This window comes from Atractosteus spatula, chromosome 3 (genome assembly GCF_055471065.1).
Source record: "Atractosteus spatula isolate fAtrSpa1 chromosome 3, fAtrSpa1.hap1, whole genome shotgun sequence".
NCBI lineage: Eukaryota > Metazoa > Chordata > Actinopteri > Semionotiformes > Lepisosteidae > Atractosteus > Atractosteus spatula.
Genome location: NC_142708.1, coordinates 43,126,043 through 43,236,936, shown reverse-complemented (window position 1 = coordinate 43,236,936; position 110,894 = coordinate 43,126,043). Strand labels below are relative to the sequence as shown.

Sequence of the window (110,894 nt, the reverse complement as noted above, 5' to 3'; positions counted from 1 at the left end):
CATTGAGACGATAATGTTCTCTTCAGGTCATAAATGAGAGATTATTAAATTATCTCCAAAATTATTAACATTTTAAATTGAGTTATTCACTGGTTATGGAGCGGAACACCGCACTGGAGATTACGCTTGACTATATTCTAATAATCTAAAATGACAATCTGGAATCAAGCTTTCTAAAACAGTTAATCTGAAAATGGACATAAAATCTAGTAGCTAATTACGGTGTTAGAGACAGAACGATCATGTGAATATTTTAAATGTTTTACATATACATTAGTTGACTAGTTCAAAAATATTTAATAAACAGTGCCGCCCTGTCTGTCATAAACATTAATGGCATCGATGGTATCTGTAGATAAGTGAGGTATGGCTTCTTTTTTAATACCGTCAAGAAATAAGGATTCAGTATTGTAATTTTTTCTTACATCCAGTTGCACAACGTCTACTGGCTGACAAGTGTTCTGGACCCAGGCGAGGTTAATTTAATATTACAACAGGCCCAGACACCAATGGGTGTCCTTACTCCTAAGAAACTATACAGGGCGTCCACAGAAACGAAGCAAAATTTAACTGTTCAGCTGTACGTAATAAATGGATCGAATCACACTGTATGTTGACATGTGGTTTAAAATTGTATAATTAACAGGAGCGTTATTTAGAAATCTAAATCTACAATATTGTATAAAGATCATTTCGATTATATTTATAAGAATGTGTCACGATAACCCCCCTCCAAAAAGCCCCCTGGTACTATAATAAAAATAAATAACGAAGTTATTACGTTCTTCCAGGCTGCATTGCCCCTTGGGTCTATACGGGCTAGCAGTATTGTGACAACTGACAGACTCCACCTACAGAAGCGCTTGTCCGTCATCCTTCAGATACTACGGTTGTTGCTTAGTATTAGTGGCTCAACAGCGCGTACGGTTTGCGTGCTAAGCTGTAGGAGACAGTTCTTCATAACAAATAAACACGCATAAGTGTACAAAAAAGTATTTTCCAATTTCGTTGTTCGTGTATTTGACCACCGAGGCAAGTCTGCGGTGGAGAATAGGTGAGCGCCCCGGGCTGTTTCGCTCCCCGAGCGCTGCTTGAGACTCGGAGCCCTGCGCGCTGTCTGCGGGTTCAGGGAAACTTCGCGGTGGCCGCTGCTGGATGGAGTCAGAAGCGCTGATGTTTCCACTTGGTTTTATTTTTGGGTTCTACTTCGGAGGAGGAGCGTTGTGTCCAAATAAATAAAAGTCAATCTGGAAGAGGAAGAAGCGCGATGGTTACTGTTTTGGTCGCACAGTGAACAAGGTTTCGTTCATTTTACAGTAAGTCGTGGCGAGATGTATCAAGGACGTGTATTCAGATAAATTCAGTTAAAATAAATAAACATAAATCATAAACACGTCAGTCGTACTGGAGTGAAAAGAAAAAAGGAAAATTGTTTCAAATTGGAAACGAAAAACAACGACTGAGTAAGTACTGAAACTGTTTTATCTCATTATTATTGAGCTATTTATGTCATGTTAGCACTGGTTTTTGTAACTTTTCCAGGATCTCGGCGATTTACCAGCAACACCAACACTAAAGACACCATGTACAGTACCAGCTACTTTAGCTGTCCGGTTAATGTTGTTGGTTTCTTTTGCTAGTTTAAAATTACATTGTTTTCTAATAATGGGAATTTTGATGGTAGAGTACGGTGATACTGCAGTTCTTACTCGCGCTAAGTTTTTATTTTACCGTTGCTTGTACTGCATGCTAAAAACCCTATGGAAAAAGTGCAGATAACCGTATGTTTCGTTTTCAGAACAACTTGCAACAAGGCCTCCCGCCTTAGTGTCCTTGTTGTTCCGTTAGTAATACAAGTGTGAGTGGGTACGCTTTTATCTTTATTTTAAGTTAACTGCGCTTTGACAAGGGGTGGAGAACGTGTTTTATATTGCGAGATTTGCGGAGACGTTTAAAGGCCATTTTATTATGATACTCTTCTGCTGTTTCTACCGGAAGTAAATGGCATCACCGATGTGCTGTCGGCCTAAAACTGTAGGGAAAGAGGGAAAAAAAGAGAACTTCGCAGTTTTTCGTTTACTTTTAATGGTGATTCAGAGGCGTTTTGCTGAAGATATTTTAAATAAAAAATGAACGTCTTGCTTTTGGATTATGTACACACAAGCCCGACCTCTTAAATTCACCTTTATTTTGTCGTTGAATTGAAAAGTGACAGAACCATATTTGCTCAAATTTTCCATTGGGAGTTTTCAGGTTTTAATATTTTACTTCTTTAAATGACTCATGTGGAGCAAAATCGACTCTAGAAACAACTCCGCACTGTCAGGAATTTAGCTATACTAAAGCGTTTGCTGGAATCACTATGTAACGGTTACTCGTGTGGCTGTAAAAAGAGGTTATTTCTCTGTATAACGAGTTGTTAGTTTTACTCTCTTGGCATTATAACAACCTACACACAAAGGTTTTTTTTTACACTGTTTTTGTAGTGGAGTTTTTCCTTACGTTTGGTAACTGGGTGTAATATTTTGAGCATAGAGCAAAATGTGGTTCTCCGAGTTTGTCTCTGTTTTAGAACATAAGAACAGTAACAAATAAGAGGAAGCCATTCACCTCGTCTAGCCTGTTTGGTGGTTAGCTACTTAATCCAAGGCATGTTTTTGGAAGAAGCCAGGATATTGGCTTCAACAACATGGATGGGTAGCTTGCTCCTACTCCCACAACATTTTGGGTAAAGAAGTGTTTCCTGTCCTGAGTTCTAAATGTACTTTCACATTTTTTCCACTTGTGTTGACTGCTTTGTGTATCAGTGATTATTCTGAAGAAGTCTGCTCATTTGACTGTGTCAGTGCCCTAATGGGTTTTGAATATTTCTATCATGTCCCCTCACAAAATGGTTCTAAAATGGTTCAATTCCTTCATCCTGCTATTGTAGGACATTTTCTTATGAATCAGAATGTATTTGGTTGCTCTTTTCTGGACTGATTAAAGAGCAGCAATATATTTTCTAGAGTCTGGTGACCAAAATTAAATGCATTATTTTAAATGAGGCTTTGCTAGTGCACAATACAATTTTAACAACATGCCTTGATTTAAATTTTAAACTTCTTACTGTATATCTCTAGATCTGGTTAACCTTTTTAATTGCTTCCCTACATTGTCTAGAGGATGTAATTGATGTGTCAACATAAACAGTGGTTCCTATTTTTGTAGATATTGTTAGTTTTTTGCACTTGGCTACTTTAAATGTCATTTTCCAGTTGTACTTGAAGAAATACTATTGGAAATTAATTGACAGATATTCATGACATATTCAGCAAAGATGGCCACATGGTTTTTCAGTAGTTACTAGTTTTGTAAATATGCCTGTCTGCCTCTACAGTAAGTGCTATATTATATGTTAGCTAATGTCTTAATGAAATGTAAATGTCTCTGAGAGATGATAAAATTTGTCATTTTGCATCTGAAGTAAATTGAAGGTGAGTGGGACGGGGAAGATAATTGGATTGAACTGAATATAGCTGCTGAGAACCCTGAAATATTCACCTGAATTATCAAGAAAATGTTTTTTGACATTTATGCTTTGCTCTGATCTGTCATTGTTGGTCACTTTCTCTAAAAGTGCTGATTGTTTTTTGCTTTCTTGTTTTATTAAAACAGATATATTTGCACTGTACTCTTGTCTTTCACTGGTATTAAAAGTCAAGTTCTTGCTGGTTCTGCTTTAGTTGTGCTTGATCTATTTGATGGAGGTGATCTGTTGAACAGGTCTGTGTGTCAGCAAGTCAGTCTTACCATAGCACTGCCTTGAGTCACTGGACAGAGACATGTCAAAACTGATTTGCTGCCATAGGATCAAAAGTGGATATGAATAAGACCTTGTGATGTTCACTGATTATCAATGGTCCTTGCTAAAGCATGGGTTCAGTAGTTTTTTGTGGTAATTTAATTAGTTGTATTACACGGCAAAAATAGATTATAGAACAAAGATTACAAAGAGTTAACATTATAGATAACCACCCTCCCAAAATCTCTCAGCCAAATCATTTGCTGGTATGCAGCTAAAGAAGTTATAATGAAGGAAGAATTGTGTATTGACCTGTTTCAATGAAGCCATTTATCATCCTTGGCTTTTGAAATCAAGTGGGCGTAGGTGTGGAATCTGAAAGAAGCAGTTGAACATGATTTCAATCAGGTCTCCAAAAGACAGTATGCATGTCTTCCATCGCAACACTTTTCAACATTTAGCTGTTGGTAAGAAGAGGCTGACCAAAAACATATTGACAAAACCTGTTTCTAATCATCCAGCAATGCAGAATCTCTAGGAATCAATAAAATAATTTGGGCAAATACATCTTACAGTGGTTACTTGATCTTCTTGCAAACAAACTGAATATGTTTGGCTTTTAAACCTTTTTTTCAAACTTGATGCAACACTTGATTAGGGCTCTCTAGTACAGTTTGTACCAATCTAATCAGAATGCGTTTCAGCTCTTACCAGAACAGTTATCAGTGGGACAATTGATGTTGCAAGCAGTGACAAAGGAGAATCATTCCTGTTGTATTCTAGTAATAGAATAGATGGCATATACTGTAAAATAAATTATATGGAAAAGTACAGTATATGTTGTATGGACTTACAAATACTTTCCTCACAGTCTGCAGTCTGCTTTTAAACTTTTTAAAAGATTTCTATTGATTTTGCTGTAGAGCTACCCAGTTAAATGACAACATTATTTGTAGTTAAATCATAAAGTGATTTAGAACAATTTGAAGACTTTGACCCAAAATAATTTCGCAACCTGACATAAGGGTATAAGGAAATGGATCAAGCATTTGCTTTTCTTCATCCTTCGTGGGCTTTTTCTTTCTGGTGTGTGGTAAATGAATCAAATGAAATGACAGAGAGAGACCAATTTATAGGTCACTGCTTCTTAGAATGTGTTACAGGCTTAATGATGTGGGCTATTAACTGTGGGTAATATACAGGTATGTGGAAAAGCAGAAAACAAAATGGAAGATTTCTGTTAGCTAAAGCTATTAAATAGCTAGCCGAGGCAAAGGTTATAGAGTGGTAAAGTGGAGTGATAAAGGGGGTGCACATACTGTATGTTATAAAACAAAGCATTTTTTCTCCAAGATAGTCTTGCATGGTTTTGTATCCTGAAGCACTACAATAATTTATTTTATGTTGTATTTTAGTTTATTCCAGGATTCATTATTGTTTTAATTCTGAAGTTATAGTTCACAGCTATGTAAGTTGACAATTTTCAGTTTGCCAGGGAACATATTTTTGCATACACTTCAAGGTGAGCTCAGGCCTTGAGTTTGCTTTAATTACAAACAGCGCTTTTCTGCTTGCTTTTTGTACAGTTGGCAGAACACCTTGGTAGCTAATGCTCAGACATAAAAATGGTGTAATACATATAACTGTTCATCTTGTGCATTTGTTAAGAAGTAGTACAAATTGTTTTAGAAAAATAACAAAACTAGTAATGTAGGTCTGTAAAATCTCCAAGAGAAGTCATATTTCAAAGTAATATGGCTTGGAGAGAGAAAACAGAATAGTCTATCCAGTATGTGCACTAAGGTAAAAAGTGAAAATATTGTGACAGTGAAGTACAATTTTTCAGTTTTGCTTTGTACTATGTACTATTTGTAATACTAATGTAATACTGTAGTATTAATTTGTATTTCAGATCATTAGATATTTATAAGGCAAATGTGCAGAATGTCAGATATTTTGGTGGATATATGTCAGAAAAAATGTTTTTGTGTTTAATGACTTCTATATGTATTAGTCAGCATTAGTATTAGGACTAATTAGTATTTGGCTACATACCCCTAATATGCAATTGCTGCTTCAAGTCTGTGATCCATTGACATCACCAGGCTCCTGATTTGTTGCTTTCAGATACTTTGGCTTCAGTTAAGGCTTGGCATTTTTCGTTGTTGCCTGTTTTGTGGGGTTTTCTGACTTTAGTTTCCTCTTCAACGATAAAATGAATGCTCAGTAGGATTCATATCAAGGGAATGACTTGGCTAGTTAAGAGTTTCCACTTCTTCTTTCTGATGAACCCATTGATTAATTGTGCAGTTTGTTTTGGGTCATTGTCTTGCTGCAGGGTTGAAATACTGCCTGCTGAATTTGGAGGCATTTTATTTGGACATGGGTAGACAAGATGTTTCTGTACACTTCAGAATTCATTCTGCTGCAGGCATCATCAGTAATATTGTCGATAAACACAGGTGAGCCCGTTCCAGAGGCAGCCAAGTATTCACATGCCATGACACTACCTCCACCATGCTTTACAGATGAGGTGGTGAGCATGAGGTAGAGAGGATCTGTTGTAGCTCCTCTCTTTCTCCACACTTATGCTGTTCTGTCGCTTTAATAAAGTGTGTCTTTGTCTTGCATATCCTTAAAATTTTGTTCCAGAACTGTTGTGGCTCACTCATCCTTGTATTTTATTGCAAATCTTAATCTGCCTTTCTGTTTTTAGTGCCAATGAGAGGTTTGCATCTTTTAGTGTAGCCCTTATTATTTTCCTGCCAAAGTCTTCTGTAACAGTGAATTTAGATTACTTTCACCCCTGTACTCTGGCAGCTGTTTGTAATCTCTTTCCCTGTTATTTTAGGTTTTCTTCACAGCTTTAATGATTTTTGTGTCATCTTTGTTGGACAACATGGTCTATGCCAGTTACTTCTCCAGTAGTTTCGTCCTTTTTGAAGACATTTCATGCTGTTGATCATGCAATGCAAAGGAGTTTAATCCCGGCGTCCTGGCCAAATTTCCCATTGGCCCTTACCAATCATAATAATAATAATTAGAATTAATAATAATTGCTTACACTTCTGGACAGTCCACTCAAAGCGCTTTACAGGTAACAGGGACACCCTGCAAACAAACTGAATATGTTTCCACCCCCACCAATGTGCAGCATCCACCTGGATGCCCACCAATCATCAATAATAATCCCCATCTCTGAATTGGCTTCATTACTCTGTTCTCCTCCCCACTAATAGCTGATGTAGATAAGATCACTTTATTGGCCATATACAATTTCTTGTATTAGGAATTTGTCTTTTCACATACCCCAACTTTCTCTTCATGAGAGACACACGATGTGTGGTGAGCGTTCTGGCGCACTATGGCTGCCATCACATCATCCAGGTGGATGGTGCACATTGGTGGTGGTGAAGGGGAGTCCCTTCCTGTAAAGCGCTTTGAGTGGAGTGTCCAGAAAGTGTAAGCAATTAACAACAACAACAACAACAACAACAACAACAACAACAACAACAACAACAACAACAACAGTATTATTATTATTACCTGTCAGCCATTTGTCCTAATACTTATGTTCATCTGAAATAAGACATTTCAGAGATTGAACACAACAAACTACATTGTTCTAACACGGCTAAACGTGTATGCAAAATAATACCCAGAAACATACGTGGAAATTCTATGTTGTCTCATATTTTTCTTTTGGTCTGAAATACAGATTTCATTAGCACACAACAAAAATAACAAATGCCACTTCATTATTATAATAGATATGCTCTTTCACTGTATATGGAAGATACATTTATAAAAAAGTTGGCAGTTCTCCATTGTTAGTGAATAGTCTACAAAAATTTAAATAAAAGGTTTTTAACCATCTGTCTGGGTTTGTCAGAGAAGGGTTCCCCTGTGCTTTGTACCATCACCCCAAGTCTTGTAGCATTGAAATCAGCAGGTGAAATGTGCTTCGACAGCACTTACAGAGATCGTGTTGGTCTGCAGTTTTATTTCTAATGTTTTGTAATTAATATTGTTGTTGCAGTGATTATCATTATTTGAACTTGATTGTTAGAATTTAGGTGTGTCCCCAAATGTATTATATTTGATGTCCCCCAGTTTTAGTACTACTGTATAGAAACTTCCTGTATTAAAGGGAAAAGGAAATGTGCTGCCATTGTCTTAACTCGGGAACTATAATGTGTTCCACATGTAAATTACTTAAGCTTTCTTAATGTGAATCACTTTTAAAGTGGAAGTTTTCCTGCTGTATAGAATTGCTTGGAAAACACCTATTTACAGGAACTCCAGTTTCATTTCTCCATTTGCTTTAGATGATGTAAATGTGAAGCATGGCAAATGGATGACAGCTCATTCATGGGAGGCTACAAAAAAAGATGTTTTCAAATGTTTTTGAAAAACAAATTTAGGGAAATAGTTAAGAAATAGTAAAGCTAAACTTCATTAAGATTTGAGACTATCTCATTTTTAAAATAGGCTTTATATTCAACAATACATAAATAATTAGCTTAAGTGCTGATATCCAAGACAAAATACACCCACAGTAGAAGGGCATTTAAATTGCAACATTTGTTCAAGCTTATTACTTTCCTTAGGGTTTATAAATATAAATGGTGTCTTGTTCTAACTCAGTCTTTGTTTTTTTCATTATGTTTGAGTTTGTATTGTTAGCACTGTCAGTCTAATGTGCAGTGCAATATTTTTCAATTAATTTTACATCATTAAGATTTCATACATGAATCAGTTCCAGGATTGGTTTACATTTATAAAACCAAATATAGTAATACAGCGAATGAGCAAGGCCACTTAATAATTTCAGTTCAAGTCAGGAAAACTGCTGATAATTTATGGATGAGAAATGTACTTAAAGAACATTATTATTTGATTATCAGCTGAATATCTAAAAAGTATGTAATGTTTCTTGGAGAATATCAAATTTAAAACTGTTTTACTTGAAAAACAAAAATATTTCATCTACATGGCACTAAGAATGGAAAATGGAAAAAGAACGGAAAAATATATCTATTATTAGCCTTAAGTACAAAATTCAGGACGGAACTTTTTTTCATTACTCATCAACCCACTGTATTATTTGTAGTACTGTATTACCTTCCCAGCTAGAGCAGGAAAATAAATTGTCAGCACTTTGAAGTATTATTCAAAACTTCAAAGTGCCTAGTTTTTTCCTTATTACTAGTATTCAGTACTTTAGTAATTGCAAACAACGACAAAGAAATAAAAAACTATGAAATGTGCTGTTAAGTTGTGTGTTTTTAGCTGTCAACATACCTACATACTGCTGCTACTAGGGTGGCACAGGTTCAAAACTGGAAAATAGAGGGAGCAACATTTTACAATTAAAATTGAATAACTACCGTATTGTTTTTCACTAGCTATTTTATATTTTGTTGTTTTAAAAGGGCAGCAGGATAGAAAGCCTCTTAAAATAGTAAGCACTTGCTCATTATAAGTACTAGTGAAACATCCAGTGTAGATGAGTTTCTCCTGTTCTTAGTTTTCAGTGCCCTTCCATGTAGATTGTGTTTGTCTTCTGATTCTTGTTTTACTGTTGGTTCTGAAGATGACCATTGGGTTGATATTGCTTATGGCTTTGAGGGCTGTTGATAAGTATACAGTATAGAGATTCTCTTCTTTTAGCCTGCCTGTGTTGTGCATTGCATTCTCTGGATGGATTCACAAGCAACAGTATCCTCTTTAGTAACATGGTAACCAAAATTGTGCACAGTACACTAAATGAGCTTTTTCTAATTTATTGTACAGTTTTAATATAACTTTCCTTAATTTAAATTCTGTGTGTTTTACAATGAAACTTAACATTCTATACTTGTTTTCTCCACAATGTCTGCAGATCAACATAAACATCCAGCTAGCTACTTCAAGCCCGGTGTTTCCTACTTTATATTTATAATGCAACACACTGCACTTGCCTATGTTCAGTTTCATCTGCCAAGTATCTACCTAGTCCTAATTTTGATCCAAGTCTTTTTAAATTTCTTTGACAGCTACTTTGAATCAGTAAAGGCAACATCTTAAAATAATCCTAAAAAATATTTAATTTTAAATATTTTTAAAAATCCCCTGACAGATGTTTTTTTTTTATTTGACAATTTCTCAGCTATAATACCCAATAAAAATAAAGTGTACCAAGCAGGGTTTTATGCTCTGCTGAGGCACATCTTTTACTGGTACCTTCTCACAGGTACAAGCCTCTCGGGATGCAGGCTCTCTCAGCCACCTTGCTTCTCAGCTCTGGAACTCACTCCCTCCATAATCTCTTTTACAGTCTTTAAATCTAGACTAAATCTGCTTAGTCTTTTTAGTGTTTGCCTTTTTGCCCTTCTCCATGTTTTTTATCTCTATCTTTATTTCCGTTTAATGATATTTTGATTATTTCTTTTTGTTTTGCTTTCACCCTGTAAAGTGCCCAAACACTGTTGGCGTACATGGGCACTGAAATACAGTAAATCCTTGTGTCCCTTGTAGTGCTCATGGTTTCTAGATCATGAGACACTGTAAGGCGGGAGGAATCCTGGCTTGCTTGTGACAATTGACATGTAATACAGTATATGTGGGAAGAAAAGTGTTTTACATCTAAGAAAAGCAAGGTATTTATGTTTGTTTATAAGCAACAAGGTGCAGTTCAGAGAATGCCATATTATGTTTTTCCTGTTACTGTATTCTGCACTTGTTTTGTCCAAAGCTCTAACAGGCGATTTTGATTATTAATAATATCATAACACAATTAAATCACCACTAAAATATTCATGATGATCAATTATTGTCCAATGCTTATTACAGAAAAGGCTTTTTTGAGGGTCCTAAACATTGATCGCTTACTTAGAGGTCTTCATTTCTATTTTCTGATTGCTGGAAAAATCAGCCAAGCAACCTTATGTATTCATGCTTTGAATTGTTAGCAATGTCACAAGCAATAAATTGACGAGTGTAATTCAGAAAAGTATGTTGCCAATTAATCGCTAAATTTTGTTGATAGCATCTTGCCAGGTTTAAACTTTGACTATCTTTGTGTTCACAATCTGAACCTGGATAATTGTACATGTTTTCATCTGAGACGTGGTGCACCTGAAATTCATTGTACAGTTTTAAGATGCTTTTTAATATAATGCTTGTTTTGGTTAACAGACACAATTGTTTCCTGAACAAAGTATTGAATAGGAAGATAATCTGAACTAGATAAAGAATCATCAGACCCACTTGGCATTGATCAGTTTATTAAAAGTGTTTCCAGGATCCAACATACATATCCATGAGCTACAAAGCACTGGGAGACAACTGTAAAAATACTGGAGACAATCAGAAGCGGATGGATATAATAGCATTTACAGCTGAAGTTGTTGATGCATATTTCATCAAGCTGTCACTGTTAAAGTTAACTTAAAATTTGGTGATTACTGACACTTTTGTGTCAGGCTGGAACGTTTGTGTTCCAGCCTCCCTTGGTGTCAGGAGGGTGTCAACATTCATTAGTCTCCTTCCAAAGGAACTTTCAGTAGAGGAAACCAGCAGCTCTATAGATGTGTATTATAAAAACAATTTCTTAACAGAAATCAGGGCAACCTTTTCTGAAATAACCGAGTAAAACAAAAATACAAACCTTTTCTTTTTAGATACCCATGTGCAACATATTTTTTCTTATAATGTTTTGAGCATTCAGTCTTTAAGATTTTTAGTTTTGTGTTTCCAAAAACTGAATAAGTTAAGAACAAAACTATGGAATGCAAGAGCATTCAGCAGCATATCTGTTTTGTTCAAAAAGGCATTTCATAATGTATATTTGTTTTTGTTTTACCGAGTGGTTTCATCCTGTCTACCTAAAGTATTAAATAACATAACCTGCTTCGTTGCAGTTTGCTTATTGATTTTTTTTCAACTTTTTTTTGTACTTTTCTTTTAGACATTTAGCCTGCAGCAAATGCTTTCGTTGTGCAAATTATGTGCATTCAATTTTTGCACATTTGTGTGATATCATCTATCTGAATGAATTCTCTGACCTGTGTCATCACAAGGTGTCATTCCAAAAAAAGGCATTTTTTTATAATTACCAACCTTGATAATGTAGTGCTGCATTTCAGATTCTACAGTACCTCATTTTCATCAGTCTTTTAAATAGGCTGTTTCAGTTTCAACTGTTGAATATTCCTTTTTTTATTTAATTTCCCAGAATAAAAAAAAATATCAAACATATTTGGGAGGTACTACCAGCTTCATGGAATCAGCTTTGTGAAGCTGCCTTTCATCTTTAAAGCTAAATGAAATCTGAAACGCAAACAAGAACATAAATATATGTACTCTCTATTGAAATAACAGTAAATAAGAAATAATAATAATAATAATAATAATAAGACAATAAGAAGAAACAGAATTAATGTAAGGGAAATGCAGATATTGTACATGATGTGTTCTTTAAATACCATTTGAGATTAATTTGCTGAATTATAAAGGTATAATTTTTGTCCCTCTGTTTAAATCTGTAAGCATTACTGTATTTATGATATCATTAAGAAGCCATGGTAAATATGAACAGTAACTGTCTTTCAGGCAGTTTACAGTTTTAAATGGTGAACTCTGCTGTTAATGTCATATAGTGAATTACATAAGCAACCAATGAATGAACCCAAAAGAATAACTGGGAGTCACGCTTATCATAATGTTACTTATCGAGTGTAAAAAGGCTGCTATTTGTATGGTTTGCATTTTACTAGGAAACTTTTATTAGAGTCCTTATTTTATTTTGGGTCTTTGTTTGGAATAGATTTAAAAGGTTTTTTGGAAAGAGCAGAAAACAGATGATAATTGTCTATCTGAAATTTAGTGCTAAAGCTAAATTAATTATTTGCATTTAAAATGTCATTGAAAGTTTGTCAGGTGGAATTGAAGCGTTGTGAAAGTAATGTGTTCTGCTGACCGTACCTAGTGGTGTTCAGAACCCTCGTTTATTTTTCATGCAAAATGTTAATGTATTAATATCAGTGTCTCAGTCTTGAAAACTGGTTTTGGGTCAGGGTTCCAAACTTGGCTGGATTCTCCTCCAGCTCTCAGAGCTGACCACATCCCTTAATACGGAATCAGCCTGTCTTATCTTGCTTACAAACCCCATCTGTATTTCCCCTAGCTGAGTGACCTTGATTTTGTATATAATTTGTTATTTTTCCATCAAGGATTACATAACATTGGTATGTTTTTATTTAGTTCCTTGCTTCTTTTTGAATTTTTCGTTGTACTGTCACTGTTGCTAACCCCTCCCTCTTCACCCGAGATGTGTGTGTTCTGCATTGCTATGATAATAACAAGAAGTGCTGTTATTATTACTTGCCACCTGGAAGGCAAGACAAGCCATTAGACCTTTGAGACCCAGAGATTTGTTGTTCTCCTTAGAGAGTTGTTTGTTTTTCTTCTCTCTTATGCATGTCTTGTGGACTCTGATGCACTTTTACTCATTAGTGATTTGTGAAAGGCTCTGTGGCAATTTAACAATAATTACCTTTATTTGTGAAGTGCTTTTCCAAACCCAAGGACATCTGTTGTGAGTGCTATACCAAATAATAATTGAATTAAATTATAATTGCATTTAATTCAGTTAGCCACTAATTTTATACTCAGTGCTTAAATCTGGACTTTCTTCTCTATAGTTTAATGTATACTACTTTGATTATATCAAGACCATTTGCCTATGTGTCCAGTGTGTATTGTGATTGTTAAAGTATGTCTTCTTTAAGCAGTGATGCTAAAAATCACATAAACTAGACCCACAGTGATGGAAACACCTGTGTATCAGCTAGTGGTGGATGTAAAAAAGCAGCAAATAATAAAAAACAACTTTTGGTTAATTTCTTGTATTTTTATACCATACACTGTAAGGTAACTAATTAATGTTAAGTTTAACCTTTTTCTGCGTCTGTCACCATGGAGAGAAATAAAGATGATTTGCTTTTCTTCTCAGAGACGTTTCACACTTTACCTGTGCTTCTGAACTGTTCTGAAAAGCACATGCAAAATGTAATTTAAGAGGATTTTCCAATATTTTAATTGGAGTTAGCAGCTACAACAAAAGTTTATTTGTCTTTGAATTTTTATTTTTTGGAAACCATTTCTAGAATAAAAAGTAATCTTAAATTCATATTTTGGTATTATGGTGGGAGAGTCCTTGAAAGAAGCAGGTTTCTTAATAGGGAAGTGTTCCAAAACTGAGGTTTAAGCTCTGTGAAAAACTCCAAAAAGAAACACAGATGTGCTTCTGTTTTCATTTAGTTTGATTAGAGTATTACATTAAAAGCAGCCAAAGTGTAATATATCTTCCTGGACTCATGTTGTTGCGCATGTGATTTGAAATTTACAGTAGCAGCACTAACTTTATGATCTAGTATGGTTTTATTACTGTAATGTACTAGATATATTTCCTGCAGTTTGATGACAAAGATGATGTTATACTGCTTTGTGTAATTTGTTCTTGACATTTTAGGTGGGTGTCAATATCATGGTTGGCTTTCTGAATCAGCTTCTTTTAATCTATAAAAAATAGTTTAATTCATTTCCATGCCTATTTCAAATATTTTCTGAAGGAAAATACATTAAAATATTGACATTGAATAAACACAGACATTGTAAAGATTTTAGTTCACTATAAGAGTTTAAAGTCTAAGATATTTTAGTATGAACTGCTCAATCACTGAAAGAATCAAAAGGCAAACCAAAGGAGTTTCATATGATGTGCTGCTCATGTACGTAATGGGTCATTAATTTGTATTAGACCAGAGGTTTTCATTCCTGTTCCTCAGGGTCTCCTTTGTCAGCTGGTTTCAGTACAGCCTTAATCTATTGTGGTAATTGGTGTCGTTTAAGCTGGTGTCTGGCCTTAGTTTAAAACTTCCCTAGCTTAAGTGCGTGCAGATTTTCAAGCACCTTCTGCACAAAACTTTATGCTCTCTCTGAAGCTTAGTAATTAAATAGATGCTCATTTTTCAAAGGTGACTAACTTTCAATTAACAGATACACGTGGGAATGACAAAATATGTTTTCATTTCCTAAAATTATCCTAATTCATCAAAGACACCTAAAAAGGACAGTTCTGAAACTTTCCCATTACTACAGGGTTGAATTAGGTTGACACACCTCTTGTGTCTGAGTTGATAAGCTATGTCAGTATAATTCAAGACATCTGTAATACATTAAGACATGTCTTTTAGTTAGTCTTTTCATTGTATTTGTATTTCTAATGTTAACAGTGTATGGAAATTTGTTTGTACCTGCCTAAAACTTTTTGTAAAAATGGTTCATAAAAAACAGTCCTAGACTGGAAGAGATGTGTTTTTTTCTGTAAGTAACAAACTCTAAAGTGAAAGTCTATACAAAATCTTTGATCTTATTTTTGTATTAGACTGTCCACTGATAACTGTGGTCTACAATAAAAATAAATCTATACTTTAGAGTTTATTATTTATTATTATAAAAACGATTTTCATATTTATTAGGAACAATAATAGCAGATGGCATGATACACACCAGGTTGTTACATTGTGTGTTTAGTGTCTTCTTGATAAAATGTCTGAACTGTTACCACAGATATTTACAAATCATTTTAATCAAGTATTAGATAAAAATACCCAAAGACCTGTAGTTTTTTTCTTTCATTTCTTCTGATCAGCATATGAGCAAATTCAACTTTATGAGAAGGATGGTGGTAGTAAATAAACAAATGAATAATTTTCTTCAAATCAGCACCTGGAGAAACAAGCATCTTGAGGTGCACCTCAACTGGATGGTCCAGCTCGATGGCCAATGAGATAAGGAGTTTAAAGTGGTGAAAATAATGCATATGCATGACTTTTTATTAGTTTGCTTCAGTTAGATTGGAATAAGTGGGTCATTGTCACATAAGCCTACCCCCTTCCAGGAGGCCTGGAGATGGCACTTGCATTTCTTTCTCCATTATTCAGACTGTTCAAGTATAATTAATTAACTAAAGCACTGAATACAGAGACCTCACTTGAGTATTGTGGTGTAACATATGATGACTTAATTTTTTCACTGTTCATCCCTGGAAATTCAGTCTATCTTAATAGGTTTATTGTATGAATGTATTCTCATTGGCTTTTAAGAACTACAGCTGTCCATGTATATCTGTTTAGGAAATAACAAAAGAAGCCTTCTTAGATATAGCTATTATATAATCAACCAAAGACCTCAGTTATTCTTAAATCCATTCCTAACTACACCATCAGCCTTTTGATGTTTTTATATTGATTTTCAGTTAGCCACAGTAGTTTAATATGGGTCTTACTGTATTACATGTATACACTACTTGTGTTTAGACATGATATATGTCTCCTACAGACAGTAGGAAGATACACTGTATGTTTAATACAAGGTAAAGGTTTTCCATAGTACAGTATGTGAGCATACTGGAAGCCATTTCATGTAGCTTCACTAACAGATTCAGTAAAATGCAACAGGGGATAGTGTTGTGATAACTTAAAAACAAAGCATCTGACACAAAATTTTGGATGTCAGAAGATGTACTGCTCTGAGAGATAATTTGGAATCGCTGTGTGATGCAAGCCTGTACAAACACTCTGTTCACAGTGCATCAGGGAAGATAATTATTAATAATAATTGCTTACACTTTTATAGCGCTTTTCTGGACACTCCACTTAGAGCAATTTACAGGTAATGAGGACTCTCCTCCTCCACCACCAATGTGCAGCATCCACCTGGATGATGCGACGCCAGCCATAGTGCGCCAGAACGTTCACCACACATCAGCTATTAGTGGGGAGGAGAACAGAGTAATGAAGCCAATTCATAGATGGGGATTATAAGGAGCCCATGATTGGGACATTTGGCCAGGATGCCAGGGTTACACCCCTACTCTTTTCTAGAAACGCCCTGGGATTTTTTTAAATGAATACAGAGTCAGGACCTCGATTTTATCTTTAATCTGAAGGACGTTACTTTTTACTGTATAGTGTCCCCATCACTATACTGGGGCATTAGGACCCACATAGACTGCAGGGTGAGCACCCCCTGCTGGCCCCAGTAACACCTCTTCCAGCAGCAACCTTAGTTTTTCACAGGAGGTCTCCCACCCTACAATTCTTGTTGCATACTGTTCATTTCACATTGGTTATACCACTTGCATTACTTATAAACACATTACATTTGCATTTACATCTGTGTTTTCTTTACACATCCTTTGACAAATAAGGATGCGTTACAAACGAGGAGGTCATTTGATGTCTAGCCCACTTGGTAGTTAGTAGATCATTTGATCCAAGGATTTCGCCCACTGTTTACTTGAAAGAAGTCAGGGCATCAGCTCCAGCAACATGACTAAGTAGTTTGTTCCATATCGCCACACCTCTTGTGGTAAAGAAGTGGCTACCAATTACAGTTTTAATTGCACTTCCATATACAGTAGTTTCTTCTTCTGTCCACTGCTTCATGTTTCAATGTTCATTCTCAGGATGTTCCCTGGGTTGGCTTTGTCCAGTGCTCTTGAGGATTTTGTATACTTGAACTCTGTTAATAACTGGAAAGGTTCCATTTCTTGAACCTGTCAGTGTAAAACATTCCCTTTTCTTTTAGAAGATATCTGCTTTCTTTTCTTTAGGCTGATTCCAGAGCAGCAACATGTTTTTTACAATGCACCAAAATTGTACACATTCTCAGTATGAATTTAACCATTTTCATACATTTCATTTACAGATTAGTAACTGTTCATCAGCATCTGAAATCTGTTTTAACTTTATTTTTTGTTAAACAAGAAACCTGGAGTTGTTTGTACAAATAGTTGATTTATTGTTCTAAAGATTTTTTTTTCTGTTGTATAATTAGTTTTATTTTAAAAAGAGCAAAAAGAAAGGAATTGAATGTATAATATTTACAACTTGAATATAACTTGAACTATGTGATTAACAAAAGACAAACAGAATGCATACAAAATGTGGTTTTGTAAACCACATGCTCTAAATTTCCACTCAGTTTGGCGGTTTGAGTAAAAAGGTTTCCAGCTATTGCCCTATCAAATACCCCTGAGACAGCAAGTTCAGTTCTTCCGCAAACTGTGACTTTGTTCCAATTAGGCTATTCATTTTAGTGAGAAACTACATTCAATTACTTAGCAGGAGTTGGTATGAATAAACATTCGGAAGAGAAAGAACTAGATTCTGCTGTTCAGTGTTCAGTGATCAGTCAAGATTATTAAATAGGTGGTTAGACAAGGACCAGGGCCATTGCTGAGAGCAGTATATTCCCTAAAGCTTTGTTGATTTAAAGCAGTATAAACCTGTTAATATTTGTAATCAATAACTATTCAACAATATTGTTTTGTTCTAATTTTGAAACATCAGCAACACATTTTGTATTAGGGAGCAAGTGTAAAACCTTAATAGCCTTTGGTAAAAAGGTGGTATTTGGTCATAGTGATAATTTTAAATGTGTCCTTCTCTTTGCTGTAAATTTGGTCTGATCTCATTACTTCAAACTTCTGAACAAGAAGATTAAAAAAAACATGCACAGCATATATGGCTTCACAAACAGCCCCAACCCCAGTCTCTTGCCTCTTAGAAACTAGTATTTTTAGAAGCTGTATGGATGGCTATTGATTTTGATTTTTTAAATGATTTTTGCACATTTTTTCAAATGTCCAGATAGCATGCAGTTAATTCAAAATTAGTTTTGCCATCTATGACATACAATTTGTGTAAATAACGGAGATTGGCACATTGAACAAAAATCCAAATGATGTGAACTATTTTATAGCATAGTAAAAAGTACACTTCAGTCAGCTGTAATTTGTTAAACTGTTATTACACTAGTCATTTTTATGTTAAAGAATGAACACTGGATCTGATGTCTTTAATGTAAGCTACGGCACATGTTGTTTACTCAAAACACAAGTATATAACTCAACCCATTTCTAAGAAATACTCTTAAGGCCAGCAGAAGTCTGTGGTAAAATATATAATGTCTCACTTTTCACATTGCAATACAATAGTATACTATTCTTTCTATTCTTTTAATATTTTGAGACTATAAAGATAAGAGCAAAATTTTTAAAAGACTGCAAAGTGTTTCGCACCACAAGAGCAACTAAATCCCTATATAAACACTAGCGTTTAGACTAGCACTGGCATTGATGTAAAAGTTTGTGGTTACAGAAAATAGGCAAGATAAGTTATCAGCAAAATCTCCCACACAAAATAAAGATGACATAAGCCATTAAAGACCTTTTGTCACACCATGTATTCAGTATACCTGACCAATATAAATAAGTTTCACTGTATAGGTTCAATTGATTATATTGTCTGTGTGGTTATTTATATAACTGTTACTTTCTGTCAATCAAAAACTCACTTATTATCTGTCAGAATTAAATAACATATACTCAGATATTCATATACACTGTTTGATCTCTTCTAATATCAATTGGAAAGTGAGAACATTTTAGAAAGTTAAAGGTTTATTTAAAGAACCTAAATATGCATATGAACTTGAACTTGAACTTTATTGCCATATGTAACCGGTACATGTACTGGTACAATGGAATTCTTACTTACAGAAAGTCTCTTGATTGTAAAACAAGTGTAAAAACACAAAGTGCAAACAGTGCATCAAGACAATATACAAACAAACAGTAGACAATGTACAAGTAAACATGTAGACAGTTTGAATGTAAACCATACAGACGTGTAAACAATGACTGGAGATGTGCAATAAATAAGAAATCATAATGAGGTAGACGGTGATGGTGTAGGTGTGGTCCGAGGGGGATGGCTAAATGTGTTCGCCAATCTCACTGCTTGTGGATAGAAGCTATTGAAGAATCTAGTGGTAAGTGTCCGTATGCTCTTATATCTCTTGCCTAAGGGCAGTGGGGTGAAGAGCTCATGCCCGGGGTGGTGACTGTCCTCTGTGATGGCCAGAATTCTACCACGGCAGTGGTCCTCATAGAGCTGTTTAATCTCGGTGAGACCACAGCCGATGATCTTCTGGGCCATATTGACCATTCTCTGCAGTGCCTTTCTCTCTTGAGAAGAGGTGCTGCCGTACCACACAGTAATCCCGTTGGTGAGGATGCTCTCGATGGTGCAGCGATAGAAGTTCACCAACAAAGGTACTGGCATCCCCCATCGCTTGAGGCACCTCAGGAAATAAAGGCGCTGCTGAGCCTTCTTCATGATAGAGTCAGTGTTCACAGTCCAGGTTAGATCTTTAGAGATGTGAATTCCCAAAAACCTAAAGCTGGTGACTGTTTCCACTTCCGTTCCATCAATACTGAGTGGGCTGTGAGTGTGTGGCCTGTGTCTCCGAAAGTCCACTATTAGCTCCTTAGTTTTATTAACGTTCAAGTCCAGGTTATTGTTATGACACCACCTAAGCAGCTGTACGACTTCATCCCTGTAAGTGTTGCCAGCCCTGTCCAGGTGTGAGTAGGCCCTTTGCAGCATGTAGATGATCGCATCCTCCACACCAACACTGGGCTGGTAGGCAAACTGTAGGGTGTCCAGTGATGAGCTGACCAGGGGTCTCAGGTGGGATAAGACCAGCCTCTCCAGTGTCTTCATGATGTGAGAAGTCAGTGCAACTGGTCTGTAGTCGTTGAGGACAGAGGGGCGCCCTTTCTTTGGTACCGGGACCAGGCATGATGTCTTCCAGAGCACCGGGACTCTTTCCAAGCGCAGGCTCAGGTTGAACAGTCGCTGGAGCACTCCGCTCAGCTGATCAGCACAGGCCCTCAGAACTCTGGGGCAGATGTTATCTGGTCCTGTGGCCTTACCCTCGTGCAGCCTCTTCAGCTCCTTCTTCACCTGGTCAGCTGTGATGGTCAGCCTGGCCTGGGGGATGGTGCTCATACTGCTTTCAGTGCTGCAGGTGTTAATGGCGGAGGTGTTGGAGAGTGGCAGCTGTGGGGGATGGGTGGGTGAGTAGCCGTCGGGGGGTGTGGCTGTAGGCGGCCATGTTTGTGGGGGGATGGAGGAGGTATTGGGCAGTCGCAGCTGTGAAGGGTTAGGGAGCGTGTGGCAGTGGGGGGAAGGGTGTTGCGCCACAGAGGACCCAGAATCAAACCTGTTAAAGAACTGGTTCAACTCGTTGGCCATCTCCAGGTTCCCTTCTGTTGCACCCCCAGCCTGTTTGAAGCCAGTGATCTCTCTCATGCTGCTCCATACATCTCTCACTCTATTCCTTTGCAGCTTGTCCTCTATCTTCTTTCTGTATGCGTCCTTGCTCTCTCTTAACTTCTGCTTTAGCTCCCTCTGTACACGCTTGACCTCTTCCTTATCTCCCCTCCTAAAGGCTCTCTTCTTGTCATTCAGAAGAGCCTTCAGGTCGCTGGTGATCCAGGGTTTGTTATTGGAAAAGCAGTGTACGTCTTTGGTGGGGATGGTGTTATCTACGCAGAAGTTAATATAGTCAGTGACACAGTCCACCATACTGTCTATGTCGTCCCCATGTGGTTCGCACAGCACATCCCAGTCGGTGGCCTCCAAAGCACCACGTAGATCCTTTATCTTCTTTAATAGAAAAGATATTGGACAATCTGTACTATATAGTACTAGTCATAGACCTACCGATTGTTTGGGAATTATGCAATATAGATGAGATGGTGTGCTACCCATCTTTCATGTATAACTTGTGTGGCGCGTATGTGTGCGAGCCTAAAAGCTATTTCAGTATTTAACAGTTCTGTCTTTCTTGTGTTGTTCCCCTCAGCTGAATGTCAGAAATAAAGCAGCATGAACCACTGTGTCAATGTAACAATGTAAGTTGTCATATTAACATACAGATGCTTTATGCATTTTTCTATAAAGATTGTTACATTTCTACTTTAAGATGAAAAACAAGTAAGAGAAAGATTATTGTTTATTTTTTGCACTGTAACCCATGAATCCAATAAATTTAATCATAAATGTTGAAGGCATTAAGGTCCCAGAGCGAATTTCAGGGTTATTGTTGAGCTCTTAACAAATGCTTAAAGTGATATTGACATGTGTCTTGCAGCAGAACATGATTTTAAAAAATGAAATGTACTGTAGTCAGTAGCCTCAACAGTGTTGAGAAAAAGACAAAAACAGACAAAATCATGAAGATACAGTTGAGTTTAATGTCAAAATATATTGCCATCTTTTTCATAGCAATGGTAAGCTGATAGTGGTTCTGTTCCATTTCTAAAATAATTAAAAAATGAATTAGAGATGACAAGCAGTGCTTTTATGATGTCCTTGTAGAATTCTTGAAGGACAAGCTCACATACTGACCCAGCCAAATGTACTTTAAACACAGAAATACAGACACTTACACACATTGCAGACAGTCCCAGGGGGTGTCCTGTCTGCTGCTGTTTAGAATGGAGCATCCAAATAAGTTGCTTCTAACAGAGCTTGTTTTTCAATATCATAAACTGTAACACAAGATGCTAGTGATTTAAACGACAGCAGAGCTATCGTTAGCTTGGATAAAGTTAAAACTGTATCCCACAGAGCATTCTCAAGTATGTGGATGTGCTGGATAAGATTTGAATTCGTTTACATTTTAATTTTTCACATATGGAAACCTTTAGAAGGTGCTTTCAATGGTAGAAGGCTTTGATGCTAGAATGATGTACAATAATAACTGGTTTCCATCATATAGTGCCAGCTGAAGCAGTGCTCCTGTTTATTTGTCTAAAGTGGTTAAGACTGTACAGATAGAGACAGAGGTGTTGTTAGTTAACTAGTAGATGTTGTATCAAAGCTCAATATTCACCACAGGTTTAATATAGAAAGAGGTTCAAAATATAACATAAGGAAATTTACTTTTTGTAAGCTTCAGGCCCCCATGTAAGCAAATGTCAGGAGCTAAACATCATGCTTCTTACATTTGGTCAATTATTTTACTGACGACACAAAAGATCAGTTCATAAAACTTTCAGTGTCTGTACAATTGTATGTTTCTGTGAGGTGGTTGAGAGTGTTTTACTGTGGCATGGGGTATTTGGTAGAATGGCCAAAACATTGAACACTAAGGCTGGTTGTACATTTTAGGATGACGTCTTTTTCACTGAGAGCATAAGTGGATTAAATCACAAAACCAGTGTGCTTGCAGTAGGTGGCTTTATGTGTATGTGTTGCTCCAGTTGCCTGGTTTTGCAGCAGCCAGGAACGGGTTATGTGTGAATGCAGCAACTCGTGTGAGTCTGTACTACTGTAGATTAAGGGATCTGTGTTGAGTGGTCGCTGCCTGGCCTGAGTGATAGGAGCAGCCCCTAGTCAGTTCCAGCACGCAGATAAGCAAAGAACAACTGGTGGTTTTCTTGCTGTTGTGTGATAGCAGTCACAGAAATAAACAAGTGAGGGTGTGAGCCTGTGCTCATGAGATACTCCAGGGACTGGCTGCAATTTGTTCTTCGAAATAAAAAACTCCTTTATTGGCATAGCACTTTTCAAATGTGTGGAGTTCTCATGTGATGCATTCACCTGTGGCAAAAATAAAAGCCAAAGTGAAACTAAAACCAAGAAGACATAAATATGCTGTCTAAGTGCACCATCATGACCGAGAAAAGCAATGTGAAGCTTTTACATACATGTTGCCTGCTACTTAACTTGCTACAAGTATTAGAGTGTTTGTATTGTGTCAGAGCAAGCTTGTCTGAAGATCACAGAGATGGAAAAAAAGCTAAATGTTTTGACAAGATAGTGCTGCCTAAGTGGTTTCACAAAAGGTAACTGAGTTCCTTATTTTATTATCTTTTAGTTCTTTACTTTGTAGCTAATTGGCATTAATCCTGTTATACACCCATGTTCATTTGGGACTCAGTAACACTTAATTTTTATTAACTTTCATTACGAGCCACATGACTTGCTTAACTCTTGAGTAAACCTTGATACAGTGCGTTGTAAACAGTCCATTGTGGTCATGCTGTTTACAGAAGAATAGGAGTGGTAGAAGTCTAATGTGGGTAATCTGATTTCCACATTTTGATTTCAGCTCCCACCAGCAGCCGTGCAGTTAAGGGGTAGGGTGGAAGTGTGGCGTCAGACAGATAGAAGGGACTCGATTTCTATATTGCTTATGGGGTTGCCATGTTGATCCCCCCTTCCTCTCTACTGTCAAGTGGTTCGTGAAGTCATTCTGCCAAATGGCTGACAGTCTCGATGTGCCCTATTATCTGTAATTGTTGCCATTGCCATTAAATGTTTTATCCTAGCATAACATGAGCCCACACAACACGGAATGAGTAAGGAGTTGCTCACCTTTCCATTGTTTTTTTATTTTGGGGTTGTGGGGAAGCAAAAACAATTTTGAGTAGCCATGAATTTCATTTGCCCCATTCTAAATGTTCACAAGAGTGAAAAGATCATTGTTCACTTAGTCTGTCTTTAACATTTAAATATAGTTCCTGAGATAAGTGAAAGATTCTTAGGAAACAAGGTAATCACCACATCACCTCAGAGCTGTGCATTTATATTTTGTTTTACTGTGTAGTACACAATCTTCAGTTCTGGGGTGAATTGTAGTTATGCATTTACATCAGGGAAAGCAGTTCCAGCCAGAGAGGGTATGGTGGTACCCTTTTCTAATGGAGAAGATGTTTGTTATTGAAATTCGTAAATGTTCTCGTAAAGATGCCTTTAGTGTTATAAGGTTTACAATGTTTACAATGGGGAGTTAATCTGCTTGTGTTAATGTTTTATTTGAGCTGAATATAGAATGGAATGTTTTATCAAAGAAAGACTTCATAGTGTAACACAGTGATTTTAAACCTTGATATCAGAGGATCTCTTTGTCTACTGGCTTTCATTCCAGCTGAGCTCTTAGAAAATGGAATCTCTACTGACTGATCACTGGAATTGAACATTTTTCTATAATAGATCATTTTATTCAGTATCTGCTCTCAGTCTTTGGGTTCAGAAATATCCTTCTGCATGTTTGTTGTGAAAACGGTAGCAAGCAGAACTGAATCTATTCTTTCTTCAGCTTGTTTATTAAGTGGTTGCTGCCTTATTTTTTATCTAAATAGCTCAGAATAGGTGACACAGTAAATGATGTCCAGACACAGGCTAAATAGAATTGCACTTTATTCAAAACTTGGATAAAAATATAGGGTGAAAAATCCAAGATGGTTTCACCATGATTTTTTTTTATTTGTGAGAGTTTTTGTGGATTTGGTATGTAAGGAATTAGTGATAAATACACCAGACTGTTTCCATTCCTAAGACACATGCATTCTTATACAAAAATCTAAACTCTTCTCGTAAAAGATCATACTGATGGCTGAAAACAGCAATTTACAGAGGATTGTTCAGCAAATCACAATTGCAGATGTAAATATGTATGTGTGAGTTAAATATGATCTGATTAACCTGGTAGTGTTCTTTGTTTTCTTTGTTGAAGATAAGAACTGGATAGTACATGTTATCTACATATTCAATGTGAACTGAAAACATTAAAAGACTGTCAGACTTCCGCTTTGCTATCTGATTCTGAGAGCATGTTGCGTAAGTTTTGTACATTCATGACTGTTACTGTTACTGTTAATAGACTGTTAATAGACTAAAAGAAAGATGGTAGAAGATGTCAATTCCAAGGGTTTAAGACTATAAGACCATGACTTTCAACAGAGTACTGTTTTACACATTGACATTTAGCATCTCAGTGTCAAAAGAGACAATTTCTAGGCTTTTTTTGTGTAGAGATAGGTTGTATCAGACAGCCACAGGAATATCTGACACATATGGAAATGTTAGTAGGGTGTTCTTAATTGAAAATATGTTTGAATTTTGCATTAGCACAGTACATAATGACAGAAATGTTATAAGCAAGTAGAATCCCAAGGGTTTACCCTTGACTACAGGATCAATAAATACTACCAGAGAGAGCAGGTTAAAACCCTGCTGTGTACATGTACTCTGAATATGACGGTGTTACTTCTTTTTAGTATTAGAAAGGTTTTCTAAGACCACATCAAGCTATTGACCTAATTTGCTGTATTTTCATTTTCCAATGTGTGAGTTGCATCATAATAAAAATTCCCTAGATTAAATTTTGTTTAAAAATACCCTTATTATTTACCTTTGTACAATCATTTGTGGTACTTACTAGAGACTGTAGAAGTCTACTTTGCAAAGTCCTACTGTCTCTAATTATAGGCTTTATATGCACCAGAGAATGTAGCATCCTTATGTAGGATGGAAGCAGTTTTAGGTCACAGTGTTTTTCCTGGGGTTTCCAACACACCATTGCATATATGAGCTTTGCTGCAAGTGTTGCTTGATGAAGTCATTTTCTTTGTACTTCTTGCATATTTTAAAGCGGGAATTAAAGGCTTCTGCATGTGTATGTCACAGTTTTAGATTGTTTACAAATCTAAAAGAAAGTCAAAGTGAATAAATGGGAAATTAGTGTTTGACGTTCTGTTGTGATTGGATTATGTATTTATGTGGATAAATAGAAAATGCAGTTTTCCATTGTTTTGCACAATTGAAAAAATTATTAAATCATGAGGGTTAGGTGGCGAAGGAGCACAGGGGTCTGGGAGGCCACAACTAGCCTACTGACCTATTACACTAGACAGATGGCACTGATTTGATTTCCCATCTTGAGGAATGACAGCTGAACCAGCTAACCTGTGCTGTCTTTGATATGAATAAATATAAACAGCATCATTTTAAGTCCTTGAAATCATGGAGGTTAGATATATTGAATTGATTGTGTTCATCTTCTGATTTGTTGTAAAAAGACTTCCAAATTAAAAGTGTCAGTTCCTTAATTTTTTCAATTAAAATATGAAAATCACCTAATGCAGTTTGCTTAGTGGGTTAGTTGGTGTAGTGCAGTGTTTTGGACATATTGTAGGGTTTAGCTACTGCAAAGGACCTTTATAAATTTGTGTTGTGCTGTAAAATAGCATGTTATTTAGGATAGGTAATAGTTATTTAGGATATTGGTAGTAGTTAATGACATCTGTTAGAAGATCACTTTATCTAACCACAAACTGTGAGATAGTGTCAACTATTGCAGAACACATTTGATAAAACTGGAGGTTCACCCTTGAAAATAGATAGCCACCTGTTTTAACGTGACCCACACAAGAAAGGGATTTTTTGTGTAAAAGCATGCGCACAGAACGCAAAGAGAACTTGCTGTGGTTTGTTTAATGCGTCAGTCGGTGAGATGTTGTCAGGAAGTAGCCTGACATCTCTGTGCTGTAATTATCTTGCTAACTAAAAACTTCAGTGCTGTTTAGAAAGTGTGTGCAGGATCAAACTTCAGGATGTGGTAACTACTGTAGCTGCCTGCTATCCTGCTGGGGCCCATACATTTTTGTATCATGTTTTCCAGTGAATCTCTTCTACATTTTGGGTATGTAATCTCACTTTCGGTACGTGGTTTTGAAAACTTTGTAACATTACTCTTAAATGCCCTATAAGGCACAACTATTCTTAATAAAATTTCTAGTTTGGTGATATTTAATGTCTCTGTATGAAGATGACATATTTTTTAGTATTTTGTAATGTATATAGCTGGAGTTCATGACAAATAACAATAATTATGATATTAACACCAATAATGCTATTGGTGTAATATGCCTAGGATTAGTAGTTTTCTATCTTGATCACAGGTAAAAGAAGACATTACTTCAATAATTGCCTGAATAAGGTGAAACTGGCAATTGAGTATGCATTGAATATCAGATGTTGCTAGTCTCAGCCAGACATTCAGCAGTTGATAACAAGGGATCCTTTGTGATTTTGTGAAGTACAAACTTGGTAAACACAAAAAGCATGAGAGTAAAAGCCTTTCATAGATGTACAATGCTGGCCTTGTCTGTTTTTTAGTGATATTTGAGAGATTAAAAACACAACAAACAATAACATTGTTGCAGTGCCGCCTAGTATTTCTAAAATATACAGTGTCATTTTGTGCACATAGGTATGGTAAGTAATGTTATAATTGAGTAAAGGCCATTCCCATCCTGATCATTTAGTTTTTAGACTAAAAGTCTTTTTAGTATTTATCTTAGTTTACTTCTTATAGACATTTGTCCCTTTAAGGGTTCTGGACTTGTAACTGGAACGTTGTGGGTTCAATTCTGGATAGGGTGCTGCAGCTGTATCTTTGAGTAAAATACATCACTTTCATTGGTTCAGTACAATGTCCTGCTGGATAAGTGAGGACAAATTTGCTTTGATAAAACCATTAGCCAAAAACAAAATTGCACAGCATACACTTTAACCACATGTCTTTGGGGTTAGATCCAGATCTCCACAATCTTTCTCTGTAACAAAGCGTCACCTCTGTTGTTTTTGAATACTTTTAAACTTAAATTCTTCTTGTCCCAGTATTCTTGTATTGCTACTGATGTGCACACATTACCTTGGATTTCTACAGCATTGAGTTTGAGGTGCTCTAACAAAAGCTTATTGAAAGACCAAATATCATGTAATATACTCTAAAGTTATTGTTTTACTATAGTTACTTGTACAAAGACGTCTAGTAAATTAGCAAGACAAGATCTAGCTCTTCTAAATCCATGCTGACTACTTTCTAGACCATGGATGGAATGTCTGATCCTGGAGAGCTGTTGTGTCTGGGGATATTCTTTCCAAAGCAGTTGTTAACATCCCAAATCTGAATTGGAAAGATAGGATTAATCATCCAAAACCTTTGATATTGATTTAAAATGATAAAAGTTAAAGCTAATGTTGTCACTGGGAGTTGAAACAGGAGAGTTCACCTCTCAAGTTTTCAGACATTCTCACTATTAAGAGTATTCAATTCTAAGCACTGCTGTGGTTTTTTTACCATTAGCAATTAGATAATTGCAATGACTGGTTCGGAGAATCTGGGTGGCTTGGAATGATATCTGTCCCTTATATCGTATATCAGGTCAAAGACTCACAAATATGCTATTGGACTAAATTGAATTAATGGATTAAATTGTTTTTAGTGTTTCAGAATGACGTATTTGCTGGATTGGCTCTCACACACCCTATAATAGATCTCAAAGTGCTAGAGGTACCACTTTGTAATTTGTATTTTTTTGCAAATACATTTTTAAAAGATTGTGTTTGTACTGTGTATACACACTGTGTTCTAAAAGCATAAGATCTTCATAGATTTTAGACAAAACTGTGCCAAAATCCTGTTAATTTCAAATAGAATGACCTGCTAAGATCCTGGGAAATTATTGTCGGTGAATGCAGTAATCCAAGAAAACTATTAAGCAGAACTAGTAATGATCTCACAAAAAATATCATATAAAATGTGAATGTCCAATTACAATCACTCTCATGAATAAGTGTAGTTTGCATAATGAAGTTATCTAGAGATGTTTTGGATACAGCTTTTGGAGGCTGGGATCTTATTGTACACTTTTCTTAACTTAATTTGTTTAGTATCAAACTACAGTTTGGCCCATTTTGATCAACAACTGTAATCTTTAGAAACAAAAGCTTCAGTTAACTTGGAATTTGAAAATTCAGTTAACTGTTACAGTGTTCTGTCATCTCTGGAATGTATGACTAAAAAAAATCCTGGTTGTTTTCTGTCATTATTATGTCAATGGTTATGCTTTTAAAAGTCATTATACATTTATGTTTGAAAAAAATTGAGGTGTTCTCTCTCATTTTAGAAACTGTAGTTTAGACTAAAATATTTTATTTATTTCTAATATATTTATTTGAGCACTAACAGTTAATTTTTACAGGAGTACTTAATCTGCGGAACTGCATTGTCAGATCAAGAAGAGTGGCATAACAACATCATTGTATTGTAGATTTTGTTTAGCCGAAATGGAATCTGATAACCATATTTGCATGACAAATACTAGCATTTTTACTACATGCAGGTAGCTGTCAGAGAAACTGGTTCAGTTGAGAGGGTAATTTTGTTAAGAGTTCCATGATTTTTTATTCAGTCCTTTCCGACTTAACAGTGCCTTTCTGCATTTGAGGTTTGTAAATGTCCTGTGTGGGAAGCAGCATTCTCCAAAAGCATCCGCCCATCACTTCAGTTTCAGATTACATCTGTCTGCATCTACTGTCACTTTCCCGTAGGCTTAACGACATTACTTTCAGTAAGTGAGGGAAGACTGCAGATGTGCCAACACGTTCTTTACATTTTACTATTAAGGTATTACCACTTTGTTTTAGTACATCAAATTTATCAATCTCATTTATCCATTTGTTTAAGCACTTTGGGATGCTGTGGCAAGGTTCAGATTACAATGTAATCACTTACTGACAACAGGTGTCTGTAGAAAGTGCTGTTGGGTTAAAAGTGCTACCCACTAAAGAGATCTATTTTTTTAAAAGTCATAGTCTAAGGAAAAATGAAAAATAGAAGTTAAAAATGGAATTTGCAATGCTTGAAGTTAACAAGCCCATATCCATTACTGATATTTATTTCTTTACAAAATGAAAAGTGAACTTCCTTTTTTCAAGAAATTGTTGAGCTCAGAGTAGTGCAGAAAACATAAGCAGCAGTGTTTACATAAATATCTGAGAAAAATGAGTATGAGAATTAGCTTGAGTTTGTCATCTGTATGCACATCATGACTGAAATGGCAGAACGTTTTATGTGGTTGAGGAGCTCTCAAGGATTAAATTCACTTGCTCATATTGTAGGTTGAGCCCTATCATATATATAGGGCACAGGGGTTACATGTTACATGCAACACACAGGATATTGCACAGAGCTGTCGCTTCTTGAGAGCTGCTTGCTTTCTTGTAGAAGCTATGGAGCTTTGTTCTTTTTCTCCTCATACACGTTCAAGAGTCCTTTATGTTAATGAGCAGTTGGAAGTTTCAGATTGAGATGGTATTAACCTAATTCACAGTTGCCTGATAATTTCATGTCAAATGTGAATGAAAGTTTCTAATTGGCATGTAGTATGCATTCTTCCTTAAAAGTGCATTTTGTCTCAACAGAAGGACTGTACAGACTGTGGGGTTGCATTGTTGGTCCTAGCAAAGTACTGGACTGTGCATGGAACATCTCACTAGTAAGACCTTAACTTACTCAGCATTCTTCATTTTTTCTTTTTTGTAAAATCACATTTATGGGGTAAACAAGTTTTATGTTTGTTGTATAACAGCTAGTTCCTAACATTTTGAGGAAACTGAATAAAACCAAAAGGTTTTGAAATTAATATTAATAATTAATAAAACCTGGTAAGTGATAACCCTGCGAACAGCAGGAAAACAGGACAGGCCTAGCAAATGCTACATAGTACCAAAGCACTTGTGGTACACATAGTTGGTATTGGACTTTGTGACATTACTCCATTATCCCAGTAAATGACCTGATTCACTGTGTGGGTAGAGTTGGGAAAATTTATCTAGTAACTCATTAATATGATTTTTCTTAATTTAAAACTTCTGTACTTTTTTGGTACATATAGGCAAATACAGAATTATACAGGTATACTGGTTTGGGTACTGTACCCGTCTTGGATAAGCACCTGGGCTACAAGCAAATACTATTGATAACAAACTCCAAGTTTAAAGTTATAAACAACACCCCATTACTTTAATTTTTTTGTGAGAAGGTGCCCACCTTCATGGTTAATGTTGTAGTCTTTTCTGCAACATTTATTTCTAAATTTTTTTTTGCAAAACAAACTTGTATGAACTTGTATGTGCTTCTAGGCCAGCCTTTCAGTAAGCAATTTTATGTTTTTAACATGATTAATGGATGTTTAATACAGAGGTTTGTTCAGTATTAATCTTTTTAATTCAGTTAAGAGATTAATCAAAATCAATAATGGAAATAGTGTCAGATTATTTAAATCAGTGACATTTACTTCTGCTCCTGGAGGGCTACTGTCCATCTGGTATTATAGGTAACTTCTAATCAATAATTAAAGACTGGGGAACCATGGTAATATAGACTGAATGACCGATTCAAAACCAGATAGTTTTAAGAGTCATTGAGAGTCCAGGTTGGACTGAAACCAGACAGCATGCTGATGGTACAGCACCAGGAGTGAATATTGTTGATTTAAATATTTGGCCAAGAATCTTCTTTAGTCGTAATAGTGGTACTGATGTCCCTGAATTGCAGTTCCTGTTAATCAGCTCTCAAAGAATTTGGATAAAGTGTGTTTTCGCACACCAGTTGGGAAAAGCTGGATAAATTAATGTTCAGTTGTCACTGAATCTGTACAGCACATTGGTCTGGAATCTCTTTTAAAGGGAATAACAAGACTTAAGTCCTCTTTTTTTGTGAAAATCTGTGACTTGATGCTTCTTGGAACATGGAGAAATGTTAGCTATTTAATTTGGAAATGGCATCCTTAAAAATAGTAACCTATTCTTAAATCTGATTAGTGAACTATTGGAACACTTCTTATTAAACTCCCCAAAAGAGTACTATCACCTGAATATTAGTGTTATAATCTGAACAATAACCTTCTTCACAAATGCATTTTATTTTGTACTTTATTTTAGAATACATGCTTTTCCTCTGTATTCAAGGAGTTGACTTTTTGGTTTTAAATCTTTAAGATTTGCAAGCAAAAGGTTTTAGTTAAACACAAACTTTTGATATTGTGTTGTTGTACAGTACATCCCGTGTGTGTATAGTGTACAGAGTAATGGAGTATTTGAGAAAAATGTAGCTCAGAGAACAAAATGAACCATAACAAAATCAGTTTTCAGCTGTGCTTTAAAGGCTGTTATTCTAGATTTTCCTGCTTAGAGAAATGGAAAAATACATAGAAACATGGCAGGATTTTTGACTGTATTAGGAATCTGTGTTTGCAAGCTCATTATGGTTGCTCATCCGGATTTATGGCAATGCACTTGATCATATATATACTGTAGTTTGATACTGCATTTCCAACCTTCAGATATGTTACCATGTTTACAATTATTGTGATTCCATCTTCTCTTTCTTAATTCAACTTTTCATATTGAGAGCAAGATTAAATTTAAAAATAAAAAAGAATTTTGTGGCAAAAAACAAACCAAGCTTCAAACAAAATACGATTGATGCATTTTTTATTTTTCCTTTTTCCAGCATGCAGCCATCTGTAGTTAATGTGAGGTGGTGAATAATAATTAATTATTAATAATTCATAATAATTGTGTGATGGAAAGAGATTTTGCTACCTGTAAATTAGCTTCCATGTTAGGGCACAGTTTGGTCAAACGTCAAACATAATTTCATTATGTGGCAGTGATGAAGGTACAAATGCTTGCTTGGGATGGAGGTGTTGCTTTCTGTCAATGATTTGGTACCTGGTGTAGTTAGATTCTGCAGTAAAATATTTTTGATGGATTTTTTATTGGTGAGGGATTTTTTTTCTGTTGATCAACACAAAACATTTTAGAATTTTTTGTGAAAACAAAACAAAAACAAAAGTGAAAACAAAATTTTAAAGATGCTCCTAAATTTATTATATACTATAAGTATAAATTATATAATAGATTGCATATGATCAATTATCAAAAATAATTGATTGCACAAGTATTCAGCTCCATAGGTATGACACACCTAAACAGGCTCTGGTGCAACCAGTTGACTTCAGAAGTCACATAATTAGTTGAATGGAGTCCTTGAATGAAGACCTGTGTGCAGATATGGGGTTTTACAGTTCAGGAAGACAGCAATTACCCAGGTGCTTCATAAATCTGAGCTTCATGGAAGAGTAGCAAAAATGAGTTGAAAAATACTCACTTCAAATCTTAACTACAGTTTGCCAGAAGGCATGTGGAAAACTCTGAGAAGTGGAGGAGGTTTTTATGAAGTTCGGACCATATGCTAAGCGTTAGGTTTGGCACAAGTACAACAAGCACAAATCTTGCTATGGGGAGGCTTTACTGCATCAGGGCCTAGTGAAGGTATATATAATATGTCAAATAAAGATAAAATGTCAAACTTATTGCATTTGGTTAGTTTGATTTGTGAATTGTTTCACAAGTTTCACTTTATCATTTAAACACCTGTTTATTTTTGAGACACTATTTCAGATGTCAATAACTTTGTGAGGAAAATACACAGATATTTCAAACCATTCCTAGCGATTTTGGAATTTATTTCAACATTTAGATCATCATACCTCTGTGAACAGGTATTTTCACTTATTAAATCTGTTCTTTGTCCCTCCTGTAGTTGGTTTATAACTGAACACTCAGAGACTTTTATGTTGCTTATAGTTTCAAGCAATGAAAACAAGGGCAATGATCACTCTAAATGGTAAGATGTGCACATTAATTTATTATTTTTAGATATTGTCATATTTTAATATTAATCAAAATGTAAGTGGGGTTATTATTGACGTTAAAAATGTATTAATGGCTTGCAGATCCTTAATTGCAACATTTCCAGTGGACCCCATACTGAAATAGAAACCCAGTCATGTTTTATAGGCTTTCCTGGGACCAGGTGCATTAGGGGTACAGATCTCACACAGATAACCGTGGTAAAACAAAAGACCCACTGATGCCAAAGAAAGGCGTAGAGAGACTGCCATCATTGAGCAATGGTTTTAGAAACTGTGAGTCCAGCTTGTCAAACCCTTTTCTGCTTCATAGATCAAGAGAGAATCTGTTATTCACTGAAAGCACAATAGGAAAATCATGGAGAATTCTGGTCTACAATGCTAGATGAAGTACAGGACCCCTTATCTCATAGCCCAGCCAAATTTGGCCATTCCCTAACTGTATGCAAAAATGCAGCTTATACAGTGTTTGTTTGGCAAATCTGTGTTGCAAGAAAAGGAAGGAAATGGCCTAGTGACATATTTGTATAAACAATGTGTTCGACCAATTCCCTTTTGTCATTTCAGCTTTGATGAGTTACATAAGATCTATACAAAGTGAAATAAGGCACAATGAAATTGGCATGTTTTGTTAATGATCTACATATTTGCTGTGTCTATTGCTGTGTGTACAGTGGCAAATCAACCTCTTTTGTGATTCAGGACATGTAATATGTCTGTTTTGCAAGGCTACAGCTGCATCTTACATTTTCTGTCTTCGTAGTTGAAACCAAGTAAACATGTGGTAAAAGTAATAATAAAATTAATGAAGAGATCAGTTGGTTATAAGCTGATCATGAGCTGACCACAATTGCAGGTCAAATGCAGGCGTCTTCAATACAGCAAGCTCATTAGTGAGCTGTAAACATGGCATTGTCTATGGTCTGTTTTTTCACAAAGAGCTTTTAGGTTTTGGATTCAATTTCACCACCTCATGATTTCACATTCTAGAAGTGTATCTTATCTACATCTTAGACAAAGTCGTATGACAAACTGAGTTATTTTGCCTATATTCTCATTGCCAACATCCTGAGAAAATGTCCAGCTTAACGAAAAAAACAATTTCTATTTATACATTAAAATTGTTTGTATAATTAGAGTTATGGTACTGTAGTTTGTATATGTGTATTATTTTGTATTCAGAATACAAATGCCTTTAAAACAAGGACAAAAAAATTCTATGTTGTGTACAGATGTAAACTGAGCCTTAAATTTCTCTGTCCAAGCTACCTGAGTGGAAGCTAAAAGGGATTTTTATGATACATTCAAAGTGCAAAGTATCAAAGTATGGAGGAGAAACGTACAGTATTATTTTATTTTGGGCTTTGTAAGGTTTCTTTTAGGCTTGTGATTTTAAAATGACTACAGCTGTAGTGGGAGTGGGAGATGGAAAATACTGTACATATCTTTGACACACTTAATAAGTCCACCAGTGCCTAGTACCACATTAGAAAGCACTGATTGGGATATGATCAATAATAGCACCTAGTTTGGCACTAAGATCCTTCAGTGCAAAGTTTGGAGAAATGCCTGTGACAGTTTTGTACTTCTATTATTGTGCAAGTAAGTTGGTTCTTGTTCTGTAACGTAATTGGTAAGCTATGTTTTTGCCCTTTGTTATGAGTTTAAATATTTGGCATTAATACTGAACACCATGCCAGCGTCATAACCAAATTGCAATATAGCCACATCATCATTGCCTTCCAGTGAGAAACCCTTACGAAAAACAAACAAGCGCTTTATTTAGAAAAAAGGGCATGATATCTTATGTGAATGGCTTTACAGTCTTTTCATGTAAGGTTGTTTACAAAGAAGCTTTCTGAAGTTTCTGCTTTAAGAAGTTTTTATGTATTTCTTGCTTTTTGGAATTTTGGGGGTTTTGCAAAGTTGCCTTGGGATAAGAGATAATTATATGAAATATTGTTGTCAATGATAATGAGACCTTTATTATTATATGGCAACTAGAAAAATGAATGAAGGCTATGCACAAAACTATGTCAAAAGAATTCAGATTGTTTTTTTAGCAAATTTAAATAATGTATATGTACTGCATTTCCTTATTTTGGACTTTAGGCAGTTGTGAAAACTCACTTTTGCTTGGATTCCCAATCCAGGTCCTTTTGACCACATTGTCTTTTTGTATTTTGTTTGAGCTAAAAGTGAGCTCTTGATTATACGAAAGTTATCCAATATTTTACTAATCAGATTTCTTTTAAATATTTTGGAGATTTTACATAGAAATGTAGATTTTCCTATGAAGGGAAGCAATTTAAAGGTATCATTAAATTATTAGTCAAGTTAAGTAGTAAATGTCCATTGGCACTGAAAATGAGGTTTTGGAAAGACCTGCTCTTAGTCTTCTTCAGTCATTGTGTTGAACAAAACTGAGTACTGTTGGTTTAATCATTGTCTAACAGCAAAGCACGGACAGTGTGCACATTTAGACATTATTTACAAAATAGTTTTGTTTTGCATATTTACATTTTGCGTTTCTTTAAAAATGTTCTGTACCAGCTCTGAAATTTTCAACATTGGTTTGTAAATCTCCCTATGATCAGCCAATGTATAAAGCCATAGAGAATCTGTATTAAACCATACAGATAAGCGAGATGCTGTGCCTCTGTATTGCACAACATCGTGCTTTAGGAGTCATTTCTGCAAAATCATATCTTTCTACCACAGGAGATTTACACAGCTCAATGCTGTGCAATATATGAGTCAAGCACAACCGTACTATGCAGAGAAGACATTGATTCCCAGTCCTCCAGCACGCCTAACATGGTTTGTGTTATGACACAACATATACAGTATACAGAGAAAGCTGATGGACAGTCATGTAACCGGCAATAATTTGGTTTTATGTTGGCATGAATACAGCATTTATTATTTATTCCTCTGCTGAAGTGCTTTCTTCACTAAAACTCAGAAAGATTTTTTATTTTGCTTTATTTTAAAAGACAGTACCTACAGTTCCATAACCTTGAAACTTGGTGTTTCAACTGAGGTGTTCAAATTTATGTTTTCTGTCATTCTGGGATTACTGGATACAGATGATTTTGCATGGTTTATTAATGGAACCAAGTGTACTGTGTCAGTGTTACAATTGCAGCTGCAACAGACAATATCTGTAGGTCAGCAAAACTTTTTCTTGTGTATAAGCCAATCAATAAGACTGCAACAGAACTGTAATTCACGCATCTTTCCAAAAATGGACTGCATGAAAACAAAATGCAGAAAAGGAGTTACTGTCCATTATCAATTACCATCCATTCTATTCTGTCAAGTACATGTCTCTCAACTATTTCAAAACTGTCAGCTGACCAGGACTTTTTATACATTATGTAATCTTCATAATTCAGATTTGAATACTTTACTCTTTGACTCTCCTGGTAAAATACAGTGTTTTTTCTATTGCTGAAGAAACTTGATGGATTAGAGCTGTGGACATTTGGTGGATGATAGACATTCAGTAGTTAAGTTCAAGCCATGTTCTTGCAAACGTCTAGTATGAATGGCTGCGACTTATGCTATTGACTCTTTTAGCTTACAACAAGATTAACTGTTGTTGCTACATCTGTGAAACGCAGTAGCAAACATTTTATGCTTTCAGACTTTCACCACCTTCTTTACTTTGTTGGTAAAGACTTTCCTTTGATCCAAACACACACACAACCTAAGGAAATTGGGGAAAAAAATATTACATTAATAGGCCTTTATAAAATTCACCTTAGGAGTACTAAATATTTAGGTAGGCTGACCTAAAGAGGCATGTCCTCTTTTTGAGACCTAAAATATCAGTCCGACCAGGATTTATAAAATTCCCAAAACTGGCCGGGATTGTGTTTTGCTCTTCACTCAGACTGTGTAAACAAACATAGACCTACATATTTTCGTTCATTCCATGCATTACTGGTAGATGTTTTGAAGTTACACGCACCATATGCAGCATACCTTGAAAAAGGTTTTTGTGTGCGTGGCTGTTTTTATGGCCATGACAAATAACAATGTTTAACTTTTTTCATTATATTTCAAAATGTTTAGTTAAAAGTGATCATTTTTGCAACCAATGAGGACTTCTCCTAAGTTATGTTGTCTTCATTTTTTCCTCAGATGTTAAGACTTTTGTTTTAAGTTAAAAATAGGGCTATATTTTCATTTTTTCCTTGCTTGCCATTATGGAGAAATATTAAGAGAAATAGCGACCCTGTAACTGTTTAAAAGTTTACCAAGAAGTTTAATAAAAAGTAGAGAGTTTAAATTGATGTTTTGATTAGAAAAAGTAATGAAGATTAATTACTTTGGAGGCATATGTCGAGTGTCAATTATCCCTCACACACCAAGTGGTGGTCACCCTAATTTAGGTCTACTTTTCATACAGTGGCTATAGAAAATCACCACTCCCTTTCAAAATTTGTACCTTTTGTTGTATGACACTTTGAAAATATAACAAATTAAATTCCATTTTTATTTGCACACAGTTAAATACACATTAGCCAAGTGAAAATAAAATTAAAAAACATTCTGAAAATTAATTTACAACAGTAAAATACCTTATTTGGATAAGTGAACCTTTAAGTATCCCATGGAGCACAGTCAAGACCATCATTAAGAAGTGGAAGGTGTATGGCATCACCCAGACCTTGCCTAGATCAGGTTGTCTCTCCCAACTGGATGAGCAATTGAGAAGGAGACTGGTCAGAGGCCGATGGCAACTTTGAACATGCTACAGGGCTTTATGGCAAAGACTGGTCATCGTGTGCATGTGACAACAGTATCACAAAGCGCTCCACAAATCTGGACTGTATGGGAGGGTGGCAAGAAAGAAACACTCCTTATGTTTTGCTACAAAGCACCTTAAAGATGTGGCAAAAGGTGCTGTGGTCAGATGAGACCACAATCGAACTTTTTGGCCGGAATGCAAAACGGTACATCTGGCGAAAACCCAGTACATCTTACCATCAAAAGAACACCATTCCTACAGTAAAGCACGGTGGTGGCAGCATCCTGTCGTGGAGGTGTTTCTCTTCAGCTGGGACTGGGGCACTTGTCAGGACAGAAGGGAAGATGGATGGTGCAAAATACAGACAAATTCTTGAAGAAAACCTGCAGCCCTAAGCCAGGAAGTTGAAAATGGGAGGATGGTTTACCTTTCAACATGACAATGACCCAAAGCACACCGCCAAAGCAACCGTATAGTGATTGAAGGACAGGAAGGTGAATGCCCATGAGTGGCCTAGTCAGAGCCCTGACCTAAGTCCCATCGAAAATCTTTGGAATAACTTGAAGAGGGCAGTCTATCAACAGTCACCATGCAGTTTGACTGAGCTTGAACAATTCTGTAAGAAGGAATGGGCAAATATTCCTCCCTCTAGGTGTGCAAAGTTGGAAGAGATGTATCCAAACAGACTCAAGGCTGTAATTCAAGCAAAAGGTGCTTCTACCATTAACTTAGGTGGGTGTTCTCTTATGCAACCTAGTTATTCTATTTTTTTATTTTTATTTTCAGAAATTTTTCACTTGGATGTTGCAAGATACAATTTGTAAATAAAACTGGATAAATTTTGATTTTATTTGTCTTCTTTTTGGGCTTTAGGGCAACAAAAAGTGAACATTTTGAAAACGGGTGGTGACTTTCTATACCAACTGTATCTTATGCTTCACTGTCAGAAACAGGATGGGATACTGCAGGCAGATATCCTAGGACAGAGCAATCTACCGCACACAGGACCTGTCCTCGGAGCCTAAAGTGTACATGTAGTAGGTCTGAGTGATGTAGCAGACAACTCTATATGTGCTCAGCAGAATGGCAGTGATCTGAGACATACCCATTCTGTGATTCTGAATCAGCACATCTAAGTTCTGCATTTAAAGTGAATAGCCTTACTGTTGGTTTTACTTTTGGGTATAGTCAGCATGTGATTTTTAAATGGTGATCCTATGTAAAATTCCCTGAATTTCATAGAAGAAGGATTTTTGTCATTCATCTAGAGAACAAGTATTATAATTTAACCTTTTATCACAATGAGGTGATAATTTTGGTCCTTGCAGAAAGATACTGAATGTGTTAGCATTAGAACTGTTAACTGTCTGGTAGAAGATATGATCCAAGGATCTCATCCATCCAGGCTATTCTATAGGTTTCGTTGCAATTATGTGGTCAGTTCTGCTAGTCTAATCATTAAAAGGACAGTTGTGAGAAAAGAGTCCCTGTTGAATTTAAAGCCATGCAGCTTTATCTGTCTTTTATCTGTCTGGTTTATGTGAGACTTGATTCAGGGCTATGGAATTGGGAAGGGAGCTAAATAAGGCATTTATTTCAAGAGCAGTAGATGCTGTAGGCAACTTATTCTGGAAAACGTTTATACATCTATTGCTCCAGTGCAAAGAAAATGTTATATACAATATATAGTTACTAACAGAACTAACATTCTTCTGTCACTTTGTTCAAAACTTTAATTTAGTTTTGAATATTTTATGGATGGTGGTGATATTTTAATCTTATATGCTAATACATTCAGCATTTAACCAACCTGTACCATAAAACTAACCAGCATGTAGGTGTATGAATACTACCACTAATAATATAGTTAGCTTGATAATCTTAATATTTAGTATTTAGGAAACATTGCCTTATTTATTGTAACTTTATTGTAACTTCTCCATGTAATGTAGAAAAATAAAAGTTTCATTATAGTTACTGTAGCATCTTATTTATGATGTGTCATTGTGAAGTTGCCTGGAGGGTTTTGTATTGGAAACAGGAATTGCAGACTAATTTTTAGGTGGTGTCCAGTCATTGCAGAGATTTAATTTAATTTGTCACATTTAAATCAGATGACTGTCTGGGAGAAGCTGTAAGAATATTAATAAGCCAGAACAGAACCAGATTCAGAATTACAGAAGCATCTCATTTGCTTTTCCGTTGATGCAATTTAATTTGATTTGCAAGTACACGTTTTATCAAATACTCAGAACTTATTTTTAAGTTAAACTTCTGTCAAGCAACAAATCATGCTTTCTGTTTTCTACACAGTTCAAGTTTGTTTTGTATATTTTTTTGTTTTGGGAACCAAAATAATGATGCCTGAGAAATACATGCATACATGGTCAGCATGGCAAGGAAGTGCATATGTCCTCTCAGGTAGTGATGCGCCAGTAATACATGGCCACATACATTGAAACACATTGCATTAAAAATGCTTCTTGCTTTTATCAAAAACAAATGAAATTACTGGTACTGGTAGTCCCAGGAAAAAATATCGTAATGGATACAAAGCCAATGAGGTAAATAATGACTGCAAAGTGTTGCAGAGAAAGGTACAATTCTAAGAACTTTATAAGAAATGTTACAGTATGCTTCAGTAGTGGCACATACTGTCGATACATGGTACTCTTCAGTGCAAACATTAGAAGGCCAGAAAGTAAAACACACATTCACATTTCTGCACTAAAAACTGCAAATTTCAAGTTTATATTTATACTATGTAACATTTCTGTGTTACATAACTATATATAAAATACTAAAAATACAATGTAAAAGCTTTAAAGGGTTTGATTTCTTTTACATTTTTGCATTTTACTTAACAATATACAGATGACATGCATTAGCCTATCTCTGGATCTGGATAGATCTAGATAAAATTGTAACCAGACTTAAAATTGTCAGGCTTTTTTTCTGCAGGTCTCTCTCTGCATTGACAGCAATGACAAGTGCGGAGAGATGCATTTCACATGTCTGAGTCTGAATACATGTCTTTGTCTCAGTGCTTTTGTGAACAGCAGTTGTAATGAGGGGAACACCCATTTCTGATGACTATGTACCCATATCCACTATGACTTAAATAACAGTGTAGCTAATCTTCTCAAATGTAATAACCCATCACATGCTTGTAAGATAGAACAAATATTTCTTATTCACATCCAATCAGTGATGTTGTCTGTGTATCAGAACCCTGTTTAATTTGCATTTAAACAGAGACATAACCTGTTTCTTTGCACATAAACCTGATGTGTTACAAGGACTATTTTATGCATTTAGTTATAAAGCACATTTGTGATTAATACCATTTTCAGAAATCTGTAACTAAACTGTCCACCTAAACAGAACTAGAAACCTTGTTAAAAATAGAAAATAAAAAGGAGGTACAGTTGACCTTTTTTACAAAATATATTTTGTGCTGTGAATAAACATTCATAAAAATATTAAAATATGTTTCTTATTCATTTATATTGTGATATATGTAGGTCATGTGTCTGTGTACAGAATTACCCCTATTTTACATTTCCGAATTTTTTTAAAATTACTAACCTCAGAAACTTCCTGCATAAGATGATTTTTTTTTCAGAATGTGTGGGCCTGCATTAAGGTGTAATTATTGAAGTAGTTAGCAATAACTTTGAAAAAAATGAAGAACTACAGAGACAGCTCCTACACAGAGAGTTCTTCACATAAAGTTTTATAATCAGTTTTTGGGCAGTTATCTTCAGTAGGTTGTAATTTGCATAATCCCTGTATCTGTTATTTTGGGGGGATTTTTTGTGCTTTTGAACGGAAAGATCTGTAAAGTGGGTTTTATAAAGTGAAAAAATACTGTTCCACATCAGAACACCGCACGGAGGCCCTTACATGAGAAGAGAAAAGTATGCCGTCACCTCGTAGAGAACAGTGGAAGGCCAGATGAGTAGGTAGGAAGGATGTCACGGCGGAGCTGTAAAACCACAGATGTGCCTTGAAATGGCAGCAGGAGTGTTGTGCACCATCAGAACTCGTCATCTGTCTGGTTTCCTGGGAAAAAATGAAGTTGGCTTTGGGGCCTTGAACACGAGGAGTCAAGACCATGAGAGAGATTCTTCTCTCTTTGCAGCTATTTTACTCTTTCATGTGTATCACCACAGGATATACCAATGAAATATTTGAATTCTTCTACTTCTGATTTTTTTAGGTTGGGTTTGTGTTTTGTTTAAGCAAATGTGCATAAATCATGCTTTATTTTCTTATAGATATATGTCTGGATAATAGTACCTTATACACCAACTGTCCTTGTTTGTGTCTGTAAGCTGCAAAAATGTGGAAGAAACATCAGCTTCTGATCTGATTTTTCTCCAAAGTATTGCTGTTTATGTCCCTTGAACGGGTTTTGCCATTTTTTTAAATATTGTCGAAGGTCTCTTAAAAAAGCCTTCTAAGGAAGAGAAGCCACAAACACTTTGAGAAGGCTGTTTGAGGGTTCAGAACAGGTAGAAAACTATTGAGGTGTTGCATAGCTGTAACATGTTGATGACCCAAAGCAAGTGCTTGGCATTCTTGGAACAGAAGTGTATTGAAACTGTGCTTACAAGCAGCTATAGCAGAAGTTAAAATCACATATTAGTGTGAGAATGTTACTCTTCAGTGAGCGTTGGTCAGTGTACTAAAGATATTTATTGCTTTTTGAAAACAGTGGTCTGCTCTTGGAGTATTTTAGGTGCTGTGTATGTCTTGAAGGCAATTAAGACAGCTGAAACTCCCGATTCCTGTAATTTGGTGTAGTGCCAAGAAAAAGTTTTGGAACCTACTATGTCCGTCCATATTCCATATATTTTAAACCAAAAAGTAATTAGATATCCATGAAAGTCTTAATAAATGATGAAGACAACCAAAATGTAACACGCAGGCTTTTTTTTGGATTATTTAATTAACAGAGCAGTCCAACAGTAAGTATTCTTATGTGAATATGTCTGTGACCACTTAGATTCAGTAACTAGCGGCTCCTCCTTTCGGCAGCAATGACTTCAACTAGATATGTCCTATAACAGTTTATGAGTCTCTCATATAAACTTTTATTAATTTTGGCCCCTTCTTCCTTACTAAACTGCTTCAATCTGGTGTCATTTGAGGGTTTCCTTGCATGAAGAGCTTGCTTTTTTTGGGCAGAGCAACCCCAGACCATGATACCCACATTACCATGCTTGGCAGCTGGGATGAAGTGCTTTTATGGGAAGTTAGTGGGTTTTTTTTGCCAAATGTGTTGATATTATACAGTGACAAGAAAACATTTCAGAAAACCTACTGGAATGTTTTCAGGACAGGTGGAAATGTTTTGTGTTGTAAAAACTGTGTTTGTGTATCATAAAGCTAATGATTTTATCTTACTAGTTTTCAAGAAATTTCAGAATAGAAACCAGTCCACCTTGACAGCTGACCTCTATTTAAATATTTTCGCCTTTCCTAAAAGCATGGATTCATTTGTTTTTTAAACTAATACTAAACAGTATTTAGTTGTGATCTGTAGCCTTTCTTGAAAAATATCTTTGGGCTTTAATCATATTTGTCACATTGAATATTAATAGAACACAAAAAATGAAAAACAAAATAGCTACATTGTAAATATGAGTAAACTTTAAGTAGTTTGAAAAGAAGTCATTATTCTTATTCAAAGATTGCTTTTAGTTCTTGCTGATGGTGAGCCAACATTTTTCTCATGTGCAAATCCATGATGTATTGCTGTAAAGTAGAGGTAATATCTTTTACTTTAGTCCATTTTACAGTATTTTAATAGAATATTCCATGTGATTATTTTTGTTACCTTTTTTACTTATGTGAATATGCAATAACAAATATAAATGCAGCACTGTATGAAACAAATGAAAATGTATGCTCAATTACAATATTGAGAGCAAGGCTTAATTGTATTTATCATTTGTAGGTTTACCTAGAGCTGTGAAGTTTATTTTCACTGTTTCAAACAGGTTTTCCACTTCCAAACTCATATTTCACTTCTTAGTGACTACTGTTGAACTATTATGCAAATATCATTATAGTTATTTGCATATCAAGTATATTTACATCTGGCAATCTTTTCTCATATCTGTCAGGCTGCCTTATCTCAGGAAAAATTCTATATGGAAAATATCTATTTTTTAGTATTCATTAATCATCACACCAACACAAATATTGTGCTTCTTCCATGTTCACAGCTTGTTTTTTCACATAATCTAGTATTAGATGTGTTAAAAACATTTCTATTGCCAGATTTTTCCAATTGACTTGGTCTTTTTGTCTAGGCAGTATACCGTTAGTGTTAACCACAATTGCCTATTAGGATGGACCTATTTAAAACTTGTTGTGTCATTTTGTGGCTTTTGTTTTCCATACAGTAAAACCTGAATATTTTCAAGTTCTACATTTGCAATTACTCCTATATATGCAAAATGTTAGTGACCACTGTTTCTGAATTTGTGGAGTGTATTTGTAGCCTGTGTAGTTGGAGAGTAAATGTGGGCACCCATTTATGCATCTTCAATTTGTGGATGTGCTTCAGCCAACCAGTATCTGTCTCTGTAGTAAAGGCATGATTTGGTTAACAAAGAGTTAACATTTTTTATGTAGAGCTGCATCATAGGTTATGTTTAGTTATCTAGTTTCTTTCAGGAAAGCATTAGAAGTGTGTTGTGTATAGAGCTGTTATCATAGAAATGTCTGTATGTGAGTGTTGTTGTGAAATAAAATAAATGTTAAATAATAAAAAAACACTGGTAGAAAAGAATAACTAGTGAGGTTGTCCCACATTCGGAAATTCAGCATTCCTATAGATTTCAAGGTACCTAAACCTCACAAATACTGAGGTTTTAAAAGAATGTGAAGGTATACAAGAATAACTTCTGCTGGTTAAAGTAAGGCTGCAGAGAATCAAAACTGATTTAAATCAACCCATTATTTCCTGCTGATTGTTTAATTGATTTTAAATGGTCAAGATCCAGTAATCATGTAAAATGTACTAAATTACCTCTCACTGGTTGAGTTTTTCTTTAATGATGTCTGCCTTCTTTAAAATCAATGAAGTGTCAGGTTAATGGGAACAACAAATATCCTGGGGATATATAGGGTTACAGCTTTAGATGTATATTGAAAATAGCTTTAAGTTAATTCACTAGACCATCTTAAATATGAATGCGTTGATTTAACCATGAAGAGGAATCATTGACTACATACTGTATTTTGTTATTGCTGTTTATTATAACTTATTTATTACTTATTGACAATAACTGGGATCGGCAGTGCTTCACTGTTGAAGAAAGACAGTCTGTCTGCCTAGCTCTTCAGCTGTGGCCAGTTGCATTTATCTTGTTGCAATAAAGTTCAAAGGGTATCGATCACATGAAGTTTGAGGCAATAACTAAAGCCAAGTCTTGTGATTGTACTGCTGAAAAAAAATATGCCTGACATGCTAAACTTTACAGTAACTGAAAATATTCTGGAGGTGAGATGAAAACCTCTGTGTTATACTGTTGCGAGGCAAAGGGGTCTTGGAAAGGCAACTGAAAAGAATTACAGTTTTTGCATTGTATTTTTTTCTGAATGGCAATGTGTTAATGCACGTTAAGAACAGCAGTTTTTATTTTATTGGCAAAGCAGTAAAACATGCATCTTCTTATAGCAAATATATAATATTGCTATCAGATTCCCTAATATTATTGGATTTTTTTCAGAAATCTGTGATTTACTTTGGGATTCAAATGGAAAGAATGTATAACCAGTTAATCTATTAAAACTTCAAAGGGGGGAATCTATTATTTTTTTTAATGATTGCTCATGACTGGAATACTAGTTTGCTTACTTTGTGTGAGTCCTGGCTATAAACTGTAAGATTTATGAATGACCTTTACTGTATTTAATGCTTGTCATGGAGACAGACAAAGGAAGACTTATGTAAAACAATTATCTAATGATACTGAGTATTCAAAGTTGATAATGTGTAACTGCACACTATTAATAGTTTCATAGACAACATGACCCCATTAAAAACTATCAGGGTTATTCAAAAGTGGAGATACAGTAAGAAAATCTTAATATTCTCCCTTGTTCAGTTTATCCCACAAAAAGTACATTTACATAGGTTTATAATATTTAGTATACATTTCAGAACTTAAAAAAATAGAAACTGTCTAGTTTGAACTAGAATGATAGAATAACAAAAATATTTGTTGCATTTTCTTACTGGGGAAAAGGCTTTTTAATCTAAATTTTTAAACATTGCATACTTCATATTTTGTTTTGACCTGATTGTATAATTTAATGGTTTTCACATAAATAAGTATGTACTGCCTTAATTAAGAAGTACACACCTCCTTTTTGTTTGTTTAGAATAAAGCTTGTACTGTAGCATAAGGATAATAAGAGTGAAGGATTGTCATGAACTCAAGTTCAAGTTGAAGTTTATTGTCATTATACTCATACACAGGTATATGGTATAACGAAATGCTATTTAGCTAGCTCTCAGACAGTAAGCAGTACAAAAAAAAACAATACATGTCGAATCTGCATTCGACATCCCTGTTTTATGGGTCCTCATTGTACAGAATCCATCAGGATGCATTTCTTCAATTTCTATGGTTCTGCATCTAGTATAAGTGTTAAACTGATCCAAATTCAATTTATTCCTAATTTATTATCCATGTATCTTCTAACCACTTCTTCCAATTCAGGGTTGTGGAGGAGCTAGAGCCTTTCCTGGCTTGCAAAGGGTGCAAGGCAGGGCACACCCTGAACGAGACACCAGTCCATCGCAGGGCAGACAGACACAAGCACACACTTGCGCCAGGGCCATTTTTCTCGGAAGCCACAGTTTTTAAACTGTGCGAGGGAACCAGAGCACCTGGAGGAAACCCTTGCAAACACGGGGAGAACGTACAAACTCTTTGTAGATAGCAGCCCATGTCTGGAATGGAATTCAGGGCCCCGGTGCTGCAAGGCTGGAATGCTAACCACTGAACTGCTCTCATTATTTGGTTGATTGTTTAAAGAGATGAGAGATGGGAGTCCCTGTACACCTTCAAGGCATGAGATCTGCCAGTAGGGATGCTGTGGATTTCGCAAGTTGCTCTGCACACATAGCTCCACTCAAATAAGCAAGAGCTTTTAGAGTAATATTTAAAAGAAACAATAAAAAGGATATAATCATATGTAATGTTTAGTCAGTATCTATTACATAAATTACTTCCCCATCCCCCAGTGCACTTCAGTGTAGTCTAAAGGATAGTAGAGCTTTTGTATTGATAGACACTAACATGTTGTGGTCTCCCTCAGTGAACAGTGGTATTTTGTACCAAAAGGCCATAAAAATATTTCACAACATTCCTATATATGGAAACAGGCAGGATTCTGTCCTGCAGCACATCTTCAACTACCTAATGGTCTCTGTGCAGTTTTGTTTTACTGTTCACAATCATAGGTTGATGTTAATGTATAGATGATGTTAAAGACTTTGTCTTTCGTAATGTTCCTTCTGGACAAGACCAAAGTTTATTTAAATTGCTCATATTGCAATTAAATGCGCACTGTACATTTGGGGCACACAATGGTCATCTAAATGAAAGAGGCTTTATTTTTATTAATAGACATGTTATTTGGAAGGTTATAAATCTGAAACGTAGGTCACATACTGTACTGTATATGTTGTATATTTCTTCAGCCCTGACTGTTCACCTCTTTTATTTAGACCACCATTGCTCCAGAGCACTAGCTCAGATATTAAAAGCAACAGTTAACGCTGAGCTTGTGGGGGCTGTTAAGATATCAGAAGGAGTCAGAATGGTCTTTCCATGTTAACTCAACCAGAGGTTCCAGAGTACCAGTCTAATGAAGCTTTGATGGAATAGAATAGAATGGCTGAGTCAAAGCTTGTGGAAATGCATTTTTGAAGATGGCTGTAATGAAGAAGTGAGAGATCATCAGTAATGCTGCACCACTTACATATAAGGATTTCTTTCTTTTTATGGTTTTATTGTACGCATTTAAATCTAAATATATCCATCCATCCATCCATTTTTAACCACTTTATTCAATATAAGGTTGGTTTATAGGAAAAACTGTCCAATTAACATACAAATAGGTCTTTGGACTGTGGAAGGAAACCCACACACAGGAAGAAGATATAAACTCCACGAAGATAGCACCCAAGGTCCGGAATTGAACCCAGGGGCCCAGTGCTGCGCGGAAGTAATGCTAACCACTGTGCCACCCTATACATATATATGAGTATGTATTGATAGTTATGTGCATCTATAGCTTTACCAATATCTAGGAGGTTGGGTCAGCAAATGGAATCTCTCATTGAGAGAAGGGGAAAGGTGTGAACCAAGTTTCAGGAAAATTTTAGTTTCTGATGTCTTTCTGCTGTAGGAGTTAAGAAACGCTCCATTGGGAATGCAGACGGAGAGAACAGTGCGATCATGGCTGTCTCAGGTGAAATGAGAGAGGGTTTGGAGAGATCTTTAATCTTCACAGCCCTAACATGTTCTTTGAAGTGGTTTCCAAGTCTCCTTCCTGTTTCCCCAATGTAGATGGCTGGGCATTTACTGCAGGCGATACAGTAAATTAGGTTGCTGAAGGTACAAGATGTCATCTGAGTGATCCAGAATTGTCCTGAGGGGCCTTGAATGAGTTTGATGTTAGATATGTAATTGCATGTGATACAGCGAGCTCTGCTACAGGGGAAAGTGCCTGGTGTGGATGACTGCTAAGGGCGGTCAAGGGAGCAGTGAACAAGAAGGTTACTGAGATCAGGTGATCGACGATATGAGATAATAGGGTGGTCATATCTTTTGTGTAGTTACTAAACCCATGTTTCCTTTAACTTTGTAATTACTCTGGAGAGGGGTGATTTGGTGTTGTGGAAACTGTCCCCCCAGCCACAAACTGTGGCCATGAGTCAGTAAATCACCTGATCTTATGTGCACATTAGTGTGGTTGGTCAGTGTTGAGTGTGCGAAACCCATCTGGGCTGTGATGTACAAGTGTTCCCCTTTCAGAGAAGCCTGCTCAGCCACTAAAACCAGTTTGTCTCACAGGTGTCTGGTATCGCGTATATGGAATTTGTTCCATGGGTTTACATGTAATAGACATATTGGTCTATAATTAATTGGTTCTGTTTTATCCTTTTTATGGATAGCTGCAAAAATGAGCAATTCTCCAGTCCATTAGTACTTCCCCTGGCCACTATTAAAATAGTTGTGTTCGTGACTTTTAATTGTTTTTCTTGTTCTTTCATTGAGTACAACTGATAAGGCATCAAGCCCTGGAGATTTGTCTTGTGTACTTGTAGTACTTGAAAGAGTTCTGCATTTTCTGTGCTATGCTGTTTAATAAAGAACTTCTTCTGCTGCCTGAAGCAAGTTGTTGACTTTTTCCTTAATGTACATCTGAGTCAAATACTTAAGTACAGTACTTTAGTTCTGCCATTTACCTTTTTATCATCTAGAGGTATACTGTCATTGTCTTAGATACATTGTACTTCATTCTTAATTGTTCTTTTCCTGTTTTAGTACAGAAAAACTTTTTTACACTTTTTTTACACATATTATGCAATATTCTGTTCTATCTCTTTTTAGGTCTTTCTAATAACATATTTAATCTGTACTTACAACTCATTGTATTCATTTCTCTGTTGTTTTTAATTTGTTTAAAGTGCTTTTATTTTCCCTTATTTTTCCTAATTGATTTGTGAACCATTTGGGATACTTTTTTTAGCTTTTGAATTGTTAACTCTCGGGATAAATTTGTTCTGTGCTTCAAGCAGAATTCTTTTAAATCTTTTTTTTAACTCCCTGTACAACTTCCTTTTGGGCTTTCTTACTTTCTTTGTCTCCTTCCACTCTAGTTTAGCATTCTTGTTCTAGATTTTTTTGTGGATACTTGCACCAGTACATCTGACTGCCCATCCCACTGAGATGTAATCCAGCACATCTAGACAAATGGCCTTTGCCACGGAAAGGTTTTCCAGTTCTGTCCTCATCCATTAGTTGTTTTGTCAAATTAACCTTCTAGTTTTTACAGCTTTGCCCGATGCTGGAAGGAATCCTGAGGAGGTAGTCATGTTCTTCAGTTTCTTCCCTAGTTGTCTGAATTTGCTGGATGGTTAAAGTACTGTTTATACCAGTGTCATTTTTTCCCACGTGGACAACTGGGTTGTTTCCTGCCCTACAAAGGAGCCTGTCAACTCTATGAACAATATCAGTCACCTTAGCCTCACCTTTGTCTCATTGTCTCTTCTATAAATTGCAGTTGTTCCAGAGGATTTAGTCTTCAAAATCCACCACTTTATGCTGATAGTAGTTGTAGTCAAGGTGTGTTTGGAATTTCTGGTCGCAGTGGAGGTGTCATGGCCTTGAGCTCCCACATCTAGTTGCAGGTCTTTCTCTAACGAGATTAAAGTGGGTTATAACACATTGAAGGCCTTTAGCATAATAGTGCTAAAAATATTTGACCAGCCACGTCTGTTTATGTTTCAGGTGAATGTGATCGTCTAGAGACCTATGGCCTGTATGATCGACATGGAGATGTTCACATGCCCCACACCTCACCAAAATGGTGATGTCCACAGGAGCCCCCATGTCCCAAAGCAGTCCATGCTGAAGGTCTATCTCTACCACAACCAGGATGGGACAGATGGGAAGACTCTGGGCTACATTCCAGGAGAGTATGTGGCGGAGGAGATATGTATCGATGCAGCAAAAGCATGTGGTGAGTAAAAAAAAAAGATAGAACAGTAGATAATGATAACAAAAAAAAACCCAAAGAGAAAAGGGGCAATTGAAATGAGCATATCCGTTTGTGTGTTTTTTTCTTTAAAAAAAGATCCTTAGATTTCAGGAAGACACATTTCATGACATTTGTGTCATGCATTTAATTTGCCATTTTAACTGAGCAGCTCACACAAAGTCAGTATTGCTTTTTGAAAACATATTTGAGGATTGTAACTATTAAACAGTTAATATACTTGTACCTGGCTAGACTGTAGTATGGCAGTTGCATTTTTTAAATGCATTACTTTAATAATGTATGAACACTTTTTAATTGGGCTCATGACAGCATAATTTATCAATTCTAAAAAGGTAGTCTAAACACCTTTGCAGATGAAAATTTAATGTTGTGCACAGCACATACAGTGGATATAGAAACTCTACACATCCTGATAACAAGTTCTCCTAATTCCAATTTTTAAAATGCATAGCATGCAAACATGTTTTTTATGAATATTCTAATATTATTCTATATTAGTGAATATATTTGAAAATGTAAAATTACGTACTATTAAAAAAATACTTTTAATTAGCAAAATACAAAATTATGTTCCAGTTGATTTTTTTTAATGACTAAAGATGACATTTTTAAATGAAGAAAAATTGCTCTGAATAAAATTAAAGAGGCGTGCTTTATTTAGGAATATATAATAGGTTCAGGATACTTTTTCATGTTTTAACTTTTAATTGGAAAGTGGTTATCCCCAGCAGAATGCCTCTGTATTACTGGTAATCTGGTAATCATATTTGTAGAATATGTGTTTTGGCTAAATATCTGTTTTTATACACTAGTTTCAGTTGCTTTAGCATTTTTTTAATGTATTATGATAAGAGTTACTTTCTGGTGCAGCAATAATAACATTTTTCACATAATAGGGTTTAATTTCATACAAGAATATGTTATGTAAAATAAGGTTTTTTACCTACTGAAAGTAGTCTGTTGTGAGACAAGTTACCTCATGGATGATTTGTTGTTGGTGGTAGTAAGTCTGCTCAGTATGAGAGGAGAAATTACAAGCTAAGATATCTCCTATATATCCTTGGCTAAGGCTGAGAAGGTACCAATTGTGGGATTATGACTCAATGCCTGTAAACCAGAAGTAAGGCTAGAAAGTGTACTTTAGAGTACTCATCCTACCCTGTCCTGTAAAGACATTGTTTTCACTATGCTTGGTGATAATTGATTTGCCATTGACCTAATTTTGGGCTAAAGAGTCATTATAGGAGTTATTAGGATTACCTAATTAAGAGTGTTGCATGCTGGTATAAAAAATATCCTTGATGAAGTTACCTTTAAAAACACTTAGGTGTTCATGCTGATTTAATTTAATCTTCTAGAACAGGATTTCTCAACCTGTTTGATGCCAGAGACTAGACTGGCCGTTGCTCTGCGACAGTTTAGGAAGCCTTAAAGTGGTCCAGGCTATGTTCATCTGTTTTAAAATAAATTTGTTTAACAGCTGTTTTGCTAATTTAGCATGGATAACAACAAGAAAGCTAGCCATTGGCCTGTGTATTATGGCTTCCACAAAGGGGTGAGAAGGTTCTTAAAACTACAGAATACATAGGTTCTTTTACTGTTTTTACTCAATGCTGTATAATGGGATACTGGTTTGGAAAGGATTTTCTGGAGGGGAGTATGCCATCTTCTGGTCCAACGACACCAGCAAAAGCAAAGGCTTTATAAAGGAATATAGAACAACATGTTTTCCTCACTGTGACTTGCTATGGATCAATACACTGATTTAATGGTAATGGTTAAATGGTAAGGACAGACACTGAGAACAGAAGGCACCAAAGGGTTCTGGGAGTATGGAACAGGGTGAAAAGCCATTATTTTGAAGCCAGTGCTTCAGAATAATCTTTTAAGAACTGCTGAATGAGATCCTTGAATCAATTAACTGATAACTGCCATAGGACCTAGATGGCCTGAATGGTCACGTCTTGTGTGGAACTGTTCATATAATCTTACAAGAGTCTTACACATCCAAACATCTTATATTACAGAAAGAGTAACATGGTTACCTCCATGCTGTGCACATACAACAAATAAGGAAGTAAAACTTCACTACACTTGACTACACTTGACCATATATCAGTACAGGGCCATTCTCACTTGAATTAGAGAGGTAGAACAAAAGAAATGAGAAAGGAAGAAAAGAGCACCACAACACTTTTCAGCTATCAAAAAATTGTTGTCTGATGAGTCCCCAAGTTAAATAAATTGGTACAGTTGGAGACAAACTTACAGTTGTGTCCTAATGCTTAATCCTTCACATACAGAACCATTCACTTATGAGGAGATGTTATCAAGGTGCTCTCAATAACTGGGGGAAGATGTTCACTGCAGCAACTGAATGAAACAGCTGTTAGAAATGACTTGCAAAGTGGTTAATACAATAAACATTGTCACATGTTTTGTAAACATAAATGCTTAATTTCCTGAATTTGAGCTCAGTGACTGGTCTGCTTTTGACATGTGGGATTCTACTAAAAATAGTCAAAAATAACTGTTGTAGTCTGAAAATTCTTTAAGCTTGTATTAACATTTTGTACATTGTAATTATCTGGTTGAGTTTAAACGTAACTCTATGGTCATTTTTCCTGTGGAATTGCACAATAAGCCATGCAGAAGCTTTTCATCAGTGACCTTCTGACCAATCAGTGATGAATTCCAGGACTACAATGCAACTTTTACAGAGTTAGAGAGTTCACCAATGTATTTGTATCCTAGATCTGCTACAGGGGACTTGTAGCAATACAAGATAATCTTTCTGTGAGCTGAATACAAGATAAATGAGGTTTCTAAGAAAACATTGTTGAATTCATTGAATTTAGTTTTTCCTTTCCACGTTATGTAATGTGGAAAAATAAGTGGCGTTATGGAAAAGACTTAACCTTAAAAGACTTACAAGTACACCAGCCCATATGGAACTAAGGATCTATTACTAAATGGATGTGCACACAAACACTTGGTTTATTATCTGCCAAATATGGATTACATTGATAGGGGGATTATTACAGCCGTATTGTACTATAACCAGCCTGTAGCTAGTGCTATACCAGAATGTAAAAAAAACACTTATATGCATCTATAGAAAGTTTCCTTATTTGGAGTAAAAGATGCAACAGATAACACATGAATGTTCCCTTTCACTTAAATGCTAAATATTATTATATCTGAGTTTAATAGTTGTAATGCTCTATGCCTAAAGCATTCTAAGGGGTATTTTTCTTTTTAAGATGAAAAATTAGAGCTGATTTTTTGTACTGATGCAAAGACTCAGTTTGAAATGACATTTTAACAGGATTTATTAAAATGCAGCCTTTCAAACAGAGCAGTGTTAAAATGCTGATTTTGTATACTGCATCAATCTATATTAATCTGTTCACAGCATTATAAATATAGACTTACTATATTGCAACTATTAAATGCATTTGACTAGCTCCTCCATCTTCTAAAAGTATTAAAAGTAAGACAGACTCTGTACCTCTGGCATAACTGTATTTCTCAGTTCATTTAAACCAGATGCCTTAAGCTGGTGTTTATACATTAAGTGGGCTCTGTATTAGGAGTGTGTGTGGCAATCAGCCAGGTGCTTCTGTTAACCTTGGAATGTTGCCCTGCCTGCTGGCATTATGCATACTGAAGGCCATGGTGGATTGGCTGTGCAGCAGTACAGGACTGTGTTTGTGTAAACAGTATCAATGGTACCAACGCTCTTATGCAAAGTCAGAAAGAGGGCTGGCACCTTACACATTAAAGATTTGGTCAAAACATAAGGATGCTGGGGGATTAGAGCAGGAGAGCTGGGTGTTCATGGTAACAGTCACAGAAAACAATTGTTTAAATATTGAAAAAACAAGAAAGGGCACTTACCCTAGGAATGTACAGGATATGGACAAAAAAACGGAAACACATAACAACAATATATTAATATCAAGGACCTAATAAGGAATATGGCCACCCTTTGCCTTCAGAACAGCTATAATCCTTCTTGGAATGCTGCCATACAAGTCCTGAACTGTGTGTAGTGGGATATTGCACCATTCTTCAAGAAGAAAAGCCTCCAGGCCTTTAAGGATGAAGGAGGTAGAAATGTACTTTGCACTCTGCGCTCTAGAACTTCCTATAAAGGTTCAATGATGTTTAGATCTGGTAATTGGGGAGGCCATGGAAGGCGTTTGACTTCATCCTGGTGTTCATGAAACCACTCTTGAATTTGTTTAGCAGTGTGTATTGGGGCATTATCATCCTGGAATATGGGACCATCATTAGGGAACAGTGTTTGCACCATAGGGTGCACCTGTGAAATGGCCTCATATTCTTTGGCCATTATACAACCACGCAGAGCAATCATTGGACCTAATGACTCCCACGAGATGGCTGCCCATACTATTATGGATCCCCACCATGTTTAACAGTTGGCAACAGACATTGTGGGTTAAAGGCATCCTTTGGCTTTCTCCAAACATAAACCTATCCAGATGTAGGAAATAGGGTAAAAGATGACTCATCAGACCATATTACTTTTTTCCATTCCTCAGGGGTCCAGGTTCTGTGCTCCTTACACTAGGTTATGCATCTTTGTGCATTGTCATTTGATACAAGCGGTTTCCAAATGGCAGCCCTGCCATAAATTCCAGCTGTGTGAAGCTTACGATGTACAGTTTTTGTTGAGATTGGGTCACAGAGGTGCTGATTCAATTCTGTGGTAATTTTTAAGGCTGTACTTTTGTGGCATTTAGCAACTATCCTATGAAGTGTCTGTCTATCCCTGTCAGTGAGCTTTGACTTGCGACCACTGTTCCTCTTTGCCGATGCAGTTTGTCCATGTTTGGCATATGCTGTCATTATTGAGACTGTTCCCCTTGACACATTGCAGTTTGTGTGACTGATGCACCTGCAATTCGGGCACCGACTGTTTGGCCTCTTAGGAAATCTGTTAGTGGCCTCATATGGCCTCAAAACTTGCATATCAAAGTACTGATCGTCAGACCTCTTTTATAGCTGACACATACTGCTAATTGGCAATCAGCCTAATATGACTCACCTTGGCAGCTGCATTTGAAATTGTGATTTAGTTACTTCAAAGTTAAGCTCCTTTTTCATGTGGTGTTTCCATTATTTTGTCTGCCCCCTGTATTTTGCTGTTTTATATTTGCTACAGATGAAAGAGCTGCTTTTTCTAAAAATTAAAAAGTAACATTAAGTGTTAAGGGTAAAAGGCACTGATATTAATCAGTTTTAACTATGATCCAGATTTAATGATCCTTTGGTCACCCTCATATATAAATGTGCTCTTTTTCCAAAACCAGACAGTTTGAGGTAAATTGTAAAATTTATCAAGATAATTTTGTCATGTGACTTCTTTGAAGTCTTGTGTTGGGAGAGTAAAGTCACATATTTTCGTCACAGTTTTATTTATGTGGACCCATCTCTGATGAAAAACATTTCTAGTGCATGTCTTGACTTTTTACCATTTCTTTACCTCTGAACTTTCATGCCCATCAGAATCTGTTCATTGTTGAGTGGTTATTGAGAAACCTCAGAACGATGTGTGAATGAGGAACAGATAATCTTGTCAAACCAAATCAAAATTCACACATTTGTATAATTTAAGAGAACTGTGTCATTTGTATGCAACCTTGGTATGACACGCCCCAATATATTGTGGGAATTTGATCATGTCCCCCGTGGGTATGTTTGATTTCATTTCAACATAGAGGGTAGAGTCTGTAGTTATTTTATAATTGAGTACAATATATTGTAGGGTTCTCTAGTTTTGCCAAGTGTTTTTATTAACTCTTCTAAAACCGTCTCGACCTCAGAAACCCTGGAAAAGGGTACGGCACATGCTATCTACCACATTCTTCTAATATACTCAGGGATCACCATTCATTATTAAGTTAGCAGGGCTGCAGTATTGACTACCAAAAGACAGAATGATAGCTGACAAGCAAATGAAGCTTGTTGAAAGACTGAAATGGGGGAAATCAAAAGCCAGTTTATTTCACAAACATGAAATTCCAGAAGGAATGATGTACTGTAAAATAATCTCACTGTATTATAATATGTATTATATTATTAAATGTATTATAATAATCTCACTGTGAGCTGAATGGATTCTAGTGATGATGAGCGGAGTTTCGGTTCAAAAGAAAAAAAAAGATTCTCTGCTGTGCCACAGCAGTAGGACCTCATTTTTGGCAATCCAAACATTTGCTTGATCACATTGCCTTAAGGGTCTGCATACCATATTGTAAGCCTTTTCTCCTTCATATGTGGAATGCGTACAATTAAAAGTGAAGGGCAAACATGTCATTATTATAGCAATTGTTGTTAATGATTTGCAAAGCAGACGGGTGGTTTGCAGTGGTTATTAAGTATAAAATAGAAATAAAAAATCAAGTGATTATTTTCTTGCAGCACAATAAAGTTCCCTAATGCTTGTTACAGTACATCAGCTTTTCAATAACTAGAATACCCTTTTCAATTCCAACATATAATATTATACTATTTTTGTGTGTATACAGAAAGTAGTATAATACAATACATACTGCACAGTACATGAAATCACAATATACAGTATTTATTCACAGTTTAAGTCAGGTGAAGACAATTCCATGGTTGAACAAATACTCTGACCCTTCTAACCTGTCAGGTTGTGATTGTTGTTCTGCCTACTTTCAACAACCATGGGCTCCTCTAAGCAGTTGTCTGAGGACTTGAAAATAAAGATGATTCACTCTTACACAGCAGGGTAAGGCTATAAGGTCTCTAAGGCTTCCAGCTTACAATTTTAACTGTCAGAAACATCATTCAGAACTTGAAAGTTAAAGTCCAGGCAAGATCTGCAACTAATTATCGACAAATCCTAGAAGCTAATGTCCCAGAGTCAGCAAAGAAAGTGAAACTGAAAAGAAGTATGATATATCAGCAAGACAACAATCCAAAACATACCTCAAAATCAACCATGAAGTCCTTACAGAATGAAAAGATTAAGGTTTTGGAATGACCTTCGCAGTCCCCAAGTTTGAATATTATTGAAAAATATGGGAAGATCTCAAACATCCAGTGGATACAAGAAGACCTAAGAATATTTCTGAGCTAGAACAGTTCTGCAAGGAAGAGTAGTGTAAGAAATCCAAAAGTAAGAATCTGAAGACTCTTAAATGGCAACAGGAAATGTTTGGAAGCTGTAATTTCTGCCGATACAGATGTTGCTAAGTATTGACTGCTAGGGTTCTTTTGTACATGCCATATTCATTATTTTATTATTTTAAATATCTACAAAACTGTAACAAAACTAATTGTGAATTAGAAGTTGCAGAAAGATGTCATGTTTAAGTTTGTACAACACAGAGCTTCTTTCCACTTAAGGTGCCTACACTTTTGTACAGAATTGTACCTTATGGTGTATTTGGTCCCTGACAGTGATTAAACACAGCAGATGGTGACAAAGTATTAGAATTGCGACAGGAGCTATGGAATTACAAGTTCAAGTGCAATTACAAATTCTTGTTTATATGATTGTGTGGACTGGTGCTGTTTTTAGTGCAGTGTGTTTGTAATCAATGTCTTCAATTACTCTAGAAAATTGGATGTGACATAAAACATGAATTCTGATGTATCTGCTGCTTTTGCTGATTAAGTTGTAACCAGCTATAACTTGATGGGTTGGAACAATGGTAGATTGAGTCCCATCAAGATGCCTATGACTCTGGACACTAGTGCCCATGCACATACCTTCGTGACAATACCTTCATCTGCCAGGACACATTATGATTGTAGTTATTTTGCTCATGGAATGTGTATATAACCAGTGTAAGCAACACTCTGTGCATTGGTTTAAATGAAAAAATGATGGTTTTGCTGGGAGTTTTGATTTGCAGCTGCAAGTGTAAATATATTAATCAATTGGTTTATTTTTTGAGTTTGTTAATCTGTTTGCCATGATTTCTTAATAATACATGCATACATGCACCCATCTAAAATGATAGTATTATACAATATTACATATTAATATGCCTTGCATAACTTTAATAATAGACTTTGTTTAAAATAATGCTTTAAACATTTACTTTTGTAAAATAGAGACCTTAGTTTTACTTACTTGAGTTGCAAATCTGAGGTATTGATAGGTATGATACCTTCATCCAATACATTTTCCAAATGTTGAGTTTAAAAAAAAATAAAATGTGTGCTCTTTCCTTCAAGTAACTAAATAGATAGATAGATACTTTATTGATCCCGTGAGGGAAATTGCAGTGCAACAGCAGCTTAACACACACAACACAGCCACAGTGTAATGAATTATATAATAATAGTACAATACATACAATACAATACAAGAGTTACTCACAGTCCGGACGGACAAGAACAAACTAGAACAGAACAGTACACAGAAAATCGTATCACACTCATATCACACATATGAATATAAATATAGATGTAACTATAGATATAAATATAAATGTATTGCACAGGTCCCTGGCATATATTGCACAAAAAGTGGTTGTAAACAGGAAAAAGAAAAAGAAAAAGAAAGAGAACAGATGTAGCAGTAGATGTGTAGATGCGTTTAGTCCAGAAACAGGTCACTGTCGATGTTGCCTCTGCCAAGACGCAAGGTGGATGCATTGTACAGTCTTATGGCAGACGGCAAGAATGACCTCCTGTAGCGCTCCCTGTCGCACCGTGGATGAATCAGTCTATTGCTGAACGTGCTCTTCATTCCTGCAAGCCTGTCATAGAGGGGATGGGAGAAGTTGTCCATGATGGCCTCTAGTTTGGACATCATTCTCCTCTCAGCCACTACCTCCAAGGAGTCCAGGTCAAACCCAATGACAGAGCTTGCTCTCCTGATGAGCTTGTTCAGCCTTTTGGAATCTACTGCTCTAATCCCAGAGCCCCAGCACACCACTGCGTAGAAAATGGCACTCGCTACCACCGACTGATAGAACATGTGTAGCATCTTACTACACACATTGAAGGACCTGAGCCTCCTCAAGAAGTAGAGTCGGCTCTGTCCCTTCTTATAGATGGCCTCGATGTTCTTAGACCATTCCAGTCTATCGTCGATGTGCACTCCCAGGTACTTGTACGAGTCCACCATCTCCACGCCACTCCCATGGATGTAGACAGGAGTAGGTTTGACCTTTTTCCTCCTGAAATCTACCACCAGTTCCTTTGTCTTTGTAACATTCAGTTCCAAGTGGTTCACCCCACACCACTCCACAAAGCTGCTGACCAGTCCTCTGTACTCCTCCTCCTGTTCACCCTTGATACATCCCACAATTGCAGAGTCATCTGAGAACTTCTGCAGGTGGCATGACTTTGAGTTGTACTTAAAGTCCGAAGTATAGAGGGTGAAGAGGAATGGAGAAAGAACTGTCCCTTGAGGTGCCCCTGTGTTACTCACTACCTGTTCAGACACACAGTTCTGAAGTCTCACAGACTGTGGTCTGCCTGTCAGGTAGTCAGTGATCCACGAGGTCGTGGAGGCATCGACTTGCATCTCCTCCAGCTTCCTCCTTAGAAGTAAGGGCTGGATGGTATTGAAGGCACTGGAGAAGTCGAAAAACATGATCCTTACAGTGTTGCCAGCCCTGTCCAGGTGTGAGTAGGCCCTTTGCAGCATGTAGATGATCGCATCCTCCACACCAACACTGGGCTGGTAGGCAAACTGTAGGGTGTCCAGTGATGAGCTGACCAGGGGTCTCAGGTGGGATAAGACCAGCCTCTCCAGTGTCTTCATGATGTGAGAAGTCAGTGCAACTGGTCTGTAGTCGTTGAGGACAGAGGGGCGCCCTTTCTTTGGTACCGGGACCAGGCATGATGTCTTCCAGAGCACCGGGACTCTTTCCAAGCGCAGGCTCAGGTTGAACAGTCGCTGGAGCACTCCGCTCAGCTGATCAGCACAGGCCCTCAGAACTCTGGGGCAGATGTTATCTGGTCCTGTGGCCTTACCCTCGTGCAGCCTCTTCAGCTCTTTCTTCACCTGGTCAGCTGTGATGGTCAGCCTGGCCTGGGGGATGGTGCTCATAGTGCTTTCAGTGCTGCAGGTGTTAATGGCGGAGGTGTTGGAGAGTGGCAGCTGTGGGGGATGGGTGGGTGAGTAGCCGTCGGGGGTTGTGGCTGTAGGCGGCCATGTTTGTGGGGGGATGGAGGAGGTATTGGGCAGTCGCAGCTGTGAAGGGTTAGGGAGCGTGTGGCTGTGGGGGGATGGGTGTTGCGCCACAGAGGACCCAGAATCAAACCTGTTAAAGAACTGGTTCAACTCGTTGGCCATCTCCAGGTTCCCTTCTGTTGCACCCCCAGCCTGTTTGAAGCCAGTGATCTCTCTCATGCTGCTCCATACATCTCTCACCCTATTCCTTTGCAGCTTGTCCTCTATCTTCTTTCTGTATGCGTGCTTGCTCTCTCTTAACTTCTGCTTTAGCTCCCTCTGTACACGCTTGACCTCTTCCTTATCTCCCCTCCTAAAGGCTCTCTTCTTGTCATTCAGAAGAGCCTTCAGGTCGCTGGTGATCCAGGGTTTGTTATTGGAAAAGCAGTGTACGTCTTTGGTGGGGATGGTGTTATCTACGCAGAAGTTAATATAGTCAGTGACACAGTCCACCATGCTGTCTATGTCGTCCCCATGTGGTTCGCACAGCACATCCCAGTCAGTGGCCTCCAAAGCACCACGTAGATCCTCCATAGCCTCCTGAGACCATCTCCTCACAGTCCTCATGGTCACAGGTTGGCGCTGGACAATAGGCGTGTACAGTGGTGTAAGCAAGACAAGGTTGTGATCTGATCTGCCAAGGGGGGGAAGGGCTGTGGAACTATATGCATCCTTAGCATTGGCATATAATAAGTCCAGTGTTTTGTTTTCTCTGGTCGGGCACTTAACAAACTGGTGGAAAGTAGGCAGAGTGGTGGAAATAGATACGTGGTTAAAGTCCCCTGAAATAGCTATAAAAGCGCTTGGGTGCTTTGTTTGTAGCCTGGCTGTGACTGTGTTTATGACGTCACACGCTACCGCTGCATTTGCCGTAGGTGGAATGTAAACAACAACAAAGATGGCGCATGTAAACTCCCGCGGCAGATAGTACGGACGCAGTCCTACGGCTACCAGTTCGATGTCCGGGTTGCAGACGCGCTCCTTAACATGAGTATGTCCAGGATTACACCATCTGTTGTTTACAAGCACCGCGAGCCCCCCTCCTTTTTCTCTTACCGCTCTCGGTGTTTCTGTCCGCCCGCACCGTCTGAAAGCCGCCGATGGTAACGTTCGAGTCCGGAATAAGTTCCTGCAGCCACGTCTCGGTGAAACACATGATACTGCATTCACGATACTCCCTCTGGCTTCTCACCAATGCTCCCAGTTCGTCCATCTTGTTCACTAAGGACCTCACATTTCCCATGATGATCGAAGGAAGGTAGGGTTTAAATCTCCTTCTCTTCGCCTTTCGCGTCGCACCAGCCCTACAGCCTCGGGTTCTCCTCCTCAGCTCCTCCGGCACCGATGGCTTCTCTCCAGTGAGTAGAGCCGGACGCGCTAGCGCGAGCAGCTGGTCCCGCGTGTAGACAATGCTTCTGTGGCTATCGGCATTGCAACTCGATAGCCACAGAGGTCCAAGTATCAGAAAAAACAAGAAAAAGTTTCTCAGCTTCCTAGTATCCATCATGTTGTGATCGCAAATCTAGTTGCCGGCAAAGGTATGAAGAAAAAACACTAACACACTAGCATTAACTAACTGAAAGAAACAAAAAGACACAGAGCTGCTGTAGCAGGCTGCCACTAACACGGCGCCATCTTGGAACATGGTACTCTATCTGGTACTCTATCTGCGATAATTCCCTGGTGTGTAGACAGTGCACTGTCTATGCACAAATATAGGATAGGTCCTCCTTCTTTTGCTAGATTCCTTACCAGTTCTACCAATCATCAGGGCGTTATGATGCCACTTTGCCAGTGCAGTTAATGGTGTTTATCCAATTTGAAATGCGCAGCATTTTTCTAAGCAGGAAAGCAGTAGATGCTGTTGTTTACTAAATGTATTATTTCTCCTTCACTCAGTCAAGAGAACAAAAAGGCAAGTGTGATTTTGGCATTCAGTGCTTGGATAGAGAACTTCCTTTACACCTCACTCTCTTGTCTTGTTAACTTGATTAGATATTGAAGTGAAGTGGATCTGCTTTACAGAGGCCTAAGATCAATTTGCAGGATCTGTTCACACAAGATTTAAGAGAATTAAAAATACAGGGTCATCTTCCTGACCAAATTAAGTATTCTTGTGTGATGTGCAATTTACATATTCTTTGTTTTTTCTTTCAGGAGTCACCCCAGTGTATCTCAACATGTTTGGCCTTATGAGAGAATGCGACCGTAATTGGTACCCACCCAACCATGTCTTCCATGTGGATGAAGCCTCTTGTGAAACTGTGCTATTCAGAATCAGGTAAGAGGAGAAATAAGAAACTGTTAGCTTTCAAAAAATACCCTTGAAAGTCTGAAAATGTGCTAAAACATGCAGTAGACATTCATAGAATTGGTTAACAAATAAAAAATAGAGAGTCAACAAGTGGTTGATGTTAGATTGAGCTGATATATTTAGTGGAATACCACCTAGTATTCGAATAAACAAAGCCTTATTTTCAGTTTAGTTGTGAAATACCAGAAAATATTTTTATCCTTCATCCCAATGCCATACAGTTATAGGTAATGGACAAAAAAATAGAAACACCTGGGTTAATGAGGGACAGAAGGTATACTGAAAGCAAGGGCTCCCACTCCAAGCATTAATTAAGCAAGTAACATCCCATCAAGCTTAGGATAAAGTATAAAAGTGTTTGGACATGCCTTGTTGCCTATACTTATTACTAACATGGCTGCAAGAGAAGTCCTACCTCCCTGACATTGAAAGAGGAATGGTAATTGGGACATGTGTGACATGTGTGACAACAGTTTCAACAGATGCTTCACGAGCCACAGTTTCTAAGGTGATGTCAGCATGGAACTCTAAAGTAAAGACATCATTAACAAAGGACAACAGTGGGTCAATATACATACTTTAGGATTGTGACAGGAGAGCAACTGCAGGTCAGTTGACTGCAAATTTCAACCAGTTTTATCAAAAAAGGTCTGTCAAGAATACCATAGAGTGAGATACCATAGTTAGGTTGCAGTGCGCAAATGACTCATCAAGCCTGGTAATGGATGTTTTTGAGTCCAGTGGTGCAAAGAGCACAAGCTTTGTTAAGTGCCTTAGCTTTGTTAAGTGCCTTGGGGCAACCTTGTTGTGAAAGGCACTAAATAAAAATAAATTGAATTGAATTGCACATCTGAGCTGTGATATAGTTTGTATGAATCATCCTTCACCATGTTCTTGACAGACAAATGAGTGCATGTGAGGCTGTATTGGCCTCGCATGTTGACCCACAGTGATTTTAACTGACTTTACAGGTGTTTCTTTCTTTTCCACTACCTGTAGACCAACAGTATTTACAATAATTTACATTAGAGGACAGAAGGTCCATTTAATGTCACAACCCTTCTCTTTCAAACAGGTATTATTTCCCTGACTGGTACAGCAGTGGATCCATCAGAGCATATCGATACGGGGTGATGAAGGGTTCAGAGAGTCCAGTCCTTGATGATTCTGTAATGTCTTACCTCTTTGCTCAGGTGAGCACAGGCTATGTTTCTATTCTGTTCAAATAATGAACACAGCAGAGCAGGTGAGATTTATAGAGTAGTTTGTGTTCAAGGAAGACCAGGAATATTAGTCTAGAAAAGTTTAGCACTTTATTTTCATTTCTCAACCAATTGTTGTTTGACACCAAGAATCATAAAATAAACTAGTCAAAAGTATTCACATTAGTGAGCATCCTTCCTAGCATGCTGGATCAGTAGTGAAATAAACCATAGATCATCCCACCTACTGACAAATATAGATACTCACGAGTGTCTCTTAGTTTGAAATCAAATGACAACACTCACAATAAATAAACACATTGTGTTCATTGTAAATTTATTTTTGCAGTTTTGACCCCACCTACAGTGTTTAGAAAAATCACTTTTTATTAAAAGTGTTTTTTTCAAAGAATTAATATTTTTAGAGGGTCATCACTATAACTTGAGTTTTCTCTTCATGTTGCTTTATAATGTCTCTAGTTAAATGAGTAGAACTGAAGTGATATGATGCAAAAAAGGAAATGTATGCTTGAGCTCATATGTATGTATGATTTTCCGTATCCAGGAATAAATTCACCATTCAGACAATGCAGAAGAAAAGTTTAAAAAAATGTAATAATTATAAAATAAAGGCATCTAGAATAGATATCACAATATTGCCTTGGTGTGGTCAATAAAGCAATATGGACCCTATGGAGTTTGTTGACTATCCTCATCAGTTTGCCTGTTTAAGGGTTTGCAGTCTACAAATAGAAAGGGTGTTATGAAGTATTCTCTCTGCATGTTTTTCATAGTGCTTTCTGATAATTTTGTAAAGTTTACCTATGCCTGGGCTCTGTAAATCTATGTATTTTGTAGTCTTTTTGAAATTATACAACTAAATGCCAGTTATGAATATTGTACAAAGCTGCAGATAACTGAACAATTTGTGTTGAACAATTTTCATACTACTGTGTAGAACAAGTAAAACTATGTTCTTTATAATTATGAAATATAATTTCACAAAAGGAGGAATGCAAAATGAGAAATGTGTTAAATATAACTCAGATTGTGTTAATTCCTTTTACTGGACACACAACAGTGCTTTCAGTCTCTTTATAATTAAAAAAATTGAATGATTATTCCAGTTATTCATGATTGGTTACTTCCAAGTGCTGGTTTGTGACTTTCCTTTGAATTACCATTTAGGAGAAATTGAATTTGCTTACTCATAAGAAGTCCCTAAAGTTATTTTTAAAGCAGTTCTAAGGAAAGGCAAAAATGTTAGTTCAGTTACAGTGTACCCATGGTCACAACTGCTGACATTTTGTGAGAATCTTTGTTTAAATAACCCCTTAGAGTTATTTTACAATGATTGTAAAATAACAGAAGTGAAGACCACTAACACTAAGCCTTCCACATGAAAGCAGGCAAAGGTTTGCAGTCTTTTTATTGGCCTGTCCACCTACCCACTGCTACCAGTTAAGAACACAGTGAGGATTAAACTTTTTACATTTTACTTTTTTTCAGTTTATGGCTTAGTAAGTAGTATACTGTATGTTGGTGAGTGGTTTACTTTTTCCAACATGCATTTTTAAGATGAAGATTGGAAAATGTATCCCCAATTTCACACATCCCTAAAGCTTCGAGAGTCCTGTCAGCAACATGAAAGTAAGGACAAGCAAGAGATCTCTAAGCCCAAAGAAATCACCTGAACAAGAAGAGAAACGGAGACAAATAATGGCTTCTGAAAACTCAAATGAAAACTGTCAAGTACAGTGACGTGGTGGTTCTTTTCTTAATTGAAAAGTGTAAATAGCAGTATTTCATGTAAGAATAAAAAATGTATAATAGTTTTTGTCCTAATTAGAGTTGCAGAGTTGAGTACTGTGTCAATTTAATATGTACACTCTCCAATGCCTTTAGTTTTTAGGTAAACCTGCTTTAATGTGCTTGAAGAGTTGAAGAGCAAAACCACTGACAAATTTATTCATCATCTCTCCTAGATGTTTCAGTCCAAAGGAGGTTAACTATTTTTTTGGTACTCTTAACATGTTTCAGGAATGCTCAAAACTAAAATGCTGCATTGTACAAAGTATTGTTTTGAGACTGACAAACAAGAAACACAACAGACAAATGCAATAGTCATGTAGTCAGTGAGATTCATAGTGAATATTTTTTGTTGGTATTGCATGTATGCAGTTTTTCTCCCTCAGCTTGAATGTGGCAGGAATAGTGCTATTCACTTTGACATCATCCCAGAGTGAAAAATAGTACTGTACTTTAATTGCCATGCATGGTTTGCTCCTTTCAGTTAAAATCAGATCATTTGCTTTTATTCACCTTAGTTTTGAAAGCTCATGAGGTTTTAAAGTTCTGCAAAATTTAATGAAAAATCTATGGGGACATCTACCACAACATGCAGTTGCCATCAGACAAATATTAGATCTTATAATAATACTTTAAAGTATCTTCTTAAAGTGCTTTACAATTAAAAAAAGTTAAAACAAATGAAAACACTAACAAAGATAGTAAATATACTTAGCACAAAGAAACACAAGGGGTTAGAAATACAGTACAGGAGAAAATGCAAGGAGCAGACACAAAATACCAATTACAATAAAAGCCTTTCTGAAGAAGAGAGTATTTGAATACGCTCAGGGTAGGTGTCGCCCTGATATCCTAAGGGATAGAATTCCAGAGCCTTGGGGCATAACAAGAGAAGGCTCTGTTACACATTGCATTTAGAGGGACTTTGGGGGACAAACAGGAGACCAGAGTCAGAGGAATGAAGATTGTGAGATGGTGAGTAGGAAGATAATTAGTCAGATAGGTACCAAGGTGATATGCCATGCAGAGCCTTATAGGTTAGCATGAGGATTTTGAAGTCGACACGAATCCTGATGGAAAGCCAGTGCAAGGACTCCAGGAGAGGAGTAATGTGATTACTTGCTCAAGACATGATCAGAATTCTGGCTGCCAAATTCTGGACATACTGAAGTTTCTTCAGTGTGGATATAGGTACCCCAGTAAGTAGGGCATTACAGTAATCAGTTCCAGAGACGTCAAAAGTGTTGACCAGCTGTTTAGCTACAGTCGGAGACAACATAGAATGTAGTCTGGTGATATTTCTGAGTTGGAAGAATGATGTTTTCACAATAGTTTGCACGTGTAGGTCAAAAGTCATGCCTGGATCAAATTTCACTCCCAAGATCTTCAGTTTAGATTGAAATTCAAGTACAGTCTAATTCACAGACAAGGTTACTGCATTAGATTTACAAAGTTGATGGGAGGTGCCATGAAGCATGACTTCAGTCTTGTCGCAGTTTAAATGAAGGAAATTTTGAGTCATCCAGGATTTTATGTCCAAGATGCTGTTATAGAGTGCAGAAACGTCTACTTCAGTTTTAGGTTTAGTATGGATGTAGATTTGATCATCAGCATAGATGTGATATTTAAAATCATATGGTCTGAATTAACTGACCAAGTGGGAACATGGAAATACTGAATAGATATGGTGTTTACAGTACGATTGCTGCCTGCAGTTTGTTGAACTGACTCTCTGTCAGCTGTGTTTTTCATGAAATTATCTCAGATCATTTCTGGTTTAACCATTTTCCACCACACATTAATCAATAATCAAAGGAGAGTTCTTCAGAGTTTTGACCTTTTGTTTCTGATACCCATCCATATTACTTTCACATTATTTTTAAAATCTCAATGACCTCATTAGATTTTCTTCAGTATTCTTTCATTTTTTCTGAACCCTACTGTTTTTTCCTCCAGCAACTGATCAGCCCAAATTCTTGCAAGTTATTGTTGAACTGCTGATTAAAAGGGTAAATTACAAAGTTTTGAATGTTTATACTGGCCTGATGTATTAAGAAATGTACATTGTGCAATCGTATTGTGTTGATTTTTTTGTCAGTTGTGATCTTTGTTTTTTTGTAAGTACAATTTTTCTGTTTTGTAAGTACACTTTCATCTGTCTTAAAGCTTTGGCCTTGGGCTGCAGTATCATGTGCTCACATTCACTGTTGTGTTGTGACTTAAAATATAAATTGTGAAGAACGTTAGACTGTTACAACCATAACAGTTGTACACAGAACACATTCACCAGTCAGAATACAGACATACAATTTAAATGTTTTTTATAGATGTGACAAAAGTAAAAAAAAAATATCATAGCAATTACCTTACACCTCAAAGAGGGTTCCTTTATTAGCCTTAAAACAAGCAAAAAGGCACAGGTTAATTGATCTATGATCTAGCAAAGCTTGAACTTTGGCTGACTTCAGCAGCTTTATTTATTTGTTGTCTGGACATCATCCGTGTTGAAGTGTTGCCAGGATAGGTTAGTGGCAGTAAAGACAATCGCAAGGACAGCAACCTTGATACAATCCTCTAAGCTCTCTGCAATAAAAATATTTGACGTATGCCTTGGGGGAAAGACTGCTTTTTGCTATGCTGTTTTACTTCATTTACAAATATAACTTGCATCATGTACTTGCTAATCGCTTACAAAAAGCCATTTAAATGCTTTGGTTTTTGTTTTTTAGAAATGATATAAAATATATAGTGGCTTTCTAATCAAATATTGGAGAATAATATGGTTTAGAAAATACATTATCATACACTTATTAAGATAATAACCAATCATAAGAACCATTTAATGGTTCAAATGCTCATTTTATAATCTCCTATATCAAGGATGTTCTGCCATGAATACCAAAGATAAAGTTTCCCAGAAAAGGAATTAAACCTACTTGGAATTGAGTAGGAAGTACATGTACTGCCGGTCTATATGTACTACAAGAAATATATCAAGAGCCTTCTTTTTGTTCAACATTTTTTTTAATATTTAGCTTCTGGCAATGATCTTGTTTTGCAGTACTTTACATAATCCACCCTTAAGTAATTTTCTGATTAAACACTAACTAGATGGAGCTAACTGTGAGTTGTTTTGGCTTTTACCTACCTATGTAAATTGTGAGGGTTTTCATGAAAAAACTTAACAGTTGTAGTATTTCTTTTGATTTACGTGAAGTTCCATAAGGATCCAGTGTTTGACAGGTAGGAAGGGTACTCACTTTGCTTATGGTTTCTTACTTATTGCCAGTGTGTTGGCATGCTCATGCTCAACTAGTGCTTCACAGGCTTGTGTGTCAGTTGTTTCCTCACTGCCTTCTCCCTCTGGTGTATTGCATAGCATGGCTCTGCTCTCTTCCGAATGAGCAGATGTCAACAGCCAATTTTAAAAAACTCAGTTTCTAGGTTTTAATTTTCACCTGACCAGTTCTCTTCCTCCAAATAGTCAGGTGACTGGGGCTGAAGGTAATTTCCGTATGGGGGAATGTATTAGGCAAGAATTACCATTACGTCTCTTGCACAGTGTAATTTGTCAAGCCGAATCCCAAGTCACAAACGTCAACAAGTGTGGCTGGGTCTTGAGGGTAAAAATTTCAGAAGGGTAACAAAGTTCCTGCCTTTTGAGATTCAAGTCAAGTCTAAGTCTAAAAAAAGTAACTGAAATTGAAGAAGTTATTTGACCAAAAATAGTTCACATCCATTAACTCCCCCTGAAATAAACACCATTCGGATCAGGTCCTTGTGGCACTCAGCCCCATGTAACTCCAGTACATTATGTCATTTTTTAGCATTCAAGGGTCATTTTGTACTTATCTTATAAGATCTATGCTTATGTTTAATACTCTCCAGATGAATTGTGGGTACTCTTCAAAACAAAAAAAAAAGATAGGAGAGACGAGAAGAACATTGGGGCCGTATTAATCAGACGCTGGGTTACCAGTTTCCTGCTGTCCATGTGCTTCTTTTTAGAATACATTACAGTCTGCTGTAATCTTTTCAAAAAGATTGTGAAGATCAGGGAACCAAAATAAGGCATAAGGGAATGCAGTTTTCTTGTTCATTTCACATATATTGTGTAGTAGTTGACTTCAAACCCAGTGTATATAGGGAAAAGTAGAAAAACTCAATGAACATTCCACAAGGCTGGCTGGTGTCACCGAATTACAGACTGTAATTCTCAGATGTTTGTCTTAACTGCATTTTCTGTGCATTCAATTTCTGCCTCCAATTACTTTTTGTCTTTAAGACATTTAAATATGTCCCTAAGGTGGTATTGTGGTTAAAATGTTAAATTTGATAAGTTTGATTATGAATTTGATTGGATTAGAAATTGATTTGTTTGGCAAATGTGCAGTATGGGTGCTTTCTTCTTCTCTAAATTTAACACGGTTTTGAAGTGCACAAGTCCCTACTCTTTGGATTGCTATTTAATGTAAAAAGACATAAAAGACATGTCAGAACCATTAGGAGGTGAAATCTCCTAAAAGTACCTGGCATATAAAGTATCAGCTGTCAAGCTTACATGGTTTACTTACTCAGAAGGTGAGCTATTGTACACATTTTTCAAGTTCAGTAAGATAAAAGTGAATATCATCTTTGTTTGTTAGAGTTTTGTGACTCCTATTGTTTCTTCTTCTTTCTTAAGTGGCGGAGTGATTTTGTGAATGGTTGGGTCAAAATAGCCATCAGCCATGAAACCCAAGAGGAGTGCCTAGGAATGGCAGTTCTTGACATGATGAGGATAGCCAAGGAAAAAGACCAGTCTCCTCTGGATATCTACAATGCCATGAGGTGAGACAAGAAGACCTTCAGCCCTGCATTCTAACATTTGAAACAAAAATATGGTGTCTTTTGAAATAATTGTAAAAAGTTCAATTGCACTTTAAAAATAATGCACTGGCATTAATTTGCTTTTTTTAATTAAGAAGGCTTTATATCTTGAATGAGGTTACAAAATTAAATTACTAGATAATTTTATTAGGATTAGTAAATTGTAAGATAGTGAGAGGTGGCATTTTGAGGGAAAGGATAGGCTTTGTGTGGAAGACATGGAATTAATGAAGTTGAGTACTTTGGTGCCTGGTGATTACTAAAATCAAGACTAAAGAGTTAGTGAGAAGCTCTAGTGACTGTGATGAGCGTGTGTGTAAGTAAAACCAAATTAAGACCAGCAGAAGGAAGAGGTCTCTCGTCTTCCCCAAAAGGGGGCTAATGATTTCATAAGATGTGTGATGTAAATATCCCTTAAAATGAATCTGAACTCTTTTACATAACCAAATATGTCAGTCTGTACAGTTTCTTCAGTATTGCTCTTTCCAGGAAATAATTTGTTGCACTATGCAACAAAAATTAGATCCCTTTAATATCTTTTATATTGTGCAAGTTATGATCTGTGGTGAGACTGTGAAAACCTCATTGCAAGTAGTCTGTGCTGTCCATTGCTCTGGAAGGTTTGGTCACATTCATTGTTAAATGGAATTTTCTAGGCATTTTATTTTGTTTCCTATTTTATGTAAAATAAAATATAATGTAAACAACAGATGATAAATTTAAATTCATCAGCTGCTTGGTTCCATGATGTGATAGTGTTGTTTTTTTCAACACTACTTTATTTCTTGTTCTCCCACAGCTATAAGGCCTTTTTGCCCAAGGACATGAGGGCGAGGATCCAGGACTACCACATTGTTACTCGAAAACGAATCCGCTATCGTTTCCGCCGTTTCATCCAGCAGTTTAGCCAGTGCAAAGCAGCGGCCCGTGATCTCAAGCTGAAGTATCTTATTAACCTGGAGATGCTGCAGCCTGCCTTCTACTCTGAGTACTTTGAAGTGAAGGAGCCTTCTGCTGGCCTTGTCACCATTCGCGTCTCAGGCAACAACGGCATCCAGTGGTCAAGAAACAAGGACAAAGAAGCTAGCTCAATTTCTGAACAGGTACAGCTCTTCTAATGGGTCCCGACACTTGTATTTAGGAACAAAGAAAGTTCCTAAAGTTGAGCTAGAGAACCAGAGTCATTTTTGTTTTAGTAATGTTACACAGTAGTTCTGTCCAGAATGTAAACAAACCTTTCTCCCCAGGAAAACCAGTCTAAATAGTCCTGTCAGTATAGCTCTGGCAAGTTCTTGAGTCAAACACCTGCCTTGCCTACCTATCCCCATTTATGTGCACACCCCTTTATGTGCAACTGTCCTGAATCTTCTTTTTTAAATTACAATGTCCAGTGGTTTTCTTTATGAGCAAGGTTTGGAATAACTATGCTAGTCACCATCATTAATTACATATAAAACCTTTTTAAGCTAAAGTTAAATGTTCTTTCAAATACAAATGTAATTTGTATTAGTATAATACAAATTTATACTATAAATATAAAGAGAAATAAAGCTAGAGTTTTCAGTTGCTGAAAAGGAGAAATCAGCATATAGGCAGATAAAATTTTAAATGTCACACTAATTAATTATGTTTGGGGGATGGGGGGTGGATTTATAATGTACAGCAAAGTTCTTAAACTTTAAGGTATACTGAAATGCTATCTTTCTGATTCAACTGTTACATAATGGCGATAAAAGCTGTTTCTTGTAATCAGGTAAACTGAAGTGTATTATTGCCACATAAGCATTATTATTTTCTTACGAATTGTTGTGCAAGTCCTTCTGCTTTTCCAGAAGTACTGATTATGTATCTGTTTTAACAAAAATAGCTATTTTTTTCTCATATGTACACTTGAAGAAACTGCTGATGAAGCCTTAGATTTCTTTCTAGTGAAGTAGATAAACATACAGTGTTTTTTTTGTTTGCAAGACCTCATTGGTTGATTATATTGATATACTCGGTTTACATAGAGTATCTCCTTAGATGCTAGTGTGGTTTCAAACTATAAAATTATAATAAGAGAACTTCCTGTGCAATTTAGAGAGAAACATAGAGAGCGGGTTTGCTGAGATAAGTCCAGTTCCAATTATTATTAGAAGAATAAATTTGTTATAATAAAACTTAAGAACTATCACAGCTGCCTCAAAGCAAAAAAGTTAGAACTAAGATTTACAAGATACTGCGTTTTGCAGTGCTGTCACCTATTGGGTGAAATTGGGTGGTTGGGAATTTAGTATTCTTTTCACTTAAACCTTCCATCTTTGTTAACAATTCCTGTGTTTTTATACACTTGTAATGCTTGCTAACAGTTATTATGAAAAATTTCTTCATTCGTGGCTCCAAAATGCTGATATCAATCTTTAAATGTACATTTCTTGTCATCTTGTCCCTTCATGAATCTTATATTAATATTGTTATTAATATTATGATTAATGTATACTATATATTATATATTATACTACTACAAATACTTTATATTCTACTATATATTTAGATATAGTATTGGTAACTATATATCAAATATGCTTTATTTGTAATATTGTGCAGTGTATAAGGCATTGTCATGGTCTAACTCAAAAGTTTGCTGTAAATCTTTTTAATTTCTTTTTAGGACTTACAGACATACTGCAATTTCCCTGATGTTATTGATATCAGCATCAAGCAAGCCAACAAAGATGGGTCCTCTGAAAGTCGAATTGTTACCGTCAACAAACAGGATGGCAAAACACTGGTATGAGTCTAAATAACTGCATACGCACTGGTATTGATACTCCTTATATTATGTTGTCTATGCACATACTTAGTATTCCTTAAACCCTACAGTTTGTGTTAAACTCTGACCTTTTCAATGTATATGAACCCTTAACTGAAAGGCTATAAACAGGTCCAGATGGAATTTGCAGGAAATTTCTTTAGATTATGCAAAATATTTTACTAAATTCTGTGGAAAATAATAACCTCAATTTATGTAAAAACTAGGTTTGATTTTTTAATGAAAAAATATTTTGAAAAATACTGCAGTGTACATGATTGTACCAAACTGTAGCAATCTAAAAACAGTAATGAAATAATTGCCATCTTAAACATTTGTAATAAGCTTCTTTGACCATATTACATTTGTATTATTAGCAGTAATTATAGCTTTTCTGCTTTTTCATAAAGTACAATATTTAGTTAAAATATGAATTATAAATCTCTATTAATGATAGATTAATACAGTTTATTTAGAATACAGTAGCTACATCAGGAACATAACACATACTGCATGTGTACATGTACAGTATACGTGTAAATGTCACTGGTTTACATTTTTTTTCAGAAAAATGATGCAATTATGTTTTTAAACTAATAAACGAGTTCCACCTGAAAGAATGGTCAAGAATGATAAAAAAATGGCCCCTCAGAGTCTTATAGCACATTACAGGTGGTATTTGACAAAGAGATTTGACAAAATACTAACTACAGGCTTCATCACAGATGCACGGCTGAGTTTGTTAGAAACCACAAAGCCAGCTATTCCCAATAAAATATACATTAATGTATCTGTCTATCCCATAGCGTAGTAGACACAGCAATGAATTAGACTACCAGGGCGCCTTTGAGATTGTAGTTTTGTCGCTGAGATCTGTATCGCTTCTCCACTCGATGCATGTCATTTTCAAAATGACAGATGTAAAAAAATAGGCTTGCTCCTCTTCTCCCAGTGCTGCTTGCAAATCCTGATGATTGCAAATGTGTGGGTTTTTGAAAGAAAAAAATCCAAAACAAACAAACAGTGGTAAACTTATTTTACCAATCTTGCTGTTTGTACTTTGCCATTTTAAGTAGGTCTTGTTTCCATTGTGAGAAATTTATATTTCTTTTCTTATGGTTTCATTGCTTTTAATTTACTGTTTTTCACTTTTTCTATCATTTTCAACATAATTAGATGCATACAGCATTTATAGCAATGTAATGAGGATGTACATAAGGAGGAAAGAACTTAAAGAAATTAATTAATACTTTGTAAAAAACAATGATCCAGCAAATTGCATCTTATGTGGGGATAACTTTTATCCAAAAGTTCCCTGTTGTCTGACTAGAATTATACATGCAGCTGGACCTAATAAGCCGAGCAGTCCTTCAACTGATGACCTGCAGTGGATGGGTAGATTATTACAGCAACATGTGAGGTGAAAATATGAGGCAGCACTGCTTGTTCATGTTATCTGCCTAGTTTCAGTACAATCTGTAAACCGGTTGCTAAGATGAAGATAGTGTAAGATGAGAGGAAATTAAATATAAGCCACATTACCATCGTGGTACTGTATATGCCGGAACAAACGCATGTCAGATGTTAATGATTTGATAACTAGATAGTTACCATATTTGGAGTTAATTGGCAAATGCTTTTTAAACAGCAAGAATCAGTGTTACAGTGTATTCCATTTGCACATATATATGTTACGGAACACAATTCACCAAATACTTGATCACGTGGTATGGACATAAACAAAGGTAACACAAGTCTAGCAGCGCAGCAGCCTGTGGTTGAAATCTGCTAAATTTAAATTCAATTGGTTCAGAAGTTAATACATATAAGATTTTGAAAGGGCTTTGAAACTGGACAAAATACTTTAAAATTTAATGGCTTGTCTGTCCTAGTATACCTGTCCAGAACGAAGTGTCCAGTCTGTCCAGTCTCTAAACAGGGACAGTAGAGTTTCCAGTTACTGCCTACAAGACTAATAATGCTAAAGTGGATATCAGTAACAGAATAACGCTGTAAACACAGCTTGAATGAAGCAGTTGAAAACATAAACAGTGATGCTTGGCAGTGCAGGCTCAAGTGAAGGCAAGGCTTGGCAGCCTCTTATCAGTAGAAGCAATCTTATATAGAGGACAGTGCAAAAAATATTTTAAATTTGTATATTGTTTGTATATTAATATACACTCATCCCTCATTAAACAAGTACTTCACTCACAAGTACTCACTAAAATGAGAAATACATATACAAACCCTTTTTCTGTCAGACATAGGAAATTCCCCAGTCCAAGCATGTAGCTCATTCTTCCATTTCTTTTGTTCCTCTTGGCTGTTGTCATCTAAACTATCTTTACAGAAATTGTAAAATGGGTGTTATTGTGGTAATGGTCGGTAATTATCCTTTGAAAGTATAATTTGTGAAAATAATATAGATTTGCAAATATTAGCATTTTATACAGATGTTTTACAAATGAGATGTTTTATTTAGATTATGTGCACTATGAATGCACCACATGGGTCTCACCAGGCAACTACTCTATATCACTTTGACAGTTAGGGGTTTTATTCTTTGACATTTCCACTACATTTTCTCCAGAAGTTGTGTCCTAGTGTATAAAAGGGTCATTGTAAATTAGATTTTTTGTGTAATTGGAGTACCGCTTAATATGTAGATAGTAGATATGTAGATATAATAAAAAAAGAAGTAGTACTATTTTATTGATTTTTCAAAAAACTGCTAGGTAAAGGTGAGATGTACAGTAGATATCTACTGTGTACAAACAGGTGTATCAATTTGTGTCACTTAATGCAAAAAAACACAGAAGTGAACTGGAGATTTGCCTTGAATGAAAATGCATCTAATCGTGTGCCTAATTTTGAATAATATGTGTGTACTTGGGCATCACTGTGACATGGAAGTTAGCACTACTGCCTCAGAGGTCTTGGTACTGGGTTAAGGTCTGTACTGGTACACCTTCTACAGTATGTGCAGTTTCTCCAGCTGTTTCTGTTTCAACAACTTCCTGTGAGGTTAATTAATGTCTATAACTTGTTCCTGTGATTTTTTTTTTGTGCCTCTCTGTCTGCAGGAGCTGGAATTCCTTTCATTAATTGAGGCTCTCTCCTTTGTGTCCCTGATTGATGGTTATTACCGGCTAACGACAGATGCACATCACTACCTCTGTAAAGAGGTGGCACCGCCACGACTACTAGAAGTCATTCAGAGCTACTGCCATGGCCCTGTTTCGTAAGTCGGCACCTGTTAGAGTTCTGTGGCCTTCACTTTTTTCCTATTTTGTTATACTCCTCATAAATTAGGGTCTTCAGTGTTCAAAAACTATCGTTATTATAAGGAGACTTAGCTAGACTTTTCTTTTTTCCTCATCACTTCGAAGGAGAAAAATCCAAAATTGGGAATGTCAGACTAAATCAGCCACACAGTAAGGAATCTATAAATGTCAATATTGTGTACAGATTTTTTACCCATTTAAGCTTCACTGCTAAAATTCACTGTTCAAATAGCATTCATTTCAGTAAACTCTTAAAAAAGTTTTATACTAGTAAAGAGAACAACTCCCAGCTCCTTTGTCTGAATCTAACCTTTAAAGTTGAGCTCAAGCTTTTAAACTGGGCATCCTAAGAGAGAAACATTCCTTTGGATAGAAAAGAGGTGCCTTTATCTGAACATAATTCAAGTATAACATTAATTGAAGGGACTTAACCTAAATGTTAGCAATATTTTTTACTTCTAAATGTAGAAATCAAGTTTGAAAATGCAGTAAAAGATAAAAACCTGGAAAATAATAAATGTTTATACAGTATATAAACATTTTGACAATTCAAACATGTTTGAAGCTTGAAGTTTGTATACAGTACGAAATAGTGATGGTCTTACTCCCCTAGGCATCATCATCCTACTGTCATAACTCCATATGGTATCCACTAGCAAGGTTAAAAAAGTAAAAATCTATACAAGTCCATGTTTTGTACAACAATTTTCAATAATCTTTCTTCTGAATTAAACTCAGTTTGGACAGATTTTGAATTATTAGACGAAAATGAACTAATTTGAAGGTTAGCTTAAACCAACTTTCGTATTTTGAGAACCTCTAAACACTATTTTTTATAGATATCTTCATGCAAAGAGTTTTTCTGATTTTATTCAGTTACCCATTCAACAGATCCAGTAGGAGCCAATTACATTTACAAGAAATATTTCAGAAAAATATTTACCTATCACTACCACAACTAGTGTTATCCAAATTCAAGGGATAATTTTAAGCCCCCTCTCACCTCACAACAGACAGCAAGAAGGGCTCAGTGAATGACAGCACAATCACCTGTAGATAATCTAATTTCTTCTGAATTAAATACATCAAACTAGTGCTCATCTTGTGATGGTCTTGAATTGTTAGCATTCACCTGCTCTGTAAGGGGCTGAATGGACATCTCAGCTGAGGATCCTGCAGTAATTTTGACAACAAAGAAACAAGTAAAGGTTTAGGTTTATTCCATGCTGAAAAGAGAGAAAAAAATACAGCCTTTGGCTCCACAGCCAAACCATTGTGTTTCTTTTCTTCCCTTTTTAGCATGGAATAAACTTAAACCTTTACTTGTTCCTGTGGAGCCTACGCATGCTGACGCAGCTACCTACTTGAACTAATTTTGACAACTGTTGCATATTGTGATGCTTTGGGGTTCTTGGTTAAAACAGGTTATTTCTTCTTGTCCTCTAGCATAAAAGAACAACATAGACATTAATCCCCTGTTATCCCCTACTGTAACTGCCTTTCCCAGTAGTGCTTGTATACATCTCTACAAAGAAAATTGCTTCTGGTACTATCCAGACACAACACAGCTTGTAGTGCATTATTCGTATTGTTCATAAAAACAATTGTTTCTATGTGTTTTTAAAATTATCTTAAGCAGTTTTAAATTGAAATATCAGTTCAATGCACATGCATGGTGTAATCTGAATGGCTGTCAAATTGAACAATCTGAGTGCTTGGAAAATATGCCTGTTCAAAACATTCTTCATTGTTATCCTTCTATTACCAATATAGTTTACAATCGTAAACCAGAGAGCTGTTTCCTCTTTAGAAATATATTGAAGACATTGATTCAAAAGAACCATAAGTCACAGCCCAAAGGCACTTTCTTGCCCAGTTTGACTATACACTTTCTCCACAAGCATTCTTCCACCCCCACTCTTTCTAGCCCAGACTGTGTAATCCTGACAGTGGCTGGGTAGTAGAGCGCTACTGATTGCACCGTCTCTCTCTTGCCACAGGATGGAGTTCGCCATCAGCAAACTGAGAAGAGCTGGCAACCAGAGAGGGCTCTATATTCTGCGCTGCAGCCCCAAGGATTACAACAAGTACTTCCTGTCCTTTGCTGTAGGGGTCAGTATACTGCAGTGATATATCCTGTGACCTTCTTTTCTTTCTTCACAAGCAGCAATCCTCCCTGCTGTTCATTAGTCCATAGTCTGCCTTTCACAGAAGTACAGCTCGTGTGTGGGACACTGGATTACATTACACTTGTATGCTACTATGTTTTACCAACTTCACAAGATTTGGACTCCAAATGCTATTATGTCGATTATTATCATTTATTGTTATCTGTTTTTGGTGGAATAGCATAGCATTATGTGAATAGTTTGCAAACAGCCAGCCACAACAGCATATTTCAGTTCCCCTTTATTCTGTACTATTAAAATTAACCACCCTTCAATATCTGCAGAAAGTACAGCATGCACATTTTAGAAAGTTTTCTTTTTGACTTTTATGCATGGAATAAATGTCTTCCTTGGAACTCCAAGAAAATCATGTAATTCAAAATATTGTTGTTTTGTTCCAAAACAACTCCTTTAACAGTTCATATTTCAGAGACAGTTAAGAGAAAATGTGGCACTACTTTATACAGTATATAGTGCTTTACAAAAGTATTCAAACCATTTCATGGTTTTCACATTTTTGCTTTAAAGCTTCCAAACAGAGAAGTAAATAGATAATATGAAAGAGTAATAGAAAAGGAATTTTTGTGTAATTATTTGGACTCCTTAGGAAAGCCTAGGTTAATTTGGCACAAAGTTACCATAATAAGTCACACAATTAGGTGAGTGTGTAGTGACTGCTGACTGCCCGGGCCACAGCATTTGAACCAGAGAAAGCACTTCACTTGAATAGGTGACTTTGAAAAAAGATACAAAATTCAGTGGTTGAGGCTGGTCACTTCACAAAGGAAGATTGTGTGGAACTACAAATAGGTCTAAAATGAAACATTTATACAGGATTATTGACTGAATGATTGTCAAATAATACTTTAGAATCACTCTAATTATCTTACAACTACAGCAAGAGGACTTGTATGTATGTAGAAAGTATTGACCCCCCCATGGACCTCTACCATACAGTATTTTGCTATGTTACAAACCTCAAATTGTAACACATTTGAACAGGACTATTTTTCATATGGTTAACAAAACATAATTAACATTTTGATGGGGCGTAATCGTTTTTATAGTAAAAGAAAATTTTATGAAAAATAGAAAACTGAAAAATACAGCTTGTCCAAGTATTTACCCCATTAGAACCTTAAGCATTTAATATTTAGTAGCTCCCCCTTTGCAGCAATTACAGCCTCAGGTTTTTTTTCAGTATGTTGTAACTTGCTTTTCATTTTCTGTGTAATTTGCAGACTATGTAAGTCTGCATTTTGACTGGGCCACTGAAGGACATCCACCTTCTTTTTAAGCCACTCAAGGGTTGCTTTGACTTTGTGTTTGGGGTCATTGTCTTGTCTTTTTGAAGTATAAATCTCCCTCCCAGTTTCAGATCTTTTGCAGACTGTTCCAGGTTCTGCCTATATTTTGCTCCATCTATTCTGACCTTTATCTTGACAAGCCTCCCAGTCCCTGCCAATGGAAAGCAAACAGAATATTGCTGCCACCACCATGCTTCAGTGTGGGGATGGTGTTTTGTAAGTGATGAGGAGTGCTTTTCTTTCACCAGACATAATGCTTGGCATTACGGCCAAATAACTAAATTTTTTTCTGTTTAGACCACAGATTTTTTTGCACATCATTTCAGAGGCTCCTTCATGCCATATTCAGCGAGGGACTTCATGTGAGCTTTTTTCAAATATGGCTTCCCCCTCGCTTCTCGCACCTCTCAGTACCTGAGATACTGTTTGCTCTCACAGTTTCTCCCATCTGAATTATGAGATATTGTAGATTATGGAAGGTTGTTTTTGGCCTTTTGACTTCTTTGACCAATGTCCTTCTTGCCAAACTGCTGAGTTTTGGAAGACAACCTGGTCATTGAAGATTCTAGATAGTCCTTCATTTCCTTATTAACTGTGCTCTGTACCTCTCAGTGCCTTTGAAATGTTTTTTCAACATTCGCCTGACTTCATCTGTTAATAACTAAGAGAATAAGACACAGTCTTCCATAGTTGTTGCAGAAGCTCCTATTTCTTTATATTGATTTTTATGCAGTGTCCAATGGTGGGAACTCATACAAACAGGTGTGTTTAACCTTCTAAAGATAGTTGTGTTCAATCTGAATGGTAAACCACTTTAATTGCACTCAGATGGATTTCAGTAAACATATTGTTCAAATTCTGAAGGCAACTGTTTGAAGTAGAGCTTATTAAGGAGCGTTAATGCTAAGGTGGTGAATCTTTTTCCAGTGAGGATTTTTAGAGGATATTGTATGGATCAAAAATATATAAATACATTAGTCTTTCAGGTTTTCTGGTTGTAACACAACAAAATATGGCAAAATACAATAGGGTCAATAATGTCTACATTCACTGTATTAAGCACTATTAACATGGCCAGATCCAGTGCCAGAAATTTGGAATACAATATAATTCCATTTTTTTCTTCCTTTCTTTGTTCCACAGAATGAAGGTGGAGTTGAGTACAAACACTGCCTTATCACCAAAACGGAGAATGGAGAGTACAACCTGAGTGGAGCAAAAAAGAGCTTTGGGACCCTCCGGGACCTGCTTAACTGCTACCAAAAGGAAACTGTGCGTTCAGATGGCATCATCTTCCAGTTCAGCAAATGTTGCCCACCCAGGACCAAAGGTCAGCTCTTTTGGCTCATACAGAAATCCCCTCTCATTCTCTGTCTGATTTCAGTAGTACCAATATAATCTTAAATAAATAGAGCAACACCATTTTGTGTTCAGATGTAATGAAGATTTAGTTTTGCTGCTTTAGCTCCTACATGCAGGTGTTTAAGTAAGGGAATCACTTCAGATTGCTTTCCTTTCTGTTCCTGTAGTACTGCTGTAAATGTATCAGATGTGTTTGATGGGATTGAATGCTACACTGTCTATGTTTTGTGAATGTGGGAATAAAAATGACACTGGCTTCTTGCTAATTTCAGGATTGAAAAACACCAAATTTTAAAAGCAGTCACCATGATATTGTGATAAGGAGTTGGCTGTTTTATTGTCTTTTTCTTTCATTTGTTTTATTTTTTTCTGTTACTGTGTTTGTGTGGTAAGATACTGAATATCTCTACAGTTTAGGTGGGTAGCTGCATCAGCATGCGTAGGCTGCAAAGGAACAAGTAATAGGTTTATTCCATGCTGAAAAAAAGAAGAAAGAGAACACAACGTTTCGGCCGTGGAGCCTTCTTCAGGTGTGAGAGAGACAGGGCAGTAGGCAAAGGTAAAGTAGCAGGAGAACAAAGGTTGGGAGGGAGGAGGAGTGAGAGGTGGGAGCAGGGAACAGAAAGAGAGGCCAATCAAGAGGTGTGAAGTCAGAATGGGTGCAGAGAGGTGTGAAATGAAACTTAAACTGCACTGAAAAATCGGGACGGGTTTTTATATTTTCTATTTTAATACGTGTCGAATACGCAGCCCACGTACTACGATACAGCGCGCGCTAATAATTGAGTAGACACAGAGCTACAATTTAATTCTATACCATTCTATAGGGGCCTCTCTTTCTGTCCCCTGCTCCCGCCTCTCACTCCTCCTCCCTCCCAACCTTTGTTCTCCTGCTACTTTACCTTTGCCTACTGCCCTGTCTCTCTCACACCTGAAGAAGGCTCCACGGCCGAAACGTTGTGTTCTCTTTCTTCTTTTTTTCAGCATGGAATAAACCTGTTACTTGTATCTCTCCAGTTTCACTCTTTCAATCACTGCTGTCCTTACAGACAAATCCAACCTCCTGGTGTGCAGAAGTAACAGCTGCTCTGATGTCCCCCTGTCCCCAATGCTGCAGAGACATAACATCAGTCAGATGGTATTCCACAAAATCAGAAAGGAAGACCTTGAAATTGTAAGCACTGGTAGTTTCATGCCTACGATTCATATACAGTACATTCCTCAATGAAAGTAAACTAAAATTAATGTATATCTTGCATGTGTGGGTATTTTTAACTTGCAAATCTGAGTCAGACAGCAACAATTTATGTCTTTACAGTGTCCTTCATCACAATTTATCATATTACCATATTAGTTTTGATCTCATGCTGAAGTTCATCTTATTTTCAGCTTGCTTAATAAACCTTAGCATGAAAGGAGAGCAGAATCACTGCCAGGTTAAAACTCCCTAGTTATCTGTATGCCATATGTCCTGTAAGAAGGAGGCTCTACAATATCAACCATCTCACAGAATGTGGGTACAAAGTAGTCAGAAACAGAGCATAATCCAAGTGAAAGTGTAATTCAGACTTTTGCCCCTGTATGGCAGTTTAATGTATGGGGTAACAGACTAAGATTAAATAAAAGCCCTACACAAACCATTCTGTAAAAGCATTCTTAATGTGCAGAGAAAAATACCATGGTCACCAATTCCTGAAGGGCTGAAATAGGCTGATATCCCTTGTTCATTAATATATAGAAGATAGCTACACCTATAAACCAGTGACCAAAACTCCTACTGGTACAAGATACTGCAGAGCCAAGAAACTCACTATCCTGAGCCACACTGACAATAACCAGCTTCAGGACGACACTGCTAAAACACCACAAATCTGAGTAAACCAAATGACAAATGACAGCACACCCCAGTAACACTGAACTGGAATGCAGTAGGCCCTAAACAGGCTATTCATACTGGCTGAGTATCTGACTGGGGTGAGAAACATCAGGGCCCTGACGATGTACAGGATACCCAGAAAGCACAGCCAGCAGTTGGGAGTTTGAGAAATACTTTTTATATCTTCTTAGGTATATCTCTATATTTTAGAGAGATACTTCTTTAGTCTTTTGTGTAATTTAAGGGGTGTAATTATTTGACAATTACTGTTCATTTTGGACTTTTTAAGTATGACATACTCAATCACCAGTTGAATTGCTAAGAACATCTGTGAAAATCTAAAAGCACAATATGTCTTAGGTTCTTAGCCATTTATAATCATTTAATGAACAAAAAGCAAGAATAATTGAAGAATGTATGAAGATTCATTGGCATTTAATCGTGCGTTTTTCAACAAAAATGGAGCAAAAAATATGCTTTTTGACAAAAAAAATGCAACATCAGAGACAATGCAGCTGCACAATTAAAGTGGTAAATCTTGTTGGTGCTAAGATTTTCTGCATCAACAACTGAGCTGCAGCCAGACGTTTTGTGGACTTTATTTCACCAAAAAGTCATTGTCTCCTGTGACACCGAAACATAAAATAATCTAAATGCCTACATGCTGGAGCTCCATCAAAGGGGAAATTGCTGATGGTTAGCGCTAGTGGATTAGTATTTAAGTGAAGTGGCATAGTCACCAGCTTCATTAACTTGTCATTTGCTTTTAGCATATGGGATGGGGAGCCTGGATTAAGGGTTGACTTTGATAGCCATTTTTCAGGTCACTGACCCCTGTTACTTCACTTTTGGCCCTCATAAACCACACATCTAGCTAGCCCTTAATAATGGTATTGATCTCACAGAAGAGTCTTCTGTGAAGATCAGTCAGATCCGACCCATAGATAAAGGCATCAGTGGCTGGAAGGGGCTTTGATGCTTTGGCCACATCCAACAGATGAATTGGAGAAGATAAGCTTTTTAGCACACTGATTTGTTGAGCTCAAACAATAAAATAAAATTCTGGGGGGGTACAATATCTGGATTACAGAAACAGAACATTCCAGTCTTCTAGGTAATAGTGTATTGATAAATGGGCACTTACTCAAATGAATTCTCACATGCCTTTGTTAAGGTTATAAGGGTTCCTTGTAGTCCTTAATGTTGCAAAGTGTAATATCTTTTGTTTTATATTGTTTCTTACTCTTTAAGTAACACAAAGTTAAAACACAAAAAGTAGAAAAATCTTGCAATTTTATCAATTGTGCAATTTTTTTCCAGTTGGAATATGATGACCCATGAGACATCCATAATAGCACTTAAAAACTGAACATTGAAACAAGAAATTTGAACTTCTTGTTGTAACAGAAGTTTAAACTTAGATATTTTTCCATTAACTGCCATGTTGTAATGATTTATTGCAGTGGTTCTCAAACTGTGGTACATGTACCAACAGTGGTACGCGGAGCGCCGCCAGCTGGTACGCCATATGACCCTGGAACTTTGTTGTGTGCACTGAAAAATCGGGACGGGTTTTCATATTTTCTATTTTAATACGTGTCGAATACGCAGCCCACGTACTACGATACAGCGCGCGCTAATAATTGAGTGGACACAGAGCTACAATGTAATTCTATACCATTCTATAGGAATGAGTGCTATGAACATAAGTGACCAATTGTATTTAAAAAAACTTATCTCCAGCAAATAGAGAGGTAGGAGAATGTGCGTGATTTTGGAACAATGCCAATGTTGTAAACACAGGAATGCGTAGAAATGTGTGCTACGAACGCTGGTAATCTTGTGAGCACAGGAAAGTGTGATAGATAACAGAAAAATATTTAAGAACTGTTCTAGGGTAATTTGAGAAAAATACACAGAGCGTCTCTGTGTTTCGCTCCCATGCGCATGAAATAAAAACTTCTTTTAACTTCTGAGACGGACTCCTGAAACGGTAACGGGGAAAAATACAAGCTTGCGGATTGCTAAAGCAGGTAAACCCCACACTATTTTTGAAGAACCTTATTTACCGTTGGCAAAAGAGCTGACACGTATTATGTGTGGAGAAAAAGCTGCTAAACAGCTCGACCTGCTGCTCCCACTGAAAGACGCAGTCACTCATAGAATTATTGAAATGGCGGATGATATCAAAAGTACGCTGGTAGAGCGCGTTAAGATGAGCAGATGCTTTTCATTGCAATTAGATGAGTCTGTAGTCGATTTGGCCAATTTGCTCGTTTACGTTAGATACGAGTTTGAGGGTACGTCCCATGAGGAGTTTCTGTTCTGTAAACCGCTACCAAAAGGAACTACAGGAGGACACATATTTCAGCTTCTGAATGAATTTATCGAAGAGAATGGCATCGACTGGATAAAATGCATCGGACTTTGTACAGACGGTGCTAGAGCGATGACAAGCTGACACAGCGGTGTAGTTGCACGAATTAGAGAGGTTGCTGCAGAAATGAATGGATGCATTGCATTCCTGTTTTTTTTCTGTAAAGGGCTTTGAGAAGCCACCTTTAAAGGTGCTATATCAAATAAACTTTATTATTATAATATTTATTATATGTGTATGTGAGTGAGTGTGTGCGCGCACGTGCGCTCATGTTGGTCATTGAGAATTTCTGGGGTTCCTGAGAAGATGACTTGTAGGTGGTACTTGGATGGTTTGGTTTGATCAGGGGTGGTACTTGGTCCAAAAAGTTTGAGAACCACAGATTTATTGGATTTTAACTTGTTGCAACATTTGTCAGTGTTGTAGAACTTTGGTAACTTTTTGTTTGCTGCAGAGTCTTGACAAAATATCTGTTTTTTTACTTAATGTATCTCATGATGATAACAGTATGTTTATTTGTTTGCAGCATGACAGTTTAGGCCAAGGAACATTTACCAAGATTTTCAGAGGAATCAGGAAAGAGCTTGGGGACTATGGTCAAATGCATGAAACTGAAGTCATTGTAAAGATTCTGGATAGAGCACACAGGAATTATTCTGAGGTGTGTATAAAACACTTGCTAGTTATTTCCTATCTTTGCAGGTAACTGAAGCTCCTGAAGTCATAGACATAGCAACATAGCAAACATTTCAACAATATTAAACTGAGATATCTTAAAAGGCTAATTTATTTGTCTTTTCTACCAATCAGTTGGAATAGCCAAGTATTATTTGTGAGAGACTGCAGGTTTGTGAAAATCATTCTACTAAAACGAGCAGATTATATTTTCTTGCAGCTTAATTTGGCATTAGATAAGTCATACAAGTTGACAGTATTATTTAGGTTTGTGTTCTAGAGCCATTAGGTATAAGTATGTCACTGGTAAGGGATTTGAAAATTGATTATATTTTCTTTATGAAACACAGATGTTTAATTTCCGTTCTTTTATGTATAAACTTAAGTGTCAACCACTTTTTCAGTTGAATTGCCATTAACCACACTTTCTGAATCACTGACTTAGTGAGAATGAGTTTTCTGTACAAATTAAGAGTGAATGTGTCCGACAATGTTTGTCTCTTCCAGTCTTTCTTTGAAGCTGCCAGCATGATGAGCCAGCTCTCCCACAAGCACCTGCTGTTGAATTACGGAGTCTGTGTGTGTGGTGAAGAGAGTAAGTCTTTGCATTCTATCTGACCAATCTTGAAATTTAGACCTGTTACTACAATACAGTCTTTCTGTACACATTTGACCTGCAACACTTTTTATTTCTAAGAGCTAAACTGTTAAGGATTAACTGTTACAACATAAATTACTTCTTAATCCAAGGCGTTCTACCATGAGAGAAGACGGCCTTTGATATGAATGGGAGGTTTTGGCATTTTCTTTCATAATGGGAAATGATTTTGCACTTTGTTTTTGCAATGTAATCCTTGGCTGTGCAGCAGTGTCTCTTGTGGTCTGTGTGAATTTGCAGTACACCTGATGCCTTAATATAGTTTTTGGCACAGACGTGAAACAAAAAACAAGAATATATGTGTTGTTTTCAACTCAGTTGTAAATATTCTGGTGTTTTGGTGGCAAACCAAGTAGTCACATAATTGGAGATTTCCAATTAGGCAATGATAGAAGACAAAAAATGTCATTTTAAATGTTTCAGTTTAAGTGGAAAAAAACTAAAATTTTATTTTACTTTTTATGATAAGAAAGAACATTGAAAATGAATGGATATATTACTTATCATCAGCACAGATGTGTAAGTCACATCACATACAGGGTTGTTATAAAGTACTGTATGCTATGTCACATCTCTAGATGACTCACTTGCTTATATCATAGCGAGAACTCTCGCAGATCTCAATACCACAGGTAGCTGTTGTATAACAGAACAGTGTATGGCAAACCACAGGTTGAATTAGGTCAATAACAACAGACACCAACATTTTTTCATTCTCAGATACAGTGGTTCAACTACAATCCCTACAATGACGGTGTATTGATACATTCATTGAGTTACTTATGTTTTTTATGTTTGTTAACCACACCAGATAATCGCCTTCATTAAGTTAAAGCTAGCCTTTACAAAGCAGGTTTGCATTTGAGAAAAAAAATACATTTCTAAGGAAACTTTTTGTGCCCTGAGATATTCAACTATAGAGCAACTGTTCTCAACTCTGGTCCTGGGAGACCGCTAGTTTTATGATTGCAGGCAAATTGGTTTCATCTTTCTATTTCAGGTGTCTTTTTAAAATTAGTTTTGGCTCTTTGGCTTTATGGTTTTTTCCAGTTGAGTGTGAGAAATACATTATCTTTCTTCTTTTTCTATTCATCATAAAGTAATTTCCTTTTATAAGCATTTTGTTATAAATAAGAGAGCACATTCTTAATTAGAAAGTTAAAGAACGAAGTTATATGCTGAAGTTGTTAAAAATAGTATAGTTTTCAGTGTATTTTTTAAACCACTGATTGCCGAAGAAGAGTTTAATCAAATTGAGACCAATTACATGATTAAAGACCCCATTGAAAACTAAAACCAGCAGACATGGCAGTCCTTCTGGACTGGGGCTGGGAACCGATGCACAAGAGGATCTCGTTTTGGTTAAAGCCTCAAAGAATACAGGAATTCCACATTCTACAATCTATATATCTACAATAAGGAATACTGGAATTCTGTATTACCTATAGTAGGTGTTCTAAAGTGTAAGCGCAACATAACCCCTGCTGGGCTGAATTTTGCAATTGAAAAGAAAATTTTGAATGACCCTGTCAAAAACTGGAAATCACTAGCCTATATTATCTTTTGTGTAACAACTCTGCATTGACTTTTGCTGCAAGAAACTACATTTTAATTTAACTGCATCTGACTGTGAAATGCATTACGTCTGCATTGTCGCTCCATTGCTTTGTTCAGAAGTCTTCTAACACTGTAATATGCCTGGTCTGCATGAAACAGAGCCCATCTGTTCTCGGAAAATAGAAACACTCCCAGAGGACACCCCTGAGATCTCTTGTGTTCATTGAAGGGGACTATGATACACACAGGTCGAATATTTGACCAGGATGTGACGGTCACTGTCCACAAGGCCTTGTTCTGTTCATCCTATTGTATTTGAAATCTGAAGGTAGGATGTCAATAAGGAAGTGTATAAATTGCATCACTACTAGAATTTACTACTAATAATAATAATAACTACTACACTACTGAAGAAAGATATAAGATGTGAAAAGGGGTTAACTGATTTCTTTCTGCACAAAGACTTCTTGTAACACAAGACATTCCATGTTTAGGTGCCTTTGAGTTATGGCAAGGATGGGAGTTAACAGGACGTTCTGTGCTTGGGCACCTTTGAGTTATGGCGGGATGGGAGTTAATTGATATGAAATTCCAAGTGCAAGATAAATACCCCCCCCCCCAAGAAAAACTAAGGAAAGATAAAACCGACCATTGAAAGTGTTCAAGATCTTAGGAATGTCCAAACATAGGGGCCCCCCCATTGTCTTTGTGCAGAAAGAAATCAGTTAACCCCTTTTCACATCTTATATCTTTCTTCAGTAGTGTAGTAGTTATTATTAGTAGTAATAAATTCTAGTAGTGATGCAATTTATATACTTCCTTATTGACATCCTACCTTCAGATTTCATCTAACTGTCTAATATCTAACTAAACATCTTCAAGGTCCCTCTCTCAGAATAATTGGACAGTACCATTGTCCCCGGCCAAATCTGAACCTGTCGGTTTCTAAAATTTATGTTTCTTTTACAGACATTATGGTTCAGGAATATGTGAAGTTTGGGTCGTTGGACACCTACCTGAAGAAGAACAAAAACTCTGTGAATATCATTTGGAAGCTCGAGGTAGCGAAGCAACTTGCTTGGGCTATGCATTTCTTGGTAAGTATTCATAGCTATATCAATGTAACAAGTATCATGGGTATCAGAGTGTTTGGTCCCATTTCATTTGTATTGAATTTGTAGGAATTATAAAGTAATCTATCTGGTTATTTTTGGTTTTTCCTCATGACTGAATTTCTGCACATTTTAATTGAATGTGTTTGGGAAGGGGCGTTTAATGAAGTATATCATGTTTTAAATTGTTGCAAAGTACCTTAAAATTACTTTAGCACTGTACCTTTTGGGAGGGTTTCTGACTTAGAAGCCTTCCTTCATAATCTAACATATGTAGCTTTATGGAGCACCATTGGCTCTTCTGCCAAGCACAGACACCAAATATCTGAACCTGTGGTTCCAGTCCTGCTGAGCAGGATTACAGTTGCAACACCACATCATCAGTGGGGTAAAACTAACCTAAACCCACCTCACATTTCCTATTAATGAGTGAAAAATCGAAAGCTTAGAAAATTCTGCTTCACAGGGATAAAAAATCAACTTTACTATGAACGCATGGTTGCCACAAGTTTTCTCTGTGGTAGTGTTTCTGATACCTCCTGCTTAAAAAGCCAAAATCCAGTAGGATCATTTTTTGTAATATGTATATACTGTTATAGAGTTATCAGTAAAGTACTTTGTTGCATTCACTTTTCCCCCATTCAAATGTTCCTATAAGAGACAAGTGATTTCTGTTGGTATATTATTATCTTTTAACTTTTACATTAACTTTCAGAACATTACAGTTAAGTTTTTCTCTAGCACACAAAGCTTTGAAAGTCTGATTGTTATTTCATTAAGGCAAGGTAATTATTAAAAATATTATTGGAGAAGACCATGATTGTGACAATATATGCAGATTCATTACATTCTGTCCTGTTTAAAAATTTGAAAGGAATTCAATAATTTTTGTCTGGTATATACTGTATTGGGTGGAGGTGTGCTGCAAGACAATCATCAAACCTATTTTTCTTGATTTCCTGAAAAAACTTCAGAGGTTTTAATGAAAATTGGAACAGCGAAACACCAGATAAATTTGGATGTTGTAAAATTGAAAACAAATAAAATGATCTTCCGGGTGATCAGATCTTCTTTTTAATATGCATTAAAAGCCACCATAAAAAAGCTACCACCTCCCATATGCTGTTCAGTTACAGACCTGTATTGTGACATCCACTTTGTTGTCTATTTCAAAGTCCATAAATCTTTCAGACTTTGAATTTTCTTTCCAGATCACACTGCAATTTTTATTAAAGTGATTAGGCTTTTAAGCTAATTGTTTCACTATGATCTCTTAGAGATTAAAGATATTCTGAGTTTAAAAAGTGGCGATTGTTTAATTTGGTGGCACATAATTCTCTTGGCCTTGGCAAGAAGTCACAGCGGTCATCAGCCTGCCGTTAAGGTTGAAATTTGGCCCACATTAATTGCACAACAAAAAAAGACGTATATCTAAAGTATTGAATTTTGTGTTATTCTGTGTACATTTGTACACCAAGATGTCCCTTAATTATTTTTTCTTTTTTAAAATCTGATATTCTACAATAATGGCTTTCATAAAATATAAAATAACTTTGTTTCAATAGCACTGCCTTACAAATGTCAAAGAAGTCTGTATGACACACTCTTAATAAGTAATTAATAAGTAATTGGTTTACTTGATTTCCTTTTCTTCCCCTTATATAGGAAGACAAAAGCCTTGTCCATGGAAATGTATGTGCCAAAAACCTATTACTCATCCGGGAAGAGGATAGAAAAAATGGCAATCCTCCCTTCATAAAGCTCAGTGATCCAGGAGTGAGCATCACCGTGCTCCCAAAAGAAGGTAAGCAAGCCTTTTTCATTTTCAGCCATAAATATTGCATTTCTCATGAATGATTTATAGGAATGTTAAGGTTTTATTACTACCTACAATTTAGACAGAGTAGTAGAGTGTGTTTCCTTGCCCTTTTGAAGGATTTCAAATTTGATCAAATTGAGCAGTGTATCCCATTTGTTGATTTTATTTAGCCAATAAATAGGGATGGATCCTACAAAGTTCCGTCTTTATGGGGTCACCACAATTAAATGCAAAATGGAAATGTAGCTTGAACATACAATATCTGCAGATGAGGTCTTTTCAGTGGTCCCCTATTGGCTCTGTGAGCTGGCAAAAGATTTTGGTTTTCTCCTATGCATTGTTTAATGATCTTTTGCTATCTTCAAACACTTCTGATAGAGGTTACATCTGGACCATTGCACATTAAAATAATTCAATGGTGACTAGCGGTGTTTAAAGACGAGAGTTTTTATTGACTAAAATACTTTAGTATTCTTTTCACAAAAAAAACTTTACTGCTTTGTTTTTCAGTTCTCATTGAAAGGATCCCATGGGTGCCTCCAGAATGTATTGAAGATCCAAAGAACCTCAGCCTGGCCACAGACAAGTGGAGTTTTGGCACAACACTTTGGGAGATATGCAGTGGTGGCGATAAACCCCTCAGCACCTTGGACTCCACTAAAGTGAGCGCCCTATAGGGACCTTACACATTCCCTTTTGTTTTTACTATGTCTACTTTCCATTCTTCTATCCACAATTATTCCCAGTGTCGTTTGGACAAGGGCAGTACAGTGTGACAGATTCTTCACAATATTTAGAACATCTACAAGTTTGTTTAAACTGCCATATTTTAACTAGCCTTTTGTCATGTACCTGTTGCTTTAGAAGTATCTGTTCTATGAAGATCACCATCAGCTGCCTGCTCCAAAATGGACAGAACTGGCCAACCTTATCAATAACTGCATGGATTATGAGCCCGCTTATAGGCCGTCTTTCCGAGCCATCATCAGGGATCTCAACAGCCTCTTCACTCCAGGTAGTCGCATCCTTCCGCTGTGAAGAGGAACGCTCAGGGGTCCGTTGACAGAGCACAGTCCAATGCTTCCCTGTGTTCCAGCTCAGAAATTAGGATAAGTGTGGAAGCCTGAGTATGACCACCTTCCAGTCCAGGCTGTGCCACTAGTGGACTATTCCACTTGAAGGGTGGAGTGGGCTTACTGGATTACTCTATGGCTGGTGTCGTCTGGCACAGCAGCAGTGTGAAACAGGCCAGGTGCTGCCGGTAAAGCCAGAGTTCAGAGAGCTGTTGATACAGAGTATATTTGATGGTTGTCTTGAGTTTTCTCGGGCTGCTTGTAGTAGGGCTACAGCACTTAATCATGTTCATGTAAAAGCCGAAAGATAATCATTTTGATTGCAGACAGAACAGATAACCTGTTTTTAACAGATTTTTTAATATAAATATTAATAACTTTCACAAATAGGAAATGTCCATATCACTTTTCATACAGCAACTGAGAAAATTAGACTCTACAGCATTACCAACTGGTGAACAAAATGAATGGCGTATAGCAAGTATAAGAAACATTTACAGAAATGTTTCTAAAAATGTTTTTTTTTTGCTTTTGTCTACTTAGACTATGAGTTGCTGCTTGAAAGTGACATGTTGCCAAATCGATCTGGTGGATTTGGGTATGGCGGTGCTTTTGAAAACCAAGAACCTGCTCAATTTGAAGAGAGGCACTTGATTTTTCTACAGCAACTTGGCAAGGTAAATAAAGTCACCATTGAAACTGTTTTTCATGTAATTAGGTGGTTTTGAAAGACTTTTATTTGACCTGGGTGATACTAAAGCATATGTGGTAGCAATTGAGTTTGCTTTAAAGTAAAAGCACTGTAAAAAGTGGTGTAATGGAGTACAGGGTGGAGCTGGAGATTCCTGTGTTTGAAGTGAATGTTCTCTCTCCGCTCAGGGCAATTTTGGCAGTGTGGAGATGTGCCGCTATGACCCTCTGCAGGACAACACTGGGGAGGTGGTGGCTGTGAAGAAGCTACAGCACAGTACCGCTGAGCACCTGCGCGACTTTGAGCGCGAGATTGAGATCCTCAAGTCACTTCAGCATGACAACATTGTCAAGTACAAGGGAGTGTGCTACAGTGCCGGTAGGTGGGCAAAGAGAAGACCTTGTTTACAGTGGCACACCCTCCCCTCTGTCAGGAAAGCTTAATTCTAGCAGCAGTCCATCCACTCTAAAGAAGCTACTCCTAACCAGTTGTCCACTAAACTACTACGGGGTGTCTGGAAATTCATTTTGTTTGTTTCCTCTTTTTCACTAAAGGCCGAAGAAACCTGCGGCTCATCATGGAGTATCTCCCCTTTGGGAGCTTACGAGACTACTTAATCAAAAATAAGGAAAGGATTGACCATAAGAAGTTGCTTCATTATGCATCTCAAATATGCAAGGTACATAGTGTCGATTTTGTTTTAAACCACCTTCTGGACCTTTGCAGTATCCTGCTTTAAGTATTTAAAAAATAAGGCTCTACATGTCACGTCAATTCAGATGGCTTTCTTTAATATTGACTGCAAAGTGATGAAATAAAAATGCTGAAGCTTTCTTTTGACACAAAAGTGAAATTCAGTAATAAAGTAAAGGCAATTTTCATGTTTCTCCTTGTAGATTGCAAGACCATTCTTGCTTAAGTAACTTGGTGAAACTTACTTTTGAAGAACAATATAAGATTTGAAAAAGATCTTTAAATCACGACTGTGTTATTGCCTTTGTAGGCTTTATTGCATACAGTAGCCTGGGTGAAATGTACAGGTCTAATAGAGGTTAAAAGAGCTGTGTGTGACAATATGTGCTTCCTACTCTTCAGGGGATGGATTACCTTGCAACTAAGAGGTACATCCACAGAGACCTGGCTACCAGAAATATCCTTGTTGAGAGTGAGAACAGAGTGAAAATTGGAGATTTTGGTTTGACAAAGGTTCTGCCACAGGACAAAGAGTATTACAAAGTCAAGGAACCGGGAGAAAGTCCTATTTTCTGGTAATATTTTTATTTTTTGTTTCTCCTAAAACACAGAGAATTACACTCCATTTTAAAACTGATTTATAATGAATAATAAGTATTAAAGTCAAATTCTAAGTCATAATTATAAGATTTCAATCAATATATAGTGTAGATTTTAAGATTGTGCTAGTGTTTTTTTATTCCAAATTAGGAACAGGAATTTAATAGTTGGATGTTCCTTGCTTTTGTTGAAAGTTTAAAATAGTTTAAAATAGTGTCAAAAGGATGTGTACCTTCAGATGAATTTTTCCTTAAAAAATATTGATAATGAAAATGCAGTGAATATAAAAATTGTAAGACTTCTGTCTTTTCTTTATCCTTTTATTTTTGACAATTAATATTGAAAGGCTTCATATATATGAAATGAAACAACTGTAAAGAACTGTAAGTTCAAACTGTTTTGAATGATACAGGTACGCTCCCGAGTCCCTGACTGAGAGCAAGTTCTCCGTGGCATCAGATGTCTGGAGCTTTGGAGTGGTGTTATATGAACTGTTCACACACAGTGACAAGAATAAGAGTCCACCAGCGGTATGTCTGTCTTCATCATAGTGATTTCTTCAGAAAAATAAAACCACAGAAAACAAATTTGTGCACGGTAGAAGTTCTGCAGGTATAAAAAATTTCAGTTGACAATGTTTTTTGTCATTGTGAAATTTAGAGTACATAGTCAAGGCAGTACAGGTTTCCCTCATCTTATTTCAACAAATGTGATTTATGTTTTTTGTGGTCCCATTTTTATTGTATAGTGCAGTGCTTCGAGATTCTATGCCCATAAAGACACTGTAAAAAAGGGCATTTATTTTGTTGTACAATGTCATATTTTAGATTATATTGCATATTGGTTGTGTTCTGTGGGGTAAATTGTAATTGTAGTCTGTTACTGTTTTACATTATATAAAAAATTAAAAAATTGCACTTAGGAGTAGTTAAGCACAGGGAAGAAAGCTGTCAGGATGAAGACAGATTTAACTGTAAACTGTACACAAATGTTCTTTTACAATATCCCAGCATTTCAAATCTAAAGATTGAAACACAACAGATTATATATACAGTGGGTTTTCTGTGAGTATTAATTTGCAAGTGCTGGTACCAAATCATGTTCAATTAAGTGTTAATACTTATCTGTGTTCTGTCCACAGGAGTTTATGCGGATGATTGGTAATGACAAGCAGGGACAGATGATTGTCTACCACTTAATTGAGATCCTTAAAACTGGCAACAGATTGACCTGTCCAGAAGGATGCCCTAAGGAGGTAGCATCTTATTGATTTTATATATTTTTAGCTACATGCATAATTTTTCATAGTTGTCTCTTATCTGCAAAAAATAGATTTGTGCTGTGACACAGAAAGACACTATTTTAAGACTGCAAACTATAAGTTGCTGCACACTTAGAAGAGCCTTTAAAATATCACCTTCATAATGTATTTTATTCATAAATGAAGTGTGTACTTATATTTATAGACCAAAATAAAAATTGCTAAAAGAAGAGTTGCATTAATAGCACTTCAAGAGTTTGAAAATTGAATTGAATATACTGTACCTAAGAAGAGCTGTACTGTATATAAATAATGATCAATAACTTAATTTGGGACTGAAATACATCATTAATTAGTTTGGTGAGCATTATCTTTGTTTTCAGGTTCTTGGTATTATTTTACAAACTATTGTGTTTGCTGTATAAAACATTTTGCAGTGAGACATAAGAGTAGAGAGTGGAATTCACCTATGAATATTGGAAAATGCTGAATCTGGTGGTTCTTTTTTTTTATATCAAAATTGGAAGTGGACTTTTTCCATTTTTTTAATTTGAGTCAGGCTGATGTAGCCAAGTTTCAAGTTTATGTGAAGAAGTTTAGCTGTTCTAATCTTCTTTAACATGGCACAAAGCAGACTAATCAAACTAATGTGTTATAAGCGTTCAAATACAGTTGCCACTGTTCAGCCCGATTTCAGTATGGGGCAACTTGATGTCGTGTTTGTTTTACAGTATGTGTGGTATGGTAAGAATGTATTCTGCCTGAAGTTCAATGTATCAGTGATAATACTTCTGTCAGAAGGTATTTTTCTGAAAAATAAAAATCTGTTTCAGATTTATCAAATGATGCTGGAGTGTTGGACCAATGATCCAGCTCAGAGGCCATCCTTTAAGGACCTGACTCTGGGAGTGGACAATTTCCGGGATAGCAAGGAAGGATGAAGCCACCAAAGTGCATTTCTTGAGGAAGGAATTTTTTTCTTTCATTCATGAATACAACAGACACTTAGACCATTTAACTATGACGAGGACTATGAGTTGGGACTAGCAGGCCTGGCTGGCTTTCTGTTTGAAATCTCTGGCTTCACAGTTGACTGAATTATTTTACTTCCACTGGAACTTTTCAGAGGCACTTGTATCAGAAAGAGGAGAGGGTATATTCCTAATGTTTTTGTTCATTTGTTTTCCTGCATCCTATATTGTATATTGTCAGCAGAGCTGGCATTTTCTCCTTATTTTAAGAAGGCAAAAACTGTGAAGTGAATATAAGGTTTTGTTTGTATTTTTTTACAGATAATATATAATCATGAAGACAAGTTTTTTAATGCAATGCAGATTATAGTTGAGCAGTCCATAAGCAGGGAATGTAAATGGAGAACTTGGTCTGAATATATTGCATAATTGCTTGTAAAATATAAATCTATAATTTTGTATTTTTTTCATTGTATTGCAGACACTGTTGGAATAAAGAGATAATTCTGTTGGTGTTTGTATATTTTAATATTTCTGTTTCTTTAGTGCAAATCCAAATATATAAAAGCATTCTTTTCACTGAGGATTGCACTTTTAGAGCCTTAGTCATTACTCTTAGTCTTCCTACATCTAAAGAAAAGTAGTTAATGGATGAGGTGAGCCCTAAAGCCCAGGCTGCGAATCTTGTCTTTTTTTTTACGCTTTCACCACCCCCTAGCTTTAGAGGAAGTCTGCATTATTTAATTAATACCTTTAGGTATAATACCTTAGGTATTAAAAAAGTGGTGCTCTGTGGCTGGAAGGTTGCCAGTTCAAATCCCACAGCCGACAGATGAATCCTACTCCATTGGGCCCCTGAGCAAGGCCCTTAACCCCAGCTGCTCCCCAGAGCTGTGCTCTGACCCCAAGCTTCTCTCCCTGTCTGTGTGTCTCATGGAAAGCAAGTTGGGGTATGCGAAAAGACAAATTCCTAATGCAAGAAATTTAATATGGCCAGTAAAGTGATCTTTTAATTCTTTCTTCCTTCTATTTGCTTTATACTGTACATCAGTCTTTCTCTTCCTTTCCTCACTATTTTTTCCTTCCATTCTCTTTAGCTCACACAACATGTAACAGCTTTTTCTTTGGTGCCATTGTGATGTCTTTGTAGGGCCCCCCTACCCATTTAATTTTATTTACTTTACCTTCCAAACCAATAGCAATCAGTACAAACAATTTCATTAAACCATTCTATGTGGGATGCCCCCATATTGTCCACCCATTTCTGCAGTTTTAGTAACAATGCAAAAAGTCAGAAATATATTTTTGTATCTGGTTGATAGTTCACACAGGATGTAAGAAATAGCTGTTAACAAGTTTGATATATCCAGGTGTCTTGAGTGTTTTCTGCTCTGTAGCTGTCTAAAAGAACTTGCATTCGTGATCCTTTATCAATATTGCATTTAAGACACAGACGTGTGCTGTTGATCTTCATCCTCTCTAATTCCTGGAGTGCAATAAAGTCTATTTAGAATCTTAAATTGAAATAATATTTATTGCTGTAAATGTCTGGTTAGCTTTGAGCCAGACCATAGCCCAGTCTGTTTCATCTGAATTAACTGAGAGATCGACTATTCAATGAGAGGCACAGCTGTCAAAAGAGCTGTCTGTTTCTGCAAATTATAAAATGCCTGTGTCTTCACTAATGAGTTGGTCTGCATCATCTGATTAATGATGAAAATCACTGAAGATGACTGTTTTGACCAACAGAATTTTAAACTTTGCATAAATAAAAAGAAAATTCAGGAAGAGACGTGTAAAGAACTAGATTTGGGAATGCTTTTAATTACTTTTCCTAATAACATCCCAAGTTAGGCTAGACTAATGCCTGCCCTATCACCCTCTGGCCAATTAATTGGTTTTGAATTTATTGTAAACTTTGGAGATCTGAATAGTGGTTTGTTAAAACACAAAGATACATTAAAAAACACCTATTACAACTATTAAAATTCTTAGATTTGAAAGCAGCTGGCCGTACATTATAGTACAGTTTTTCTAAGCTAATGCCCCTTCCGTTAGCTGTATATGTTTCAATTATTACCCTTTTTTTGTTGAACCTGGATAAATGTTAGGTAAATTGAGTCCGCCTTTGCTCCATACTGCAATAAATCTCTCAAATGAGCATCTTCATCTCTTTCCTGTGCAAATAAAGGACATGATTATTCTACAGTACGCACTGCATCAAACCATTTTCATGAAGGAACAACTCGCTTCCATTTTTTTTGCCACCTACATACACTCCGCAGATACAAGAAAACCCAGAACTCATGACCGCGATATGCACTTCTACCCTTCCTGTGTCTTACATATCAAATTACTACACCTTTCACATGTGGCCAAGCCACAACATTAATACAATTATTCATTTTTTAAATCTCGATTCTAAATAGGAAAGTAAGGAACATCTCATTGCATAATAACCTTTATAACAATAGCAATGAACTGTAAATTCCTCTTCCCCTCTCCCCCCACCTGTACCCCTCTCAGAACTTTCAATGTGGCCTGACCATAGTAGACCATTTATTTATTTTCAGCTCTCACAATAAAACATTAATAATTGGAAAGAAAAAAGTAAAAGATATGAGAGGCAAAAAGAAAAAAGTTTACATTAACTATGTTTTTTAGCAACCTTAGTAGCAGTAAAAGGATATCCTGACGTGAAATAATTTTTCTTCACAGTAGTTATCCGCTATGAGACGGGCTTTGTTGCCCTGCTCTGGATTGCATTTCATGACTGGAAGAGAGACAATATCTTTGTTTAGACAACATACTTTTATTGTGGTTCAGGTGGGTAGCTGCGTCAGCATGCGTAAGCTGCAAAGGAACAAGTAATAGGTTTATTCCATGCTGAAAAGAGAAGAAAGACAACACAACGGTTCAGCTGTGCAGCCTTCTTCAGGTGTGATTATACTTTTATAGTTTTAAATCACCAACTATAAAAATATTATCATAACTGAGCTTCTTGAGGAGCTTCTTCCACCTGGCCACTGTCTCCTGCAGAACCCGATTGTTGATGTACAGTAGAAGCTTTTTCCCTTCAACTCTCTCCCTTTCTCCTTCACCATCATCTTCATTTTATAATGCGAGAACTGTGCAACAATGTACCATAGTTTAACTGTTGTACTTCACTCCTCCGTCTGATACAATGCATATCCCAGCAGCCTGAGCCTCTGTTAACCTCATCTCATCTATCATAAATGGTTTCACCACCTCCTCACTTGGTAAATGCCTCTCTTTTTTTCCCTCCACCCCCATTAAAATATTTTTCTTCTTTCTCCCACAGTGTAAGTCTAGGACTGATTCTTTCTTCAGTGAGTTTTCTTTTTGCAGACTTCCTCATTTAGTTTGTTCTTTTTCTAGCATATTATTGAGGGTCCTGTCTGATTTAATAGTTCAATGAACATTTTGACAGGTGTAATGTTTCATAGCCGTTCAGGGACGCCAAATATGTAACGTTGTGGCTCTCTGAAGGCACCAGTTCTGTAGGGTTTGGGCATTTACTGAGACAATTATCAATTGTAGCAGTAAATCACAAAGTTGATTCTTTTGATGGCTTTAGAATCCAACCATGCGACATAACTCAAACAACGCGCACACACAGGTACTAATACACGAGGATACATTTATTAATACATAGAATATGCATATAAACCTAACAGATCTTATCGAGAGGGTTATCAGAATACAAAAGATATATATTCAATCAGTTACGAAGAGTTACACATATCAAGAGGACATACGTTCAGTATATCATTCATTAAGACCGTTTCGTAAATGAACTTGGTTATAACTTCTACATTAGATACTCAAAACAAGTACATAACTCTTAGGAATTAAATTGATATCAACTGGTTGGGATAACAATTGAATTCTCGAGCTGTAATGCAGTGAAGTTGAATACTCATCCAATCTCTGGGGATTCAGATCTCCTGCGGGCACAAAGAAACAGTTGCAGGCTGTTGCTGTCCAATCCGCGCTCTCTGGCTCCGTGCCAGGCTGTGCTGTGCGGCTTGCGACGGTGCGCTGCTGATGCTCACTGACCGGCTAGTTAGTGTTGGCTTTAACTAGCAAAGTTTGCGCACAGGAGTGTAGCGGCGAGGCTTAATAATAAGGCAGAATTAAGTGTTTCTGAGCTTCCCAAATGAGGCCCCATTTCTCTGTTCATCTCTGTGGTGCAGCCACAGAGAGACCATTAGGGTGATTTAAGGTTTCCTAGGACAGCTCCCAAAGGGGGGTGCACTTAGCTAAGCCTGGCTATCATGATCAATGGTCATCCATTGGCGCCTATCTGTCTAGGGAGTGCCAGTTGGACATCTGGACTGCATTCCTAAGTGTCAGGAGTAAGTGACTCATATCTCACCTTGATCAACCAATCAGGGACTGGTAGGGCCGAGTAACCCACGTGGGACTCTGATGCCCATGGAACTTTCAGCCAATCAACAAGCTGAAGTTCCTCCAGGTAAAAACAGGCAACACAGGCCTGGAGATTCAGATTCAACAAGATTCAGATTCAACAAGATTCAGATTCGGGAGATTCAGTAAGATTCTGGAGAGGATTCTGTGGACTGTTCTAAAGGGAATTCAAAGGAGAATTCCAGGGCAGGACGGCCCAGGAGCAGAAGGCTCCCAAGGGCAGGACATTCTCGCAGCGCGCCTCCTGACCATCCCGAGACTCAGCCCGGACAACCACGGAACGGCCAGTGTGTCCGAGTGCCAGAACTTTCCTTTGTTCTAAGAGTCTAGAGTGGAGGTTGCCAGAGAGTAACCAGCAGCAGGCCTCGTGGACAGGTCAGAACTGTGGACAGCTGAATCACTATTCAGAACTAGCTCTTCATCAGGAACGAACCGGTCCTCTTCCTGACTTGCTGGGATCCACAGTCATCTTTTCTCCTGTGCACAAACTTTGCTAGTTAAAGCCAACACTAACTAGCCGGTCAGTGAGCATCAGCAGCGCACCGTCGCAAGCCGCACAGCACAGCCTGGCACGGAGCCAGAGAGCGCGGATTGGACAGCAACAAGCCTGCAGCTGATTGTTTGTGCCTGCAGGAGATCTGAATCCCCAGAAATTGGATGAGTATTCAACTTCAATGCATTACAGCTCGAGAATTCAATTGTTATCCCAACCAGTTGATATCAATTTAATTCCTAAGAGTTATGTACTTGTTTTGAGTATCTAATGTAGAAGTTATAACCAAGTTCACTTTACGAAACGGTCTTAATGAATGATATACTGAACGTATGTCCTCTTGATGTGTAACACTTCGTAACTGATTGAATATATACCTTTTGTATTCTGATAACCCTCTCGATAAGATCTGTTAGGTTTACATGCATACTCTATGTATTAATAAATGTATCCTCGTGTATTAGTACCTGTGTGTGTGCGTTGTTTGAGTTATATCGCATGGTTGGATTCTAAAGCCATCAAAAGAATCAACTTTGTGATTTACTGCTACAATTAATAATTGTCTCAGTAAATGCCCAAACCCTACAGAACTGGTGCCTTCAGAGAGCCACTATGATTACATATTTGGCGTCCCTGAACGGCTATGAAACACTACAGGAGAAAAGATGACTGTGGGTCCCAGCAAGTCAGGAAGAGGACTGGTTCGTTCCTGATGAAGAGCTAGTTCTGAATAGTGATTCAGCTGTCCACAGTTCTGACCTGTTCACGAGGCCTGCTGCTGGTTACTCTCTGGCAACCTCCACTCTAGACTCTTAGAACAAAGGAAAGTTCTGGCACTCGGACACACTGGCCGTTCCGTGGTTGTCCGGGCTGAGTCTCGGGATGGTCAGGAGGCGCGCTGCGAGAATGTCCTGCCCTTGGGAGCCTTCCGCTCCTGGGCCGTCCTGCCCTGGAATTCTCCTTTGAATTCCCTTTAGAACAGTCCACAGAATCCTCTCCAGAATCTTACTGAATCTCCCGAATCTGAATCTCCAGGCCTGTGTTGCCTGTTTTTACCTGGAGGAACTTCAGCTCGTTGATTGGCTGAAAGTTCCATGGGCATCAGAGTCCCACGTGGGTTACTCAGCCCTACCAGTCCCTGATTGGTTGATCAAGGTGAGATATGAGTCACTTAGTCCTGACACTTAGTAATGCAGTCCAGATGTCCATCCGGCACTCCCTAGACTGATAGGCGCCAGTGGATGACCATTGATCATGATAGCCAGACTTAGCTAAGTGCATCCCCCTTTGGGAGCTGTCCTAGGAAACCTTAAATCACCCTGCACTAATGGTCTCTCTGTGGCTGCTCCACAGAGATGAACAGAGAAATGGGGCCTCATTTGGGGAGCTCAGAAACACTTAATTCTGCCTTATTATTAAGCCTCGCCGCTACACAGGCAAACTAAATTTCAAATACAGTTAAGCCAATATATTGTTTTTTTTTCAAATTATTTAGTTGGCAAGAGAATATGGACATTATCCTCCCAGGGGAACACATGGAGTTTCAAAGCAGGGACCCCGCTTACAGGATATTGTCCTCGAGCAGTCTTTCCCAATCATGCTCCTGGAGTACTCTTTGTCTTGTGGTTTTTATTCTGACTGGGCTGTTTGTTTGACTCCTCGGGCTCGTTAATGGAACTGTTTGCTTGTAGTTTTAAAACTGCTTTAGGTCCCATTTAGAACAAGTTTAAAAATTAATTAAATCCTTAGTTTGAGCTCTCCTCTGAGCTAGGGTAAGAGTTTTAATTTAAGCCTTTTGGACCAATGCAGGACTAAGAATATTTATGATGAGAGTGTTTGATAGTGTTATTCACACCTACTGTATATCTGCATATCATTAATTGATTAATTGAAACAATTAGAATTGTTTGGAGAGCTGTAGGGGAGCAACAGTTTTGATAAAAGGAGTTCAGCTCTCTACAATATCTTTATACAATATATTATAATAATAATAATTAATTGCTTACACTTATATAGCGCTTTTCTGGACACTCCACTCTAAGCGCTTTACAGGTAATGGGGATCCCCTCCACCACAACCAATGTGCAGCATCCACCTGGATGATGCGACGGCAGCCATAGTGCGCCAGAACGCTCACCACACATCAGCTATCAGTGGGGCGGAGAGCAGAGTAATGAATCCAATTCATAGAGGGGGATTATTAGGAGGCCATGATTGGTAAGGGCCAATGGGAAATTTGCCAGGACACCAGGGTTACACCCTACTCTTTTCGAGAAACACCCTGGGATTTTTAATGACCACAGAGAGTCAGGACCTCGGTTTTACATCTCATCCGAAGGACAGCACCTGTTTACAGTATAGTGTCCCTGTCACTATACTGGGGCATTAGGACCCACATGGACCGCAGGGTGAGCGCCCCCTGCTGGTCTCACTAACACCTCTTCCAGCAGCAACCTTAGTTTTTCCCAGGAGGTCTCCCATCCAGGTACTGACCAGGCTCACACCTGCTGAGCTTCAGTGGGTTGCCAGTTGTGAGTTGCAGGGTAATATGGCTGCTGGCCAATTTGGACAGAAATTCACTAAGCTCTATCATGAAGGTTGAACAAGGTCCTATATACACCTACTTATTGAAAGTGAAAGTTGTCATCTAAGCTGAAGCAAGTGTGATTCGGATCAATGAGTATTCTCCTGTGAGTGTGATAGCTAGTGACAGAACCATTATAGTGCAATATCTCCTGGAAATGACACAAATAAAATTTGAGAGAATATTTTTGTAATGCTGAAGATCATTAATGGGTTTAATTGAGGTTTCAATAAGTTTACTTGATTTAAGAGCTCAGCTGGAGTCATGATAACCATAAGATACAAGTGTCCTACTGTTTTATATATGGTTCTGTCTCTAGCTATCACACTACAGTATCACACTTTACAGTTGGTAAACCAACTATAGTACACAATTTCCGTACATACTGTAACATAGTAACATGAAAAAAAAAATCTCATCCCAAACGTGATTAAATCAGAATCAAGAATGATTTGGTCTTGCCTTCAGATGCTGAAAGCATACCCATTTTTGTTCTTCTAGATCTAAGTGCTGCCTTTAACACTATCAACTCATCAAATATTAATCATTTAGAAACCTTGGCTTCTCGAGCTTCTCCTAGTTCAGATCATACCTCTCAGTTCTGATTATAAGCAAATAAATTATGCATGCTTATATTTGTCATGAATTATGTGTAGAGTACCCCGAGGCTCTGTGCTCAGACCTAAGCTGTGTCTTCATTTGTGCTATGTGACAACAAAGCTGGTGCTCTTCTTCAGATGGTTAAACTGAGGTCCTGACTACTTGGTCATTAAAGATCCTCTGACACTGCTTGGAAAAGTAAGGGTGCGAGCGCTGGTGTCCAGCTAAATTCCACACTTACCCACTTTAATTTCACTCTTTGTTCAATTGGTTAAACAGATTCTTATATCTCTATCTGATCTGCTGTGTGGTGGGGCTTGTATCATATAATTAGTAATATATAATAATTATATATAATATATAATTATTTAATAGTTTCATGACTTACAATTATCAAAGCACTTTTATTCACCCTCTACATCCTCCTGGTGGTGGATGAATGTAGTGTTGACTCCACTACAGCGAAGATAAGGTAGAGAATTAAGACATTTCTTTAACTGTCTTTTGCTCTGTCAAAAGAAGGTACAGTATAAATTTACAAAGTTTTTGACTAATAACATTCCATCATGTTACCTAATGGTCACCTAGAAAAGGGGCACATCCAAGAACACAGTCCACAGTCTAGATTAACATTAAAGCCTGTTTGTAAATTTGTCATCCAGCCTGATTATAAGTCTTTAAGTAATGCCATAAATCTTTTTTTATTTAATCTGGTGTAACTGAAACCCATATGTACTACATCAGGACTGGGGCAGCTGTCATGGCAGAAGTTTGGGCAGCTCATAATAACGTTTGATGCATAAATATTTTAATGTATCATGGCAAAACTAATACAAAAGTTCAGCAAATACAGGGAAATGCAATTATGTACGTTTAGTAACTGATGGTATCGTTTGAATGAAGCAAAAACAACCTACATTAAACTGAATTGGGTTATAGCTGTGGCAGGTGTGCAATAAAACAGAGGTCACAAGCAAATTTGTTCCTGCTTTTGTTTCGTCATAAAGTTTAATGGTGTTTTTCTGAGAGTGTGCATCAGATGAACTCTGTTGCAGTTTTGAAACGTTTTAGATGCGCTAGATCTTGGGAACTCCATATGTTTTTCTAGTGTACCTTTAACAATACATACTGTGCTGTTCTTACTGTGCGGTTTAAAATCTGCTGGTGAGCAATATTGGCACTAGGAATTCCTGTTTCAGAGCACAGACTGGCACTATCTGCATCTGTGTAGTTACCCATCAGCCAGTGTGTAAAGTGGTGTGAAGACTGTGCCAGTACGAATGTGTGCATTTTGCATATGGGAATGAGGATGTTTGAATCTGAATCTGCTCTTCAAGGTCTTTATCGGACATTCCCAGTTATGAGAGGATGCTTGCACATCTTGGCTGATGCTTTTCCACCATGTTTTCACTTTATTCTCAATTTTATAGTTGCTCTCCATTAATAGTTTCAAGTTCTTTTATTAGTAAGCTTCTGTTTGCTTATTTATGTTTTATATTACTCTCTTGACATTAAGATTTTCAAACTCACTACATACTTGCTTACAAATGAAATTGGCCACCTCTGAAACTAACATTAGTTTTCCTGACAAACAGCAGCCAGGTTTGCCATTTAAATTCTCGTACTCTTATAATAATAATAATAATAATAAACTTTATTTTATATAGCGCCTTTAAAGGTAGCTTCTCAAAGCGCTTAAGGCAGTAGCAGGTGGTGAAAGTCTTCAGTTGAGCAAATTCACAGTCCCCTTCTCACCCACTGGTTCTTGGTTTCCCTTGGTTACAGACACACAACCCACGCATTTCCTGGTCGCAAGGGAAACTCACAGCCTAGGGATCCTACTGTCTTTCGTGTTGCTGTCAACTCCCCCGGAAACTTTCTATTTCCCATATTTCCCAAGATAACCTGTCTAGAAATCCTTCTCGCTACTCCGATCTACACCTAGCGTTCATTAAACAGAAGGCTCTCTCCTTCCCTCCTCGTTGCCCTTGCAATTGTCCCATAGACCTGATTCCAGGAGTTCTTTTTCCTAAGGGCCATGTCTATTCACTCTCCCATGAAAAAACTCTTCCTCACCTGCCTGCACCATTTTAAAAAAAAAAGACGGATCTCTCAGACCCTGCATTGATTAATGCGGGCTAAACAATATAAGTATTAAGAACAGTTATCCCCTTCGTCTGATTTCGTTGGTGTCGCGCCCTCTACAGCTAGAGGGCACTCCTACTCTGTCCTGTCTCTGGTTTCCCTGTGCTTTCCTTGTCCTTCCGGTGTGTCTTTGTCTGGGGCTTTATATTTCCAGGTCACTCTTTCCTCCTCACTCAACATTAAGGGTTTGGATGTCCTGATACCCGCCTAGCACCAGGTCATCTCCTACACAGCCTGAGGGCATAGGTTTCTACCCGACATCATCTGACCTCCTGAGCCCGGGCTAACCCCCGTCTTGCCGCTACACATAGGGTCTTTTTTCACTCTCCTGCCATTCCACGGCATGCCTTTCCAACATCTGTGACAGTCGGCTTTGGAATCTCTCCTGGACACCATGATTTTTCCAAATTAGATCTCCTCAGCGCTTATAATCTAATCCGCATCCAGGAGGGTGACGGATGGAAAACGGCATTCATTACTACCCACAGTCAGTATGAGTACCAAGTAATGCCTTTTGTTACTGGTGAATGCTGCTGCTGTCTTTAAGGGGTTTCATGAACAACATCTTTAGGGATATCTTACAAAAATATGTTCTGTTATACCTGGATGATATTCTAATATTTTCCCACAGTCTCCAGGATCATACTGTATATCCCATGTGCGTGAGGTTCTTAATAATTTAATAAAGAACAAGCTCTATGCTAGAAAAATGCACTTTCCACGCATCCAGAATTCACTTCCTCGGCTACATCATCTCACCCCTGGGCATTAAGATTGACCCAAGACTGACTCCATAAAGAACTAATTTCATTCCCCTCCCTACTCTTCCATCAGACTCCATGGCATTCCTGCAGGCATCGGATCGGAAAACGTAATTTATTTCTAGATTTTGGAGAGCCTTTTGCAAATCTCTTGGAACTTCCACTTGCTGATGGGCTCTCCGAATTTGATGTGCTCGTCACGGTATACAAAATACTGTATGTGCATACATTTAGTGACTCTCTCCTTTACCTTTGTAAAGGTTCCAGAGCCAGACACCCTGTCAGTCCCAACTGGAATGCAGACTGTTCAGAAATTTCATTTCCTCTATAAATACTGTAGCACACCAACCACATATAGTATATACTGTACAGGTATAAACTGTAAGCAAAACCACACTGAAAAATTGCTCCCCACCTTCTTTGCCACGGATGCACTCAGAGCATACACAATGTGATAGGGCATTTGGGGATGGACAGAATGACTAACATGCTTTTGATTTCGGCTGGTGTGACAGTGTCCATGACTCCGTCTCAGGAATGATTCTCAAGTTACTATTAATCAGCACAACATTTTCTCGTGTAGACCTAATTGCAGCAAGAAAATCTACCTTAATGGGGGATGATAACCTTAAATCCATTTTGGTTATATTCATTTGCACATTTTTTTTTTCTTTTAGAAAGATAGGCTGATAAATTAGTATTCAAAATGACTGTTTAATACACAAGTATTCCATATCCTCAAGGGCACTGATTATGCAATATTAAGATTAATATTTTTAAATGTGTTTCTTCCAATGTTGTAAACAGAACAGCATGTGCATGAAGACGTTTAAGTACAGTAGGTAGGATGCATAGGCTGCAAAGGTTTATTCCATGCTGTGTGATGCTCCACACACCTGAAGAAAGCTCCACAGCTGAAACGTTGCCTCTTTTTCTTTTCCTTTCGGCACAGTGTGTACATGACCTGTTTCTAATCCTGATATAAAATACAATATTTTTCAGCTTTAGCTGTTGTTCACTCTCCACTTGTTTGACTTCATTCAGCACTTTGCAGTTATTATCTTTGAAAAATTAACGACCAAACATATTGCACACAAATATTTTGGCCCCTCTGATATTCCTACCTTCATCTTTCAAATCATCTTTCAAATTAATTTTTACCTCCTGATGATAAGAGCTCTTTCTGTATGCAAACCTTATCTTCATATTGTAGTCGGGTTCCCAAATTTGTGTAGCTCATACCACTATGTGATCGAATCAATTTCCAATCATAGGTACATAATGCTTAAGGAGCCTTACAGTTGAAATGTCATATTCTGAAACAAAATGTGTCCCTGAACCCTCAGCAGATTGTAAATGTGCTATGTGGATATTGATACTGTATATACCCACTTATTTGTGTTTTTGTACTTGTGACTGCTCATTAGTGTGACAACAAGCTCTCAGGAACATTTATGAATCTTGCATTGAAAGAAAGTCCCCCTTACACATTGGAGATGCTCATTTTGTATGCTACCCACAATTTGCCAACCTCCCATACTTGTCTGAAAAAAAATGGTTACGCTAAGTGCCCAATT

At 36.9% G+C, this 110,894-nt stretch overlaps 1 protein-coding gene across 2 annotated transcripts; it reads left to right on the top strand.

Moving 5' to 3' along the window:
• Positions 1-1,117: 1,117 nt before the first annotated feature.
• On the top strand, positions 1,118-98,790 carry LOC148837810 (tyrosine-protein kinase JAK2-like). 2 transcript variants are annotated; one of them, XM_088911521.1, is made up of 25 exons: positions 1,248-1,463; positions 30,748-30,821; positions 51,351-51,582; positions 63,971-64,094; positions 65,203-65,320; positions 71,823-71,968; positions 72,807-73,110; positions 74,658-74,777; positions 77,882-78,039; positions 80,083-80,194; positions 82,701-82,887; positions 83,969-84,093; positions 87,699-87,833; positions 88,355-88,442; positions 91,032-91,159; positions 92,840-92,978; positions 93,504-93,655; positions 93,858-94,008; positions 94,610-94,743; positions 94,946-95,135; positions 95,312-95,436; positions 95,853-96,025; positions 96,463-96,580; positions 97,192-97,305; positions 98,145-98,790. In XM_088911521.1, the coding sequence occupies exons 3-25, from the start codon at positions 51,375-51,377 to the stop codon at positions 98,250-98,252; spliced, it is 3,357 nt and encodes a 1,118-aa protein (XP_088767647.1). In that variant the 5' UTR covers positions 1,248-1,463; positions 30,748-30,821; positions 51,351-51,374; the 3' UTR covers positions 98,253-98,790. The 2 variants fall into 2 exon arrangements, with proteins under 2 accessions (XP_088767646.1, XP_088767647.1); XM_088911520.1 differs by lacking the exon at positions 30,748-30,821 and having other exon boundaries at positions 1,118-1,463.
• The last annotated feature ends 12,104 nt before the right edge of the window (positions 98,791-110,894 follow it).

Bases quoted from the DNA above. Each gene is read 5' to 3' on its own strand.
- LOC148837810 (XM_088911520.1), top strand. From the start codon at position 51,375: ATGGCCTGTATGATCGACATGGAGATGTTCACATGCCCCACACCTCAC. The intron at 51,583-63,970 runs GTGAGTAAAAAA...TTTTTCTTTCAG, and splicing joins CGATGCAGCAAAAGCATGTG to GAGTCACCCCAGTGTATCTC. The intron at 73,111-74,657 runs GTACAGCTCTTC...ATTTCTTTTTAG, and splicing joins CTAGCTCAATTTCTGAACAG to GACTTACAGACATACTGCAA.